General features: G+C 50.1%; 1 protein-coding gene across 1 annotated transcript; it reads right to left on the bottom strand.

Moving 5' to 3' along the window:
- Nucleotides 1-16,687: 16,687 nt before the first annotated feature.
- Nucleotides 16,688-103,849, bottom strand: NR1I2 (nuclear receptor subfamily 1 group I member 2). The gene is made up of 9 exons (XM_077293622.1): nucleotides 103,733-103,849; nucleotides 79,769-80,033; nucleotides 36,910-37,040; nucleotides 36,432-36,619; nucleotides 30,782-30,918; nucleotides 30,556-30,701; nucleotides 30,360-30,476; nucleotides 22,647-22,755; nucleotides 16,688-17,486 (listed from the first exon to the last, which is right to left on the bottom strand). The coding sequence occupies exons 2-9, from the start codon at nucleotides 79,945-79,947 to the stop codon at nucleotides 17,342-17,344; spliced, it is 1,152 nt and encodes a 383-aa protein (XP_077149737.1). The 5' UTR covers nucleotides 79,948-80,033; nucleotides 103,733-103,849; the 3' UTR covers nucleotides 16,688-17,341.
- Between the last annotated feature and the right edge of the window lie 19,725 nt (nucleotides 103,850-123,574).

Genomic DNA, 123,574 nt, shown 5'->3' with positions numbered 1-123,574 from the left:
ATAGCAGCAGCGATAACAGCAGTAGTGGGGGTTGCCTCGTCTTGCAGCAGATCCGTCAGCTAGAGTCCCCAGTAAATTATGCCCACCTGAAGTTTGGGGATGAGGTCTGCGGGGACGAGGCAACCAGGAGGGGGAAAAAGAAAAGCAAAAAAAGGAAGAAAACATCGGAGGAGAGGTTGGTGTTTGTCCCCCTTCCTGGGACCCCCCGATCCCGCTGTGTGGAGCCCGCTACCCACCCCGGCCCGGGACCTGCAGTGGGTCCGGTGCGAGGGAGCGGGGAGAGTACAAGTCGTATGGCGCAGGTCGCCGTCTCTGCTGGCGGTAGCAGAGGGGGCGAGAGTGGGCATGCGGCTGCAGAGCCGGACAGTGTGCATGGTCTGGAGTGTGGCCCTGTGGCGGGCGGTAATAAAACCTGTGGAGGTGTCCAGGCCCGATCCTCTGTGGAAACGGGGGACGGCCTGGTGCCTGCTGCACCTGCTGACGCTCGGGGGGTGGAGGCTGTGGGTACCTTACCGGTGGTCACCGCTCCCCGCAGTGTTGGCGGTGCGCTGTCAGCCGGGGCCGCATCATCGGCGGCGTGTGCTGTGGTGTCGGGGTCCCCCACATGCAGATCCGATGCTGGGTCAAAATCCGGGACCCCGGCACCGCTTATCATCTCAGGTGCAGCTGTAATGGCTGCGGTAATGCCGGCCCGGATCGCACCCTCGCCGGAGGGGGTCGCACCGCCGGGGTCCTCTGCATGTGTGTCACCTGTATCTGTGGGGGACCCGGCGGTGAAGTGCACACAGCGTGGAGATGGTCTGCAGGAGAGGCTGGAGCAACAGTCTGCAGCTGCCAGCACATGCTCTGCTGAAAAGCAGGGTGTGGTAATCAAACCCTGCAGTATGGATCTTAAAGGGGCAGCTGCACTGCAAATAGCAACAACCCCAGCAGAAAGCAGAAAAAAAATGCTAACAAAAATGTAAATAAGAATGGAAGTGGTGCAAGTGGTGTGAATAGTGTCTGTGATAATGGTGACGGGTCAGGGGCGGTTTCTGCTGGAGGTATGGTTGCATACCTCCCAACTTTTGAAGATGGGAAAGAGGGACAAAGTTAGCGGCGCGCTTTGCGCGCCGCGGCAAATTTTAGGCCACGCCTCTGACCACACCCATTCATAATTAGTCACACCCATATCCACGTCCCAACTACACCCATTTAGCACTGCTGATCACACTGTTTCATATACAATAGTTATAAACAAAAAAATATGGCCACACAGTGCTCCATACTGTATAATGACCGCACATGATGCTCCATACTGTATAATGGCCACACATGATGCTCCATACTGTATAATGGCCACACATGACGCTCCATACTGTATAATGGCCACACATGATGCTCCATACTGTATAATGACCGCACATGATGCTCCATACTGTATGACCGCACATGATGCTCCATACTGTATAATGACCGCACATGATGCTCCATACTGTATAATGACCGCACATGATGCCCCATACTGTATAATGACTGCACATGATGCTCCAGACCGTATAATGACCACACATGATGCCCCATACTGTATAATGGCCACACATGACGCTCCATACTGTATAATGGCCACACATGATGCTCCATACTGTATAATGACCGCACATGATGCTCCGTATTGTATATTGACCGCACATGATGCTGCATACTGTATACTGGCTGCACATGATGCTCCATATTGTATAATGACTGCACATGATGCCCCATACTGTATAATGGCCACACATAACGCTCCATACTGTATAATGACCGCACATGATGCTCCATACTGTATAATGGCCGCACATGATGCTCCATACTGTATAATGACCGCACATGATGCTCCATACTGTATAATGGCCGCACATGATGCTCCATACTGTATAATGACCGCACATGATGCTCCGTATTGTATATTGACCGCACATGATGCTGCATACTGTATACTGGCTGCACATGATGCTCCATATTGTATAATGACTGCACATGATGCTCCATACTGTATAATGGCCGCACATGATGCTCCATACTGTATAATGACCGCACATGATGCTTCATACTGTATAATGACCGCACATGATGCCCCATACTGTATAATTGCCACACATGACGCTCCATACTGTATAATGACCGCACATGATGCCCCATACTGTATAATTGCCACACATGACGCTCCATACTGTATAATGAACACACATGACGCTCCATACTGTATAATGACGGCATGCATACCGTATAATGGCCCCACATGATGCTCCATACCGTATAATGGCCGCACATGACGCTCCATACTGTATAATGACCGCACATGATGCTCCATACTGTATGATGACCACACATGATGCTCCATACTGTATGCTGGGTGCACATGATGCTTCATACTGTATAATGACCGCACATGATGCTGCATACTGTATAATGACCGCACATGATGCTCCATACTGTATAATGGCCACAGTTCTCCATACTGTATAATGACATACAGGCACGCAGCTCACACACACACGCTCACACACATGCACACGCACACAGCTCACACACACGGCCCACACACACGCAGCACACACACAGCTCACACACGCACGCAGCTCACACACATGCAGCATCACACACACAGTATCACACATACACACGCAGCATCACAAACGCAGCTCACAAACACATGCAGCTTTGACACAAATGCATCACATACGCAGCCTTCACACACACACACAGCCATCACACACACACGCAGTCATCACACACACACACACGCAGTCATCACACACACACACGCAGCCATCACACACACACACACACGCAGCCATCACACACACACGCAGCCATCACACACACACACCCCAGCCATCACACACACGCAGCCATCACACACACACACCCAGCCATCACACACACACACCCAGCCATCACACACACACACACCCAGCCATCACACACACACCCAGCCATCACACACACACACCCACAGCCAGGTTGGCACTAGGAGGGTGCTGGCTGGCACTGTTAGAGGTGTTACAGTGCTACCTGTGGATGGAGAGGTGCATGGACACACTGCACTATCTGGTTTGCAGGCTTCTCCCTGCCGCCCCTTATCCGCCATACACAATGCATGCCGGTGTGTGCCGGTAATGATGACCGCCTCCCTCCCCCTCACACGCCGCTGCCGCCTCCGAGTGACACAAGGACCAGACTCTGCGCCTCAGCATCGGGTACCACAGATTCCCGCGCATGCGCGTTGCGGTGCGTGGTGGGGGAGACACCAGGCTGGAGTCGGCGCCGCGCACGCAGCTGGTCCCTCCTTCCCCGATCTCCTGGCCCAGATTTACTAAACAAAGGCTGCAGAGTGTGATCATGCCGGCCGCTTACGTCACTGACCCCGCCCGGAGTGCGGGACTAGTCCTAATCGTCTCTACGTCCCGGAAGTGGGCGGGGCTTCATCGGCGGCCGCAAATTCGGGATTTTAAATGCCCGAAGCGGGACAGCGGGACCCCGGTGCCAAAGCGGGACTGTCCCGCTGAAATCGGGACGGTTGGGAGGTATGATGGTTGGTGTGAATGGTGCCAGTGCGGGGATCTCTACCAGTGAAAATGGTGAGGCTGAGGTAAGTGAGGTGGAGATGGTTGACTGTGAGGTTGAGGGTTCAGGGAATATAGGGGCTGGTCCATCGTCCCCCTCACCTGCAGCCGCCATTAGTTATGCGGCTGCTGCCGCTGGGGTTCCACAGGGGTCTTCCTCATCTCCGGACCCAGGGAATGAGGCTTTTCGCCGCCGTTTCCTGGAGGCCCTCAAAAAAGGGGAGCGGACGATCAATGTAGAGGGAAGAGAGGTGGCGTTGTCCTACTGGCTAGATAAGTTTGGTCTAGCTGCCTTCCAAGAGAAAAAGGGGGGGGAGACCGTGTGGTCCCTCCCGACAGCCGGGCAGGGGGTCTCCAGGAGAAATGTGGTTCGTCTTCGCTGGAGGGGCGATGAGGCGTGTCCGTCCAGGACAAATGTGGTGAAGCTCCTCATGAAGATGGACTTCAGGGCTATTGACATCTTTGCTCTGATACATCCTTTTGGGACCTCCACCTTTGATATCAGCTTTGTTCGGCCGGAGGGCTTGGAGCTCTTTTGGTCGAATTATGAGCTGGTTAAAGAGGAGCCCGGCTGGCGAGGGTTCGCTGTGGAAGCAATTTCTCGCCAAAGTGGGCCGAAGAAAGTGACCGTTTTAACATGTAATGAGTCTCTTTCTGGCGTTGACATAATGACCTGGTTGAGCCGCTACGGCGAGGTTGTGGACGTCCCTAAGAAGAACCGGGACGATTTTGGTATCTGGTCAGGAGGCTGGACCTTCATGGTAAAGTTGAAGCGTTCAGGTGGCACTGTCACCCACATCCCTTCCTCGGCTTTCCTGGGAAGGGATCGGATTCTGGTCTTCTACCAGGGGCAGCCGAAGGTATGCCACAGGTGCGGTGATCCTCGCCACTTCAGCGCAGGCTGCAAGGTGCAGAAATGTTCCTTGTGTGGCGAGGTGGGTCACCTCGCCGCATCCTGTGGTGTCATTCGATGTCACCTGTGTGGTGATCTAGATCACCCGTTCAGCCGCTGCCCTCGTTCCTTCTCTAATGCCATGGCCGGCCGGGCGGAGGGGAGCCGCGAGGAAGTTCCTGGCGGTACAACTTCTGCAGAGGTTGGAGGTGGCAGCGGGGGAGGAGCTGGTGGGCCGATGAGGAATGGCAGGGCGAGGGGCCCCTCTTACCAGCGGAGGCAGGCAAGGCGTCAGGAGGGCAGGGGGCAGGAGGAGCCTCGGGAAACTGGGGTAATGGCTGCCCCCTCCTCCGAGGTGACGGCCCATGTCACTGAGGCCCCGGGGGAGGAGGAGATCAGACGGATGGAGAATGAGGAAGCGGCTGATCTCTCAGATGCCTCTCAATATGAAAGTTTTGATGAGGATGCAGGGGAACAGCCAAAAGAAATGGGTGACAAGGGTACCAAGAGTGCCAAAAGTAAAAAAAGAAGAAAAAAGGTGGAAAATCTTCTTCCCTGACCAAGGTGCCTAAGGAAGGTCCCACCGATTCCCCTCTGATCCCCCTCTCCAACCGGTTCCAAGCCCTTGACGATCCTGCTGAGACGGGAGTCGGGGGTGAGGTTCCGGAGGTAACATCGGGAGGGCCTTTGGGAGGCGGGGGAGTCCCTTCTCCAGGGGGTGTGTCTTCCTCGGGAGGTAGGGACGACCCTGGGTCCGGAGATGAGAAAGAGGTGGGAGGGATGGATACCTCTGTCTCTCTGAAAAGAAGAGGGGGCTTCATCGTCCGGAGATGAGCGGGCTAGGAAAAAGGGTGGGGGGAAGAAAAAGGCCATCTAACTCGATCACTCGTGATGGCGGCACCCACCCCGTTGACTCTAGCGACCATTAATGTCGCTAGTATAAAGTCTGATGCGGCTAGATTTGCGGCCTTTGATTTTCTCACCCGATTTGAGGCTGAAATTTTGTTTTTGCAGGAGACCAGGCTTACGGATATGGGGGCCATACGCAAGGCGGAGAGCGAGTGGAGGTGCGGGTCTTCGTACTGGTCTCTTGCGGCCGAGCAGTGTAGCGGGGTGGCAGTCCTTTTTAAGACTGCATCGATTGAATGCCGGAGAGTTATCGAGGTAGAAATGGGGAGGTGCCTGGTCTTAGACGTCTTCATGAGGGGACAGGAGCTTCGGCTCATTAACATCTATGGTCCACAGTCAAAGTGGGACCGTAAATGTCTCTTCCTGAAGATTAAGCCCTATCTTTTTACGAGCCGGCAGGTGGTCTTTGGAGGTGACTTTGAGGCCATGTGCACACGTTCAGGATTTTTCGCGTTTTTTTCGCGATTTTTTTCGCTATAAAAACGTGATAAAAACGCGAAAAAAACGCTAACATATGCCTCCCATTATTTACAGTGTATTCCGCATTTTTTGTGCAAATGTTGTGATTTTTTCCGCGAAAAAATCGCATCGCGGAAAAAAAAGCAACATGTTCATTAAAAATGCGGAATTGCGGGGATTCCGCACACCTAGGAGTGCATTGATCTGCTTACTTCCCGCACGGGGCTGTGCACACCATGCGGGAAGTAAGCAGATTATGTGCGGTTGGTACCCAGGGTGGAGGAGAGGAGACTTTCCTCCACGGACTGGGCACCATATAATTGGTAAAAAAATAAGAATTAAAATAAAAAATAGTCCTATACTCACCCTCGATGTCTTCCCGCCTCACCGCTGCATGCTGCCGCTTCGGTTCCTATAGCTGCTGTGCGGTGAAGGACCTGTGATGACGTCACTGTCTTGTGATTAGTCGTGAGCGGTCATGTGACCGCTCACGTGACCGCTCACATGACCGGGACGTCATGGAAGGTCCTGCGCGCACAGCAGCTATAGGAAGAGGAACGGACGCCGCTGAGGAGACGTCTGGGTGAGTATAACCATTTTTTTTATTTTTTTTATTATTTTTAAACATTCTATCTTTTACTATAGATGCTGCATAAGCTGCATCTATAGTAAAAAGTTGGTCACACTTGTCAAACACTATGTTTGACAAGTGTGACCAACCTGTCAGTTTTCCAAGCGATGCTACAGATCGCTTGGAAAACTTTAGCATTCTGCAAGCTAATTACGCTTGCAGAATGCTAAAAAAACCGCGAAAAAAACAGAAAAAAACCGCAAAAAAAAAAAATGCGGATTTCTTGCAGAAAATTTCCAGTTTTCTTCAGGAAATTTCTGCAAGAAATCCGGACGTGTGCACATACCCTGACACTGTCACAAGGCTTCGTGATAGGGGAGGCTCCATTGACCGGCTGGCTTATGATAGTAATACTCTTAATAGCATAGCTAGTGACGCTCGCCTGGTGGATGTCCACATCCGGCACACCCCAGGTCACTGTGGTTTCACCTTTCATAGAGGTAATTGTAGGTCTAGGATAGACAGGTTTTTTTTAAAGGAGGAAGCCATCTCTTCAGCAGTGTCCGTTGTTGAGGTGGAGTTCTCCGATCACTGTCTGATTTCTTTTTCTCTGAATGTTTCAGAAACCCCTCGGATGGGAAGGGGACTATGGAAGCTGAATTCGTCCCTCTTGGAAGAAGCAGAGATAAGACAATCCTTTGAGGACTTTCTTCAGAGCCAGGTACCGCTTTTGGATCTCTGTAGCGATAAGTCAGAGTGGTGGGAGATGTTCAAGTATCGGGTTGCGAGTTTCTTCCGCCGGCTCTCGAGCCTCAGGAGCCTGAGCAGGTACCGCCTGTATCAGGAACTGAGGAGGAAACTCGAACATCTCGTCTCGGCTGGAGGTGACCGTGAGGAGATCTCCAGAGTGAAGTCTTTACTCAAGAGGTGTCAGTACGATAGGCACACATCTTTGGTTTTTGAGAGGGATTTCGGGAGGTACCGCTCGCCTGACCCCTACAGAAACTGTAAGATGTCAGTGAGTTGTAAGGTGGTGACAGGTTTGGTCGACGATACGGGTTCCCTGAACAGATCCAAATCAGGGATCCTGGAGGTGATCAGATCTTTCTACTCACACCTCTTGGGGAAGAGGGATCTGGATCGGAACGTGATGTCGGCTTTCCTGGCCGAGGCCATCCCTGAGCCAGGAGATGACCCCTCGCTTCACGTTTTGACAGAACCAATCGGGGAAGAGGAAGTGCGACTGGCCACTGATGGGCTTCGGCCTAAGAAATCGCCAGGTCCGGATGGCTTAACATCTGAGTTTTATAAGGCCTTTAGGGACTCCTTGGTTCCTCTCGTGACTGAGGTGTTTAACGAGTGTCTCTCCTCGGGCGCTCTTTCCCAGTCAATGAGGCAGTCGGCCCTGATTATCCTGTCAAAGGGTAAGGACCCATCCCGTATTGAGAATTGGCGTCCCATAGCGCTTCTCAATACGGACCGGAAGGTTCTGGCAAAGGTGCTGTTCAAACGGCTGGTGAAGTTTGCACCCCGGCTCCTTTCGGGGGCCCAGCACTGCTCTGTTCCAGGCCGCAGTACGTTTAGTGCTGTGCTCGGTGTCCGAGAGGCAGTGGAGCAGGGCAGGGCAGGTCACTGGAAGGGGTACATGCTGTCCTTAGACCAGGCGAAGGCTTTTGATCGGGTTAACCATGAGTAACTCTGGTCCGTCCTTCTGAGGTATGGTCTGCCTGGGGGGTTTGTAAATTGGCTAAAGATCTTGTACGCGGGGGCAGAGACTTTCCCGCTCGTGAATGGTTGGTCTGGCCGCCCTTTTGAGGTTGGGTCTGGGGTCCGCCAGGGCTGTCCATTGAGCCTGCTGTTATATGTGTTCGCGATAGATCCCCTTTTAAGGAGGATTGAGCGTGGGCCGTTGGGAGTCAGGATGGACCAGGTGGCCTCGGAAGCCACTCTGAGGGTGGTAGCGTATGCCGATGACGTCTCCCTTTTCGTGTTCTCGGGTGAGGAGGCGGAGTGGCTCATGTCTGAGGTCGATCGCTACTCGGAGGCTTCTGGGTCCAGAATTAATCAGGAAAAGTGTGAGAGTCTCTGGCTGGGAGGGGGAGACCCTAGTTTTGGTCTCCCGGACACTCTTCCAGAGCCCCAGGCATCGGCAAAAATCCTAGGCATCGAATTTGGCCTTGGGGACTACCCCCAGCAAAATTGGGAGGGCAGACTTAAGATCGCCGCCCAGAAGGTGGACCAATGGAAGGGTTGGTCTTTGACCCTGAGGGAAAGAGGTTATGAGTTCCTCAGTGAGTTTATTTTTGTATTGTGTGGGTTTGGTGGTAGGTTGTTTATAGTTGTGTTTGTGGTGTAAAAAAAAAAAAAATGAAATAATAGTAAAAAAATAAAATACATTTAAAAAAATGTTGTGATTTAGATAGATGTGTTTAAGCCAGGTGGCTATAATGTTTCTTTATGGGCGATGGACCAGAGTTTTCTTTGTCAGGTTTGGTATGAAGTGTGTATGTGCGTGTGTATTAATAAAATGTTTCTTCTCTCCTTGGGTGATGTAACCTGGGGAGGAGGAGATCTGCAGGAATCAAAAAGTGAAAAGACGAGTAAAGGACAGAAAACAGCATAAGAAGGAAAGATGGAGGAAGCTTCTCTGAGAAAGAAGAAGGCAGTTTGTTTTCTTTTGCAGGGTTGTTTTGACTGGGGGCAGTTATGCTGGACTCGGACTTTGTTTTGGACTGGGGGGGTAATGTTGGACTCGGACAGTTGCTTTTGCTGGGGTTTTGATTTTTGCTATTTATTGTAAGTTTTGTATTTTTATAATAAAAGAGCTCACTACATACAGATTTATACAGTCACCGCTAGGGGGAGCTCACTACATACAGATTTATACAGTCACCGCTAGGGGGAGCTCACTACATACAGAGTTATACAGTCACCGCTAGGGGGAGCTCACTACATACAGATTTATACAGTCACCGCTAGGGGGAGCTCACTACATACAGATTTATACAGTCACCGCTAGGGGGAGCTCACTACATACAGATTTACACAGCCACCGCTAGGGGGAGCTCACTACATACAGATTTATACAGGCACCACTAGGGGGAGCTCACTACATAGAGTTATGCAGGCGGTGTTCTGTACTGTTTTCTAATATTTTCCTAGTATCTTTAACCCCTTTCTGCCAGCTGATGGAATAGTATGTCAGCTGGCAGATCCCCCGCTTTGAGGTGGGCTCCGGCGGTGAGCCCACCTTAAAGCTGCGACATGTCAGCTGTTTTGTACAGCTGACATGTGCGCGCAATGAGCGCGAGCGGAATCGCGATCCGCCCGCGCCCATTAACTAGTTAAATGCCGCCGTCAAGCGCTGACAGCGGCATTTAACTAGCGTTCCCGGCCGCGCGGCCGGAAGTGCTCGCACCGCTGACCCCCGTCCTTGAGACCTCTATGGTTGTTGATGGCCGATTGCTTTGAGCGCCACCTTGTGGTCGGCACTCAAAGTACCCCTGCCTTTCTGCTACATAGAGGTGATCTGTACTTCACCTCTATGTAGCAGAGCCGATCGAGTTGTGCATGCTTCTAGCCTCCTATGAAGGCTATTGAAGCATGCCAAAATTTTAAAAAAGTGTTTAAAAATATAAAAAAAAAAAATATATATATAAAAGTTCAAATCACCCCCCTTTCGTCCCAATCAAAATAAAACAATTAAAAAAAAATTAAACATACACATATTTGGTATCGCCGCGTTCAGAATCGCCCGATCTATCAATAAAAACAAAGGATTAACCTGACCGCTAAATGGCGTAGCGAGAAAAAAAAATCAAAACGCCAAAATTACGTTTTTTTGGTCGCCGCGACATTGCATTAAAATGCAATAACGGGCGATTAAAAGAATGTATCTGCACCAAAATGGTATCATTAAAAACGTCAGCTCGGCTTACAAAAAATAAGCTCTCAACAGACCCCAGATCATGAAAAATGGAGACGCTACGGGTATCGGAAAATGGCGCAATTTTATTTTATTTTTTTTTAGCAAACTTTGGAATTTTTTTCACCACTTAGATAAAAAAATAACCTAGACATGTTAGGTGTCTATGAACTCGTAATGACCTGGAGAATCATAATGGTGGGTTAGTTTTAGCATTTAGTGAACCTAGCAAAAAAGCCAAACAAAAAACAAGTGTGAGACTGCACCTTTTTTGCAATTTCATCACACTTGGAATTTTTTTCTTGTTTTCTAGTACACGACATGGTAAAACCAATGATGACGTTCAAAAGTACATCTTGTCCCGCAAAAAATAAGCCCTCACATGGCCATATTGACAGAAAAATAAAAAAGTAATAGCTCTGGGAAGGAGGGGAGTGAAAAACGAAAACGAAAAAAACGGAAAAAGCTCCGGGGGTGAAGGGGTTAACCCCTTAGTGATGGAGCCAAATTTTTTCAATCTGACCGGTGTCACTTTATGTGGTAATAACTCTGCAACGCTTCAACAAATCCCAGTGATTTTGAGACTGTTTTCTCGTGACACATTATACTTTATGATAATGGTAAATTTAGGTCAATATGTTTTGCGTTTATTTATTAAAAAATAAAAAAATTTGAGAAAAATGTTAAAAAATTAGCAATTTTCTAAATTTGATTGATTATCCCTTTAATCCAGATGGTAAAACCACAGAAAACCATTAATAAATAACATTTCCCACATGTCGGCTTTACATCGGAACCATTTGTAAAATGTTATTTTATTTTGTTATCATTTTAGGAGGTTTATAAATGTAGCAGCAATTTTTCATTTTTTCAAGGAAATTTACAAAATTTATTTTTTTAGGGACTTATCCATGTTTGAAGTGACTTTAGGGGGTCCTATATATTGGGAAACCCCCAAAAGTGATACCATTTTCAAAACGGCACCCCTGAAATATTGAAAACTGCAGTCAGGTAGTTTATTAACCCTTCAAGTGCTTTACAGGAATTAATGCAGAGTGGCATGACAGAAATGAAAATGTGCATTTTTTACCACCTAAATGCCGCTAACTTCTGAACAGGTCACAACAGCCGTCAGACTCTAAGGCCGCTATTTGGCCATGAATTGCCATCGCAAACATCAGGACCACACAATCATGATCTGAGGGCACCAATTGGGATAAAAAGGAAGCCCCCACACTCTGTTAACCATTTACATGATGTATTCACTATTGACAGCAGCATCTGAGGGGTTAAACAGATTTGGACGATGCAAACACTGATCGTGGCTGATGCAGCAAGTTGTCAGCTATAGTGGACAGCCGACAGCTACTGGATGGGGAGGCTATTCTCTTATATCTCAGGTCAGTTAAAAGACGTATTGGCGGTCATTAAGGGGTTAATACTATAAGTAGCGTAAAAAAAAGTCACTAAAATTTGTGCAATCTAAAGTTGCGCAAAACGTTTCCAACATTTCAAGGCATTTCGATGCTGGATCAGTCGGACCACTTGTGCGACATCTGCGGATATTAATGTGGACCGTGATTTAAGGTGTTACTTTGGGGTCTGACTCCAGGGGGGGCAGCCGGGGCATGTGCCCCGGGCGCAGCCGACAGGGGGGCGCCAGTGGGCCGCCTGATGATGCGGCGGTCCAAGGAGGGGGTTGGCAGGGCCAGGGAGTGGGGGCTGTCTAATTATACTCACCTACTCCTGGCGCGGTCCCTGCAGGTCCCTGGTTCCCCGGCCCCGCAGCTTCTTCCTGTACTGAGCGGTCACATGGTACCGCTCATTACAGTAATGAATATGCGGCTCCACCTCCCATAGGGGTGGAGCCGCATATTCATTACTGAATTAGCGGTAACGGTGACCGCTCAGTACAGGAAGCAGCAGCACCGGGGAAGCAGGGACTGCACCACGCCAGGAGCAGGTGAGTATAACGGGGAGGGGAGCGCAGCGCGATATTCACCTGCTCCTCGTTCCAGCCGCCGCTCCGTCTTCTGCAGTGACACTGAGGTCAGAGGACGCGGTGACGTAGTTAGTGTGCGCCCTCTGCCTGACCGTCAGTGCAGAGGAGGCGGAAGATGGAGCGGCGACTGGAACGAGGAGCGGTGAATATTGAAAGTGCCGGGGGCCTGAGCGACGGAGAGGGGAGTATGTGATTTATTTATTTTTTTATCGCAGTAACAGCAAATGGGGCAAATATCTGTATGGAGCATCTTATGGGGCCATTATTAACCTTTATGGAGCATTATATGGGGCTCCTGATTCAACATGGATATTCAAAAACACTTCACCTACTGATGTCTCAATTAATTTTACTGGTATCTATTTTAACATTATGGGGATTCAGGAATGTACCTTGGCTTGGTCATACAGTTTCAATAGAGTTAAGGTTCAAATGGGGGAGGGTTGGGGGGGTGCAGGGTTTGGGGGGGGGGGGGGTCGCCAAACTGATCCTTTGTCCTGGGTGCTGGAGAGGCTGGATCCACCTCTGTGGACGGGGCAGCCATGTGTCAGGCATACAGCCTCATCCCTTCACGTAGGGGAGTTGTGCCTCACTTGTACCATGGAAATATGAGAAATAGTAGGCCTCTCCACCAGCACTATGTGGCCTTCTGAAGCCAGCCCCCCGGCCCTAGAAGCCAGCCCCTAGAAGCCAGCCCCCCGGCCCTAGAAGCCAGCCCCCCGGCCCTAGAAGCCAGCCCCCCGGCCCTAGAAGCCAGCCCCCCGGCCCTAGAAGCCAGCCCCCCGGCCCTAGAAGCCAGCCCCCCGGCCCTAGAAGCCAGCCCCCCGGCCCCTAGAAGCCCGCTGCTCATCCTCCCCAGTGTGGACCAGCTGCCACTGACCAGTGGTGAAGTGGTTTAACTATTTCCAAACTTTGGAAACCAAGATGCCGTTTTATGTTCTGCTGCTACGGGGATACAGCGCTGAATATAGCCGGGTCAGTGAGAGGAGCAATGTCCCCAGCAGCACAGAGTATTTCAGGAGACCACTATCGTGACCCCTGGTGGCTTGTGAAATGAATGACAGCACATGAGAGAGCCCCTCTTTATTATGGAGAACCCCCCATTCTCACACAGCAGCCCCCTGTTCTTCCCTTTACATGTGTTTGATGATCATCGGTCACATGATATAAAGTATTACAGTTCTGACACGTAATACATCACCACGGACAAGAACACAAATAATGAATGTGACGGGTGGTCCGGGGGTCCATAGAGGGCATTAGTGGTTTGATTCCTGAGCGTCGTCTCCTGGAAGAGAATCAGCAATGGTCCGAGCCGGGATGATGCTGCAGCAGAACAGAGGCGCGAGGCGCCAGGTGCCTCAATCTTTACCACAAGTGAGGACTGGCTGCGACCACCGCTGACGGCCACCTTTCTAGGGTTATCGGAAACAGAAGCTCAGCACATGGGGAGGATACTGGACGAAGCACCTGGAAGAGTCCTATGTGCATGGTGGGATTATTCCTCCTGTGGAAGTGCCACAAGCCCCCAAACTCAAAGACAAAATACCCCATCCAGGTGAGGAATATCAACTTCTGAGGGACCCCCGGAGCAAGCACTGCGGAGAACTATGGGGGCAGGAGTTGTGATGGGAGGCTAGTGTACAGGCGACACGAAGACTTCAGACGCCGGGGTGAGGGCGCTCCTGAAACGAGGGGTGCAGACGCCGGGGTGAGGGCGCTCCTGCGCTAGTGAAACGAGGGGTACAGACGCCGGGGTGAGGGCACTCCTGCGCTAGTGAAACGAGGGGTAGACGCCGGGGTGAGGGCACTCCTGCGCTAATGAAACGAGGGGTGCAGACACCGGGGTGAGGGCGCTCCTGCGCTACTGAAACGAGGGGTGCAGACACCGGGGTGAGGGCGCTCCTGCGCTAATGAACCGAGGGGTGCAGACGTCGGGGTGAGGGCGCTCCTGCGCTAGTGAAACGAGGGGTGCAGACACCGGGGTGAGGACGCTCCTGCGCTACTGAAACGAGGGGTGCAGACGTCGGGGTGAGAGCGCTCCTGAAACGAGGGGTGCAGACATCGGGGTGAGGGCGCTCCTGAAACGAGGGGTGCAGACACCAGGGTGAGGGCGCTCCTGCGCTAATGAAACGAGGGGTGCAAACGCCGGGGTGAGGGCGCTCCTGCGCTAGTGAAACGAGGGGTACAGACGCCGGGGTGAGGGCGCTCCTGCGCTAATGAAACGAGGGGTGCAGACACCGGGGTGAGGGCGCTCCTGCGCTAATGAAACGAGGGGTGCAGACACCGGGGTGAGGGCGCTCCTGCGCTAGTGAAACGAGGGGTGCAGACGCCGGGGTGAGGGCGCTCCTGCGCTACTGAAACGAGGGGTGCAGACACCGGGGTGAGGGCGCTCCTGCGCTAGTGAAACGAGGGGTGCAGACGCCGGGGTGAGGGCGCTCCTGCGCTACTGAAACGAGGGGTGCAGACACCGGGGTGAGGGCACTCCTGCGCTAATGAAACGAGGGGTGCAGACACTGGGGTGAGGGCGCTCCTGCGCTAATGAAACGAGGGGTGCAGACACCGGGGTGAGGACGCTCCTGCGCTAGTGAAACGAGGGGTGCAGACATCGGGGTGAGGGCGCTCCTGAAACGAGGGGTGCAGACGTCGGGGTGAGGGCGCTCCTGAAACGAGGGGTGCAGACGTCGGGGTGAGGGCGCTCCTGTGCTAGTGAAACGAGGGGTGCAGACGTCAGGGTGAGGGCGCTGCTGCGCTAGTGAAATGAGGGGTGCAGACACCGGGGTGAGGGCGCTCCTGCGCTGGGAGCACTGGAATATATCAGGGACTTCTGAACAAGTCACATTCAAAATCTATAGAAAATGGTCGTCCTCTGCTCCAGTAGTTGGTTCGGTCCTGAGGGATATTAGGCTGCATGATGCAGCAGTAACCTGTGATTTGATACTTGGGGCCCTTCCTGTGGCCCCTGCTCTCCATATCTAAGGCACAATACATTAATCTGTGGCCAGATACAGTAAAGAGATGAATATCTGGCACTTGCGGAGCCTCTCGGTTTGTGGGGTGCAGGTCAGGGACCACACTTGTGCATCTTGTTCCTTGGCCATATGACAAACTAGAATACTCTGGTCACATCAAGAGCTGCGTTCATAATTCTGCTGTGACAAGAGTACAACACCTGACTGAACCGTGACCAAGGGGGCTGCAGTGGAAAATGAGCCCCTAGTGGGTAAAGTGGAGCCTTGTGAATGCTGCCCTGGATGTGTCTGGAGTGGAAAGCTCAGGAAGAAGTCCTTGGCCGAGGTTTACATGGTTGGTTCTTCCCACCGATCAGGCACAAGACCGGGTTCAGATGATGCTATTCTGCCAGTCGTCAGACACGTGACGTCCGCCATCTTGTGGGATCACAGAGGAAAAAGTACAGAAAAGCCCAATGCTGCAGTAAGAAGTCTGGTGTACGGCCTCGTCGGCTGGTGTACGGTCCCGGTGGCTGGTGTACGGTCCCGTCGGCTGGTGTACGGTCCCCGTCGGCTGGTGTACGGTCCCGTCGGCTGGTGTACGGTCCCGTCGGCTGGTGTACGGTCCCGTCGGCTGGTGTACGGTCCCGACGGCTGGTGTACGGCCCCGTCGGCTGGTGTACGGCCTTGGCGGCTGGTGTACAATCCCGGCTGCTGGTGTACGGTCCCGTCGGCTGGTGTACGGCTTCGTCGGCTGGTGTACGGTCCCGGTGGCTGGTGTACGGTCCCGGTGGCTGGTGTACGGTCCCGTCGGCTGGTGTACGGTCCCGTCGGCTGGTGTACGGTCCCGTCGGCTGGTGTACGGCCCCGTCGGCTGGTGTACGGCTTCGTCGGCTGGTGTACGGTCCCGGTGGCTGGTGTACGGTCCCGGTGGCTGGTGTACGGTCCCGTCGGCTGGTGTACGGCCCCGGCGGCTGGTGTACGGCCCCGGCGGCTGGTGTACGGTCCCGGCCGCTGGTTTACAGTCCTGGCAGCTAGAGTCCGGTCCCGGCGCTTGGTGTACGGCCCCGGCGGCTGGTGTACGGCCCCGGCGGCTGGTGTACGGTCCAGGCGGCTGGTGCACGGCCCCGGCGGCTGGTGCACGGTCCCGGCGGCTGGTGCACGGCCCCGGCGGCTGGTGTACGGTCCCGGCGGCTGGTGCACGGTCCCGGCGGCTGGTGCACGGTCCCGGCGGCTGGTATACGGCCCCGGCGGCTGGTGCACGGTCCCGGCGGCTGGTGCACGGTCCCAGCGGCTGGTGTACGGCCCCGGCGGCTGGTGTACGGTCCAGACGGCTGGTGTACGGCCCCGGCGGCTGGTGTACGGTCCAGACGGCTGGTGTACGGCCTCGGCGGCTGGTGTACGGTCCCGGCGGCTGGTGTACGGTCCCGGCGGCTGGTGTACGGCCTCGGCGGCTGGTGTACGGCCTCGGCGGCTGGTGTACGGCCTCGGCGGCTGGTGTACGGTCCCGGCGGCTGGTGTACGGCCTCGGTGGCTGGTGTACGGCCCCGGCGGCTGGTGTACGGTCCCGGCGGCTGGTGTACGGCCCCGGCGGCTGGAGTACGGTCCCGGCTCTGCCCACATGCCGGACCCCAGTGCTGGTGACATGTCAGCTCTGGGGGGTCGTAGGTAGGTGAACGGTTGTGATTTCAGCTTATTCCCTGATGAGGCGGAGACATCACAGCATCGCCACCAAGCGAGAGGTAATGGTTACGGCTGAAGGAGACGCGGCAGGTTTCTCGCCTCCATGATGGCGGCGTGTCCTGAGATTTTCGCTGCCGGTTTCCTGTAGTGAACGTGGAAACGCCGCAGTTTCCGAAAATTCACATCCGATAAACAGGAACTGTTCACAACGTCCGTCTGTCGGGGGCCGCGGAGCCCACCAGGGACGTCTACACACAACGGAAGCGACAACGGGTCTGACCTCAGACATCCATGGCGACAGCGACCAGACAGACGGACGCCATTAAAGTAGCATTAAAGGTAAAGTGTCCATGGCGGGATCACTCGGGCATGCGGCTGAACAGCTCGTGCATTAGAGGGGTGTAGTCCGGCTGGAGGTCCCAGATGTGGAGCAGCTGCTTACTGTGCTCGTCGTTCATGGATCGCAGCTCCGTCAGACACTCCATGACCTTAGCGAAAATGAGCCTGAGACCAAAGATAGAAATCAGACAGCCAGTGTGTATAATGGGGGCGACGTCACCCACCCCGAGGGAACATATGACGCACCTGTAAAGTCCCCATGGGATGCGGGTAACGTGACACACCTGTAAGTCACTGTGGGGGCAGGTAATGTGTGACGCACCTGTAAAGTCACCGGGGGGCAGGTAACGTGTGACCAACCTGTACAGTCACCGGGGGGCAGGTAGCGTGTGACCAACCTGTACAGTCACCGGGGGGCAGGTAACGTGTGACGCACCTGTACAGTCACCGGGGGGCAGGTAACGTGTGACGCACCTGTACAGTCACCGGGGGCAGGTAACGTGTGACGCACCTGTACAGTCACCGGGGGGCAGGTAACGTGTGACGCACCTGTACAGTCACCGGGGGCAGGTAACGTGTGATGCACCTGTAAAGTCACCGGGGGGCAGGTAACGTGTGATGCACCTGTACAGTCACCGGGGGCAGGTAACGTGTGATGCACCTGTAAAGTCACCGGGGGGCAGGTAACGTGTGACCAACCTGTACAGTCACCGGGGGGCAGGTAACGTGTGACGCACCTGTACAGTCACCGGGGGGCAGGTAACGTGTGACGCACCTGTACAGTCACCGGGAGGCAGGTAACGTGTGACGCACCTGTACAGTCACCGGGGGGCAGGTAACGTGTGACGCACCTGTACAGTCACCGGGGGGCAGGTAACGTGTGACGCACCTGTACAGTCACCGGGGGGCAGGTAACGTGTGACGCACCTGTACAGTCACCGGGGGGCAGGTAACGTGTGACGCAACTGTACAGTCACCGGGGGCAGGTAACGTGTGACGCACCTGTACAGTCACCGGGGGCAGGTAACGTGTGACGCACCTGTACAGTCACCGGGGGCAGGTAACGTGTGACGCACCTGTACAGTCACTGGGGGGGGCAGGTAACGTGTGACACACCTGTACAGTTACCGGGGGCAGGTAACGTGTGACGCACCTGTACAGTCACCGGGGGCAGGTAACGTGTGACGCATCTGTACAGTCACCGGGGGCAGGTAACGTGTGACGCATCTGTACAGTCACCGGGGGCAGGTAACGTGTGATGCACCTGTACAGTTACCGGGGGGGCAGGTAACGTGTGATGCACCTGTACAGTCACCGGGGGCAGGTAACGTGTGACGCATCTGTACAGTCACCGGGGGCAGGTAATGTGTGACACACCTGTACAGTTACCGGGGGGGGCAGGTAACGTGTGACGCACCTGTACAGTCACCGGGGGCAGGTAACGTGTGACGCATCTGTACAGTCACCGGGGGCAGGTAATGTGTGACACACCTGTACAGTTACCGGGGGGGGCAGGTAACGTGTGACGCACCTGTACAGTCACCGGGGGGCAGGTAACATATGACACACCTGTACAGTTACCGGGGGGGGCAGGTAACGTGTGACACACCTGTGCAGTCACCAGGGGGGATGCGGGTAACATGTGACCAACCTGTCCAGTCACCAGGGGGCAGGTAACGTGTGACACACCTGTACAGTCACCAGGGGCAGGTAACGTGTGATGCACCTGTACAGTTACCGGGGGGGCAGGTAACGTGTGACACACCTGTACAGTTACCGGGGGCAGGTAACGTGTGACGCACCTGTACAGTCACCGGGGGCAGGTAACGTGTGACGCATCTGTACAGTCACCGGGGGCAGGTAACGTGTGACGCATCTGTACAGTCACCGGGGGCAGGTAACGTGTGATGCACCTGTACAGTTACCGGGGGGGGGCAGGTAACGTGTGACACACCTGTACAGTTACCGGGGGCAGGTAACGTGTGACGCACCTGTACAGTCACCGGGGGCAGGTAACGTGTGACGCATCTGTACAGTCACCGGGGGCAGGTAATGTGTGACACACCTGTACAGTTACCGGGGGGGGGGGGCAGGTAACGTGTGACGCACCTGTACAGTCACCGGGGGGCAGGTAACATATGACACACCTGTACAGTTACCGGGGGGGGCAGGTAACGTGTGACACACCTGTGCAGTCACCAGGGGGGATGCGGGTAACATGTGACCAACCTGTCCAGTCACCAGGGGGCAGGTAACGTGTGACACACCTGTACAGTCACCGGGGGGCAGGTAACGTGTGACGCACCTGTACAGTCACCGGGGGCAGGTAACGTGTGACACACCTGTACAGTCACCGGGGGCAGGTAACGTGTGACACACCTGTACAGTCACTGGGGGCAGGTAACGTGTGACACACCTGTATAGTAGACACTATTTACATGAAGTTCTCCCCAGATGTCGGTAACAGCCCACCCAATCCATATGGTAAAGAAATCACCAGAGATGTCCATAAATTATGTGTCACAATGAGAAATGACACAGGGTAAAGTATTGAACACGTTACTGAAATGTAATTAATGCTTGGTACAAAGCCCTTGTTGGTGATGAAGCTTCAGGACGCCTCCTGTATGGAGAAACTAGTCGCAGGCATTGCTCAGGTGAGATTTTGGCCCAATCTTCTACACAAACACTCGTCACATCCTGAAGCTTCCGTATCTTCTATGATCTCAGAGCTTTAGTTCCTTCCATACATTTTCTCTTGGATTCAGGTCCGGTGATCGGCTCGGCCATTCTACCAGGTTTATTTTCTCTCTCTGAAACCAATGTAGCTTCCTTGGCTGTGTGTGTGGGATAATTGTCCTGCTGAAATGTCCACCCTCATTTCATCTTCATTACCCTGGCAGATGGCAGCAGTTTTTGTCACGAACGTCTCGGTACATTTGTCCATCCATCCTTCCTTCAATCATATGAAGTTTGCCAGGGCCGTATGCAGAAAATCAGCCCCACACCATGTTCCCACCTCCATACTGCACGGCCGGTGTGGTGTTTTTGGGGTGATGTGCAGCATTTTTGCCTTTAAACATGGTGTTTTATGGCCTTCAAAGAGTTCAGTATTGGTCTCATCTCACCAAACTACATTCTCCCAGTATTTCACTGTCCATATGTTGTTGAGTAAACTCTAAATGCACTTAAACATGTTTTTTTTAATCAGCAATGGAGCGTGCATACAGGCCATGGAGGTTGTGTCGTTGAGTGTGCATAAAGGCCATGGAATTTGCATGGTGAGTGTGCACACTGGCCATGGAGGTTGCGTGGTGAGAATGAATCCAGCCATGGAGGTTGAAAAGTGTAAATCCATACAAGCCATGGAGTTTAGATTCGAGAATACATACAGGCCATGGAGGTTCAGTACATTACTTACAGTTTTTTTTGGCCCTGCTGATTCCGGGTCTATCTGTAGCTCTCCAAAGTTGGTCCTTGGACAACTATTCTGATAATTCATTTCACTTCTCTGTCTGATATCTTGGAAGGAGCACCTGGTTGTGGATGGTTTATGGTGAAATCTTAGGGGGAGCACCTGGTTGTGATCAGTTCATGGTGGTATCTTGCAGGGAGCGTCTGGTCATGGCTGGTTTATGGTAAAGTTTTGTGAAGAGCACTAAGTCATGGCCAGTGTATGGTGAAATCTTTTGGGGCGTACCTGCTCGTGGCTGGTTTATAATGAAATCTTGCGGGGAGCAATATTTGTAAATTGACGAACGGTTATTTACCTCTTATATCAGCTCCTACAGTTTATTGTACTGTTATCTTTGCAAAACAGGGATGCAGGGTCACTGATCAATGGATGTTTGCTTAATATGTTGAATGACCATTTGACTAAATAATCAAACAATGCAAGTTAATATCAATTCATCACCCCTTCTCCTTGACCTGTGAATAATGGCTTGAAGAACAGTTGTGAGTTATAAAAAAGGGGATATGCCTCTATAACAAGACATCAAAGAGATCCAGAGATCCAAAGAACCAGAGACTAAACCACAGCCAGGAACACTGTACAGGATAGCTGCCAGATCATGGCTCCATCATATTTGACATTTTACAGGCTGCCAGCTTAGGGAACCATGGCCCGGCTGAAAGAATACAGATCTGTTCCATTGACCATCACTGAACCCATGGGTACATTTGGAAAGCAAGAGTTGTGACCCACAGGTCACCTGAATCCAATGGATACGTTTGGGGAAGCCAGGATTGGGACCCACCGGTCACTTGGCTACGTGGAGATGTTTGGAAAAGCCAGGTTGTGACCCTCCAGTCAATTGGCCTTGTAGCTGAATGGACTGTCATCTTCCTAAGCTTGTCGTTACTTCCTCTCTGAGCATGCAACAGGTGGGGTAGTCGGCCCTGGAAGCTCCTAAGTCGCAGCTGCTTTTATCTACACGAGCCAGCAGAAGAGTGAGACTGTAATTTTGCACCATCTTGGGTATTTTGCTGGGACTGTTCTGTTTGTGATTTGCCTGTTTTGTGGTTCAATAAAGTATTGCTGTTTTACCCTGACCCTGGGTTGTCTAGGTAGTATTACGCCCACGGAGAAAGGAAAACAGGCATTTGGTGGGATGATCCCTTGTCCATGTGGTTTCGGTTAGTGGACTAGAGCACCTGGCTGACCCCCGTGTCTCCACACCAGGTTGTTGCCAGTTTATGGTGAAATCTTGCAGGGACCACAAGGTTTTGGTCGATTTATAGTGAAAACTTGTAGGGAGCACCTGGTTGCAGACGGTTTATGGTGAAATGTAGTTTCCACTTCCGGATTATCAGCCCAGCAGTGTTCACTGGAATCTTCAGTAGTTTAGAAATTCTTCTGTAACCAATTACATCAGGATGTTTTGCAACAATAAGGTTGTGAAGGTCTTGACACAGCTCACTGGCTTTCCCCATCATGAGATGATTCCTGTGTGGTCCCTTGGTAATGAGACACCTTTTCACAGACCATCAGGTGAACCAGTTGATATTATTTTAGTGGCAGGATTGCTCCTAATTACTGATAGATCTCAGCCGGTGTCAGGACTTTCCAGGGCTTTTTGCTCCTCTCTTTCTTCATGTGCTCAATACTTTACCTGCGTCATTTCGTATTATTACACATACGGTAATTTATGGACATCTTTGGTGATTTGATTCCTGTGTGGATTGGATGGGTTGTTATCGACATCTTGAGAAAATCTCATGTCAATAGCACATTCAGAAATAGATTTATTTAGAAAACTGGGGATGTGTTCAATACTTATGTCACCAGCTGTATATACACACACACCAATGTATACACCTCACCTGTTCTCTTGACATGGCGTCCGCTGACCCTCTATGTACGTCATGAGGGTTAGCGCCAGGTATTCCTGGATATTATCGATTTTGTTGTGATCGCTGACACCTGGACGGTCTACAACACAAATAATTAACATCTGAGCCTGGGGGCTGCATCATGTGACCCCTGGAATTATTAATTTGTCACATGATCAGTGACCCCATTTATAACCAGTACATTACACATGAAGGGCTCCTTGCCGACCACCTGACAGATGATTACAGCAAGAGCAGAAAAACAAATTCATAACGCCACCTCCAGGAGACCACAAATGATTTGTTTCAGCTGTAAAGTATTTGTGCAAAAGTTTGTGCTCCAGATCTGCTCTGCAGTCCGCTGCTCTGGGAGTTGTTCTGAGGGCTGCTCTGGAAGCTGCTCTGGGGGCTGCTCAAAGCTGCTCTGGGGGCTGCTCAAAGCTGCTCTGGAAGCTGCTCTGAGGGCTGCTCTGGAAGCTGCTCTGGGGGCTGCTCTGAGGGGCTGCTGTGGAAGCTGCTCTGAGGGCTGCTGTGGAAGCTGCTCTGAGGGCTGCTGTGGAAGCTGCTCTGAGGGCTGCTCTGGGGGCTGCTCTGAGGGCTGCTATGGGGGCTGCTCTGGGGGCTGCTCTGGATGCTGCTCTGGATGCTGCTCTGGGGGCTGCTCTGGGAGTTGTTCTGGGGGCTGCTCTGGGGGCTGCTCTGGAAGCTGCTCTGGGGGCTGCTCAAAGCAGCTCTGGGGGCTGCTCAAAGCTGCTCTGGGGGCTGCTCAAAGCTGCTCTGGGGGCTGCTCAAAGCTGCTCTGGGGGCTGCTCAAAGCTGCTCTGAGAGCTGCTCTGGAAGCTGCTCTGAGGGCTGCTCTGGAAGCTGCTCTGAGGGCTGCTCTGAGGGCTGCTCTGGGGGCTGCTCTGAGGGGCTGCTGTGGAAGCTGCTCTGAGGGGCTGCTGTGGAAGCTGCACTGAGGGCTGCTCTGGAAGCTGCTCTGAGGGGCTCCTGTGGAAGCTGCTCTGAGGGCTGCTGTGGAAGCTGCTCTGGGGGCTGCTCTGAAAGCTGCGCTGAGGGCTGCTCTGTGGGCTGCTGTGGAAGCTGCTCTGAGGGCTGCTTTGGAAGCTTGTTGTGAATTAGACTTTTTTGGCTCCCTCTTGTGGTCACTAGTGATATGACTCTGGGATTGTCTTTCCTCAGTTTGGCACCCACCTGGGTCGTTAGTCCAGGGGTGTTGCTATATAAACTTCCTGGTTTCTCAGTCCAGTGCCTGGCATCGTTGTAATCAGTTCCTTTCTGTTTGCTCCTGTCTGTTGGTCTTGGATCTTGCAAAATTAAGCTAAGTCCTGCTTCCTTGTTTTTTGGTTATTTGCTTTGCTCTTATTTTTTGTCCAGCTTGTACTAAATGTGATTCCTGATTTTGCTGGAAGCTCTAGGGGGCTGGTGTTCTCCCCCCGGGCCGTTAGACGGTTCGGGGGTTCTTGAATATCCAGCGTGGAAATTTTGATAGGGTTTTTGCTGACCATATAAGTCATCTTACTATATTCTGCTATTAGTCAGTGGGCCTCTCTTTGCTAAATATCTAGTTCATTCTTACGTTTGTCTTTTCTCCTTACCTCACCGTTATTATTTGTTGGGGGCTTGTATCCAACTTTTGGGGTCTTTTCTCTGGAGGCAAGAAAGGTCTATCTTTTCCCTTCTAGGGTTAGTTAGTTCTCCGGCTGGCGCGAGACGTCTAGAACCAACGTAGGCACGTTCCCCGGCTGCTGCTATTTGTGGTGCTAGGATTAGATATATGGTCAGCCCAGTTACCACTGCCCTATGAGCTGTTTTTTTGTGTTTGCAGACTTGGTATGTACTTTTGAGACCCTCTGCCATTGGGGTCATAACAGTATGCCAGGCCAAGGTTGAATGTTTAATGCATTGCAGAAGTGGGATTACAAGAAAGGAAAGTGAGTTGTTTTTTTTTTTTTTTTCTTTCCTCTCTTTTTTTCCTCCCCTTTACCTCTGAGTGGCTTGTGCTTGCTGCAGACATGAATGTCCAGACTTTGATTACAAGTGTGGATCAGCTTGCTGCTCGTGTGCAGGGCATACAAGATTTTGTTACCAGTAGTCCAATGTCTGAACCTAAAATACCTATTCCTGAACTGTTCTCTGGAGACCGATTTAAGTTTAGGAATTTCAGGAATAATTGTAAATTGTTTCTATCTCTGAGACCCCGTTCATCTGGAGACTCAGCTCAGCAAGTAAAAATTGTTATCTCTTTCTTACGGGGCGACCCTCAGGATTGGGCCTTCTCGCTAGCGCCAGGAGATCCAGCATTGGCAAATATTGATGCGTTTTTTCTGGCGCTCGGATTGCTTTACGAGGAACCCAATCTTGAAATTCAGGCAGAAAAAGCCTTGCTGGCTATTTCTCAGGGTCAGGATGAAGCTGAAGTGTATTGCCAAAAATTTCGGAAATGGTCCGTGCTTACTCAGTGGAATGAGTGTGCTCTGGCCGCAAATTTCAGAAATGGCCTTTCTGAAGCCATTAAGAATGTGATGGTGGGTTTCTCCATTCCTACAGGTCTGAATGATTCCATGGCGCTGGCTATTCAAATTGACCGGCGTTTGCGAGAGCGCAAAGCCGCGAATCCTCTGGTGGTGTTGTCTGAACAAACACCTGATTTAATGCAATGTGATAGAATTCAGACTAGAAATGAACGGAAAAATCATAGACGTCAGAATGGGTTGTGTTTTTACTGTGGTGATTCTACACATGTTATATCAGCATGCTCTAAACGCCTAACAAGGGTTGTTAGTCCTGTCGCCATTGGTAATTTGCAACCTAAATTTATTTTGTCTGTGACTTTAATTTGCTCATTGTCTTCTTACCCTGTTATGGCGTTTGTGGATTCAGGTGCTGCCCTGAGTCTTATGGATCTGTCGTTTGCCAAGCGCTGTGGTTTTGTTCTTGAGCCGTTGGTAAATCCTATCCCTCGTAGAGGTATTGATGCTACGCCATTGGCGGAAAATAAACCGCAGTTTTGGACACAGGTAACCATGTGCATGACTCCTGAACATCGGGAGGTGATTCGTTTTCTTGTTCTGCATAAAATGCATGATTTGGTCGTTTTGGGTCTGCCATGGTTACAGACCCACAATCCAGTCTTGGATTGGAAGGCAATGTCTGTGTCAAGTTGGGGCTGTCAGGGAATTCATGGTGATTCCCCACCGGTGTCTATTGCTTCCTCTACTCCTTCGGAAGTTCCTGAGTATTTGTCTGATTACCAGGATGTATTTAGCGAGTCCAGGTCCAGTGCTCTTCCTCCTCATAGGGACTGTGACTGCACTATAGATTTGATTCCAGGTAGTAAATTTCCTAAGGGAAGATTATTTAATCTGTCTGTACCTGAGCATACCGCAATGCGTTCGTATATCAAGGAATCTCTGGAGAAGGGGCATATCCGTCCATCCTCTTCCCCTCTTGGTGCGGGATTCTTTTTTGTGGCCAAGAAGGACGGATCTTTGAGACCTTGTATTGACTATCGGCTTCTGAATAAAATCACTGTTAAATTTCAGTATCCTTTGCCTCTGTTGTCGGACTTGTTTGCCCGGATTAAAGGTGCCAAGTGGTTCACCAAGATAGATCTTCGTGGTGCGTACAACCTTGTGCGCATTAAGCAAGGAGATGAATGGAAAACTGCATTTAATACGCCCGAAGGTCATTTTGAGTACTTGGTGATGCCTTTCGGGCTCTCTAATGCTCCTTCAGTGTTTCAGTCCTTTATGCATGATATTTTCCGGAAGTATCTGGATAAATTTATGATTGTTTATCTGGATGATATTCTGTTTTTTTCTGATGATTGGGACTCGCATGTAGAGCAGGTCAGGATGGTGTTTCAGGTTTTGCGTGAGAATGCTTTGTTTGTTAAGGGCTCAAAGTGTCTCTTTGGAGTACAGAAGGTTCCCTTTTTGGGTTTTATTTTTTCCCCTTCTGCGGTGGAGATGGACCCAGTCAAGGTCCGAGCTATTCATGATTGGACTCAACCCACGTCAGTTAAGAGTCTTCAGAAGTTCTTGGGTTTTGCTAACTTCTACCGTCGTTTTATCGCTAATTTTTCTAGCGTTGTTAAACCTTTTGACGGATATGACCAAGAAAGGTTCTGATGTTGCTAACTGGGCTCCTGCAGCCGTGGAAGCCTTTCAAGAGTTGAAGCGCCGGTTTACTTCGGCGCCTGTTTTGTGCCAGCCTGATGTCTCACTTCCCTTTCAGGTTGAAGTGGATGCTTCTGAGATTGGGGCAGGGGCCGTTTTGTCGCAGAGAGGCCCTGGTTGCTCGGTAATGAGACCATGTGCTTTTTTCTCTAGGAAGTTTTCGCCTGCTGAGCGGAATTATGATGTTGGCAATCGGGAGTTGTTAGCCATGAAGTGGGCATTTGAGGAGTGGCGTCATTGGCTCGAGGGTGCTAAGCATCGTGTGGTGGTCTTGACTGATCACAAAAATCTGATGTATCTCGAGTCTGCTAAACGCCTGAATCCTAGACAGGCCCGCTGGTCATTGTTTTTCTCCCGTTTTGACTTTGTGGTCTCGTATTTACCAGGTTCAAAGAATGTGAAGGCTGATGCTCTTTCAAGGAGCTTTGTGCCTGACTCTCCTGGAGTCGCAGAACCAGTTGGTATTCTCAAAGAGGGAGTAATCCTGTCAGCCATTTCTCCGGATTTGCGACGTGTGTTGCAGAGATTTCAGGCTGGTTGACCTGACTCTTGTCCACCTGACAGACTGTTTGTTCCTGATAAGTGGACCAGCAGAGTCATTTCCGAGGTTCATTCCTCGGTGTTGGCAGGGCATCCGGGAATTTTTGGCACCAGAGATCTGGTGGCTAGGTCCTTTTGGTGGCCTTCCTTGTCACGGGATGTGCGGTCATTTGTGCAGTCCTGTGGGACTTGTGCTCGAGCTAAGCCTTGCTGTTCGCGTGCCAGCGGGTTGCTCTTGCCCTTGCCTGTCCCGAAGAGGCCTTGGACACACATTTCCATGGATTTCATTTCAGATCTCCCGGTGTCTCAGGGCATGTCTGTCATCTGGGTGGTATGTGATCGCTTTTCTAAGATGGTCCATTTGGTACCTTTGCCTAAGCTGCCTTCCTCTTCCGATCTGGTTCCTCTGTTCTTTCAGAATGTGGTTCGTTTACACGGCATTCCTGAGAATATCGTGTCTGACAGAGGATCCCAGTTTGTTTCCAGGTTCTGGCGATCCTTTTGTGCTAAGATGGGCATTGATTTGTCGTTTTCGTCTGCCTTTCATCCTCAGACTAATGGACAAACGGAGCGAACTAATCAGACTCTGGAGGCTTATTTGAGGTGTTTTGTTTCTGCAGATCAGGATGATTGGGTGACCTTCTTGCCGTTGGCTGAGTTTGCCCTTAATAATCGGGCTAGTTCCGCTACTTTGGTTTCACCTTTTTTTTGCAACTCTGGTTTCCATCCTCGTTTTTCCTCGGGACATGTGGAGCCTTCTGACTGTCCTGCGGTAGATTCCGTGGTGGATAGGTTGCAGCGGATCTGGAATCATGTGGTGGACAACTTGAAGTTGTCACAGGAGAAGGCTCAGCGTTTTGCCAACCGCCGCCGCGGTGTGGGTCCCCGACTTCGTGTTGGGGATTTGGTATGGCTGTCTTCTCGACTTGTTCCTATGAAGGTCTCCTCTCCTAAATTTAAGCCTCGCTTCATCGGTCCTTACAAGATATTGGAAATCCTTAATCCTGTGTCCTTTCGCTTGGATCTTCCGGTGTCGTTTGCCATTCACAATGTGTTCCATAGGTCTTTGTTGCGGCGGTACGTTGTACCTGTGGTTCCTTCTGTTGAGCCTCCTGCTCCGGTGTTGGTTGAGGGCGAGTTGGAGTACGTGGTGGAGAAGATCTTGGATTCTCGTCTCTCCAGGCGGAGGCTTCAGTATCTGGTCAAGTGGAAGGGCTATGGTCAGGAGGATAATTCCTGGGTGGTTGCCTCTGATGTGCATGCGGCCGATTTAGTTAGTGCCTTTCACGCTGATCATGCTGATCGCCCTGGTGAGGGTTCGGTGACCCCTCCTTAAAGGGGGGTACTGTTGTGAATTAGACTTTTTTGGCTCCCTCTTGTGGTCACTAGTGATATGACTCTGGGATTGTCTTTCCTCAGTTTGGCACCCACCTGGGTCGTTAGTCCAGGGGTGTTGCTATATAAACTTCCTGGTTTCTCAGTCCAGTGCCTGGCATCGTTGTAATCAGTTCCTTTCTGTTTGCTCCTGTCTGCTGGTCTTGGATCTTGCAAAATTAAGCTAAGTCCTGCTTCCTTGTTTTTTGGTTATTTGCTTTGCTCTTATTTTTTGTCCAGCTTGTACTAAATGTGATTCCTGATTTTGCTGGAAGCTCTAGGGGGCTGGTGTTCTCCCCCCGGGCCGTTAGACGGTTCGGGGGTTCTTGAATATCCAGCGTGGAAATTTTGATAGGGTTTTTGCTGACCATATAAGTCATCTTACTATATTCTGCTATTAGTCAGTGGGCCTCTCTTTGCTAAATATCTAGTTCATTCTTACGTTTGTCTTTTCTCCTTACCTCACCGTTATTATTTGTTGGGGGCTTGTATCCAACTTTTGGGGTCTTTTCTCTGGAGGCAAGAAAGGTCTATCTTTTCCCTTCTAGGGTTAGTTAGTTCTCCGGCTGGCGCGAGACATCTAGAACCAACGTAGGCACGTTCCCCGGCTGCTGCTATTTGTGGTGCTAGGATTAGATATATGGTCAGCCCAGTTACCACTGCCCTATGAGCTGGTTTTTTGTGTTTGCAGACTTGGTATGTACTTTTGAGACCCTCTGCCATTGGGGTCATAACAGAAGCTGCTCTGAGGGCTGCTGTGGAAGCTGCTCTGAGGGGCTGCTGTGGAAGCTGTTCTGGGGGCTGCTCTGAAAGCTGCTCTGAGGGTTGCTCTGATGGCTGCTCTGGAAGCTGCTCCGATGGCTGTTCTGGAAGCTGCTTTGAATGCTGCTCTAAAAGCTGCTCCAATTGGTGTTCTGGAAGCTGTTCTAGAAGATGCTCCAATGGGTGTTCTGGAAGCTGCTCCAATGGGTGTTCTGGAAGCTGCTCTGAGGGCTGCTGTGGTAAGCTGCTCCAATGGCTGTTATGGAAGCTGCTCTGAGGGGCTGCTCTGGAGCTGCTCTGGGGACTGCTCTGCAGTCTGCTCTGGGGGCAGATTTGGAGTTTGCTCTGGGGTCTAATTAATCTAAATGGTCTGCTTATTAATGTCGGGGTCTGTTTCCTTATAGGAGTCTGGTCTGGGGTCCAAAAAATTTAAGAAGTTTGTTTTGGTGTCTCTGAAATATAAAGGATCTGATCTTGGTATACAAGGATATTATGACTTTTCAGGGTGTGTGTCTGAAATAATTTTGCTGGGTACATATTAGTTTTTAGGTTTTTTTTCTGAATTGTTTCCCTGGGTCTCCAAAGCTCAGGTTAGAAGCCCCAATTCATGCCCTCACATTGCAGATGGACCCTGCAGGTGGGTGACGTGACCCATGTACCATGTATGTATGTACGATTGTAATAGGGAATCGGAGCACCAGAACCGACCCTGCCCTAGTTCTGCCCCCAATGACACTGACCACACCCACAGCACCACCCATGAGTAGTGCAGGTATTCCCCTGCACACCTGGAGCTACAGGTGGAGACACCTTCAGTAGAACCCCTACAGATGGAGGGTTACTGTACCTGCGGAGAACAAGGAGATGGCCTGCATCAGCGCGTACTCCTCGATCTGCAGGCCCAGCTTCTTCAGCATGCAGTGAAAGCGGATCAGCGGCTCCAAGAAGAACTGACGGAAGCCGGCTGCGGGGGAGGGCGATATACAATCAGTGATAATCAGCGAGTACAACGCCACGTCTGACCGCAGGCGCCGTGCACTCACCCATCGCCAGGTCCTCGCTGTTATAGCTGAACTGACCACACGACCAGGTCTGCGAGTGGTCGTCAAACACCGTGTTGAATCGGATGGCGCAGATCTCCAGGGCACAGCCTTTCAGCAGAGCGATCTGGTCCTCAATGCCCAAATCCCTGATAAAGCGGACAAGGAGGGGGAGTCGCATGAGTGTCTGATGGCCGCAGGGCCATATAGGAGAAGGGACCGGCTGTACCTGAAATCCGGGATATTTTTTGCAAAATTGATAACGCCCTTTATCATGTAGGTAACGAGGTCAGAGATGTGAGGCAACATCAAGAAGATGGTGGATTCCTGCCGCTGGTTCAGGGGGTCGGGCTGCCGACGGATGGGCTACGAAAGACACAAAGTACACGGTAAAATTACCAGACTGGATCACACGTCAGCACCCCCCTCCCCAGTATACAGCACCCCCTTCCCCAGTGTACAGCACCCCCCGCCCCCTCGGTACAGCACCCCCCTCCCCAGTATACAGCACCCCTTCCCCAGTGTACAGCACCCCCCTCCCCAGTGTACAGCACCCCCCTCCCCAGTGTACAGCACCCCCCTCCCCAGTGTACAGCACCCCTTCCCCAGTGTACAGCACCCCCCTCCCCAGTATACAGCACCCCTTCCCCAGTGTACAGCACCCGCCCCCTCGGTACAGCACCCCCCTCCCCAGTGTACAGCACCCCCCGCCCCCTCGGTACAGCACCCCCCGCCCCCTCGGTACAGCACCCCCCTCCCCAGTATACAGCACCCCTTCCCCAGTGTACAGCACCCGCCCCCTCGGTACAGCACCCCCCTCCCCAGTATACAGCACTCCCGTCCCCTCGGTGCAGCACTTCTCCAGTATCCAGTGGGTTTATTAGTGACATTTACAACCTTTCTTCTGTTTGTAATAAACCAACAAGACAAGAACAATGTAAGAAATTAAAAACTAGCCGACAGCACATCAGATATGTGAATGCAAGTCCTCATTCCACTGGACCCCGTGGAAAAAGTACATACCAAAAAAGCAGTGAAGGATGGCATCCAATCCGAGTGAAATATCAAAAATTCTTTATTTTGCCAGATGCAACGTTTCAACCATACAAGGTGTTGAAAAAGACTTTGTATGGTTGAAACGTTGCATCTGGCAAAATAAAGAATTTTTGATATTTTTTGATCTTTCACCCGGATTGGATGCCGTCCTTCACTGCTTTTTTGGTAAGAACAATGTAAGAGTCTGTGCACACGTTGCAGTTTTGTCACAAAACCTGAAGGGTTTCTTAGTCCCAGCAAAGCGAGTGAGAATCCTGACGCCTCGTGCACACGCTGCTTATTATTTCCTTGCAGATTTGCAGCAGATATAAATCTACATCTCATCAGTTCTTTCAGAGTTTTTGCTGCAGATTTCACCTGTAATAATGAGCAACAGAAACGCAAGTAAAAAACGCAGCAAAAACGCAACAAAAATGCCCCAACTTTACGCAGCGTTTTTCTCGCTATTAATGACCAACATAAGAACACAACAGATCAATGTCGTGAGGACAGAGCGGAAACGCCTCATTAATGATGGAATAAATCTGGAAAGACTCTTAGTACACAAGTGCCGCTCTGCCAGTCACGGCCATCGGTGGACGCCGCCCCAACACGAGCGCCGACTGGACTTATTCCTGGAAGGATCCCGGTCCCTGATTACAGCTCTGAATATAATAATCCCAGGCGACAGTACCGGCATCAGGTAGTAGCAAACCCTGGGACTGGCGAGGGCGACAGTGACTGCGGCACAGACACACGGAGAGCTCAGGAGCGTCGTCCAAATATCCAGGAGAAGAGACCTCTGCTCCAAGGAGAAGGGTAAAAAGATCCAGAAGCAGAGGTGACATAGCAGGAGACCTGGACGAGGCCGGGAGAGGAGGCCAGGAGAGGAGGCAGGGAGAGAAGGCCAGGAAAGGCAGCCAGGAGGGGAGGCCAGGAGAGAAGGCCAGGAAAGGCAGCCAGGAGGGGAGGCCAGGAGAGGAGGCCGGGAGAGAAGGCCAGGAAGGGCAGCCAGGAGGGGAGGCCGGGAGAGGACGCAGGGAGAGAAGACCAGGAAAGGCAGCCATGAGGGGAGGCCAGGAGAGGAGGCCAGGAAAGGAGGCCGGGAGAGAAGGCCAGGAAAGGCAGCCAGGAGGGGAGGCCGGAGAGGAGGTCGGGAGAGAAGGCCAGGAGAGGCAGCCAGGAGGGGAGGCCAGGAGAGGAGGCCTGGAGAGGAGGCCAGGAAAGGAGGCAGGGAGAGAAGGCCAGGAAAGGCAGCCAGGAGGGGAGGCCAGGAAAGGAGGTCGGGAGAGAAGGCCAGGAAAGGCAGCCAGGAGAGGAGGCCAGGAAAGGAGGCAGGGAGAGAAGGCCAGGAAAGGCAGCCAGGAGCGGAGGCCAGGAGAGGAGGTCGTGAGAGGAGCCCAGGAGAGGAGGTCGGGAGAGAAGGCCAGGAGAGGCAGCCAGGAGGGGAGGCCAGGAGAGGAGGCCTGGAGAGGAGGCCAGGAAAGGAGGCAGGGAGAGAAGGCCAGGAAAGGCAGCCAGGAGCGGAGGCCAGGAGAGGAGGTCGTGAGAGAAGCCCAGGAGAGGAGGTCGGGAGAGAAGGCCAGGAAAGGCAGCCAGGAGGGGAGGCCGGGAGAGGAGGTCAGGAAAGGAGGTCGGGAGAGAAGGCCAGGAAGGGAGGCCAGGAGAGGAGGCCAGGGGACGAGGCCGCTTCTCAAAACCCTCCAGTGACTGCAGAAGATCTGGTGGCAGCCTGCACTGAGCGATCAGTGTGCACAGCAAGGAGTGTACTGAACGCTGGAGGTCTCCATTTCCAAACTCCTAGGCGTCCCCTCTACTGACCCAAAACACCAACCACATCTTCTCCAGCGTGTTCAAACCACAGAAATATATGTTCTGTGGAAAATACAAGACCTAAGAATCAACGGAATCTCGAGGTGGAAGAAAGATGCATGTGCTGGAAAGAATGCCCTGATACAATGGAACACGGCGGGGGCACGGTGATGTCTACAGTGAAGCACGGCGGGGGCACGGTGATGTCTACAGTGAAGCACGGTGGGGGCTCGGTGATGTCTACAGTGAAGCATGGCGGGGGCTCGGTAATGTCTACAGTGAAGCACGGTGGGGGGCTCTGATGTCTACGGTGAAGCACAGCGGGGGCACGGTGATGTCTACAGTGAAGCATGGTGGGGGCTCTGATGTCTACGGTGAAGCACGGCGGGGGCACGGTGATGTCTACAGTGAAGCATGGTGGGGGCTCGGTGGTGTCTACGGTGGAGCACTACAGGGGCTCAGTGATTCACACAAAAGAACAACCAGTATACTGTGCTATATTAAAAGATTATCTTGAATATAATTATATATGAATATAAATATAAAAATATAGATATAAAGTGCATATTATATAATATTTGTCATATTATTCATATTTATATTAATATTTTATTGTTATATTTGTCACTTAATTCCTACGTGGATAGTCAACTCTGGAGAGGATCACATGTCATGATTGATTTTTTTATCAGATAGACCAATATAGGAATATTTACGTAGTTATTATTATATATTTCTTCACGTTTTAGTCTATTATTTACGCACTATGCACTTTAATATGTGAACAGTTATGTAGTTCCCATATATTTTCACCTCTCAATACAATATTCATGCACTATGCACCTTAAGTAGCCTCTGTCTAGTCCTCCTCTGTCATCACCCCGAAGCGATGCGTGCGCGGTCGTCACGTCCGTCGGTGCGATGGTGAGCGGTCAACAGGAGCAGGACGCCTGCGCCGTCTCTGACTGCCCAGGCTTAGCTTGCGTTCTACGGCCGCAAACCATGGCACCTGGGAGACGGAGGTTGCCGCCTGCGCACGCGCACTATGCATCGGATGTGACGTCCACATTAAGCCAAGCACAGCTATGGAAAAATGAAACTAGCTTCCCTATTGGACATTAGTCCCTATTTAAGATTTATGCTCCCGCCCTGTAGCGTTCGCCTCCTGACGAAGGGACGAAACGCGCGTTGGGGCGCTTTGGAAAACCACGCCGATAAGACCATCTTGTCATGTAAGTGTCTGATCCAAATAAGCTGTTACTTGATCCCACAGTGATGTAGGTGTCTATGGTATTAGGACGCCACCTGGGGCTGTCATTGTGAATAGCACTGAGCACTTTTTTACATGAACAGTAGATCAAACAAGCGTTGATGCATTTTCCTATATTTATCAAGTAGTGACCTATATCACCATACCTGTTGGTATTTGAGACAAGCATGAATTGATATTTTGGCTACAGGTGATTGTAGTTTTTGTTTAATAAAGATATTCTTTTAATATAGCACAGTATACTGGTTGTTCTTTTGTGTGACTCATATCATGGTCAGTTATATGTGCCGTTATCAAATAAGGGGATTTTGTGATGTCCCAGGGGCTCAGTGATGTCTACAATGAAGCACGGCGGGGGCTCAGTGATCTCTTCATTGAAGGGCGGAGGGAGATCAGTGAAGTCTAGAGTGATGCATGGCAGGGGCTCAGTGACATCTACAGTGAAGCAGGGTGGAGGATCGGTGACGTGTACATTGAAGCTCGATGGGGGATCGATGATGTCTACAGTGAAGCACAGCGGGGGCTCGGTGATGTCTGCAGTGAAGCACGGTGGGGGATCGATGATGTCTGCAGTGAAGCACAGTGGGGGATCGATGATGTCTGCAGTGAAGCACAGTGGGGGATGTCTGCAGTGAAGCACAGTGGGGGATCTATGATGTCTACAGTGAAGCATGGTGGGGGATCTATGATGTCTACAGTGAAGCACGGTGTGGGATCTATGATGTCTACAGTGAAGCATGGTGGGGGATCGATGATGTCTGCAGTGAAGCATGGTGGGGGATCGATGATGTCTGCAGTGAAGCACGGTGTGGGATCTATGATGTCTACAGTGAAGCATGGTGGGGGATCTATGATGTCTACAGTGAAGCACGGTGTGGGATCTACGATGTCTACAGTGAAGCACGGTGTGGGATCTATGATGTCTACAGTGAAGCATGGTGTGTGATCGATGATGTCTGCAGTGAAGCATGGTGGGTGATCGATGATGTCTGCAGTGAAGCACGGTGTGGGATCTATGATGTCTACAGTGAAGCATGGTGGGGGATCTATGATGTCTACAGTGAAGCACGGTGTGGGATCTACGATGTCTACAGTGAAGCACGGTGTGGGATCTATGATGTCTACAGTGAAGCATGGTGTGTGATCGATGATGTCTGCAGTGAAGCATGGTGGGGGATCTATGATGTCTGCAGTGAAGCACGGTGTGGGATCTATGATGTCTGCAGTGAAGCATGGTGGGGGATCGATGATGTCTACAGTGAAGCATGGCGGGGGATCAATGATATCTACAGTGAAGCACGTGGGGGATCGATGATGTCTACAGTGAAGCATGGTGTGGGATCAGTAATGTCAACAGTGGAGAACAGGGGGCTCGGTCCACAGTGACGCCTGGCGGGGGATCAAAATCATTGATAGGATGTGAAGAAGGCGGCCACAGGAAACCCAATAATATTATTGGCCTAATGGCCATTGCCCATGAGGACTGAGATTCTTCAGGATCGCTGGCAGAAGCCGGTGTCTGGGTGATAACAGCCAGAAGGGGGTTTATGAGGCACAAGTGGCGCTGGTCATGAAGGGGGGATACTTCTGATACTTCAGGATTCGGTATAAGTGACATTTTGTGGTGACTGTAGATAGCCTCTTTTGCTTGTTTGCACCTGTCCCAGCCTCTTTTGCTTGTTTGCGCCTGTCCCAGCCTCTTTTGCTTGTTTGCGCCTGTCCCAGCCTCTTTTGCTTGTTGGCGCCCTTCCGTTGCTCATACCCTGTAGTTCCTGAAGTAGATGAAGCTGCTGTCAAACGTCTTCTTCTGGGCTTCTGAGAGCTGCGCCACCAGACGCTCCTGCTCCTCCGTCATACGGGACGTGGGGGAACAGCTCGGGATTTGGGACAATTTCTGCTTCTGCTTGATAAGGGAGCGTCGCAGCTCCACAGCCTCATCCGACATGATCACTGCAGATGACAGAGAGGGGAAGGTGAAAACATGGCGGCACACCTCATCACGGCAGAAGGCGGTCGAGTGCGTGCGGAGGTCATCATGCCCACAAGCATGTGCTGTGGCTACTGCGTCTGACACGTCCTCCACCGGACATACTTCTGGTGTGACGGCCGAGGCCTACCCCGGAAAACTAATCATCTATACCTACAGGTGCGGCCATGTTACTTGTGTTACCATGGTAACCAGGAGGGTACACATACACGCACACGTGCGGCACACGCAGGACCAGGCGCACGGGACTCACGTTCCTTCTTCATCCCGATGTCCAGGCATTTCTTCAGGCGGCAGGCCTGGCAGTGCCGGCGGTTATTCTTGTTGATGACACAGGCGTTCTGGAAGGGACAGCTGAGCCGCAGGCTGCGCTTCATGGCGCGTCTACAGGGAGAGAGAAGACAGGAAGTGCTGAGAGGGAGCAGCACATGGGGAGACGAGGGGACAGCAATCACCGTCACACATGGGGAGAGGGGACAGCAATCACCGTAACACACGGGGAGACGAGGGGACAGCAATCACCGTCACATATGGGGAGACGAGGGGACAGCAATCACCGTAACACACGGGGAGACGAGGGGACAGCAATCACCGCAACACACGGGGAGACGAGGGGACAGCAATCACCTTAACACATGGGGAGACGAGGGGACAGCAATCACCGTCACACATGAGGAGAGGGGACAGCAATCACCGTAACACACGGGGAAACGAGGGGACAGCAATCACCATAACACATGAGACAAGGGGACAGCAATCACCGTAACACATGGGGAGACGAGGGGATAGCAATCACCATAACACATGAGACAAGGGGACAGCAATCACCGTAACACATGGGGAGACGAGGGGACAGCAATCACCGTCACATATGGGGAGACGAGGGGACAGCAATCACCGTAACACACGGGGAGACGAGGGGACAGCAATCACCGCAACACACGGGGAGACGAGGGGACAGCAATCACCGTCACACATGAGGAGAGGGGACAGCAATCACCGTAACACACGGGGAGACGAGGGGACAGCAATCACCATAACACATGAGACAAGGGGACAGCAATCACCGTAACACATGGGGAGACGAGGGGATAGCAATCACCATAACACATGAGACAAGGGGACAGCAATCACCGTAACACATGGGGAGACGAGGGGACAGCAATCACCGTCACACATGGGGAGACGAAGGGAAAGCAATCACCGTAACACACGGGGAGACGAGGGGACAGCAATCACCATAACACACGGGGAGACGAGGGGACAGCAATCACCGTAACACACGGGGAGACGAGGGGACAGCAATCACCGTAACACACGGGGAGACGAGGGGACAGCAATCACCGTAACACACGGGGAGACGAGGGGACAGCAATCACCGTAACACATGAGACAAGGGGACAGCAATCACCGTAACACATGAGACAAGGGGACAGCAATCACCGTAACACATGAGACAAGGGGACAGCAATCACCGTAACACATGGGGAGACGAGGGGACAGTAATCACCATAACACATGAGACAAGGGGACAGCAATCACCGTAATACATGGAGAGACGAGGGGACAGTAATCACCGTAACACATGGGGAGACGAGGGGACAGCAATCACCGTAACACACGGGGAGACGAGGGGACAGCAATCACCGTAACACACGGGGAGACGAGGGGACAGCAATCACCGTAACACATGGGGAGACGAAGGGACAGTAAACACCATAACACATGAGACAAGGGGACAGCAATCACAGTAAGACATGGGGAGATGAGGGGACAGTAATCACCGTAACACATGAGACAAGGGGACCGCAATCACCGTAACACACGGGGAGACGAGGGGACAGCAATCACCGTAACACACGGGGAGACGAGGGGACAGCAATCACCGTAACACACGGGGAGACGAGGGGACAGCAATCACCGTAACACATGGGGAGACGAGGGGACAGCAATCACCGTAACACATGGGGAGACGAAGGGACAGCAATCACCGTAACACACGGGGAGACGAAGGGACAGCAATCACCGTAACACACGGGGAGACGAAGGGACAGCAATCACCGTAACACACGGGGAGAAGAGGGGACAGCAATCACCGTAACACACGGGGAGACGAGGGGACAGTAATCACCATAACACATGGGGAGACGAGGGGACAGTAATCACCATAACACATGAGACAAGGGGACAGCAATCACCGTAATACATGGGGAGATGAGGGGACAGTAATCACCGTAACACATGAGGGGACAGCAATCACCATAACACATGAGACAAGGGGACAGCAATCACAGTAAGACATGGGGAGATGAGGGGACAGTAATCACCGTAACACATGAGACAAGGGGACCGCAATCACCGTAACACACGGGGAGACGAGGGGACAGTAATCACCATAACACATGAGACAAGGGGACAGCAATCACCGTAATACATGGGGAGATGAGGGGACAGTAATCACCGTAACACATGAGGGGACAGCAATCACCGAAACACATGAGGAGACGAGGGACAGTAATCACTGTAACACAAGGGGAGATGAGGGGACAGCAATCACCGTAACACATGGGGAGAGGAGACAGCAATCACAGTACCACATGGAGAGACGAGGGGACAGTAATCACCGTAATACATGGGGAGATGAGGGGACAGTAATCACCGTAACACATAAGACAAGGGGACCGCAATCACCGTAACACATGGGGAGACGAGGGGACAGTAATCACCATAACACATGAGACAAGGGGACAGCAATCACCGTAATACATGGGGAGATGAGGGGACAGTAATCACCGTAACACATGAGGGGACAGCAATCACCGAAACACATGAGGAGACGAGGGACAGTAATCACTGTAACACAAGGGGAGATGAGGGGACAGCAATCACCGTAACACATGGGGAGAGGAGACAGCAATCACAGTACCACATGGAGAGACGAGGGGACAGTAATCACTGTAATACATGGGGAGATGAGGGGACAGTAATCACCGTAACACATAAGACAAGGGGACAGCAATCACCGTAACACATGGGGAGACGAGGGGACAGTAATAGAGATGGGAGGACACCTGGATGTTCAGATCCAGCTGAACAGTTACATAAAGTTTGGGTTCGGGTACCAGAACAGAACCCGGACCCCGGGTGTTCACTTGAAGGGGGGCCCGAACATTCTGTGTTTGCCACGCTGTCATGTGCATATCAGCGCGGTTAACACCACTTCTGATGGGCGGTGAAATCATCCCCGCTGGTTCACACACTGTCATAAGACAGCGTGAGCGCTCAGCTGTGACAGGAAGTATAAGGTTCACTTCCGGTCACTGGTGTCAGCGGATGGGACTACTGCTCCCATCAGCCGACACCTGCTGCCGCTAATAACAGTGAGAGCAGGAGCAGCGGATGCGAGTATTCATTAGCCGCTCCTGTGCTGTAAATACAAAAATTTTAAAAAACCCTATCGTTATCGGTGATAGATGTCCCATTTGGGAGGATTGCCATGAATCTAGTGGGTCCTCTAGTTAAATCTGCATGAGGGCACCAATACATCTTAGTGGTCATGGACTATACAACCCGGTACCCTGAAATTCCTCGGCCAACAGTATCACCCGGTCGGGTCTGCCGAAGGAGATTTTGACAGACCAGGGAACCACTTTCATGAGCAAGGTTATAAGGGAGTTGTGTAAGGTCCTTCAGATTGCCCAGCTGCAAGCCTCAGTTTACCAGCCGCAGACAGACGGCCTAGTAGAGCACTTCAATAAGACCTTGAAGGCAATGCTCAAGAAGGTCATTGAGAAGGATGGTCGAGATTGGGACTACTTGATTCCATTTCTGATCTTCTCAGTCAGAGAAGTTCCACAATCCTCTACTGGCTTCTCGCTGATGAGGCTCCTGTATGGTCGAAATCAGTGAGGGCTCCTACACATCGCCAAGGAAACCTGGGAAGCCGAAATCATGACACACCGGAGCGTCACAGATCATGTCGCCCAGTTAGAGGAAAGGATGGTAAAAGTAATGCCCATCGTGAAGGAGCATCTTCTCCAGGCACAGGCAAGGGTGTATAACTGTTCAGCGAGGCTGAGGCAGTTCCGGCCCGGGACCGCATGTTAGTGCTTATCCCCACAGTGGAGAGCAAGTTCTTAGCCAAGTAGCAAGGCCCATACGAGGTGGTGGAAAAACTGAGCGAGGTGAAGTACAAAGTACACCAGCCGGGTTCGAAGAAAGCCGCACCATATGAACTTGCTCAAGCCATGGTGAGATCGAGAGTCGTTGGAAACTCTTTTCCTGGGAGCCAATCCCAAAGCCACAGTGGACCATGTCACCGTTGCAGAGACTCTACCGCTGACCCAGAGACAACAGTGTCGGGAGCTGTTGCAGCGGAACTGTGACCTGTTCTCGGAGTTGCCAGGGCATATGCAGGTGGTCAAGAATGACCGAGAAAAACAGAGAAGAATGACAGAGCCACTTGTAAGGGTGAACCTCAGGCCCTATAGAATTCGCGAAGCACATTGGGAGGTAATAGCAAATAAGGTAAAGAGGATGTTAGACCTCTGGGTTATTAAGGAGATGAAAAGTGGATGGTCCAGTCACATCATCCTTCTGCTGAAGTCCGAGGGTGAGTGGCGGTTTTGCAATGATTACCGCAGGCTGAATGAGGTCTCCAAATGTGATGCATATCCGATGCCCCGTGTGGATGAACTCATTGAGAGACTGGGAAACAAGAGGTACATTACAATCATTGACCTGACGAAGGGCTATTGGCAGATCCCCATGTGTTGTGAATTTGCTTTTTGCTCCCTCTAGTGGTTACTAGTTTTTTGACTCTGGTTTTTCTGTCATTCCTTTTATCCGCACCTGGGTCGTTAGTTAGGGGTGTTGCTATATAAGCTCCCTGGACCTTCAGTTCAATGCCTGGCAACGTAGTTATCAGAGCTAGTCTGCTGTGCTCTTGTCTACTGATCCTGGTTCCAGTTATTTCAGCTAAGTCTGCCTTTTGCTTTTTGCTATTTGTTTTGGTTTTGTATTTTTGTCCAGCTTGTTCCAATCTATATCCTGACCTTTGCTGGAAGCTCTAGGGGCTGGTGTTCTCCCCCCGGACCGTTAGACGGTTCGGGGGTTCTTGAATTTCCAGTGTGGATTTTGATAGGGTTTTTGTTGACCATATAAGTTACCTTTCTTTATTCTGCTATCAGTAAGCGGGCCTCTCTGTGCTAAACCTGGTTCATTTCTGTGTTTGTCATTTCCTCTTACCTCACCGTCATTATTTGTGGGGGGCTTCTATCCAGCTTTGGGGTCCCCTTCTCTGGAGGCAAGAAAGGTCTTTGTTTTCCTCTACTAGGGGTAGCTAGATTCTCCGGCTGGCGCGTGTCATCTAGAATCAACGTAGGAATGATCCCCGGCTACTTCTAGTGTTGGAGTTAGGAGTAGATATATGGTCAACCCAGTTACCACTGCCCTATGAGCTGGATTTTTGTATTCTGCAGACTTCCACGTTCCTCTGAGACCCTCGCCATTGGGGTCATAACACCCATGTCCCAGAGTGCTAAGGAGAAGTCGGCCTTCTCGACGCCTGATGGGTGTTTCCAATACACCAGAATGCCCTTCGGACTGCAGGGGGCTCCAGCAACCTACCAGAGGGCGATGGATCGGGTCCTGGCTCCGCATAAGGAGCATTCCGCCACCTACCTAGATGACATTGTGGTCTTTAGCCCTGACTGGGGAAGTCCTCTACCAAAGGTACAGGCAGTCCTGGATGTGTTGAGGAATGCGGGGTTGACCGTAAACCAAAATAATGTGCAATATGGAAGGAAGAGGCCAATACCTAGGCTATGTTGTCGGGAGGGGCGAAATCAAGCCTCAGATAAACAAGGTTGAGGCGATCCAGAAGTGGCCACAACTGCTTTCCAAGAAGCAACTGAGGGCGTTTCTTGGAATTTTCTGGTACTACCGTCGGTTTATCCCAAGTTTCGCCATAATTGCCGCACCATTGACTCACCTTCTTCAAGGCACAAGATAGTCAACAATTAAATGATCTGCTGAGACAGATGGTTTTCCAGGAGCTGAAGCAGGCTCTGTATAAACATCCTGTTCTTGTCGCACCAGATTTCAGCAAGGAGTTAGTGGTCCTGACAGATGCGTCAGAAGTCAGTTTGGGAGCTGTGCTCTCAGGAAGCGAATGGGGAGGAACATCCTATCCTGTATTTGAGCTGGAAGCTCTCTTCATGCAAAATAAATTATGCCATAGTCGAGGAGTGCTTGGCCATAAAATGGTCCGTAGATACTCTGAGATATTACCTGCTAGTCCGCAAGTTCAAGCTGGTGTCACGATAATATGAATATGCCGTGTTTTGAGTACATACCAAAAAAGTCCATGGCTTTTCTGTGGATGATGACAGCCCCCCTTCTGCCTCTGCCTGCGTGTGTAATGCTAAACCCCTCATTTCCCCCCTCCCACCGGAATGTTTATGGCTTGGTGCTGCAAAAACCAGACTCTGTAAAACTCCTCATTCCCCCTCCCACCTGATACTGGCCAAAATTGGTACAGCAAGCGTGGGTTTCTATTGTTCTTTTAAGGTTATGTATATTGGCACAGATCTGGGCTAGAGATATAAGGATTATATATTCGGGATGTCCATCGATGGATCTATAGCTTACGGAAATCGCTAGGAGCTAAACCCAACGAGTGCAAGGAGCAGGTTTCTCCATAAGTGGGTCATACAACTATGCGGTGTTTACACTTAAAAGAACCCCCCTGACGTGGTGCACATCCTGATCATGATGTCGTTCGTATACGAGGTTCATACAGCGAGCTATGTATAAAAATGGTCGGTCACAGCTCTAAGAAAGGGGAGGATTCAGCCCTGAGTGAGGTCACCACAGGGGGAGTGCCTTGATCTCAGGCTGGAAATAAGTGAGTGAAGCAGCAGTCTTCCAGTGTCTTTTGTCCGGGGCTAGCTGAGAGACAAGTGTGATGCATCTGGATATATGGTCGCCCATCCACCACAGCACACAGCCAGCCATGAGATGAAATGACATAACGCAATGTAAGTGTTCTCTTCAACTTTAATCCCATTTTATTTCTAATTGTACTGTACATAGGATACTTGTCTTCTTTATAATATCTTATTATACTTCTGTAAACACTGCCTACCTTTTTGGAGTAAAATATATTACTAGCTTTGTCTCTCCTTGCTCTATAATGAACTGTCACGTCCTCTGAGGTGAATTACGCTACTAATCTGGGTTGGCTCCAGACCCGTTAATAATTAAGAAATCGGAACTGGCGGCAGCAGGATTTTTCCTGTGCGTTTGGGAGGCTTTGTAGCGACTGGCGGCATTGATAATTATTGTTCCCGCCTGAGTGGGAGTAGTTACATCGCCCTCGCTGCAGTGTGCCCATTTGCCAGTACAAAGTAAGGCAGCCTTTCTGGTGACTAATTATCCTAGGTGCAGTACCTAGTCTGACCTGAGGGTAAGGGGGCGCCAGAGAGCTGCAAGTTCCAAACCCGAACTGGGAAGTGGGATATAGAAAAATCACCTTCACAAAGATCCAGGGGCAACCAAACAACCCCGGTTCATGACAAATTGGTGTGAGTGGTGGGGATGATAGGGGTATCCTCCCCGTGAACCGTGACAGCTGGTATCTGACCATGCCACTCTAAGGTGGTTGAGGGAAGAGAAGGGTAAGAATGCACAGATAACTAGGTGGTTCTTAGGCCTCCAAGATTTCACTTTTCACATCGAGCATAGGCCTCTGATGTTCATGCGGCCGATTTAGTTCGTGCCTTTCATGCCGCTCATCCTGATCGCCCTGGTGGTCGTGGTGAGGGTTCGGTGACCCCTCACTAAGGGGGGGGTACTGTTGTGAATTTGCTTTTTGCTCCCTCTAGTGGTTACTAGTTTTTTGACTCTGGTTTTTCTGTCATTCCTTTTATCCGCACCTGGGTCGTTAGTTAGGGGTGTTGCTATATAAGCTCCCTGGACCTTCAGTTCAATGCCTGGCAACGTAGTTATCAGAGCTAGTCTGCTGTGCTCTTGTCTACTGATCCTGGTTCCAGTTATTTCAGCTAAGTCTGCCTTTTGCTTTTTGCTATTTGTTTTGGTTTTGTATTTTTGTCCAGCTTGTTCCAATCTATATCCTGACCTTTGCTGGAAGCTCTAGGGGCTGGTGTTCTCCCCCCGGACCGTTAGACGGTTCGGGGGTTCTTGAATTTCCAGTGTGGATTTTGATAGGGTTTTTGTTGACCATATAAGTTACCTTTCTTTATTCTGCTATCAGTAAGCGGGCCTCTCTGTGCTAAACCTGGTTCATTTCTGTGTTTGTCATTTCCTCTTACCTCACCGTCATTATTTGTGGGGGGCTTCTATCCAGCTTTGGGGTCCCCTTCTCTGGAGGCAAGAAAGGTCTTTGTTTTCCTCTACTAGGGGTAGCTAGATTCTCCGGCTGGCGCGTGTCATCTAGAATCAACTTAGGAATGATCCCCGGCTACTTCTAGTGTTGGCGTTAGGAGTAGATATATGGTCAACCCAGTTACCACTGCCCTATGAGCTGGATTTTTGTATTCTGCAGACTTCCACGTTCCTCTGAGACCCTCGCCATTGGGGTCATAACAGTTTGCCAGGCCAGTATTAAATGTTTAATGCATTGCAGAAGAGGGATTATAAGAAAGAAGATTCTGAGTTTTTTTTTTTTTTTTCTTCTTCCCCTTTACCTCAGAGTGGCTATGCTTGCTGCAGACATGAATGTCCAGACCTTGATTACAAGTGTGGACCAGCTGGCTACTCGTGTGCAGGGCATACAAGACTATGTTATCAGAAATCCTAGGTCAGAACCTAAAATACCGATTCCTGAACTGTTTTCCGGAGACAGGTTTAAGTTTAGGAATTTCATGAATAATTGTAAATTGTTTTTGTCCCTGAGACCCTGTTCATCTGGAGATTCTGCTCAGCAAGTAAAAATTGTTATTTCGTTCTTACGGGGTGACCCTCAGGATTGGGCTTTTTCGCTGGCGCCAGGAGATCCGGCATTGGCTGATCTTGATGCGTTTTTTCTGGCGCTCGGTTTACTTTATGAGGAACCCAATCTTGAGATTCAGGCAGAAAAGGCCTTGCTGGCTATGTCTCAGGGGCAGGACGAGGCTGAAGTGTATTGCCAAAAATTTCGGAAATGGTCCGTGCTGACACATTGGAACGAGTGTGCACTGGCCGCTAATTTTAGAAATGGCCTTTCTGAAGCCATTAAGAATGTTATGGTGGGTTTTCCCATTCCCACAGGTCTGAATGATACTATGGCACTGGCTATTCAAATTGACCGGCGGTTGCGGGAGCGCAAAACCGCAAATTCCCTCATGGTGTTGTCTGAACAGACACCTAATTCGGTGCAATGTGATAGAAAAACCGCTAATTCCCTCATGGTGTTGTCTGAACAGACACCTGATTTAATGCAATGTGATAGAATCCTGACTAGAAATGAGCGGAAAATTCATAGACGCCGGAATGGCTTGTGCTACTACTGTGGTGATTCTACACATGTTATCTCAGCATGCTCTAAACGTATAGCTAAGGTTGTTAGTCCTGTCACCGTTGGTAATTTGCAACCTAAATTTATTCTGTCTGTAACTTTGATTTGCTCACTGTCATCTTATCCTGTCATGGCGTTTGTTGATTCAGGTGCTGCCCTGAGTCTCATGGATCTCTCATTTGCTAAGCGCTGTGGTTTTGCTCTTGAACCATTGGAAGATCCTATTCCTCTTAGGGGTATTGATGCTACACCATTGGCAGCAAATAAACCGCAGTATTGGACACAGGTTACCATGTGCATGACTCCTGAACACCGCGAGGTGATACGTTTCCTGGTTTTACATAAAATGCATGATTTGGTTGTTTTAGGGCTGCCATGGTTACAGACCCATAATCCAGTCCTGGACTGGAAGGCTATGTCAGTCTCAAGTTGGGGCTGTCGTGGTATTCATGGGGATTCCCTGCCTGTGTCTATTGCTTCTTCTACGCCTTCGGAAGTTCCGGAGTATTTGTCTGATTATCAGGATGTCTTCAGTGAGTCTGAGTCCAGTGCACTGCCTCCTCATAGGGACTGTGACTGTGCTATAGATTTGATCCCAGGCAGTAAATTTCCTAAGGGAAGACTGTTTAATCTGTCGGTACCTGAACATACCGCTATGCGTTCATATATCAAGGAGTCTCTGGAGAAAGGACATATTCGTCCGTCTTCTTCCCCTCTTGGTGCGGGATTCTTTTTTGTGGCAAAAAAGGACGGATCTTTGAGACCTTGTATTGATTATCGGCTTTTAAATAAGATCACTGTCAAATTTCAGTATCCTTTACCGCTGTTGTCTGACTTGTTTGCCCGGATTAAGGGTGCCAAGTGGTTCACCAAGATAGACCTTCGTGGTGCGTACAACCTTGTGCGCATTAAGCAGGGTGATGAATGGAAAACCGCATTCAATACGCCCGAAGGTCATTTTGAGTACTTGGTGATGCCTTTTGGGCTCTCCAATGCGCCTTCAGTTTTTCAGTCCTTTATGCATGACATTTTCCGGAAGTATCTGGATAAATTTTTGATTGTTTATCTGGATGATATTTTGTTTTTTTCTGATAATTGGGATTCGCATGTGGAGCAGGTCAGGTTGGTCTTTAAAATTTTGCGTGAAAATTCTTTGTTTGTCAAGGGCTCAAAGTGTCTCTTTGGTGTACAGAAGGTTCCCTTTTTGGGGTTCATTTTTTCCCCTTCTGCTGTGGAGATGGACCCAGTCAAGGTCCGAGCTATTCTTGATTGGACTCAGCCCTCGTCAGTTAAGAGTCTTCAGAAGTTCTTGGGCTTCGCTAACTTCTACCGTCGTTTTATCGCTAATTTTTCTAGCATTGTGAAACCTTTGACGGATATGACCAAGAAGGGCTCTAATGTAGCTAACTGGGCTCCTGCTGCCGTGGAGGCTTTCCAGGAGTTGAAACGCCGGTTTACTTCGGCGCCTGTTTTGTGCCAGCCTGACGTCTCACTTCCCTTTCAGGTTGAGGTGGATGCTTCGGAGATTGGGGCAGGGGCCGTTTTGTCGCAGAGAGGCCCTGGTTGCTCTGTTATGAAACCTTGTGCCTTCTTCTCTAGGAAGTTTTCGCCTGCCGAGCGAAATTATGATGTGGGCAATCGGGAGTTGTTGGCCATGAAATGGGCATTTGAGGAGTGGCGTCATTGGCTCGAGGGTGCTAAGCATCGTGTGGTGGTCTTGACTGATCACAAAAATCTGATTTATCTCGAGTCTGCTAAACGCCTTAATCCGAGACAGGCCCGCTGGTCATTGTTTTTCTCCCGCTTTGATTTTGTTGTCTCGTATTTACCAGGTTCAAAGAATGTGAAGGCCGATGCTCTTTCTAGGAGCTTTGTGCCTGATGCTCCTGGAGTCGCTGATCCTGTTGGTATTCTTAAAGATGGAGTTATCTTGTCAGCTATTTCTCCGGATCTGCGACGTGTGTTGCAGAGATTTCAGGCTGATAGGCCTGAGTCTTGTCCACCTGACAGACTGTTTGTCCCGGATAAGTGGACCAGCAGAGTCATTTCCGAGGTTCATTCCTCGGTGTTGGCAGGTCACCCGGGAATTTTTGGCACCAGAGATCTGGTGGCCAGGTCCTTTTGGTGGCCTTCCTTGTCAAGGGATGTGCGGTCATTTGTGCAGTCCTGTGGGACTTGTGCTCGAGCTAAGCCTTGCTGTTCTCGTGCCAGCGGTTTGCTCTTGCCCTTGCCTGTCCCGAAGAGACCTTGGACACATATCTCCATGGATTTCATTTCTGATCTTCCGCTATCTCAGGGCATGTCCGTTATCTGGGTGATATGTGATCGCTTCTCCAAGATGGTCCATTTGGTTCCTTTGCCTAAGCTGCCTTCCTCTTCCGATCTGGTTCCTGTGTTTTTCCAGAACGTGGTTCGTTTGCACGGCATCCCTGAGAATATTGTGTCAGACAGAGGATCCCAGTTCGTTTCCAGGTTCTGGCGATCCTTTTGTAGTAGGATGGGCATTGATTTGTCGTTTTCGTCTGCTTTCCATCCTCAGACTAATGGTCAGACGGAGCGAACCAATCAGACCTTGGAGGCTTATTTGAGGTGTTTTGTCTCTGCTGATCAGGACGATTGGGTGACATTCTTGCCGTTGGCTGAGTTTGCCCTTAATAATCGGGCTAGTTCCGCCACCTTGGTTTCGCCTTTTTTCTGCAACTCTGGTTTCCATCCTCGCTTTTCTTCGGGTCATGTGGAGCCTTCTGACTGTCCTGGGGTGGATTCTGTGGTGGATAGGTTGCAGCAGATCTGGAATCATGTGGTGGACAACTTGAAGTTGTCACAGGAGAAGGCTCAGCGCTTTGCCAACCGCCGCCGCGGTGTGGGTCCCCGACTACGCGTTGGGGATTTGGTATGGCTTTCTTCCCGTTTTGTTCCTATGAAGGTCTCCTCTCCCAAATTTAAACCTCGTTTTATTGGGCCTTACAAGATATTGGAAATCCTTAATCCTGTATCTTTTCGTCTGGATCTTCCTGTGTCGTTTGCTATTCACAATGTATTTCATAGGTCCTTGTTGCGGCGGTACATTGTGCCTGTAGTTCCTTCTGCTGAGCCTCCTGCTCCGGTGTTGGTTGAGGGCGAGTTGGAGTACGTGGTGGAGAAGATCTTGGATTCTCGCCTCTCCAGGCGGAGGCTTCAGTACCTGGTCAAGTGGAAGGGCTATGGTCAGGAGGATAATTCCTGGGTGGTCGCCTCTGATGTTCATGCGGCCGATTTAGTTCGTGCCTTTCATGCCGCTCATCCTGATCGCCCTGGTGGTCGTGGTGAGGGTTCGGTGACCCCTCACTAAGGGGGGGGTACTGTTGTGAATTTGCTTTTTGCTCCCTCTAGTGGTTACTAGTTTTTTGACTCTGGTTTTTCTGTCATTCCTTTTATCCGCACCTGGGTCGTTAGTTAGGGGTGTTGCTATATAAGCTCCCTGGACCTTCAGTTCAATGCCTGGCAACGTAGTTATCAGAGCTAGTCTGCTGTGCTCTTGTCTACTGATCCTGGTTCCAGTTATTTCAGCTAAGTCTGCCTTTTGCTTTTTGCTATTTGTTTTGGTTTTGTATTTTTGTCCAGCTTGTTCCAATCTATATCCTGACCTTTGCTGGAAGCTCTAGGGGCTGGTGTTCTCCCCCCGGACCGTTAGACGGTTCGGGGGTTCTTGAATTTCCAGTGTGGATTTTGATAGGGTTTTTGTTGACCATATAAGTTACCTTTCTTTATTCTGCTATCAGTAAGCGGGCCTCTCTGTGCTAAACCTGGTTCATTTCTGTGTTTGTCATTTCCTCTTACCTCACCGTCATTATTTGTGGGGGGCTTCTATCCAGCTTTGGGGTCCCCTTCTCTGGAGGCAAGAAAGGTCTTTGTTTTCCTCTACTAGGGGTAGCTAGATTCTCCGGCTGGCGCGTGTCATCTAGAATCAACGTAGGAATGATCCCCGGCTACTTCTAGTGTTGGAGTTAGGAGTAGATATATGGTCAACCCAGTTACCACTGCCCTATGAGCTGGATTTTTGTATTCTGCAGACTTCCACGTTCCTCTGAGACCCTCGCCATTGGGGTCATAACACCCATGTCCCAGAGTGCTAAGGAGAAGTCGGCCTTCTCGACGCCTGATGGGTGTTTCCAATACACCAGAATGCCCTTCGGACTGCAGGGGGCTCCAGCAACCTACCAGAGGGCGATGGATCGGGTCCTGGCTCCGCATAAGGAGCATTCCGCCACCTACCTAGATGACATTGTGGTCTTTAGCCCTGACTGGGGAAGTCCTCTACCAAAGGTACAGGCAGTCCTGGATGTGTTGAGGAATGCGGGGTTGACCGTAAACCAAAATAATGTGCAATATGGAAGGAAGAGGCCAATACCTAGGCTATGTTGTCGGGAGGGGCGAAATCAAGCCTCAGATAAACAAGGTTGAGGCGATCCAGAAGTGGCCACAACTGCTTTCCAAGAAGCAACTGAGGGCGTTTCTTGGAATTTTCTGGTACTACCGTCGGTTTATCCCAAGTTTCGCCATAATTGCCGCACCATTGACTCACCTTCTTCAAGGCACAAGATAGTCAACAATTAAATGATCTGCTGAGACAGATGGTTTTCCAGGAGCTGAAGCAGGCTCTGTATAAACATCCTGTTCTTGTCGCACCAGATTTCAGCAAGGAGTTAGTGGTCCTGACAGATGCGTCAGAAGTCAGTTTGGGAGCTGTGCTCTCAGGAAGCGAATGGGGAGGAACATCCTATCCTGTATTTGAGCTGGAAGCTCTCTTCATGCAAAATAAATTATGCCATAGTCGAGGAGTGCTTGGCCATAAAATGGTCCGTAGATACTCTGAGATATTACCTGCTAGTCCGCAAGTTCAAGCTGGTGTCACGATAATATGAATATGCCGTGTTTTGAGTACATACCAAAAAGGTCCATGGCTTTTCTGTGGATGATGACAGCCCCCCTTCTGCCTCTGCCTGCGTGTGTAATGCTAAACCCCTCATTTCCCCCCTCCCACCGGAATGTTTATGGCTTGGTGCTGCAAAAACCAGACTCTGTAAAACTCCTCATTCCCCCTCCCACCTGATACTGGCCAAAATTGGTACAGCAAGCGTGGGTTTCTATTGTTCTTTTAAGGTTATGTATATTGGCACAGATCTGGGCTAGAGATATAAGGATTATATATTCGGGATGTCCATCGATGGATCTATAGCTTACGGAAATCGCTAGGAGCTAAACCCAACGAGTGCAAGGAGCAGGTTTCTCCATAAGTGGGTCATACAACTATGCGGTGTTTACACTTAAAAGAACCCCCCTGACGTGGTGCACATCCTGATCATGATGTCGTTCGTATACGAGGTTCATACAGCGAGCTATGTATAAAAATGGTCGGTCACAGCTCTAAGAAAGGGGAGGATTCAGCCCTGAGTGAGGTCACCACAGGGGGAGTGCCTTGATCTCAGGCTGGAAATAAGTGAGTGAAGCAGCAGTCTTCCAGTGTCTTTTGTCCGGGGCTAGCTGAGAGACAAGTGTGATGCATCTGGATATATGGTCGCCCATCCACCACAGCACACAGCCAGCCATGAGATGAAATGACATAACGCAATGTAAGTGTTCTCTTCAACTTTAATCCCATTTTATTTCTAATTGTACTGTACATAGGATACTTGTCTTCTTTATAATATCTTATTATACTTCTGTAAACACTGCCTACCTTTTTGGAGTAAAATATATTACTAGCTTTGTCTCTCCTTGCTCTATAATGAACTGTCACGTCCTCTGAGGTGAATTACGCTACTAATCTGGGTTGGCTCCAGACCCGTTAATAATTAAGAAATCGGAACTGGCGGCAGCAGGATTTTTCCTGTGCGTTTGGGAGGCTTTGTAGCGACTGGCGGCATTGATAATTATTGTTCCCGCCTGAGTGGGAGTAGTTACATCGCCCTCGCTGCAGTGTGCCCATTTGCCAGTACAAAGTAAGGCAGCCTTTCTGGTGACTAATTATCCTAGGTGCAGTACCTAGTCTGACCTGAGGGTAAGGGGGCGCCAGAGAGCTGCAAGTTCCAAACCCGAACTGGGAAGTGGGATATAGAAAAATCACCTTCACAAAGATCCAGGGGCAACCAAACAACCCCGGTTCATGACAAATTGGTGTGAGTGGTGGGGATGATAGGGGTATCCTCCCCGTGAACCGTGACAGCTGGTATCTGACCATGCCACTCTAAGGTGGTTGAGGGAAGAGAAGGGTAAGAATGCACAGATAACTAGGTGGTTCTTAGGCCTCCAAGATTTCACTTTTCACATCGAGCATAGGCCAAGGAAGTTGCACGGGAATCCAGATGCCCTGTCCAGACTCTCCTGCTTAGGCTACTTTCACACTAGCGTCGTGCACTGCACGTCGCTATGCGTCGTTTTGCAGAAAAAACGCATCCTGCAAAAGTGCTTGCAGGATGCGTTTTTTCTCCATAGACTTTTATTAGTGACGCAGTGCGATGCATTGCCACACATCACAACCGTCGTGCGGTTGCGTCGGACCGTCGCCACCAAAAAACGTTGCTTGTAACGTTTTTTGGTGCGTCGTCTGCAGCATTTCCGACCGCGCATGCGTGGCCGGAACTCCGCCCCTGCCTCCCCGCACCTCACAATGGGGCAGCGGATGCGTTGGAAAACTGCATCCGCTGCCCCCGTTGTGCGGCACATTCACAGCTAGCGTCGGTGCGCTGCAACGTCGCATAGCGACGTGCAGTGCACGACGCTAGTGTGAAAGTAGCCTTAGCGAGTGAAGGTGCCAAAACCACCGGCTTTGGGCAGAGGAGGGGGATATGTGACAAAGTAACTGGTAGAGTGCTGGAGGGGAGATGTGCGTCACTACACTTTATGGTGTCAGTGATGTAAAACCTAAAAGTAATTTCCTACAGCACACTACGTGCTGTGAGGTTTAAGTAAAGTTGTATAAAGGGTTGGTTTTATGTGGACATTCATAGAGCGGGTGGGAGAATGTACACCTTATCTCCACCTGCAGAGCTGACAGAACCTGTGTGATGTCACAGTCGTGTATTCAGTCACATGGGGAAGAGTCACATGGTCTGGGGCTTAAATGGCTTGGCTTCAGAGCCAGTGTTTGGTCAGAAAGACTGGAGAGAGGATTCTCCAGTGGATTATGTGTCTTGTGGAGGAAAGACTGAACCTGTGTTGCTCCAAAGCAGGATGTTACCCGCATTTTGTTTTCTTGGCCGTTTTCCTGTTTTTGCCCGAAGGGCTGTGTTTACGGTCCACTTCTAGTTGGTTTATGCTGCCTTATAATAAACCAACTGAAGACTTAAAGAGACAGTGTTTCTGTTTTTCTATCTCCGTGTACCGCCAAGTGAGTTGAACTACCACACAATAAAAAAGGATTTTGTGTGTGTATGTCAAAAGCAAATGAAAAGACAGATGCTATAGGAATTTTACACGATGAAAAGGGGGAAGTGGCCAGAAATGATGTTGAGAAGCCGAACTTTTAAATTTCTATTTTGCATCTGCATTCTCCAAGAAAGCAAATGTAACATCAACTGATCTTCACGGGGCCATCGAAGGAATAAAAGAATCCACACTATCCATAAACAGAGAGATGGTGAGGGAACACGGAGCTAATTTACATAAACTTACAGCTCCTGGTCCAGATGAATTACATCCTAGGGTACTGAAAGTTATAAGAAATTGCAGAACCACTAGCCAGAATCTTTGAAACATCCTGGAGAACAGTAGAAGTCCCAGAAGATTGGAGAAGGGCAAATGTTGTCCTCATATTCAAAAAACGGAAATAAGATAGTGTGGTCTGGGCTGCTAGCCCAAACTGCATGGACCAGGGATCATTGAACGGAACGCCCACTCTCATTTTACCCTGGGTGTAATACTACTCAGACAACACAGGGTGAGGGTAAAACAGTTTGGGAATACTTTATTGAACCTCAAAACAGGCAAATAAGACACAGAACAGCCCCAGCAAAATACCCAAGATGGTGCACAACTACAGAGTCTCATCCTTCCGCTGACTCGCCGGAATAAGGGCAGCTGTGGCTTCAGAGCTTCCAGGACCAACTACCCCACCTGTGGCACGCACACAGAGAGGAGGTAACGACAAGCTTAGGAAGATGACACTCCATTCAGGTACAAGGCCAGGTGACCGAAGGGTCACAACTTGGCTTCTCCAACAACTCCATGGAGCCAGATGACTAGGGGGTTCCATTTCTGGCTTTCCCAAATGTATCCATGGAGCAAGGTGACCGGTGGGTCCCACTCCTGGCTTTCCCAAACATATCCATGGGGCTCAGGTAGCTGGTGGGTCCAAATTCTGACTACCACAAACATATCCATGGTTCAAGGATGATCAATGAAGCAGATCTGTATTCTTTCGGCCGGGGCCGTGATCCCCTAAGCTGATCCTGTAAAACGTCAAATCTGTGTCCCTCATGATGGAGCCATGATATCATGAATGCTGTCTTATAAAGAGTCTCTGGTTCTTTGGATCTCTGGGCTGCCTGGATTTCTATTGTTATAGAGGCGCATATCCTCTTTTTATAGTTCACAACTGTTTGTCAAGCCATTATTCACAGGTCAAGGAGAAGATGTAACAAGTTTAATTCGCATTGTTTGACTATTTAATCAATTTACATAGTTGTTACTTCTCTGTTTTGCAAGTCAACATGCCACAGTACTCACACAATGGTCATTCAACATATTAAGCAAGCATCCATTGTTCAATGACCCTGCATCACTGTCTTGCAAAGATATACAATTAGTTGTAGGAGCTGACATAAGACGTAAAGAGTCATTCACAAATATCGAAAATCAATATTTAAAAGACTTATGACAACAGTATATGGTTATTGAATAAACGCATAAATTCAAAAGTCAACATATAGATAACAGCCTATTCTTCCTGGCTTACTGAAAATAGATGTCTGGTTAATTAAGATAAAATGCTGTGTCATCACAGATAGAGCCAGGAAACTACAGGCCTTACTAATATACCAGGGAAGATCGGTGAACAAATTATTAAACATCATGTATGTAAGTACTTGGATAAGAATACAGTAATTCACCAGAGCCAGCATGGGTTTGCAGCAAACAAGGCATGCCTGACTAATCTAATTTCCTTCTATGATGGAATCACTGACTGGGTGGATCAGGGAAATGCAGTAGATATAGTATATCTCGACTTGTGGGGACCACAAGACTCTGTACTGGCCTCAGTATGAGGCCATGTGCACACGTTCAGGATTTTTCGCGTTTTTTTCGCGTTTTTTCGCTATAAAAACGTGATAAAAACGCGAAAAAAACGCTAACATATGCCTCCTATTATTTACAAGGTATTCCGCATTTTTTGTGCAAATGTTGCGATTTTTTCCGCGAAAAAATCGCATAGCGGAAAAAAAAGCAACATGTTCATTAAAAATGCGGAATTGCAGGGATTCCGCACACCTAGGAGTCCATTGATCTGCTTACTTCCCGCACGGGGCTGTGCACACCATGCACGTGTGAGAAAGACTTGGGTATACTAATAGATCACAGACTGCATATGAATCAACAGTGTGATGCAGCAGCAAAAAAGGCAAACAGTTCTGGGATGTATTAAGAGAAGCATAGAGTCTAGATCACATGAAGGAATTGTCCCCCTCTACTCCCCCTTGGTCAGACCTCATCTGTAATATTGTGTCCAGTACTGGGTGCCACATTTTAAAAAAACATTGAAAAACTGCAGGAAGTTCAGAGAGGAGCTACCAGGATGGTGAGCGGACTGCAAAGTATGTCCTACGAGGAACGATTACAGGATCTGGGAATGTTTAGCTGCAAAAAATAAGGCTAAGAGGAGACTTAATAGCTGTCTACAAATATCTGAAGGGCTGTCACAGTGTAGAAGAATCATCTTTATTCTCATTTGCACATGGAAACACGAGAAGCAATGGAATGAGACTGAAAGGGAGAAGATGTGGATTAGAAATAAATTTTGACAGTGAGGGTGATCAATGAGTGGAACAGGCTGCCATGAGAGGTGGCGAGTAGAGTTGAGCGACTGACTTTTTTAGGGTCGAGTCATATTCCGCGAAACCCGACTTTTTGAAAAGTCGAGTCGGGCGAAATCGGCCGATTACTGCGAAAAGTCGAGGATCGGCCGGAACACGAAACCCTATGCACGTCAATGGGGATTTTTTTTTCTCTCTCTCTCTCTCTCTCTCTCCCCCTCCGTCCCAGCACAGCAAATTTCGTTTTACACATTGCAAAACCCTACTGCGCACAAGCGATAAAATGATGATAGGCGTGCACGCCTCTAACCCCTATGTCATCACTCTGCCCGCACTCCTTCATTGGCTGAAAAAATGGCGCTAAACACGTCATACGAAACGCGACTTTCGCGCCAAGATCGCGTACCGCATGGCCGACCCCACACAGGGATCGGGTCGGGTTTCATGAGACGCCGACTTTGCCAAAAGTCGGCGACTTATGAAAATGAACGATCCGTTTCGCTCAACCCTAGTGGCAAGTTCTCCTTCAATGGAAGTCTTCAAACCAAGGTTGGACAGACATCTGTCTGAGATGGTTTAGTGACTGGCGCATTAAGCAGGGGGTTGAAGACGATGACCCTGGAGATCCCAAAGACCCTGGAGATCCCTTCCAACTAACATTGTCTAGGAGTCTATACGCTATATACCACCAGTCCTGCTCCTCCATACACCAGATGCTTGCATATACGCTATATACCACCAGTTCCGTCCTTCTATACACTGGATGCTCATGTATACGCTATATACCTCCGGTCCTACCCGTTCGTGCCATTGTCATGACTGTTAGGCACAATCTTGTCTTTATGCTTTCAGGTCCGGCCACAATGGAGCCCTCTGGTTGCCAAGTAACCTATGTCTTTAGTTGGAGACCATTGAGTAAACAAAATAGGTGTGTATAATGGAGGACAGTACGCGTCCACGGCTGCCGCATCACGGGACTCTTAGGATTGACGCTCAGAAATGCTCCACAATCCTCTTAGAGAATAATTGGTCCGGGTCATTAGATATAATGGCTGCCTAGCAACAACAAAGAGAGTTTCCTAGAAACACCAGCACAAGCTCGCTTCTCCTCCTTTGTATCGAAAGTAAGGGTTCTAGGAACTTTCACGTTGGTGGATGGAGGGTGAGGGGTGGTCCTGTGTGGTCGGGGTGAGGGGAGCTCTGGGACCACAAATAGAAGAGCAGCTAGTGCCGCATTTCCCGGGTTATACTTAGATTTCAGGGTTTTATTGTATATTTTATACACGTCACATATCATACACGGGGCTGGCTCACGGTGGTGACGGGGCTGACAGAGAGCAATGACGGGAATGACTCACGGCAGTCACGGGGATGGTTCACGGCGTTGACGGCTCACGGTGGTGACAGGGATGGCTCACGGCGGGACAGGATGGCTCATGGGGGGCGGGGATGGCTCACGGCAGGACGGGGATGGCTCACGGCAAGACGGGGATGGCTCACGGCAGGATGGGGATGGCTCACAGGTGGGACGAGGATGTCTCACGGGCGGGACGAGGATGGCTCACGGGCGGGACGAGGATGGCTCACGGGCGGGACGGGGATGTTAGATGGGGAAGGGGGATGGCAAACGGCGGGACAGGGATGGGTCACGACGGTGATGGATCACGGTGGTGACGGGAATGGCTCATGGCGGGACGGCTCACGGCAGTGACGGGGATGGCTCATTGCGGGACGGCTCACGGCAGTGACGGGGATGGCTCATTGCGGGACGGCTCACGGTGGTGACGGGGATGGCAGACGGTGGGACAGGGATGGCTCACGGCGGGATGGGGATGGATCTTAATTTCACCATATAATGAAAAATGAGAAAAAAATACAGTGAAATAGCGACAAGATAAAAGCAGTCGTAGTTTTTGGAGTTTAGTTTTATGGTATTGATTAGGAGATAACAATGAGCTAATATCATGATTCTTCAGGTCAATATAAAATGCGTCTGTATACTGTATCTATTGAATTTTGTATTTTTTATTTTAGCCTTTTGCTTTGTGTTGCCGCTTTCCGAGAGCCGTAACTTTATTTTTTTTATGTCGATGGAGCAGAGGGAAGTCTTGTTTTTCTCGTGCTGCGAGCGGTTGTTTCATTGATACTATTGGAGAACGGCTTTGATCACTTTTTATTTCACAATTTGGGGTAGATGCAGAGATCAAAAAGAAAAAAAAAACAAAAACATAATTCTGGAGTTACGATTTCTTTTTTTGCTTTGCAATAACTATAGGAGGTTGTCAGGATTCCTGACCGTTGCCACCAATACGTCACGGATCGGGGTGACTTTAGGCCAACAGACGGCTATCACATGTGCAGGGGGCTTATCTTAGTTATCCCTCCACTGCTAGCAATGTGATAAAAAAACACTCACAGGCTATTGACCTCTTAGTTTACAGCAGGGGCTTATCCTAGGTATCCCACTGCTCTTCAATATACCACGAACTGCAGGGATTTATGTATATCCCGCTTACAGTTCCACTTAACACTTGCAGCTCTCTGGCGCCCCCCTTACTCTCAGGTCAGATTAGGTACTGCACCCTGGGTAATTAGTCGCCAGAAAGGCTGCCTTCTATGTACTGGCTATTGGGCATGCTGCAGCGACGCGATAAACTACTCCCACTCAGGCAGGAACAATAATTATCAACGCCGCAGTCGCTACAACACCCAAAAGCCTGCACGGTATTGCTGCCACCAGCTTCGATTAAACGGGTCCGAAGCTAACCCAACACAGTAGCGTAATTCCCTTCAAGAGACAGGGTACGTTTTAGAGCAGAACAAATCTAGTATTAATTATTATACTCCATAAAGTTTAGGCAGTGATTTATCAAAATATTTTACAAAGATGTTACAAAAGAGACAATTGCAAATATGTACAAGGTAATTATAACATAAAGGGATTAAAGGAGAAAAGATAACACTCACATGTTCTCAGAGCATTGCAGGCAACCAGGCTAGTGGAGTTCCCATACGTCCCAGTGCATTAGGACTTGCAGTCAGGGCTCTTCAGGTAAAAAAACTGACTGCTGGAAGCCTGCCAGAAACTAATAACCTGCAGCCTGTGACATCACAGAAAGGGCTGGCTTATCCAGACCCTCCTCTCTCTTCAGTCTGAGTAATTCAACCTTAAATTTGTCTAATTTCTATAACTCCGCTACAGAACATGTCATAGTCATAACATGCCCAGCATTCATCTCGTATTAACATTGGCATTCTAATGAGATCAAATATGTCCTATGTGTGTTGCCTAATTACAGAGAAATCCCTACTTCTTTACCAGATGGAGTTAGAAGCCCGTGTTTAGAGTGGCGGATAGATCCACAGAGGGAGATTAAGAATATATATTTTCCTGTTCCTAACTTAAATGGTTTGCCTAATATCTTACAAAAACAGAACAAAGGACTTTCATTGATTCTGGAAGCTTCTCTACCAGTTTAAGCTGGTCACTTTCCACTGCAGGGATGCCGGTCGTAAATACCTTGGCGAGGGGGCTTGGGAGCTGAAAGTCAGGAATTTGCAGCTACAAGCCATAAAAGCTGTTGCAGAATCACTCCAAGAAGGGGGGCTTAGCCCACAGCATGCTAGCAAGAGAAACTAAACTTATATGATATTTCATACCATATCGTGACACCTCCCCTTTTTGGCGTGTGCTACGGAGGCAGAACCTCTCGGTATGCCTCCATGCGCACCTCAGTAGGTTCACCCTGGCGGGACAGTCCATCTGCATTCCCATGCTTCCTGCCCGTTTTGTGTTCAATGGTGAAGTCAAACTGCTGAAGGGCAAGGCTCCAGCGTAGCAACCTGCCGTTGGTTCCACACATGGCGATTTAGCCAGAGCAGAGGGTTGTGGTCGGTCACCACAGTGAAGGCACGGCCGTACAAGTAGGGCTGCAAGCGCTGCAGGGCCCAGATTATGGCCAGGCACTCCTTCTCGATGGTGGAGTAGGCCACTTCCCTCGGCAAAAGTTTCCAGCTCAGGTAAAACACGGGGTGCTCTTGGTCCTCCGAGTCAACCTGGCTGAGCACAGCACCGAGGCCAAACTCGCTGGTGTCAGTCTGTACCAAGAACGGTCGACTGCTGTCGACTGCTTTCAACACAGGGGCATTGCACAGTGCGGTTTTCAACGCCTGGAAGGTCCCCTCACAGCCATCTGTCCAGTTGACGATGTGGGGTAGCTTCTTCCTGGTGAGGTCCGTCAAAGGTTTTGCCAGGCTACTATAGTGCTGTACGAAGCGCCTATAGTACCCTGCAGTGCCCAGGAAGGACATCAGCTGTTTCTTGGTCCTGGGAGTGGGCCAGTGTTAAGAACTGGTGGCCTAGGAGCAGCATGGACGAGCTCTGGAGTAGGTGGCCTCTATACTGACCGCAGACCCTGAACTTAACACATCAACTAGAAGTAGCCGTGGGATGTTCCTGTCACTCCCTAGACACCTCGTCACGGCCGGAGGACTAATTACCCCTAAAGAAAGAAACAGGAATACTATCTTGCCTCAGAGAAAATTCCCAAAGGAAAGGCAGCCCCCCACAAATATTGACTGTGAGAGGAGAGGGAAATTACAAACGCAGACTGAAAACAGAATTTAGCAAAGGAGGCCACGGTACCTAGAAAGAAAAGACAGGACAGTGTACAGTGCGGTCAGTATAAAAAATACTACAAAATTCACCACAGAGAATACAAAAATCTTCACACCTAACTAAAGGCATGGAGGGTAACTCTGTGACTCCAGAGCTTCCAACTTGGCTGAATAAATCTTTATACAGACAAAGCTGGACAAGAAAAAACATAGAAATTCACAGAACTATTAAGTCCACCGCATGTGGACTGCAAAAACCGAGCCAGGACTTATCTTTGATGATTTGGACAATCCAGAAGGAGAAACCAAGCAGAGATGTGGATCCCTAGAAAACAATGGACAACTGGCACTCACTAAAGGAAGGAGCCAGACTAAATAGCCCCGTCCAAAGTGGAAGCAGCTGATGACTGTTGTGAAGGACAAACAGCAGCACTACCACTTATAACCACCGGAGGGAGCCCAAGAGCAGAACCCACAACAGAATTCACAACAGTACCACCCCCCTTGAGGAGGGGTCACCGAACCCTCACCAGAGCCCCCAGGCCGATCCGGACGAGCCAAATGGAAGGCACGAACCAAATCGTCAGCATGAACATCGGAGGCAACAACCCAAGAATTATCCTCCTGGCCATAACCCTTTCACTTGACAAGATACTGAAGCCTCCGTCTAGAAAAACGAGAATCCAAGATCTTCTCCACAACATACTCCAACTCCCCATCAATCAACACCGAGGCAGGGGGATCAAAAGAGGGAACCACGGGCACCACATATTTCCGCAACAAAGATCTATGAAAAACATTATGGATGGAAAAAGAGGCTGGAAGGGCCAAACGAAAAGACACTGGATTGATAATCTCAGAAATCCTATAAGGACCAATAAACCGAGGCTTGAACTTCGGGGAAGAAACCTTCATAGGAACATGACGAGAAGACAACCAGACCAAATCCCCAACCCGAAGCCGGGAACCCACACGCCGACGACGGTTGGCAAAACGCTGAGCCTCCTCCTGAGACAACACCAAATTGACCACAACATGAGCCCAAATCTGCTGCAACCTGCCAACCACAGAGTCCACCCCAAGACAATCAGAAGACTCAACCTGCCCTGAAGAAAAACGAGGATGAAACCCAGAATTACAAAAGAATGGTGACACCAAGGTAGCAGAACTAGTCCGATTATTAAGGGCAAACTCGGCCAATGGCAAGAAAGCCACCCAATCATCCTGATCGGCAGACACAAAGCATCTCAAATAAGTTTCCAAAGTCTGGTTAGTTCGCTCGGTTTGGCCGTTTGTCTGAGGATGAAATGCGGAAGAAAAAGACAAATCAATGCCCAGCCTAGCACAAAAGGCCCGCCAAAACCTAGAAACAAACTGGGAACCTCTATCGGACACAATATTCTCCGGAATGCCATGCAAACGAACCACATGCTGAAAAAACAACGGAACCAACTCAGAAGAGGAAGGCAACTTAGGCAAAGGTACCAAATGAACCATCTTAGAAAACTGGTCACAGACCACCCAGATAACAGACATCCTCTGGGAAACAGGAAGATCCGAAATAAAATCCATAGAAATATGCGTCCAAGGCCTCTCAGGGACTGGCAAAGGCAAAAGCAACCCACTGGCGCGGGAGCAGCAAGGTTTGGCCCGCGCACAAGTCCCACAGGACTGCACAAAAGAACGCACATTCCGTGACAAAGAAGGCCACCAAAGGACCTACTAACCAAATCTCTGGTACCAAAAATCCCAGGATGGCCAGCCAACACAGAACAATGAACCTCAGAAATCACTTTACTAGTCCATCTGTCAGGAACAAACAGTTTCCCCGCTGGACAGCGATCAGGTTTATCAGCCTGAAACTCCTGAAGAGCCCGTCGCAAATCAGGGGAGATGGCAGAAAGAATCACCCCCTCCTTAAGAATACCAACCGGCTCAAGAATCCCAGGGGAATCAGGCAAGAAACTCCTAGAGAGGGCATCAGCCTTAACATTCTTAGAACCTGGAAGATACGAGACAACAAAATCAAAACGGGAGAAAAACAGGGAACATCGGGCCTGTCTAGGATTCAGCCGTTTGGCAGACTCGAGGTAAATCAGATTCTTATGATCGGTCAAGACCACAATACGGTGCTTGGCCCCCTCAAGCCAATGTCGCCACTCCTCAAATGCCCACTTCATAGCCAACAACTCACGATTGCCGACATCATAATTGCGTTCCGCAGGTGAAAACTTTCGAGAAAAGAAGGCACACGGTTTCATGAAGGAATCATCAGAATTCCTCTGAGACAAAATGGCCCCTGCCCCAATCTCAGAAGCGTCAACCTCAACCTGAAAAGGAAGAGAAACATCCGGCTGACGCAACACAGGGGCAGAAGTAAATTGGCACTTAAGCTCCTGAAAGGCAGAAACAGCCTCAGAGGACCAATTCGTTACATCAGCGCCCTTCCTCGTCAAATCGGTCAAGGGTTTAACCACACTGGAGAAGTTGGCAATGAAACGGCGATAAAAATTAGCAAAGCCCAAAAATTTCTGAAGGCTCTTCACAGATGTGGGCTGGATCCAATCATGAATGGCCTGAACCTTAGCCGGATCCATTTGTATAGATGATGGAGAAAAAATGAAGCCCAAAAAAGAAACCTTCTGTACTCCAAAGAGGCACTTAGACCCCTTCACAAACAAGGCATTGTCACGAAGGACCTGAAATACCATCCTGACCTGTTTCACATGAGACTCCAAATCATCGGAAAAAATCAAAATATCATCCAAATATACAATCATGAATTTATCAAGATAATTCCGAAATATATGATGCATGAAGGACTGAAACACAGATGGGGCATTAGAGAGTCCGAATGGCATCACAAGATACTCAAAATGGCCCTCGGGCGTATTAAACGCAGTTTTCCATTCGTCGCCCTGCTTAATACGAACCAGATTATATGCCCCTCGAAGGTCAATCTTAGTAAACCAACTAGTCCCCTTAATCCTAGCAAACAAATCAGAAAGCAAAGGTAAAGGGTATTGGAATTTTACCGTGATCTTATTCAAGAGGCGATAATCAATACAGGGTCTCAAGGAGCCATCCTTCTTGGCAACAAAAAAAAAACCTGCTCCCAATGGTGAAGAAGATGGCCGAATATGCCCCTTCTCCAAAGACTCCCTTACATAGCTCCGCATGGCGGCATGTTCAGGCACAGACAGGTTGAAAAGTCGGCCCTTAGGAAACTTACAGTCTGGAATCAAATCAATAGCACACTCACAGTCCCTATGTGGAGGAAGGGAACTGGACTTGGGCTCATCGAAAACATCCTGGAAATCTGACAGAAACTCAGGAATTTCAGAAGAGGGGGAGGAGGAAATTGACATCAGAGGAACGTCATCGTGAACCCCCTGACAACCCCAACTAGTCACAGACATAGATTTCCAATCTAATACCGGATTATGTACCTGTAACCATGGAAACCCCAGCACAACAGCATCATGCAAATTATGAAACACCAGGAAGCGACAATCTTCCTGATGGGCTGGCGCCATGCACATGGTTAACTGTGTCCAAAACAGAGGTTTATTTTTAGCCAATGGTGTAGCATCAATGCCCTTCAAAGGGATAGGACTCCGCAAAGGCTGCAAGGGGAAACCATAACGTCTGGCAAATTCTAAGTCCATTAAATTTAGAGCGGCGCCTGAATCCACAAATGCCATGACAGAGAATGACGATAATGAGCAGATCAGGGTCACAGATAACAGAAATTTAGGTTGTACAGTACTGATGGTAACAGAACTAGCGATTCTCTTGGCACGCTTAGGGCAATCAGAAATAACATGAGCAGAATCGCCGCAGTAAAAACACAACCTATTCTGACGTCTGAATCCTTGGCGTTCAGCTCTAGACACAATCCTATCACACTGCATAGGCTCAGGACTCCGCTCGGAAGACAACGCCATAGTGTGCACAACTCTGCGCTCACGCAATCGCTGATCAATTTCAATGGCCAGAGACATAGAATCACTCAGACCTGCAGGCGTGGGGAACCCCACCATAACATCTTTAACAGATTCAGAAAGACCCTTTCTGAAAATTGCCGCCAAAGCATCCTCATTCCACTTAGTAAGCACAGACCATTTTCTGAATTTCTGGCAATATGACTCTGCCGCTTCTTGACCCTGACACAGGGCCAAAAGTGTTTTCTCAGCATGCTCTACAGAGTTAGGTTCATCATACAATTACCCAAGCACCTGAAAAAAGGTGTCTACATTAAGCAAGGCCGGATTCCCAGATTCCAGGGAAAATGCCCAATCCTGCGGGTCACCACGCAACAGAGAAATGACAATTTTTACCTGCTGGATGGGATCACCAGAGGAACGGGGCTTCAGAGCAAAAAACAGTTTACAGTTATTTTTAAAGCTCAAAAATTTGGACCTGTCCCCGAAGAACAGATCGGGGGTAAGAATTCTAGTCTCTAAAACAGGAGTCTGCACGATATAATCAGAAATACCCTGTACTCTAGCAGCAAGTTGATCCACCCGAGAAGCAAGTCCCTGAACATCCATGTCAACGCCTAACTCCTGAGCCACCCAGAAGTGAAGAGGGAAAAAAAAACACAACAGAGTACAGAAAAAAAAATGGCTCAGCACTTTCTTTCCCTTCTTTTGAGATGCGGTTAACTCATTGTTGGCCAGTTGTACTGTTAAGAACTGGTGGCCTAGGAGCAGCATGGACGAGCTCTGGAGTAGATGGCCTCTATACTGACCGCAGACCCTGAACTTAACACATCAACTAGAAGTAGCCGTGGGATGTTCCTGTCACTCCCTAGACACCTCGTCACGGCCGGAGGACTAATTACCCCTAAAGAAAGAAACAGGAATACTATCTTGCCTCAGAGAAAATTCCCAAAGAAAGGCAGCCCCCCACAAATATTGACTGTGAGAGGAGAGGGAAATTACAAACGCAGACTGAAAACAGAATTTAGCAAAGGAGGCCACGGTACCTAGAAAGAAAAGACAAGAAAGAGTACTGTGCGGTCAGTATAAAAAATACTACAAAATCCACCACAGAGAATACAAAAATCTTCACACCTAACTAAAGGCATGGAGGGTAACTCTGCGACTCCAGAGCTTCCAGCTTGGCTGAATAAATCCTTACACAGACAAAGCTGGACAAGAAAAAACATAGCAATTCACTGAACTATAAAGTCCACCGCATGTGGACTGCAAAAACAGAGCCAGGACTTATCTTTGATGATTTGGACAATCCAGAAGGAGAAACCAAGCAGAGATGTGGATCCCTAGAAAACAATGGACAACTGGCACTCACTAAAGGAAGGAGCCAGACTAAATAGCCCCGTCCAAAGTGGAAGCAGCTGATGACTGTTGTGAAGGACAAACAGCAGCACTACCACTTATAACCACCGGAGGGAGCCCAAGAGCAGAACCCACAACAGAATTCACAACAGGCCAGTTCACGATCGCGCCTACTTTCTCAGGCTCTGGCTTTAGGGTGTTCCCGCCTACCCAGTGCCCCAGGTAGTGAACCTCCCTCATGCCTATCTGGCACTTTCCCGGCTTGATAGTCAGTCCTGCTCGGTGAATTCGCCTGAGCACCTCCTCGAGATGCTGCAGGTGTTCCTCCCAGGAGGGACTGAAGATGGCAATGTCATCCAGGTACGCCACTGCGTACTTCTCCAGTACCTGAAGCAGGAGGTTGACCATCCGCTGGAAAGTGGCAGGGGCATTCTTCATGCCGAAGGGCATGACCGTGGACTCGTACAGTCCAAAGGGTGTGATAAAGGCGGATTTCTCCTGCGCCTCGGGGCTCAGGGGAATCTGCCAGTATCCTCGACTCAGATCCATTATGGTCAGGTATTTTGCGCCAGCTAACATCTCAAGCAGCTCATCGATGCGCGGCATTGGGTGCGCGTCAGAGGCTGTAATGGCGTTGAGCCCCCTTTAGTCCACGCAGAACCGGGTCCTTCTTTGGCACAAGAACTACAGGTAAGGCCCACGCGCTCTTTGACCGTCGAATCACCCCCAGCTGTAACATCTCATCGATCTCCTGGCGCATAACCTGCTGCACCTGGTCGGAGATACGATAGGGTGTTCGCCGTAGTGGGGCATGATTCCCGGTGTCCACCTCGTGGACTGCTAAGTTAGTCCTTCCAGGTCGGTTGGAAAACACGACCCGGAAGGGTTCCAGGGTGGTTTGCAACTGCAACCGCTGTGGTTCAGTTAGCAAGGTGCTTACCTCCATGTCCTCGATGGACCCACCGGCCTTGGCTTGGGCCAGCATGTCCAGGAGGGCGTCTTCCTCCCCGTCTTCGGGTGCGCTGCAGACCGGTAGGACGAATGGTTCACGTTCGTGATGAGCCTTCATCATGTTGACGTGAAAGGCCTTTCGCCTACCCCGGCAATGGTCAAGTGTGACCACGTAGGTGACCGGGTTGAGCTGTTGGTGGACGACGTACGGGCCCTCCCAGGCTGCCTGAAGCTTATCCGTTGGTACGGGGACCAGCACTCACACCTTTTGACCCACGTGGTAGGTCCTCTCCCGGGCGTTCTGGTCGTACCAGTGCTTCTGATCAGCCTGAGCCTGCGTCATGTTGTCATGCACCAACTGCGTCAAGGTCTGCATCTTGTCACGGAAGCGCATGACATACTCCACTATGGACACTTCAGAAGGGTTCGGCTCCTCTTCCCAGGATTCTCTTACCAACCCAAGGGGTCCCCGGACTCGCCTGCCGTACAGGAGCTCGAAGGGGGAGAACCCCGTCAAGGCCTGCGGAACCTCTCGGTAAGTGAACAGCAGGTGTGGGAGGTACTGCTCCCAGTCGCACCCTTGTGTCTCAACCAGCATGCGTAGCATCTGTTTGAGGGTACCATTGAAGCGTTCACACAAGCCATTGGTCTGTGGGTGATACGCACTCGATACCAGGTGCTTCACCTGCATTCTCTTACAGAGAGCCTCCATTAGGCGAGACATAAATTGGGTCCCTTGATCAGTAAGCATTTCCCTGGGAAATCCTACAAGTGAAAAGATAGCCAACAGGGCATCCGCCACCTTATCTGCCCTAGTTGACGACAGAGCTACTGCCTCTGGGTATCGGGTAGCGTAGTCTACCACAGTAAGAATATATCGCTTTCCAGAGCTGCTGGGGACGGCCAGCGGGCCCACAATGTCCACCGCGATCCTCTGGAAAGGCTCCTCTATCACTGGCAGGGATTAGGGGAGCCTTAATAGCAGGCCCCATCTTCCCCACTCTTTGACAGGTGACACAGGAGCGGCAGTAGTTTGACACATCTGTCCCCATCTTAGGCCAATAGAAGTGTTGAGCCAGCCGGGCCTTAGTTTTGCTGATCCCCAAGTGTCCAGCTAGCGGGATCTCATGGGCAATCTGTAACAACTCACCCCGGAATTGCTGCGGGACGATCAGCTGTCTTTCCCTCAACCACTCCTTTTGTGATTCTCCGGGTACTGTCTCCCGGCACAATCTTCCTCGTTCCCAGAACACCCTCTCCTTATCAGTCTTGGAGATGGTAGTCTTGGCGAGTTGTCTCAAACTCTCTAGGCTCGCATCTGTGTGCAGAGCGGCCTGAAACTCCTGGCTAGGGGAAGCCAGAAGCGATGTCAGGGTCCCTTCCCCACGGGAGCCCTCTGGGACCCGCTTTGGGTCCACCCCTGGTTCAGTCACAATGATGACTGAGGAGGGTCCGGGAGGCAGACAGTTATCTGCGTTCCGGGCACTCTGACTGCGGGTGACAGCAGCTACGTAGGCTGTCTCCCTGGGGATTTCTACAGACCCATCAGCCGACGCTGCTATGGGCTCTACCTCCCCATCCACCCCCATTACCTCAGGAGCATTGCTACTTATGGGCCAGTTACCTTCCTCGGTGGCACTGGTCAATTGCATGGCATCACCTTCCTCACGGTTCCCATGTATCTCCCCATTTCCGGTAGCACCGACACTTGCCCCTGCTAGGGGTTCCTCAGCCGTCTCACTCTGCAGAGCGACGTGGCTGAGCACTCCTGTACCTATGGACACATCAACTTTCACAGAAAAATCATTATCAGGTTCCGTTGGCACAGGTACAACATTTTCACCATCAATCCTAGGGAAAAAAAATGGTTATCAGATGCATCATTACAAGATAAAGCATGGTCAGGTAACACAGGCGATTTCCCATCATCATCATCATCATCATCGTTAACGTTACCCTCATTAGTAGACTGGGGAGGGGTGTCAAGGACGTAGTATGCAACCATCCTCCCCAAATCAGTCCCCAACAAAACATCAGTGGGAAAATTATCAGACAGCCCCACTTCCTTCACCCCGCTCCCAGCACCCCAATCAATATAAACCCGGGCCATTGGCAAGGGACAGCTGATGCCCCCAATCCCAGTGACAGTTAGGGTTTTCCCCGGAATGATTTCTTCAGGGGCCGCCAGTTCGGGTCAGATGAGGGTTCGTTCAGCCCCGGTGTCTTTGAGGCCTGTAGCAACATGACCTCCCACAGTGACGTCGTGCTGTACGTTGTCACACCCCCTCCCAGCCACACCACCCACCAAAAGAACTGCTGCATTAGGCCCTGGGCCCTTGGATGAGGGGTTCTTCTGCTTGTCTGGACAGTTGGGACTGATATGACCAGGCCGCCTGCAGTGGTAACACTGGCGAGGTTCGGTGGTAGGTCTGGTGCTGTTGGCCACGGGGACAGGACCTCTGGTGTGTTGGCTGGCAGGGGTATTGGCGTTGGTTGCCGGCTTACCCCCCTCTCCAGCTGGTGGTGACTGGCTTCCGCACTTCCGCTCTACGGTGGGCCTCATAGGCATCAGCAATCTGAGCTGCTTTCGTCACGTCTTTGGGTTCTCTGTCCATCACGAACTGTCGCACCTCAGCTGGGCAAAGATGGAAGAACTGGTCTTTGATCATCAGGTCTCGCAGCTGTGCAAAGGTGGTCACTGACAGTCCTTGGGTCCACTGGTCAAAGTGGGTCCCCAGTCCATGCACCACATCACTGTAACTGTTGTGTGGGCCACGTTGGAGGGTCCAGAACTTTTTACGGTACACCTCGGGTGTAAGCTGGTACTTGGCTATCAGAGCCTGCTTGATGGCCTCATAGTCACCATCTTGTTCTTGAGGGAGGGCAGCAAACGCCTCCAGAGCTTTGCCTCTCAGCCCTGGTGTCAGGTATCGGGCCCATTCTTGTGTAGGCAGCTGGTACTGTCTGCAGGCTTTCTCAAAGGCCCGCAGAAAAGTGTCCAAGTCCCCGTCCTTTTCCATAACAGGGAAGTGATCGGGCCGTGGCTTCGGCATCTGAGCGCTGCTGGGCTCACGGCTGGACTGTGACAACCCCTGCATTTGCAGTCGGGCCATCTGCAGCTGGTACTCCCGCTGTGCTTGGGCCTCTCGCTCGGCTCACTCCTGGTATTGCTGGATCAGCTGCCGACGTCCATCACGGTCATCGGCGGGGAGTAGCTCCAAGACCGCCAGCAGGTGAGGGTCAAATCCGCCCTGGTTGCTAATCGGGCCGGCATTCAGTGGTTGGACCTCTGCTGCAGCACCATGTTCGCTTGTGCTGGCTTCTGCGGCCTCTGGGCTCAGTGAGTGGTCTAGAGCGGCTTCCCATTGCACCAGAACTGCGACCAGTTGGCTTTTGTTTTTGCCTGCAAAGTCAATGTGCTGTGACTTGCATAAGGCAACAAGGGCGTCTCTGGTCTGCTGCTCATAAAAGGTTTCTCCCAGCCCAACCATGGTTGCCAAATAAAAGATAGGACAGAAAAACAAAGAGAAAGGGAAGGGATAATTACCAGCACACACAATTGTCTCCGGACTAATAAACACTGAGTTCGTTCTCCAAACTTATTTGCGCAGAGTCCTCGCAAGAACTTTCTGCAAGTTTTTAGTGAGAGGAATGATCACTCAAACCAAATCACTAATGCTCTAATATCCCACCGCTGCCACCAATTTGTCAGGATTCCTGACCGTTGCCACCAATACGTCACGGATCGGGGTGACTTTAGGCCAACAGACGGCTATCACATGTGCAGGGGGCTTATCTTAGTTATCCTTCCACTGCTACAATGTGTTAAAAAAACACTCACAGGCTATTGACCTCTTAGTTTACAGCAGGGGCTTATCCTAGGTATCCCACTGCTCTTCAATATACCACGAACTGCAGGGATTTATGTATATCCCGCTTACAGTTCCACTTAACACTTGCAGCTCTCTGGCGCCCCCCTTACTCTCAGGTCAGATTAGGTACTGCACCCTGGGTAATTAGTCGCCAGAAAGGCTGCCTTCTATGTACTGGCTATTGGGCATGCTGCAGCGACGCGATAAACTACTCCCACTCAGGCAGGAACAATAATTATCAACGCCGCAGTCGCTACAACACCCAAAAGCCTGCACGGTATTGCTGCCACCAGCTTCGATTAAACGGGTCCGAAGCTAACCCAACACAGTAGCGTAATTCCCTTCAAGAGACAGGGTACGTTTTAGAGCAGGAGAACGAATCTAGTATTAATTATTATACTCCATAAAGTTTAGGCAGTGCTCTATCAAAATATTTTACAAAGATGTTACAAAAGAGACAATTGCAAATATGTACAAGGTAATTATAACATAAAGGGATTAAAGGAGAAAAGATAACACTCACATGTTCTCAGAGCATTGCAGGCAACCAGGCTAGTGGAGTTCCCATACGTCTCAGTGCATTAGGACTTGCAGTCAGGGCTCTTCAGGTAAAAAACTGACTGCTGGAAGCCTGCCAGAAACTAATAACCTGCAGCCTGTGACATCACAGAAAGGGCTGGCTTATCCAGACCCTCCTCTCTCTTCAGTCTGAGTAATTCAACCTTAAATTTATCTAATTTCTATAACTCCGCTACAAAACATGTCATAGTCATAACACGCCCAGCATTCATCTCGTATTAACGTTGGCATTCTAATGAGATCAAATATGTCCTATGTGTGATGCCTAATTACAGAGAAATCCCTACTTCTTTACCAGATGGAGTTAGAAGCCCGTGTTTAGAGTGGCGGATAGATCCACCGAGGGAGATTAAGAATATATATTTTCCTGTTCCTAACTTAAATGGTTTGCCTAATATCTTACAAAAACAGAACATAGGACTGTGATATAGTGACCCCTGTAACAGGTAGGGGGCGCTGCATGGTCTCCCCGGTATGTGCACGGAGTCGTATTGAGGCCGTGAGAATCGACCTGCAGTGATGTCAGGATCACGTGACCAGCCCAGGTGATCCATTACTGTGGGTGTGGTTACAGGTACATAACCTGACCAGGGTGTGGGTCACATGGTTCTTCTGTGTGGTTCCGGTGTTTAGATCTGGATGGTCCAAGTGCAAGGTCCTGGAAGCCTGTGCTTGGGCTGTGTGCCCCGTGTAGGAAGACCTGGGAGGAGGCTTCCTGGAAGCACACGGCTTGGACCTGGTGGCCTGTGGTGTTGGACTGAGTCCTGAATAGCACCCAGACAGGCCACGGCCTCGGTGTTGAACGGTCCCAGGTGGGATGGACGTTCTGAAGAACACAGTGTGATCATGGTCCGGCACAGTCTGTGTTAGAAGCTCCTGCGAGTGGAGTCTTCTTGGAGCACCTGAGAGACTGTGGACCCGGATGATCATCGTTGGGGAAGCTACCGGCCTTCGGTGGCTCTGGACTGACTGTTGTGTGCCGGCCAGGCAAGTTGGTGAACCCCGTTAGGCAGTTTCCCCAGGAGAGCGGACTGACAAGGAGTCAGCAGATGGAGCAGGAGCTCCCATAAGGTACCATTGTCTGATGGTGCTTGTTATGTTCTATGAACTGTGTGGTAACCCACTGCAACTGGTCAGGAGAGGACCAGCATGTTTAGCTGCTACAGACTGAGGATATGAAACGTGATGTGATGTCCTGGTACAGTGTGTAAATGGACTGTTCACGATGTGGTTTATGATACCCTAATAAACCAGATAGACTGTTTTGTTTTAAAAACCCGTGCCCGTGTGCTGAATGTCGCGGCAAAGCGAGTGTCCCCCAATACACTCAGTAAGAGTAGTCTTACATATTCTTACATTTGGTGCTCGAAGCGGGCAACGATCCAGCACGCGCACGTGGAGTTGATTGCTGTAACTCGGCGGGGTTACGAAGCTGACAAGTGTCTGGCTGTAACTTGGCGGGATTACGAAGGGGACAAGCGGCGTCCTGTGGATCGGCGGGTCCACGAAGTCGGCGGTAGAGCCTTGTGGGGCGTAGCTGCAGTGGCAGCAAGAGGTTCCACAGCAGGCAGAGCTGCAGTGGCTTGTGGTTGGCAGCCGGAGGTGTCGGTTGTATGTGACTGCAGCGGGAGCTGTGGCAGTACCAGCAGGAGCTGGTGTAGTGACATATAAAAAAAAAAAAAAAAAAATTATATTTTTTTTTTCTCTCCTTTTTCCTCCAAGTTGTGCTGACTCTTAAAGGGCCAGTACAAGCCCAGAGACAAAGGGGTGTACTGTGCGAACTGGGGCCTGAGTGCCGTGGGGAAGTTCACGGGGTGTATTTTATAGGGTGGGGAGTGTCCCTAATAGTGAGCGGTGACCCCAAATGGAGATAGTTGCCCAAAAGGGGGCGGAGTCCCAGAAAGGGGCGGTAACCCGAACAGGGGTAATGGCCCAAAAAGGGGTGGAATCCCGAAGGGGGGCTGAATCCCGAACAGGGGTGGTATCAAAAAGCGGAGCACTTGCCCAAAAAGGGGGCGGAGCCAAAAAAGGGGCGGCAATCAGTGAGGTGTCACGACTGTGTCCTTTTTGGCTGGATGGAAAGTGTGTGCGGGGATTGATAGACCCGGGGAGAGAAGCGTCTGTGCTGAGAACCCTTCCAGGAAATTCTGTGTCACCTAGCGACACTGAATATCTCCAGCTAGCCCTCTATCTACATTGTCGCAGCGGAGGTTTCCACATACCATGAGGTGGCTGTAGACCCGATCTTGCCGTATCCTATGGTAATAGGACAAGATTTGGTAGCACTGTGGGAAAAGGCTGAAGTGTTTGTGGATATAATGTGGATGTCAGTTAGTAATATTGAGAAGGCGCCCCCTAGAGTTGACAGTCCTAAGGTAGGCCTGAACAAGGTAAAAGGTGCGACTGTCCAACTAACTGACCTGACGTCACCTGAAGTGTGCCACAATACGACTGGTAGTGGTCTGCTGGATAAAACAAGTGGAGCTGACACCCAGACAGAGTGACTCGTGGCGTCATCTTACTGGGGGGTGTGACACAGACTCTGGGGGTGACTGTGACAAGTCATGGCCAGTAACAAGCGCATGTGCCATGGTGACAGGTGGAGGACGGGGTCCAGGACCTGTGGTAACGGGTGGAGGACGGGGTTCAGGACCTGTAGTAACGGGTGGAGGACGGGGTCCAGGACCTGTGGTGACGGTTGGTGGTGACTCCAATTTAGACGGTGATGCCAGTGGGAAAGAGTGCAGTAAGGTTGACTCAGGCAATTCTTCCTCCCGTCGCCGGAGACGTAAAAGAGCCAAAGGGGCTGAACCGGTTGGTCCGTGTGAGGAATTGACGGAAGATGCTGAGGACCTGGGGTGTATGAAGTACTCTGAAGTCCCAGGAAAAAGAGAAGAACCAAATGATGTCACCGCTGAGACCCAAGAGAGGGCCGACCCTGACAGTGCAGAGTCTGAGGGTGCAGAAGTGGAGGAGGCCACCAAGGAGGTGGTGCCTGAAGTAAATACCTCCTCAAGTAATGGATGTCCCACCAATCCAGAGGATGGGAGAAGCGAAATAGAGTTGGTTATAGAGACGGTGAAAGACCATCTTGAACGAGAAAGGGTCCTGAGACAAGCGGCTGAGCGCAGAGTGGATGAGCTGGAGAAGGAAGTCTCTGAGCTCAGAGGTCACCTGTTCAGATGGCAAAGTGTGTATCAGACCCTAAAGGAAGACATTGACGTGCTCAGAGAAGCACTGAAAGGCCCTCTACAAGGAAAAGAGGTGGTGGTCGCAGACTTCTCGTGTCAGTACCAGAGTGGTAACGAGGTGAAGCTGCTAATGCCCATCTTGACCCGGGGTCTGGAAGAGGGTAAAGCTGAAGAGGAGTTGGCGCTAAAAGTAGAACAAGATGGTCACCCGGTTGTGACAGGTGTCTTGATGGAAAGGTCCATGGCAAAGCAGGAGCCATCCGTTCCTGAAGAAAGTGAGACTCCGCTCTTCAAGTGCGTGATAGATGTACCCGAAGAGGCGCAAGATGCATGTACCCGTGAGGGTGTGCATGAGGCCTTTAAAAAGGCAGTAGAAGCGTGTAGTGTGCACTGGGCACTGGAGACGAGACAGTTGGTGATACTGTCTACTAAGGAAGTCACAGTGAAGAGGGTGGCTGTCCTGAGGGACATGCACCTACAGTTCCTCCGCACGAAACAGATGATCCTGTTGAGGAATAATGAAGCCACTCGATGTTTGGAGCAAGCCAGGAAAGCTCAAAGTTGTCTGGGCTTGGTGGAAGACACAGTCCAAGTGCCCAGAGCTCTGGTAGCGAAGCTCATTGGCAGATTTGGGAAAGTGATGCAGGAGGTGGTGGATATATCCGGTGTGAAGAGACTGAGGATTCCGGCTGAAGACGAGGCCCAGGTGGGTGAAGATGGAATGGTGTCATTCCTGCTTGTCGGGTCCAAGGAGAGTCTAGTGAATATCCGGATGCTCCTGAGGTATCGCATGGCATACCTGAGAGAAATAGAGCAGCTAAGACTGTACAGACGGCAGGTCAATAAACAGCTGCAGAAAATGAGGTGGCGGCCGCCTTCTTCCCAAGGAAAATGAAACAAAAGGGACATGTACAGTAGTAGACGTAGTGATGGAGGGTCAGACTCTGATCAGTTGCTAGTCTCGACTGTATGTGGGACCAATGACCGCATCAACCGTGGGTGGCGACCCTGGAGAGAAAGGTCGAGTAAAGAGACAAACTTGACTAAAGGTTTGGTGACACAGACAGACTGTGACTTAAAGGCCAAAGCTCAAGGCCTACATGTTGACCGCTGGGGGCGGGGTAAACTCGACAACTGGGTGGTTGTGTGTGATGCTCAAAACCGACTGAAACGGTTCTCTCGACAGGTAGGGCAAGGCAACGTGCGTGACATATCCCATGACCCCACGTGTATGACAGGTGTTCAACCCCACAAGCTTGAACAGAGGGGGGGGATATGTGATATAGTGACCCCCGTAACAGGTAGGGGGCGCTGCATGGTCTCCCCGGTATGTGCACGGAGTCGTATTGAGGCCGTGAGAATCGACCTGCAGTGATGTCAGGATCACGTGACCAGCCCAGGTGATCCATTACTGTGGGTGTGGTTACAGGTACATAACCTGACCAGGGTGTGGGTCACATGGTTCTTCTGTGTGGTTCCTGTGTTTGGATCTGGATGGTCCAAGTGCAAGGTCCTGGAAGCCTGTGCTTGGGCTGTGTGCCCCGTGTAGGAAGACCTGGGAGGAGGCTTCCTGGAAGCACACGGCTTGGACCTGGTGGCCTGTGGTGTTGGACTGAGTCCTGAATAGCACCCAGACAGGCCACGGCCTCGGTGTTGAACGGTCCCAGGTGGGATGGACGTTCTGAAGAACACAGTGTGATCATGGTCCGGCACAGTCTGTGTTAGAAGCTCCTGCGAGTGGAGTCTTCTTGGAGCACCTGAGAGACTGTGGACCCGGATGATCGGCGTTGGGGAAGCTACCGGCCTTCGGTGGCTCTGGACTGACTGTTGTGTGCCGGCCAGGCAAGTTGGTGAACCCCGTTAGGCAGTTTCCCCAGGAGAGCGGACTGACAAGGAGTCAGCAGATGGAGCAGGAGCTCCCATAAGGTACCATTGTCTGATGGTGCTTGTTATGTTCTATGAACTGTGTGGTAACCCACTGCAACTGGTCAGGAGAGGACCAGCATGTTTAGTTGCTACAGACTGAGGATATGAAACGTGATGTGTTGTCCTGGTACAGTGTGTAAATGGACTGTTCACGATGTGGTTTATGATACCCTAATAAACCAGATAGACTGTTTTGTTTTAAAAACCCGTGCCCGTGTGCTGAATGTCGCGGCAAAGCGAGTGTCCCCCAATACACTCAGTAAGAGTAGTCTTACATATTCTTACAGGACTTTCATTGATTCTGGATGCTTCTCTACCAGTTTAAGCTGGTCACTTTCCACTGCAGGGATGCCGGTCGTAAATACCTTGGCGAGGGGGATGAGGGGCTTGGGAGCTGAAAGTCAGGAATTTGTAGCTACAAGCCATAAAAGCTGTTGCAGAATCACTCCAAGAAGGGGGGCTTAGCCCACAGCATGCTAGCAAGAGAAACTAAACTTATATATTTCATACCATATCGTGACAGAGGTAAACAATTACATAATGTGATAGACCGGACTATTACGTGACACGGACCATGCTTGTGTAACGGGGTCTACCGTGCTGGAGTACCTCTTTCAGTACCACCCTGTGGGTCAGGAGGTCCACTCTGCTTTGGCTGGAGTCTGAATGAAGGACGCTGGCTGGAATTGCTTGGTTACATGGGCGCATATAAAATATCACTGCTTCTCCACGTATTTCCAGTGTGACAACACTTTACTCACAGGACACAGAATATATATCACACAGATAAGGCCCCGTCTCACTTAGCGACGCTAAAGCGATCCCGACAACGATACGACCTGTCAGGGATCGTTGCTGCGTCGCTATGTGGTCGCTGGTGAGATGTCAAACAGTGAGATCTTCCCAACGATCGCTGCTGCGATCTCACTGTTTGACATCTCACCAGCGACCTGTAGCGACCTGTACAATGATGTCACATGGGAGCTATTATGACGATTCAGTGTCTGAGTCGTCAGCGAGGTCGTAGGTAAGGTGTCAAACACAGCGATGTGTGCTACCCAGCGGGACCTCAACGATCAAAAAAAGGTCCAGGCCATTCCGACACGACCAGCGATCTCACAGCAGGGGCCTGGTCGCTGCTACGTGTCACACATAGCGAGATCGCTACTAAGGTCGCTGTTGCGTCACAAAACTTGTGACTCAGCAGCGATCTCGCTTAGTGAGACGGGAGCTATACAGAGGGCAGGCCAATAGAAAAACAGCAGGCCAGAAATACATTACAATAGCCGCAGGTGGCTGGAGCCTGCCGATATTTACTGTGGGAATTACAAAGGTGGGGGAGGTCAGAAGGAGAATATCTTGTCCCCTCTGCCCAGGGGCGCAGCCTGTGGGCTGATGCATTAGGGTACCGTCACAAATTGAAATTTTCATCGCTGCGACGGCACGATCCGTGACGTCGCAGCGATCGTATGAATATCGCTCCAGCGTCGTAGACTGCGGTCACACGTTGCAATCACGGCGCTGGAGCGATGCCGAAGTCCCCGGGTAACCAGGGTAAACATCGGGTAACTAAGCGCAGGGCCGCGCTTAGTAACCCGATGTTTACCCTGGTTACCAGCGTAAAAAAACAAACCGTACATACTCACCCGTCGGTGTCCTTCAGGTCCCTTGCTGTCTGCTTCCTGCTCTGAGTGCAGCCGTACAGTGAGAGCAGATCGCAGCACCGCTGCGCTCTGCTCTCACTTTCCGGCCGGCACTCAGAGCAGGAAGCAGACTGCAAGGGACCTGAAGGACACCGACGGGTGAGTATGTACGGTTTGTTTTTTTACGTTTACGCTTGTAACCAGGGTAAACATCGGGTTACTAAGCGCGGCCCTGCGCTTAGTTACCCGATGTTTACCCTGGTTACAAGCGAAGACATTGCTGGATCGCTGTCACACACAACGATCCAGCGATGTCAGCGGGTGATCAAGCGACGAAAGAAAGTTCCATACGATCTGCTACGACGTACGATTCTCAGCAGGATCCCTGATCGCTGCTGCGTGTCAGACACTGCGATATCGTAACGATATCGCTAGAACGTCACGAATCGTAACGTCGTAGCGATGGAAATTTCAATGTGTGACGGTACCCTTAGGGACATACATCTCACATGGAACCTATTATACATACATATAACTGCGCAACATATTCTGGGTGCTGAGGGGTTCCGTAACAGCTTGTTTTTCATTCTTTTGGAACTTTTTTAATCCCATTTATGTCTGATCGCTTGTACAATACTCATGTTCTGCAGAATATAGCCAAAAGCATGGTTTCCTAAGCCGTCCACAGAAGTGCCGACAGGGAAGCCATGGGTCTTCAGCAGGCCAAGTCATAAGTCGTGGGCGGTTAAAGGGATTCTCCTCCCAAATGTTACATCTTCCCATGCAGGAGCAACGGTAACAAACAGTAACACAAGGCCGACTCGGCCCACACTCAGCTCTCCGCTGCTGATCAGACGGTCTCTGCTGCCACAGGTTCTTTGTAGGGACTACTTGTATATTTAATTTCCCAGAAATCATTGCATGACCCATAAATCCCTCCATATGTGAACCTGATACTCTCCACAAAAAGAAACTTCAGAGTCCATTGCACAGTGGTACATGAGAGGTAAATTGCGGACCATAAAAAAAAATAAAGAAATAGTAACATAAAATTAAAAAAAAACATTCATCATTGTTCCCTTGACTACATTGAGGGGAAAAAAAACTAACAGAAAGAAAGAAAACAAAATAAATAACCATTTCTTACTGTAATTTTACTTAACAAAAATAATGACATTAATACCAAGCTAACAAAATTACAGATGAAATTAAAATAAAAAAATCCATTAAAAAAAATCCACCATTGAGAGTTCTGGCTGTGTTCTTCCTATACGAATAAGTGTGGATCTTTCTTTGACAGTGTCTGTGCGCACCAGCACTAATTATTATGCTGGATTTGTCCCAGTTAACATGTTTATATTTGCCGTCTCCTCGGCCTCAGGAGCCTCATGTAATTGTTCTCCCATCAGAAACGGTCACAAATATAACAAATATTGCAATGCTCGATGTGGACACCTTGACGGACAGCTTTACCAGTCTAGACCCCCCATCATGGACACTCACCTGAAGAAACCCTTGCAGCCTTCACATGTCATAGCATTAAAATGATAGCCGGTTGCTCGGTCGCCACAAGCTCTGCAAATTTTGGGTTCACTATCCTCCTCGTCCCCTGTGCCACAGCTTGTGGAGGTGTTTTCCTCCTCCTCTTCCTCCAGTACGATGGTTTCCTGGACCATGGACATGGTTTAGTCACAGAGTCCTGTTGCTCGGGAACAGCCACTTCTTTTATTGTCAGGAGAGGCTCCTTGAGCGCCTACTCCAGCGAGATCTACGAGAAATAACGAGGAGCATTAGAAGATCCTGAAGTGCAACTACTCACCCTGACGAGGAGATATGCAATGAAGGGGAGGTGGGGATGCAGCTACATGTGACACAGACGACAACCCTTTTACCATCACTGTCTCAGTAGAAATGATTTCTGAAGACAGGACCCATCCATAGACACAATGAGAATTCACCACCCCAGTATAGATTATTCCCAAAGACAGGACCCATCCATAAACCCAAGGAGAATTCACCACCCAGTAAAGCGTATTCTGAAAAACAGGACCCATCCATAAACCCAAGGAGAATTCTCCACCCCAGTATAGATTATTCCCAAAGACAGGACCCATCCATAAACCCAAGGAGAATTCACCACCCAGTAAAGCGTATTCTGAAAAACAGGACCCATCCATAAACCCAAGGAGAATTCTCCACCCCAGTATAGAAGATTCCCAAAGACAGGACCCATCCATAAACCCAAGGAGAATTCTCCACCCCAGTATAGATTATTCCCAAAGACAGGACCCATCCATAAACCCAAGGAGAATTCTCCACCCCAGTATAGATTATTCCCAAAGACAGGACCCATCCATAAACCCAAGGAGAATTCTCCACCCCAGTATAGATTATTCCCAAAGACAAGACCCATCCATAAACCCAAGGAGAATTCTCCACCCCAGTATAGAGGATTCCCAAAGACAGGACCCATCCATAAACCCAAGGAGAATTCTCCACCCCAGTATAGAGGATTCCCGAAGACAGGACCCATCCATAAACCCAATGAGAATTCTCCACCCCAGTATAGAGGATTCCCAAAGACAGGACCCATCCATAAACCCAAGGAGAATTCTCCACCCCAGTATAGAGGATTCCCAAAGACAGGACCCATCCATAGCTCCTATGAGCACAGACCACTCCCCGCTGTTTCACACCTGATTGCACTTTGTTGCACATATATTGTATAGCATAAGTCTGCCAAGACGTCAGTCTGCCCCGTGTATCACATAAGTGTATCATAGAAGTGTAATGCTCAGAATTAATTCCAGAATTGAACCAGAAGGGAACTGAAGGAAACTGGCCAGATTCACTGTAAACAATGTTTCTGTTTGTTTTCACTTTCACCCCTATAATCCTTCACTTTCTATTAACTCCCCTAATCCCTACACCTAGTAAGGAAATGTTCATCTCTTCTTCAATCCTCCCCATACATCTCACCTCCTCCTCAGAACTGTTCCTTAACATACAGTCCTCTGTCTCCAAGCACAGACAGCCCCCTCATACCCTCTCATGCCCTCTCCTTCTCACACTTTCTCTGCTCCTTCTCACTGCTGGTGATATCTCTACAAATCCTGGTCCTCCTCACCACATTCCCAGTCATTTCTACCTCCCATCCACGCTCTATCACAAATTTCCGTAACCTCTCTAACCTTATACCCATTCGCCCAGCCCCCGCTTCCCCTGTCCCACTAACAGGAGCTCTATGGAATGCTCGCTCTGTCTGCAATAAATTTTCCTACATTCATGATCTTTTTATTACTCAAACTTTCCTTCCTCGCCATCACCGAAACCTGGCTCACCCCTTCTGACACGGCCTCCCCTGCTGCACTCTCATATGGTGGCTTCCACCTTTCCCACACACCCCACCCCAGCAGCAAGCATGGTGGGGGGGTTGGTTTTCTCCTGGTCCTTCACCCTCCTTCATTACGGGACATCTCATGCCAGATCGGAGGAATTTTCAGAGCATATAATAATGGATGAAAGGAATTGTGCCGATTTCACAGAGAGGGAATTTAGGTGGCAAACAATTTTGTAAAAAAAAAAAAGTGTTGGAACTTAAAGCTGGTGGGCGCAGTGCAAATGGTGGATACATCACCAGAGGACTCAGATATTCCTCAGCGGCATGTAACACCACATAAAGTGCAGATGATGCAGTAGTGTAGACACCGGGATAGCCTTACCCATTATGTGCCCATCGTACTCACCCACCACCAGGCTCCAATGAGAGTTTCGCATATATGGCTTCTTCAGGGGCCAAAACTAGCAACTACCTTACAACAACTTAAACAGTGACCACTACGATCACCTCATCGAAGCAGAAACAACAGTGGTGCCATTAGTGGCCCTTGAGTGTCCAGCAGTCACATCCACATCACTCTACTTATGTTAGTCAAGCAACGCCCGGGGTGGAAACTCGTCACATTGCATCCTGGGCATGCACTGCCAGCACCAAGACAAGAGAGCCAGATGGGGGAGAAGGAGTGAGAGCGTCATGTGTACCGCCCACCGGAGCGCACTCGTGTGAGGGCCATACTCGTGATGAGAAAGTGACAAGGTGAAACATACAGATGTGTATACTACAAAGTCACAGTAAAGGAGCTGCTGGTATAAGAAGGCAGCAAGACACGCAAGAGGAGCTGCACCAAGAGGAGCTGCACCAAGAGGAGCTGCACCAAGAGGAGCTGCACCAAGAGGAGCTGCACCAAGAGGAGCTGCACCAAGGGCCTGACGAGCGCACAACAGGCGAAAGAGAAACTAGATCACAAAGAATAGAAAGTCCTCAAGTGAAGAGAAGCTCCTGAGAAAGGAAGGAAACCAAGCGACTGCGGGAATTAGAGTCTGAAGTCGCCATCCACCTGCGCTCACACGGCGCCAACACATTTATTATCTCCCTCTCCGAAGCCACAAGGAATTTTATCAATCCCCCAACCACAACAGATCTGGGGCTCGGGCCATCGCTCACCGATCGTGTCCCAGGATTATTTCCAATGGCGCAGTTTCTTCAACAGATTTAGCTGCTGTGACGTCACATACAGATATAAGGTCTAAATACAGTGGACATAAGTCTGCACACCCCTGTAAAATCCCTGGTTTAGTCTTGTAGAAGGATCACTGCAGACCTTTTCCCCCACTAAAGTCACCAATAATCCACATAGAAACAAACTGAAATGATTCAAGGTAGAAAAATAAAGAAGTAAAATCCTGGGGCTGCATAAATCTGCACACCCTTACACTAATACTTTGTTGCAATCCCCTGTGAGTTTCTGGCAGCGGTCAGTGTTTTTCGGTCGGGTCTATCTCTCAGCACATCTAGAATCGTCGATCTTTGCCGGCTCCTCCTTGCTGCAGCTCCACATCTGACAAATTGCGGAGGCATCTTCTGTGTAGAGCGCCCTCTTCAGGTCTCCTCGGATTCAGGTCTGGGCTCGGCCGCTCCAGAACTTCCATCTCCTGGTGACGCTATTCTTTTCACGATTTGGAGGTCGCTTAGGGTTGTTGTCTGGCGAAAAGTGAAATTCCTCCTCATCTTCAGCTTTTTAGCAGAGGCCGAAAGGTTCTGATGTAGAAAGCCCCAGTTCCATCTGCCGAAAACCATCCCCAGAGCACAATGCTGCCCCCACCATGCCTCACTGTAGGGATGATGATCTTCTGGTGATGACCGATGTTGGGCTTACACCTTTAGGAATTATTGCCACAAAGTTCCCCCTCAGCTTCATCAGACAGATCACATTTCTGTTATTGGCTGACTTGGTGGAGGTTTTGGCAGCGCCTCGCTGGGGTTGGAAGTCTTTCTTTGTAAGAAAAGGCTCCGTCTTGTTCCCGACCACACAGGACAGACATATGAAGAATACAGAAGATTGTTGACACATGCAGGACTGGTCAGAGATTCTTCCAGCTCCTTCAATGTTGCCGTCAGTCTCTTGAAGCCTCCAGGAACAATTTTCTTCTTCTCAATTTCTGAGGGACGTCAAGTTCTCGGTAACATCACTGTTGTGCCAGATTGAAGTCCTTTCTTGATGACAACCTGAGTGTCCATGGTGGATCTAATGCCGTGGAAATGTTTTTCTGACTTCTCGTGACCAATCCACAATGAGATCTTTTGCTGTGTTGTCAGCTGTTCACAGGTGATAAATCAGTGTTTCATACATATGCAAATTAGATGTTAAGTGCTCTGGGCATGACAGAGCATTTCCTGTGCCTCTGCCTCCTAAGGTTGAGTCCCTGCTCAGCACCAGCCTCCTTAGCTTGATGAATAGCTCATCGTCTGTGTGATGTCAGGAACCAAGCAAACAAATCACAGTGAGCTACCAGTAAAGCTAAAAAGGTAATGCTAGGAGGCGAAACAGCGTCGGGAGGGAAAGAGAATTCCAGGAAGTGCTCTGTCACACCCAGAGCACTTAACACCTAATTTGAATGTCTATGAAAAGCTGATTTCTCAGGAAGGAAGCAAAAGATTGAAATGTAAATCGATTAGCACCTTTCTATCTTCTAAGACCTACGTAGTCATATGAGCGGATTGGGGTGAAGTTAAACTTATGGACAGATTTTGTTTAACAAAACGACTGCTACAACCTCTGAAACCTGGATAAATTAAGAAATACTAAAAAACTACAAATGCTTCTCACTAAATTAGAAAGTCATCAAAAAGTGAATTTATTTCAGTTCTTCAACACAAAAACTGAATCTCCTATATTCTATAGAGTCATTACACACAGAGCGATCTATTTCACCTGTTTATTTCTGTTTATGTTGATGATTATGGCTTACAGCCAATGAAAACCCAAAAGTCATTATCTCAGTAAATTAGAATAATTAACAATAAACACCTGTAAAGGCTCCTAAGCGTTTATAAAGGTCCTTAGTCTGTTTCAGTAGCTCCACAATCATGGGGAAGACTGCTGATTGACAGATGTCCAGAAGGCGTCACTGACACACTCCACAAGGAGGGGAAGCCACAAAAGGTCATTGCTAAAGAAGCCGGCTGTTCACACAGTGCTGGATCCAAGAATATTAATGGAAAGTGAAGTGGAAGGAAAAAGTGTGGTAGAACAAGGTGCACAAGTAACCGGGATAACCGCAGCCTGGAAAGGATTGTTATGAAAAGGCCATTCAGTAATGTGGGGGAGATTCACAAGGAGTGGACTGCTGCTGGAGTCATTGCTTCACCACACACAGACGTGTCCAGGACATGGGCTACAAGTGTCACATTCCTTGTGTCAGCCACTCATGACCAATAGACAACGCCAGAAGCCTCTTACCTGGGCCAAGGAGAACAACCGGACTGTTGTCAGTGGTCCAAGGTCCCAGAGTCTGGAGGAAGAGTGGAGAGGCCACAATCCAAGCTGCTGGAGGTCTGGTGTGAAGTATCCACCATCAGTGATGGTTTGGGGGCCATGTCATCTGCTGGTGTAGGTCCACTGTGTTTTATGAAGACCAAAGTCAGCGCAGCCGTCTACCAGGACATTTTAGAGCTCTTCATGCTTCCCTCTGCCGACAAGCTTTATGGAGATGGAGATGTCATTCTCCAGCAGGACTTGGCCCCTGTCCACACTGACAAAAGTACCAATACCTGGTGTAAAAACAACAGTATCACTGGGCTTGATTGGCAGCAAACTCGCCTGACCTTAACCCCATAGAGAATCTATGGAGTATTGTCAAGAGGAAGATGAGACACCAGACCCAACAATGCAGACGAGCTGAAGGCTGCTATCAAAGCAACCTGGGCTTCCATAACCCCTCAGCAGCGCCACAGGCTGATCGCCTCCATGCCTCGCCGCATTGATGCAGTAATTGATGCAAAAGGACCCGACCAAGTATTGAGGGCATTTACTGAACATATATATCAGTAGGACGACATTCAAGCTGGTGTTATAAAGTATTCTAATTTACTGAGATAATGACTTGTGGGTTTTCATTGGCTGTAAGCCATAATCATCAACAAATTAACAGAAATAAACACGTGAAATAGATCACTCTGTGTAATGACTCTATACAATACAGGAGATTCACTTTTTGTATTGAAGAACTAAAATCCACTTATTTTTATTCTAATTTTGTGAGAAGAACTTGTAATAATAAAGTGACAACATTTACTATACAACTAGTCACCACAGTGCAACGTCTTATACATAAAGGCAACATTGTAGTATTCTTGCACATAGGGGCAGCATTATAGTAGTTATATTCTTGTACATAGGGGCAGTATTATAGTAGTTATATTCTTGTACATAGGGGCAGTGTTATAGTAGTTATATTCTTGTACATAGGAGCAGTATTATAGTAGTTATATTCTTGCACATAGGGGCAGTATTATAGTAGTTATATTCTTGCACATAGGGGCAGTATTATAGTAGTTATATTCTTGTACATAGGGGCAGTATTATAGTAGTTATATTCTTGTACATAGGGGCAGTATTATAGTAGTTATATTCTTGTACATAGGAGCAGTATTATAGTAGTTATATTCTTGCACATAGGAGCAGTATTATAGTAGTTATATTCTTGTACATAGGAGCAGTATTATAGTAGTTATATTCTTGCACATAGGGGCAGTATTATAGTAGTTATATTCTTGTACATAGGGGCAGTATTATAGTAGTTATATTCTTGTACATAGGGGCAGTATTATAGTAGTTATATTCTTGTACATAGGGGCAGTATTATAGTAGTTATACTCTTGTACATAGGGAGCAGTATTATACTAGTTATATTCCTGTACATAGGGGCAGTATTATAGTAGTTATATTCTTGTACATAGGGGCAGTATTATAGTAGTTATATTCTTGTACATAGGGGCAGTATTATAGTAGTTATATTCTTGTACATAGGGGCAGTATTATAGTAGTTATATTCTTGTACATAGGGGCAGTATTATAGTAGTTATATTCTTCTACATAGGAGCAGTATTATAGTAGTTATATTCTTGTACATAAGAGCAGTATTATAGTAGTTATATTCTTGTACATAGTGGCAGTATTATAGTAGTTATATTCTTGTACATAGGAGCAGTATTATAGTAGTTATATTCTTGTACATAGGAGCAGTATTATAGTAGTTATATTCTTGTATATAGGAGCAGTATTATAGTAGTTATATTCTTGTACATAGGGGCAGTATTATAGTAGTTATATTCTTGTACATAGAGGCAGTATTATAGTAGTTATATTCTTCTACATAGGAGCAGTATTATAGTAGTTATATTCTTGTACATAAGAGCAGTATTATAGTAGTTATATTCTTGTACATAGTGGCAGTATTATAGTAGTTATATTCTTGTACATAGGAGCAGTATTATAGTAGTTATATTCTTGTACATAGGAGCAGTATTATAGTAGTTATATTCTTGTATATAGGAGCAGTATTATAGTAGTTATATTCTTGTACATATGAGCAGTATTATAGTAGTTATATTCTTGTACATAGGGGCAGTATTATAGTAGTTATATTCTTGTACATAGGGGCAGTATTATAGTAGTTATATTCTTCTACATAGGAGCAGTATTATAGTAGTTATATTCTTGTACATAAGAGCAGTATTATAGTAGTTATATTCTTGTACATAGTGGCAGTATTATAGTAGTTATATTCTTGTACATAGGAGCAGTATTATAGTAGTTATATTCTTGTACATAGGAGCAGTATTATAGTAGTTATATTCTTGTATATAGGAGCAGTATTATAGTAGTTATATTCTTGTACATATGAGCAGTATTATAGTAGTTATATTCTTGTACATAGGGGCAGTATTATAGTAGTTATATTCTTGTACATAGGGAGCAGTATTATAGTAGTTATATTCTGTACATAGGAGCAGTATTATAGCAGTTATATTCTTGTACATAGGAGCAGTATTATAGTAGTTATATTCTTGTACATAGGAGCAGTATTATAGCAGTTATATTCTTGTACATAGGAGCAGTATTATAGTAGTTATATTCTTGTACATAGGGGCAGTATTATAGTAGTTATATTCTTGTACATAGGAGCAGTATTATAGTAGTTATATTCTTGTACATAGGAGCAGTATCATAGTAGTTATATTCTTGTACATAGGAGCAGTATTATAGTAGTTATATTCTTGTACATAGGAGCAGTATTATAGCAGTTATATTCTTGTACATAGGAGCAGTATTATAGTAGTTATATTCTTGTACATAGGGGGCAGTATTATAGTAGTTATATTCTTGTACATAGGAGCAGTATTATAGTAGTTATATTATTGTACATAGGGGCAGTATTATAGTAGTTATATTCTTGTATATAGGGGCAGTATTATAGTAGTTATATTCTTGTACAAAGGGGCAGTATTATAGTAGTTATATTCTTGTACATGGGGCAGTATTATAGTAGTTATATTCTTGTACATAGGGGCAGTATTATAGTAGTTATATTCTTGTACATAGGAGCAGTATTATAGTAGTTATATTCTTGTACATAGGGGCAGTATTATAGTAGTTATATTCTTGTACATAGGGGCAGTATTATAGTAGTTATATTCTTGTACATAGGAGCAGTATTATAGTAGTTATATTCTTGTACATAGGAGCAGTATTATAGTAGTTATATTCTTGTACATAGGGGCAGTATTATAGTAGTTATATTCTTGTACATAGGGAGCAGTATTATAGTAGTCATATTCTTTTACATAATAGGGGCAGTATTATAGTAGTTATATTCTTGTACATAGGAGCAGTATTATAGTAGTTATATTCTTGTACATAGGGGCAGTATTATAGTAGTTATATTCTTTTACATAATAGGGGCAGTATTATAGTAGTTATATTCTTGTACATAGGGGCAGTATGAGAGAGAGAGATTTCCCGGACTTGAAAATCCATCTGTGGATCCGTCGCTGGATTCCAGTGTGTGACGGTCAGTGACGGATCCTGCGTCCATAGGCTTCCATTCTAGTCAACGACATATGTCACAGGATCCCTTGCGACACGATTTCCCGACGCAGACAAAAAAACATTACATTGAACATTTTTTCGTGACGACGGTCCGCCAAAACACGACGGATCCGTTGCATGACGGATGCGACGTGTGACCATCCGTCGCGATCCGTCGCTAATACAAGTCTATGGGAAAAAAACGGATTCTGAGGACACATTTGCAGGATCCGTTTTTTTTCCCAAAACGACAACAGATCTGAAAAGACGGAAGTGTGAAGAGGCCTTATAGAGGGGTGTCTGAGATGGTCTGTGTGAGTCCTCTGAGCACATCTGACATGGAGTAGAGAAGCCTTTTCCACTATAAAGCTCTGCAGAAGGAAAGGATTTGCACTTTTTCTTTAGTGCAGGGGAATAGAAATGTCTGTAGAACATATAATCTGGGTGCTGCACCCGGTCCTAACACTGAGTGCTGACACTATCCCCATCATTACGGTACAGGTATACAGGAGTATACATGATGAGTGGAGTCAGGCCGCAGTGTGAACAGCGCACGTTAGAGCCGTCACCCCCTGCAGTGAATAGCTGACAGAGGAGGGAACGTTCCAGAACTGCTCTGCGGCCATTTTCCCTCGGTGGCCCTGGACAGCTGCCAGCTTTACCTTTCATCCCCTTTAATCATTGACTGAATATGGGGAATGTGTCACTTCACTGCTTGTTTAGACTGTACATTATAATTGTACCTCTGCCTTCTGTCAGTGAATGAAAACATTCAAGGTTACAGCCCTCAGCCCTGTCACAGAGGAGGATTTGTTACTATGTAGCGATATCAGCTCCTCACATCAGCAGAAATCCGTTCCCTGTCCTTGCAAGTTGTTACAATGTATCAGTGCCTCATCTTGTAGACCCCCATAGACGCCGGCTCTGCAGCCATCTCCAGACACAACAGACAAGAGGAACAATGTGACACCGGGGAGCACATCCTGGGCAGGAGCCACGGGAGGAAGGGATGACGGGACACATCCACCACAGCCTCCACCACAGCCTCCACCACAGCCTCCACCGACCCCTAACCTCATCTCCCCGCATCCCAACTACAGCGTCACCTGTGCTCCAACTGCCCAATGCAACCACCGCCTGTGTGCACCCCAGCCTCCGACCTGCCCGCTCCCCAACCCGGTGCCCCAGCCTCCGACCTGCCCGCTACCCAACCCAGGGCCCCAGCCTCCGACCTGCCCGCTCCCCAACCCGGTGCCCCAGCCTCCGACCTGCCCGCTCCCCAACCCAGGGCCCCAGCCTCCGACCTGCCCGCTCCCCAACCCGGTGCCCCAGCCTCCGACCTGCCCGCTACCCAACCCAGGGCCCCAGCCTCCGACCTGCCCGCTCCCCAACCCGGTGCCCCAGCCTCCGACCTGCCCGCTACCCAACCCAGGGCCCCAGCCTCCGACCTGCCCGCTCCCCAACCCGGTGCCCCAGCCTCCGACCTGCCCGCTCCCCAACCCAGGGCCCCAGCCTCCGACCTGCCCGCTCCCCAACCCGGTGCCCCAGCCTCCGACCTGCCCGCTACCCAACCCAGGGCCCCAGCCTCCGACCTGCCCGCTCCCCAACCCGGTGCCCCAGCCTCCGACCTGCCCGCTACCCAACCCAGGGCCCCAGCCTCCGACCTGCCCGCTACCCAACCCAGGGCCCCAGCCTCCGACCTGCCCGCTCCCCAACCCGGTGCCCCAGCCTCCGACCTGCCCGCTCCCCAACCCGGTGCCCCAGCCTCCGACCTGCCCGCTACCCAACCCAGGGCCCCAGCCTCCGACCTGCCCGCTACCCAACCCAGCGCCCCAGCCTCCGACCTGCCCGCTCCCCAACCCGGTGCCCCAGCCTCCGACCTGCCCGCTCCCCAACCCAGGGCCCCAGCCTCCGACCTGCCCGCTCCCCAACCCGGTGCCCCAGCCTCCGACCTGCCCGCTCCCCAACCCGGTGCCCCAGCCTCCGACCTGCCCGCTCCCCAACCCAGGGCCCCAGCCTCCGACCTGCCCGCTCCCCAACCCGGTGCCCCAGCCTCCGACCTGCCCGCTACCCGACCCGGTGCCCCAGCTTCCGACCTGCCCGCTACCCGACCCGGTGCCCCAGCCTCCGACCTGCCCACTACCCGACCCGGTGCCCCAGCCTCCGACCTGCCCGCTACCCGACCCGGTGCCCCAGCCTCCAACCTGCCCGCTCCCCAACCCAGTGCCTCAGCCTCATCTCCCAGCATCTGAACTACAGCGTCTGCGTCACCTGTGCCCCAACTGCCCAATGCAACCACTGCCTGTGTGCACCCCAGCCTTTGACCTGCCTGCTACCCAACCTAGTGCCCCAGCATTGCCAAGACTCCATCGAGCCAATAGTGCATGTACGTGCCACAGCCTCGGTCCCATCTGTATCTCAGCCTCGGTCCCGTCTGTATCTCAGCCTCCATCTTGCTGATAACCCAAGTATGGGCCCCAGCCTCCATCCCGATCATGCATGGCCTTTTGTGGAGACACAGCATTGTATCCGTTACCTCCTCTCTGTGCGTGCCACAGGTGGGGTGATCGGCCCTGGAAGATCTGAATTCACAGCTGTTCTTGTCAAGTCAGCGGAAGGGTGAGGCTCAGTAACGTGCACCATCTTGGAGTATTTTGCTGGGACTGTTCTATGTGCTATCTGCCCGTTTTGTGGTTTAATGAAGCATTGCCACACTGTTTTATCCTCACCCTGTGTTGTCAGAGTAGCGTTATGCCACATTAAAAAGAGTGCGGGCGTTCGGTGGGACAACCCTAGTCCACGAGGTTTCGGCTAGCGGACTCGGACGCCTGCCAACCCTCCCGTGTCTCCACACTTTTCCTCCGAGTATCCCTTCCAGGTGTATCTGAGCTCTCTCCGATCATCACCCCTCCATGCATCCTCCTCCCGTCTCGTTGCAGACGGTGTCGCTGGGTGACCGCGCCGTCTATGGTGAGGTCTGTTATCAGATGAGATACAATCACAGACGTCTCCGCACTTCAGAGAAAACCAGCATTGTATCTTAATTACGTCAGATGTAAATTGTGTAGGCCCAGAATCATAAACTGTTGTCTGAAGAATTGACTCTTCTTGTAGGATGAATATTTACCTCTAATATTATCTCCCTACAGTTTATTTTCTGTTATCTTTGCAAAACAGTAATGCATGGCCACTGAACAATGATGTTTGCCGATATGCTAATTATGCATGGTGTTATGGAGCCAGTTTGTTGATTTCGAAAGCAGCAAGGGAAAAACTATGCAAATAGATTAAATAATCAAGTAATGCTACTTGATCTCATCACCTTATTCCCCTTATCTGTGATTCTGGACTGAAGGACACTCGTTAGATCTAAAAAAAATAGGTTACATGCCTCTGTATAAAGAGACTCAGACAGAGAGAGACAGAGATAGCCAGAGATTCTGCCAAGACATATACATCCAAAGGACAGCAGCCATTTTACATCATGGCTCCATCACAAGGGACACGGATCTATCATTCTACAGGAAACATCATAGGAGTTTTCGGCCCCAGTTGGAAGAATACAGATCTGCTCCATTGACCAACGTTGAACCATGGATACATTTAGAAAAGCCAGGTTGTGACTCTCGGGTTAACGGGCCCTTGTACCTGAATGGACTGTCATCTTCCTACGCTTGTTATTACCTCCTCTCTGTGTGTGCCACAGGTGGGGCAGCCGACCCTGGGAGCTCTGACGTAACATCTGCCATTATCCCGGCGGGTCAGCGGAAGGATGAGACTCTAATGTGCACCATCTTGGGGAATTTTGCTGGGACTGTTCTATGTGTTATCTGCCTGCTTTGTCGTCCAATAAAGCATTTCCACAGTTTTACCTTCACCCTGTGTTGTGTGAGTAGCGTTATGCTCACATTAAAAGGGAGAGCGGGCGTTTGGCGGGACGATCCATGTGGTTTCGGTTAGCGGACCCGGGGTACTCGCGGACCCCTCGTGTCTCCACACCAGAAAACGGAGCAGACACAGGGAACGAGCGGCAGAGAGACGTGTGCTGATGTTAGTGATCCGATCACTCATCTGCCCAATACACAGGACTCCTAATTCCACAGCTGGGTGGCTCTTAGCCCAAAGCAGGAGCCGCGTAGGTCAATACGGAAGATGGAGTGCACAGATCGGGGAGAGAAGCTCTATACACCCACCACCGGGGTCACAGCAAACACAGGGAAGGAATGAAGCGTCAATGACCCCCAGCGCTCCATCACAGGTAAAGACAGCTTCTGGTGCACATACCAGTGTAATATGTTCAGGAACTGTCCCGATTCTCCTGCTCTGGACTCCGCATCCTGCCAGCACCATAGAAGCCGGGCCTGCCCTTCCCTTATTTCCCAGCATGCATTACTCCTGCCACTGCTCAATGGCTAGTCTGTTAAGATGAATACTTGCCTCTCAGACCAAAGCCAAGAAGATAGCCAGCCCCCGTTTCCTGTCCAGGGTTGAGGACCCCCCTCTTCCTGGCCAAAGATGAGGACCCGCCCATGCTTCCTGCACAAGTTTGAGGACCCGCCCCATTTCCTGCACAAGGATGAGGACCCACCCCTGCTTCTTGCACAAAGATGAGGACCCGCCCCTGCTTCCTGCACAAGTTTGAGGACCCGCCCCCATTTCCTGCACAAGGATGAGGACCCGCCCCTGCTTCTTGCACAAGGTTGAGGACCCGCCCCCGCTTCCTGCACAAGGTTGAGGACCCACCCCCGCTTCCTGCACAAGGATGAGGACCCGCCCCTGCTTCCTGCACAAGGTTGAGGACCCGCCCCCGCTTCCTGCACAAGGATGAGGACCCGCCCCCGCTTCCTGCACAAGGTTGAGGACCCGCCCCCGCATCCTGCACAAGGTTGAGGACCCGCCCCTGCTTCCTGCACAAGGTTGAGGACCCGCCCCTGCTTCTTGCACAAGGATGAGGACTCCGCCTCTGCTTCCCATACAAGGGTGAGGACCCACCCCCGCTTCCTGCACAAGGTTGAGGACCCGCCCCTGCTTCCTGCACAAGGTTGAGGACCCGCCCCCCCTTCCTGCACAAGGATGAGGACCCGCCCCCGCTTCCTGCACAAGGTTGAGGACCCGCCCCCGCTTCCTGCACAAGGTTGAGGACCCGCCCCTGCATCTTGCACAAGGATGAGGACTCCGCCTCTGCTTCCCATACAAGTACGAGGACCTGCCCCTGCTTCCTGCACTGGTATGAGGACCCGCCCCTGCTTTCTGCCCAGGGATGAGGCCAGCCTCCGCTTCCAACACTGGGATGAGGACCCGCCCCCGCTTCCTGCACTGGGATGAGGCCAGCCTCCGCTTCCAACACTGGGATGAGGACCCGCCCCCGCTTCCTGCACTGGGATGAGGACCCGCCCCCGCTTCCTGCACTGGGATGAGGACCCGCCCCCGCTTCCTGCACTGGGATGAGGACCCGCCCCCGCTTCCTGCACTGGGATGAGGACCCGCCGCAGCTACCTGCAGAGACATGAGGACCTGCCCCCTTTGTTGTAGAAGCAAGCTGTGCCAAATTATCCCTTTAAATAAAGTGATTTTTAGCAAAGCTCCAGTGCCAGACTCCTCAGCAACAGTCTGGCATCTAAAGAGGCAAAAGTGTGTCATGTGATATCAATGGGCTCTGCTGATTGGCAGAAAAAGACTAAGGATTCTAAGGGTCCGGGCAAGTCATGTGACCGCGCTCAGCTGCACATATTGGCTGAGAACACGATATGTTTATAATGTGCGAGGGCTGTGAGAACGTGTCACATGACCTCTGACACGAGGAGATAAAAAGGGACGTGGCCGGGGCTCAGACAACAAAAAAGGGGAGGAGTTACGTGGCCGGGGTGCAAACAACGAGTAAAATGTGGGACAACACAAGATACTGGGCCACTTATCCAGTATTCTCTGTGGACTTATAATGTGGCTCCCATCACTATAATCTACATGTAGGCAGTTGTATGGTTGTCACTGATTGTCGTGGCAAGAAAGACTTATACAGGCGCTCGGAGACACGGGCGCTCGGAGACAGTCTGTGTGTCTGAGTTAATGGGGAGCAGTTAATGGTCCCGTAGTCACGGTGCAGAATAGAGGAAGCAGATGGATAATCCTACCACTTCACCTATAGCCTCCATAGATACACACAGTGCACACCGTCCTCCATCTCCCTGAAAGCTGCAGACAATAGTGAGGACCCCCAATGTCCATTACATGTAGAGACCTGAGCACCTGCAGCTGCTGCGCCTCCTCCCCCAACATCAGACCACCGAGAATATACAGCCTGCAGAGAGGAGATACAGCACCGCGAGACCCCGAGCGCTGCGACACTGCGTCACCCCCAGCACCGCGAGACCCCCAGGGCAGCGACACTGCGTCACCCCCAACACCGTAAGACCCCGAGGGCTGTGACACTAAGTCACCCTCACCACTGCGAGACCCCGAGCGCAGCGACACTGCGTCAAGGCAATAATTAGCTGAATACATGTATTTCCTTATGTTGCCCGATTCTGGTGGTGCACTTACTAGGTATAAAGGATTTCAGTTTCTTGCAATATTCTGTTTTGACTCCTTACTGCATCCAACCACCTGCTGTATACCAGGAACGCCCCACAAGTCCCTCTGTATACCAGGAACGCCCCACAAGTCCCTCTGTATACCAGGAACGCCCCACAAGTCCCTCTGTATACCAGGAACGCCCCACAAGTCCCTCTGTATACCAGGAACGCCCCACAAAACCAGCAGTATAACTGGGGACACCCCACAGGACCCGCCATATTACAAAGAACACCCCACAGGACCCGCCATATACCGTGGACACCCCACAAGACCCGCCGTATAACAGGGAACGCTCCACAAGACCCACCATATACCAGGGAACACCCCACAAATCCCTCCGTATACCGGGAACGCCTCACAAGACCTGCCATATAACAGGGAACACACCACAAGACCCACCGTATACTGAGCTCACCCCACAAGCCCTGCCATATACCGTGGACACCCCACAAGACCCGCCGTATAACAGGGAACGCTCCACAAGACCCACCATATACCAGGGAACACCCCACAAATCCCTCCGTATACCGGGAACGCCTCACAAGACCTGCCATATAACAGGGAACACACCACAAGACCCACCGTATACTGAGCTCACCCCACAAGCCCTGCCATATACCGGGGACACCCCACAGGGCCCGCCATATACCGGGTGTCACTATATGTAAAAATGCCATGTTCTGAGTAATTTTTTAGAAGGTACCATGGTGGCAGACACACGCTGTGGGCTCTCTGACCCCCCCCCCCCCCCCTCTTCTCTCTGACTGCCAGCACAGTGAAGTTCTAAGCCACTCTTTCCCCCCTCCCTCAGGAATGTCATTGTTTGCAGCTGTGAAACCGAACGTAAAGAGTAGCAGCGCATGGCAATCCCTTTGTGTAGCTACAGTGGTCCTTTAGACCAAATATATCAAAACAGGATATTCATAGAAATAGGCAGTTCATGTTTCCGGAAACTGCAGGGACAGGGCCCCTAGCTGGTGGGTTTTGGAAGCTCAGTGCTTAGCAGAAATTGAGAAACGCATTACTGCTTGACTGGGGCTGCTAGCCAAGACATGTTTTCATTTAAACGAACCCCCAGGTCTCGCTGAGCATAGCGATAACTTTGTCTTTCTTCTATGAAGTTCATATGTCAAGATATGTATAGAAATGGCTTGTCATAACTTTAAGAAAAGGGGAGTATTCAGCCTCTGAGTGAGGTCACCACAGGGGGAGTGCCTTGGTTTTGAGCACAGGGAAAAGTGAGCGAGACCTCAGGTCTTCACTAGTCTTTTGTCCAGGGTCTAGCTGCGAGACACATCTGTAATGCATCTTGATGTGTCGCCCTTCCCCCGAGCCGCATGGTCAGCCATGACATGAAAGAACTGCAAGTCTATTTTCTTCCGTTAATCCCATTTTATTTGTAACTGTCTGTACATACCATACTTGTCGTCTTTTATATCTTTTTACCCTTTTGTAAAACACTGCCTACCTTTTTGGAGTAAAATATATAAAATTACTAGCTTTGTCTCTCCTTGCTCTATAACGTAGTGTCACATCCTTTGAAGTGAATTACGCTACTAATTGGGGTTGGCTCTGGACCCGTTATTAATTAAGAAATCGGAGCTGGTGGCAGCGGATTTGTCCTGCGCTTTTGGGAAAACTGACAGCGACAGAAGGCATTGATAATTATCATTCCTGCCTGAGTGGGAGTAGTTATATCGCCCTCGCTGCAGTGTGCCCATTAGCCAGTACAAAGTAAGGCAGCCTTACTGGCGACTAATTATCCTAGGTGCAGTACCCCGTCTGACCTGAGGTAAGGGGAGCACCAGAGAGCTGCAAGTTCCAAACCGGAACTGGGAAGTGGGATATAGATAAATCCCTTCAGAAGGAACCAGAGGCAACCAAACAACCCCAATTCATGACAAAGTGAGGTCAGCGGGGTGGGATGATAGAAATATCCACCCTGTGATTCGTGACACCCCACAGGACCCGCCGTATACTGGAGTCACCCCACAGGGCCCACCGTATACCGGGGTCACCTCACAAGACCCGCCGTATACCGGGGTCACCCCACAAGACCCGCCGTATACCGGGGTCACCCCACAAGACCCGCCGTATACCGGGGTCACCTCACAAGACCCACCGTATACCGGGGTCACCTCACAAGACCCGCCGTATACCGGGGTCACCCCACAAGACCCGCCGTATACCGGGGTCACCCCACAAGACCCGCCGTATACCGGGGTCGCCCCACAGGACCCGCCATTGCAGATGCTCTGTCCAGTTGCTCAGACCTCACGTTTCGGCTCGTATTACAGTCCGATATTCGCGCTTATTTCTTTCACATAATCATGAGCAGCGGACGAATCCTGCGGATCCCGGCTCACCGCACACACCCCAGGATTATAGGTCTCTGGCACAAGACGTATCGAGCCGAGAGCGGAGGAAAACCGACAGAAGAACAGACCGGAAAATCCGGGGCCGAATAAACCGGCCGTACATAAAGAACGGACATCAGAAAGTCGTATACCCAGTGTATAGCGCTACTATATACAGTGATGGCAAAAGTATTGGCACCCCTGAAATTGTTCCAGAACGTTATTACAATTCCCCATGCTTTTTTATACACAGGTTAATTTCTTTTGTGTGTATTGGAACAACACAAAAAAAATGAGAAAAAAAAGCAAATTAGACAGAATTTCACACAAAACCCCAAAATTGGGCCGGACAAAAAATTGTTTGCACCTTTTCAGAATTGAAGGAAAGAGGGCAGCACGTCCGAACAATAAAGTCCCAATACATCCAATACGGTTTATCACACAACTTGATCCAAAATTTCCCTCGTCTCAACCTTCACAGAATCGTGCGTAAACAACTTTGTTTCCAGCATGTGATGCTCGTTCAGACTCACCGGTGGCAAGTAACAGGTGTGTGCAATATGGAAATCACCCCTGGAACATGATAGAAAGGGGAAAAGTTGCCTCAATCTTTGCATTGTGTGTCTGTGTGTGCCACACTGAGCATGGAGAACAGAAAGAGGAGAAGAGAACTGTCTGAGAACTTAAGAACCAAAATTGCTGAAAAATATCAACAATCTCAAGGTTACGAGTCCATCTCCAGAGATCTGAATGTTCCTTTGTCCACAGTGAACAACATAATCCAGAAGTTTACATCTCATGGTGATGTACCTAATCTCCCTGAATGTGGACAGCAGAGAAAAATTGATGAAAGGTTGCAACGTAGGACAGTCCGGATGATGGTTAAGCTCCAGCAAGGTCCAAAGAAATCCAAGCTGTCCTGCAGGCTCAGGGGGCATCAGTGTCAGCGTAAACTATGCGTCTCCATGTGAATGAAATGTAACGTTATGGCAGGAGATCCCAGAGGACCCCACTGCTGACACAGAGATATAAAAAAGTATGTGAGTAGCCAAAATCCTTCTGGGAAAGCGTCTTGTGGCCAGATGAGACCAAGATAGAGCTTTTCGGTAAAGCACATCATTCTACTATTTACCAAAAATAGAATGAGGCTACAAAGAATAGAACACAGTACCTACAGTGAGATATGGTGGAGGGTCACAGATGTTTTCATGTTGTTTTGCTGCCTCTGGCACTGGGGCCTTTACTATGTGCAAGACATCATGAAATCTGAGGATTACCAAAGGATTTTGGGTGGCAATATGGCGCCCATTGTCAGTAAGGTGGGTGTGCGTCCTAAATCACAGGTCTAACAGCAGGACAATGACCCCAAACATATTTCAAGATGCTCCCAGAAATGGATGGAAACAAAGCGCTGGAGAGTTCAGAAGAGGAAGCAATGAGTCGGGACATAAAGCCTATTGATCACCTGTGGAGAAATCATAAAATTGCTGTTGGGAGAAGACGCCTTCAAGTACAAGGTGTTCAGTGCTCAGAGACACGGCCGAGGTGAGGAGGCTGAGCCCGACCACCACTGAGCAAGACACAGAAGTACAAGGTGTTCACTGCGCAGAGACACGGCCGAGGTGAGGAGGCTGAGCCCGACCACCACTGAGCAAGACACAGAAGTACAAGGTGTTCAGTGCTCAGAGACATGGCCGAGGTGAGGAGGCTGAGCCCGACCACCACTGAGCAAGACACAGAAGTACAAGGTGTTCAGTGCTCAGAGACACGGCCGAGGTGAGGAGGCTGAGCCCGACCACCACTGAGCAAGACCCAGAAGTACAAGGTGCTCAGTGCTCAGAGACACGGCCGAGGTGAGGAGGCCGAGCCCGACCACCACTGAGCAAGACACAGAAGTACAAGGTGTTCAGTGCTCAGAGACATGGCCGAGGTGAGGAGGCTGAGCCCGACCACCACTGAGCAAGACCCAGAAGTACAAGGTGCTCAGTGCTCAGAGACACGGCCGAGGTGAGGAGGCCGAGCCCGACCACCACTGAGCAAGACACAGAAGTACAAGGTGTTCAGTGCTCAGAGACATGGCCGAGGTGAGGAGGCTGAGCCCGACCATCACTGAGCAAGACACAGAAGTACAAGGTGTTCACTGCTCAGAGACATGGCCGAGGTGAGGAGGCTGAGCCCGGCCACCACTGAGCAAGACACAGAAGTACAAGGTGTTCAGTGCTCAGAGACACGGCCGAGGTGAGGAGGCTGAGCCCAACCATCACTGAGCAAGACACAGAAGTACAAGGTGCTCAGTGCTCAGAGACACGGCCGAGGTGAGGAGGCTGAGCCCGACCACCACTGAGCAAGACACAGAAGAACAAGGTGTTCAGTGCTCAGAGACACGGCCGAGGTGAGGAGGCTGAGCCCGACCACCACTGAGCAAGACACAGAAGTACAAGGTGTTCAGTGCTCAGAGACACGGCCGCGGTGAGGAGGCTGAGCCCGACCACCACTGAGCAAGACACAGAAGTACAAGGTGTTCAGTGCTCAGAGACACGGCCGGGGTGAGGAGGCTGAGCCCGACCACCACTGAGCAAGACACAGAAATACAAGGTGTTCAGTGCTCAGAGACACGGCCGAGGTGAGGAGGCTGAGCCCAACCATCACTGAGCAAGACACAGAAGTACAAGGTGCTCAGTGCTCAGAGACACGGCCGAGGTGAGGAGGCTGAGCCCGACCACCACTGAGCAAGACACAGAAGTACAAGGTGTTCAGTGCTCAGAGACACGGCCGAGGTGAGGAGGCTGAGCCCGACCACCACTGAGCAAGACACAGAAGTACAAGGTGTTCACACATTGCGTTTTTGATGCACTTTTTTTTATTTTTTTATCAATGATAATGTGCTCAGTTGCGTTTTTGACGAATAAATGTAACTTTATTAAACATTTACTGTAGACGAAGCAGACAGGTAATCTGAACCAAAAAGCGCCACAAAATATAAAGCTGCAAAAATGTGAAAAACAGGTGATTACTGCCAAGAGAGAAAAGTGTGAACAGAGCCTGAATCTTCCAGGATTCCTCACCTTCTGGACTAACGACACCGGAGACGATCAGTGAGGACACAGGGTGTAGGTATCCCGGGACCCCGGGGGCGGGAGACAGCGAGGACAGGCGACAGCGAGGACCCCGGGGACAGGCGACAGCGAGGACCCCGGGGACAGGCGACAGCGAGGACCCCGGGGACAGGCGACAGCGAGGACCCCGGGGACAGGCGACAGCGAGGACCCCGGGGACAGGCGACAGCGAGGACCCCGGGGACAGGCGACAGCGAGGACCCCGGGGACAGGCGACAGCGAGGACCCCGGGGACAGGCGACAGCGAGGACCCCGGAGATCCAGGGAGCAGTGACATGTGACGGGTGTGTGCTTGCTCCCTATCAGGTGACAGTGTGGCCCCGGAGCAGTGAGTACAGGTGACAGTGTGGCCCCGGAGCAGTGAGTGCAGGTGACAGTGCGGCCCCGGAGCAGTGAGTGCAGGTGACAGTGCGGCCCCGGAGCAGTGAGTACAGGTGACCGTGTGGCCCCGGAGCAGTGAGTACAGGTGACCGTGTGGCCCCGGAGCAGTGAGTACAGGTGACAGTGTGGCCCCGGAGCACTGAGTGCAGGTGACAGTGCGGCCCCGGAGCACTGAGTGCAGGTGACAGTGCGGCCCCGGAGCACTGAGTACAGGTGACAGTGCGGCCCTGGAGCACTGAGTACAGGTGACAGTGCGGCCCCGGAGCAGTGAGCACAGGCGACAGTGTAGTGCAGGTGACAGTGTGGCCCCGGAGCAGTGAGCACAGGCGACAGTGTAGTGCAGGTGACAGTGTGGCCCCGGAGCAGTGAGCGCAGGTGACAGTGTAGTCCAGGTGACAGAGTGGCCCCGGAGCAGTGAGCACAGGTGACAGTGCGGTCCCGGAGCAGTGAGTACAGGTGACCGTGTGGCCCCGGAGCAGTGAGTGCAGGTGACAGTGCGGCCCCGGAGCAGTGAGTGCAGGTGACAGTGCGGCCCCGGAGCAGTGAGTGCAGGTGACAGTGCGGCCCCGGAGCAGTGAGTACAGGTGACAGTGTGGCCCCGGAGCAGTGAGTACAGGTGACCGTGTGGCCCCAGAGCCCTGAGCGCAGGTGACAGTGCGGCCCCGGAGCAGTGAGTACAGGTGACAGTGCGGCCCCGGAGCAGTGAGTACAGGTGACAGTGTGGTCCCGGAGCAGTGAGTACAGGTGACAGTGTGGCCCCGGAGCAGTGAGTACAGGTGACAGTGCGGCCCCGGAGCAGTGAGTGCAGGTGACAGTGCGGCCCCGGAGCAGTGAGTGCAGGTGACAGTGCGGCCCCGGAGCAGTGAGTACAGGTGACAGTGCGGCCCCGGAGCAGTGAGTGCAGGTGACAGTGCGGCCCCGGAGCAGTGAGTACAGGTGACAGTGCGGCCCCGGAGCAGTGAGTGCAGGTGACAGTGCGGCCCCGGAGCAGTGAGTGCAGGTGACAGTGCGGCCCCGGAGCAGTGAGTGCAGGTGACAGTGCGGCCCCGGAGCAGTGAGTGCAGGTGACAGTGCGGCCCCGGAGCAGTGAGTGCAGGTGACAGTGCGGCCCCGGAGCAGTGAGTGCAGGTGACAGTGCGGCCCCGGAGCAGTGAGTACAGGTGACAGTGCGGCCCCGGAGCAGTGAGTACAGGTGACAGTGCGGCCCCGGAGCAGTGAGTACAGGTGACAGTGTGGCCCCGGAGCAGTGAGTACAGGTGACAGTGCGGCCCCGGAGCAGTGAGTGCAGGTGACAGTGTGGCCCCGGAGCAGTGAGTGCAGGTGACAGTGCGGCCCCGGAGCAGTGAGTACAGGTGACAGTGCGGCCCCGGAGCAGTGAGTACAGGTGACAGTGCGGCCCCGGAGCAGTGAGTACAGGTGACCGTGTGGCCCCGGAGCCCTGAGCGCAGGTGACAGTGCGGCCCCGGAGCAGTGAGTACAGGTGACAGTGCGGCCCCGGAGCAGTGAGTACAGGTGACAGTGCGGCCCCGGAGCAGTGAGTACAGGTGACCGTGTGGCCCCGGAGCAGTGAGTGCAGGTGACAGTGCGGCCCCGGAGCAGTGAGTACAGGTGACAGTGTGGCCCCGGAGCAGTGAGTACAGGTGACAGTGCGGCCCCGGAGCAGTGAGTACAGGTGACAGTGCGGCCCCGGAGCAGTGAGTACAGGTGACAGTGCGGCCCCGGAGCAGTGAGTGCAGGTGACAGTGCGGCCCCGGAGCAGTGAGTACAGGTGACAGTGTGGCCCCGGAGCACTGAGTACAGGTGACCGTGTGGCCCCGGAGCACTGAGTACAGGTGACAGTGCGGCCCCGGAGCAGTGAGTACAGGTGACAGTGCGGCCCCGGAGCAGTGAGTACAGGTGACAGTGCGGCCCCGGAGCAGTGAGTACAGGTGACAGTGCGGCCCCGGAGCAGTGAGTACAGGTGACCGTGTGGCCCCGGAGCAGTGAGTGCAGGTGACAGTGCGGCCCCGGAGCAGTGAGTACAGGTGACAGTGTGGCCCCGGAGCAGTGAGTACAGGTGACAGTGCGGCCCCGGAGCAGTGAGTGCAGGTGACAGTGCGGCCCCGGAGCAGTGAGTACAGGTGACAGTGCGGCCCCGGAGCAGTGAGTGCAGGTGACAGTGCGGCCCCGGAGCAGTGAGTACAGGTGACAGTGCGGCCCCGGAGCAGTGAGCGCAGGTGACAGTGTAGTGCAGGTGACAGTGCGGCCCCGGAGCAGTGAGTGCAGGTGACAGTGTGGCCCCGGAGCAGTGAGTACAGGTGACAGTGTGGCCCCGGAGCAGTGAGTGCAGGTGACAGTGCGGCCCCGGAGCAGTGAGTGCAGGTGACAGTGCGGCCCCGGAGCAGTGAGTGCAGGTGACAGTGCGGCCCCGGAGCAGTGAGTACAGGTGACAGTGCGGCCCCGGAGCAGTGAGTACAGGTGACCGTGTGGCCCCGGAGCAGTGAGTACAGGTGACCGTGTGGCCCCGGAGCAGTGAGTACAGGTGACAGTGCGGCCCCGGAGCAGTGAGTACAGGTGACAGTGCGGCCCCGCTCTCCGCTCTCCGCTCTCCGCTCCCCGCCTCGCACTCACCTTTGCTCCCGGTCAGGTCTCCGCCGTCTCACGGAATCTTTCCTTCCTCCGTCCGGGATCCACCACTGACAGCGACCCATGCTGGGATAGAGCTGCAGCCAATCACAACAGGGGGGGCGTGGTCATAGCGGGCAGTAGCCAGTTAGACGTCAGAGGGCGTGGCTATGTAAATTGTTAAGTCAGCGGCGCACTCAGGTAGTTTCCTGGCTGTTATCCGTGACGTCATCACTGGAGTGTAATATATAACACTGAAGTGCTGTACTGTAATATACACCTCTATATACCGCCCTGTAATATGCGGAGAGGGAGCAAAACACGGGTGAATATAACACATGTGCTCGGAGGTGGAGGGGGCCCCTGCTGGGGGGCTAACATTGAGGACAATCTGGCCTGTTTCTTCGGGCCCGAGGGGCCCCTGGCCAGATTGCCCTCATGTGTGGCAGGCAGGGAGCGATCTCTGCGGCTCCGCTGCCTACAGGAGGCGAGAATGGCAGCGGAGCTGTAGGGATCCATCCTCCACTTCCTGCCCAGTGCCCACGCTTCCTGTCTGACACAGCTGCGCGGCTGGATAACGTCAGTATTCAGTGCCCCTCTGTGTCAGAGAGAGGAAGCAGCCGGCGATGATGATGCTGCCGTGCAACATGCAGGGAGGTGTGTGTGAGGTAGAGAGGGAAATTATGGATGTGGTGGGAGAGGGCAATGATGGAGGTGGTGGGGAGAACAATGATGGAGGTGGTGGGGGAGAACAATGATGGAGGTGGAGAGGGCAATGAAGGAGGTGGTGGGGAGAACAATGATGGAGGTGGTGGTGGAGAAGGCAATGATGGAGGTGGTGGAGAAGGCAATGATGGAGGTGGGGAGGGCAATGATGGAGGTGGTGGGGGAGAACAATTATGCAGGTGGTGGTGGGGAGGGCAATGATGGAGGTGGTGGGGGAGAACAATGATGGAGGTGGAGAGGGCAATGATGGAGGTGGAGAGGGAGAACAATGATGGAGGTGGTGGAGAGGGCAATGATGGAGGAAGTGAGAATCATTCTCGCGAAATGTGCGTCGGGGAGAGTGATCGCTCCCAGATCTGACATCTTGAGAACATGGGTAATTTACCTCTTTTATTATAGTACCTATTTGTGCATTGTTTCAATTGATTATATGTGCAATTTTGACTTGTGTTATACTAACATTGTTGGGATTATTATATCCTTATTTAAGTTGCACATGCATGAATAAGAGCACCTTTTCTTTATTTCATGCTATTTGATACATGCCTATTTGGCGGTAACTGCTTTGAAACTTGGTACATTGTCAGTTTCTGAGGCAGCGATCACGCTGCGCTAGCACCTGGTTGAATCATATCCATTTCCATATTAATGATACATTGTCTTAAAATTGTTGCAGTTATGAATATTTGTTTAAATTAATGTTTTATATGTAATAAAAATATATTTTTTATACTTAAAAACTCTCAATTTTCTCCAATTATTGAGGTGTGTGTGAGGTAGAGAGGGAAATTATGGATGTGGTGGGAGAGGGCAATGATGGAGGTGGAGAGGGCAATGATGGAGGTGGTGGGGAGAACAATGATGGAGGTGGTGGAGAAGGCAATGATGGAGGTGGGGAGGGCAATGATGGAGGTGGTGGGGGAGAACAATGATGCAGGTGGTGGTGGGAGAGGGCAATGATGGAGGTAGTGGGGGAGAACAATGATGGAGGTGTTGGGGGAGAACAATGATGGAGGTGGAGAGGGCAATGATGGAGGTGGAGAGGGAGAACAATGATGGAGGTGGTGGAGAGAGCAATGATGGAGGTGGTGGTGGAGAGGGAAATTATGGACATGGTGGGAGAGGGCAATGATGGAGGTGGAGAGGCCAATGATGGAGGTGGTGGGGAACAATGATGGAGGTGGTGGTGGAGAGGGAAATTATGGATGTGGTGGGAGAGGGCAATGATGGAGGTAGTGGGGGAGAACAATGATGGAGGTGGTGGGGGAGAACAATGATGGAGGTGGAGAGGGCAATGATGGAGGTGGAGAGGGAGAACAATGATGGAGGTGGTGGAGAGGGCAATGATGGAGGTGGTGGTGGAGAGGGAAATGATGGAGGTGGAGAGGGCAATGATGGAGGTGGTGGGGAGAACAATGATGGAGGTGGTGGAGAAGGCAATGATGGAGGTGGAGAGGGCAATGATGGAGGTGGTGGGGGAGAACAATGATGGAGGTGGTGGGGGAGAACAATGATGGAGGTGGTGGAGAAGGCAAAGTTGGCCGTGGTGGAAAGGGCTATGATGGAGATGGTGGGGGAGAACAATGATGGGCTGTGAGGGGGAGGAGAACAATGAGGGATGTGGGGGATTGGGATGGGGGACTTATATTGGACTTATGAACAGGGGGAGGAGGACATTAGATATGGATGTAAAATTGGGTGGTGGAGGAGGGTGCTAAGCCCCTGATAGCGTCCTTCCCATCTCACAATTCACTGTGATGCTATTAGGGGCTTAAAATGTATTAGGTAGCGGGACAGGAGGCGATAAGGTGCATAGGAAAATTTATAATGAACTGAAGGCGGGAGAAGACTGTCAGGGACTTGTAATGAATTGGGAGGAGGCGGAGGCGGCTCAGTACCTGATGACATTTTCTCCCAACCCCAAATTCATTAAGATGCTATCAAGTACTTACAATGAACGGGGGGACACAGGACTGGGACTAAGGCTGTGTGCACATGTTCAGGATTTGCAGGAGAAAAGTCTGCTGCATATCCTAATGTGTTGGCAGGGAGAAAGTTGAGTACAATATTTATTTTTCCCCCATTTTTGCCAAGCTTTTGTTGCGTGTTTTCCTCATTTGTAAATATGCAGCAAGAATTGACATTATGCAGATTTTAATCTGCTGCAAATCTGCAAGGAAAAACTAAGCAAAGTGTAACAATTCGACTGTAGTGGAACACTCAGGAACCTCTCGGCTTGTGACAAATGAGTCAATTGAACAAGAGTACAATTAAGGCTATGTGCACACATCGCAGAATTGCCAGGGAAATTTCCGCAGCAATTCTGCAACTCCTGCCGCAGGTATATCGCATGCGGAATTGGCATGCATATTCCCGCTAAACACTAGCGTTTTGCAATCATAATTAGCTTGCAGAATGCTAGCGTTTTCCAAGCGATCTGTAGCATTACTTGGAAAACTGATTGACATAGTATTTGACAAGTGTGACCAACTTTTTACTATTGATGCAGCCTATGCAGCATCAATAGTAAAAGATCTAATGTTAAAAATAGTAAAAAAATAAAAATAATGGTTATACTCACCTTCTGATGGCCCCCAATCTCCTCAGCGGCTTCCGTTTCTATAGATGCTTTGTGTGCAGGACCTTCGATGACGTCGCGGTCACATGACCGCGACATCATCGCAGGTCCTTCACACAAAGCATCTATAGGAACAGAAGCGGCCGCGTGCACCTCTGAGAGACGGGAAGACTCCGGGGCCATCAGAAGGTGAGTATATCACGATTTTTTATTTTAATTCTTTTTTTTAACAATTATATGGTGCCCAGTCCGTGGAGGAGAGTCTCCTCTCCTCCTCCCTGGGTACCAACCGCACATGATCTGCTTACTTCCCGCATGGTGGGCACAGCCACATGCGGAAAGTAAGTAGATCAATGCATTCCTAGGTGTGCGGAATCCCCGCGATTCTGCAAATTTAATGAACATGCTGCGTTTTTTTCTGGAATGTGATTCCACTCAGGAAAACAATGCAGCATGTGCACAAAAAATGCGGATTGCGTTCTATTAAATAGGATGCTTAATGTGAGCGTTTTTTTCGCGAAAAAAACACAGAAAATCTGCTACATGTGCACACAGCCTAACAAGTCTGTATTTACACAAATAAACGTATGTGATCACGTGAGCAACAGTTCAAGAAAACTCAGCAAACGGAGATACTAGACGCGGTTCATATGCAGCACTGCTGCAATCACAGTCTCCTGGGAGAGGCACACACCGGGGAATGCTGATCAGAAGAGTCCTGAAAGCAGTGCAGAGCTGAGAGTCTCTAGTCTCCAGCAGTCAGATATCCCGCCACTGCACACAAACCAGATGTGCTGAAGCAGGCCGAGCTTACGTGTCCTAAGCAGGCAGGCTGAGGCAGATGAGAGGAACGCAGACACGCAGCTTGTAGCACGAGCACCACTGAGAGGAGGGAAGGTTTGCTGGAAGGGATGAACCAGATTCTCTGGAGAGGATCAGTCTCTTGCAGCACAGAGCCAGGAATTCAAGCAGAATACACAAGCATGGACTTGGAGGGTAACCAGGGTTATAAAGACAGAGAAGGCGGATCACATGAGCAGGAGCGAGGCAGCAGACGCCATCTTGAAAAAGGGCAATAAAGCACCAAAGATGGACAGGGAATCCAGAGTCCTGACACAAGGTGTACACGAGACTTCAGGGATCTGTCACGTTTCCTCTACTATAAGGCTATGTGCACGTTGCGGATTTTGATGTGGATCCGCAGCATTTTTGTACGGGCAGATTTGCATCAAATCCACAGTGTAGTGCACAGCCAATGTTAATCTATGTGAAAGGAAGAATTGTGCATGTGCTGTGGAAAAAGGGAGGGATTCTTCTGTCATCTCTGAGGAGCGCAGCACTCGGCGAGTCTCTCCCATGACAGGTACAAGCCTCTGCTCGGGTGGCTGATGTTAATATCTCTGGTGCGTTTTGCAGGTTCTGCCGATTCATTTCCTAGCCACTGAACCAAGAGGTCGATCTCTTCACTGGCAGAGATGTCTAGGCCAGCAGTGGCGTTTCTGACGGAAGCTCTCCATGCTCTGGAACTTTCAGGACGGTCATTAAACTTTGAGAGACCTTTGGTGAGTTACTCTCGGCTTGCGAAGAACTTGAGAAAAGCTGGTAGCTCCTGATCTCTGAGAGGACAATCTGGGTGCGCGTCACTGTGGTGAGGTCTTATTGAGCTATTGTTACCGTAAAGCGCATTAATGCCGCCATAGTCATCATCTGAGGCTTCTATCTTAAAAGCGTTTGCTGTGTAGTACGGATCTTCGGGCTTGGGTGCATGTCGCACTGATGGTAGTAGGTGGACGGAATTACCTTCTTGTTTGACTTGTGATGATTGATGATGAGGGTCGAGGATGTAAGTTTGACGCCGATGATCATCAGGCTTTGGTATCGCTCTTGGAGCTGAATGTAGGTAGTCGTCTAATGGGGCATGCTGTAGCACATAGTCTGAAGTGCGTCGTGAGATATCACGATGACTGAGTCCGGGTTCGAGTCTTAAAGGGAATCTGTCACTTCATTTTGGCCCTATAAACTGCGCCCACCGGCATCAGGGGCTTATCTCCAGCATTCTGTAATGCATTCTGTAATGCTGTAGATAAGCCCCCGATGTAGCCTGAAAGATGAGAAAAACAGGTTATATTATACTCACCTGGGGCGGTCCCGCTGCGCTCCGGTCTGGTCCTCCCATCTTCTTACAATGACGTCCTCTTCTTGTCTTCACGCTGCGGCTCCTGCGCAGGCGTACTGATCTGGGAAAGGTCAGAGAGGCCCAGCGCCTGCGCTCTGCAGTACTTTGCTCTGCCCTCAACATGGAAAATCAGTACGTCTGTGCCGGAGCTGCAGCGTGAAGACAAGAAGAGGACGTCATCATAAGAAGATGGGAGGACCAGACCGGACCGCAGCGGGACCGCCCAGGTGAGTATAATAATAAACTCTTTTTCTCATCTGTCAGGTTACATTGGGGGCTTATCTACAGCATTACAGAATGAGATAAGCCCCTGATGCCGGTGGCCACAGTTTATAGGGCCAAAATGAGGTGACAGATTCCCTTTAGGCTGACACTTCTACTATTGCAGCGTGCTGCTTCTTCTAAAGCCTGTACTTCTGCTGCTGCCATTTCTGCGTCTACGGCGCGTTTTGCAAGGGCGGCTTCTAAGGTTTTTCTTTCTTTAATTTCCACTCAGCAAAGGCAGCTGTAACTTTGGCAGCTTCTGCCTTCGCCCTGGCGGGGCCATTGCGGTGCTGCTCACAGACCTCCTTGTCTCTCGGACCTGGTGCCTGTGTGCCGCCTGACTGCGCTGACAGAAGCCGGTGTCTGTGCCGCAAACCCCTTTATAGCAGTCGCTTTACTGCTCTGCACCCTCAACTTTGTGCCTAAGAAAAGCGAGTTGACAGCGAAACTCTTTCCTCTCGATGCACTGAGGGAGACGCAGGGGTCCGTTACAACTTTTATTAATAGGATAGTGTAAAACTATAAGAAAAAATGAAAGTGCTCAGTACAAGGCATACAACATATCTACTGTAAATACACAGCATTATGTATGGTACAGATGAAGAGCGGACTCCCCAGAGCCTTGTCAGATGACACATGCACTCGCAGGGTGCAGCCGGCCCCCGATAATAAATGCTAAAGCAGCACAGTGCAAGCTACTGATGAGAGCAGCCACCCATCGCCCAAACATTAGAGGGGTTGGCCGCCTAGTAGCAACAATGCACACAGGTAAGGCTGCATACGACACTATTCACACAGATAGATGTGATGCACAGTGTCCGGACAACCTATGGATCACGCCCATAGTATTAGCAGGCAGGCCGTCCAGCACTATATATATATATACATGCAACACACAAGGAACAACATGAAGGGGCCCTGCCGCACCCTGCAAAAAGATGATAAAAAGTGCAAAAAAGATGAAAAATTAAATAATGTATGTAATACATTAGATGAGGTATTAGTTACAATTTGGGCCAAAATGGATAAGCCTGCAACCCAACGTCAAGGGTCCTCACCAACCTGCAAGTCTAGGTTGTCCAGACACTGTGCATCACATCTATCTGTGTGAATAGTGTCGTATGCAGCCTTACCTGTGTGCATTGTTGCTACTAGGCGGCCAACCCCTCTAATGTTTGGGCGATGGGTGGCTGCTCTCATCAGTAGCTTGCACTGTGCTGCTTTAGCATTTATTATGGGGGGCCGGCTGCACCCTGCGAGTGCATGTGTCATCTGACAAGGCTCTGGGGAGTCTGCTCTTCATCTTGTGTTTTTTTTTTAGTTTTTCTATGTTAGCTGGTACAGGACATTCACAGTGTGAGTGCACAACATGGCGGTAGTGTAAATATCTGTAACGGCAAAAGTCTACTTTGATGTAAAACACATGGAACAGAGTAGCTATATAATAGAATATGGCGAGCTCTAACAAGGGGAAAATAATAACTCCCCGACCGTGCTATGTGGAGGCAAAGAACCAGATGGGCTGAAAATCAGGGAGAGATAATCAGCATGTCAGCATCCATGGGGCCAAAATGGCCACCTGAGAAGACGGGGGGGGGGGGGGGGGCAAGGCTAATGCAGAGGCTGATGGGAAACTACGGAAGCCTGGATGAGCCTTAAAGGTTAAATTGCGCAGTAAGCAATGAAGCAGAAAGTGAACTGTAATGAGAAGATTGTCAGGAGATGGCGCTGTTGGATGAGTTATCACAATACCCTGCAGATCAATACAAAGCGGAGCAAAACGGATTCTATGCATCTGTATAACGGCATGACAGTCTGCACAGCCTTCTCTGGCTATCATAGGGGACCCCACGTCATTTTTTTTGGGGGGGTCCCCCTATTTTATTGGGAAGCTCCATGGGTATTAACCCCTTTCCAGGCTATAAACATCGGCCCCCCAGTCGCTGGCTTTCCCTCTCTGGCGCAGAAAATTATGCAGGAGCCCACGCCATTTTTTTTTAGATTAAACAGATATTGTGTTTAACCCCTTCCTGACATCGGACGTACTATCCCGTCGAGGTGGGGTGGGCCCGTATGACCGCCGACGGGATAGTACGTCCAGCGCGATCGGCGGCGCTCACGGGGGGAGCGCGGCCGATCGCGGCCGGGTGTCAGCTGCCTATCGCAGCTGACATCCGGCACTATGTGCCAGGAGCGGTCACGGACCGCTCCCGGCACATTAACCCCCGGCACACCGCGATCAAACATGATCGCGATGTGCCGGCGGTGCAGGGAAGCATCGCGCAGGGAGGGGGCTCCCTGCGGGCTTCCCTGAGCCCCCCGCAGCAACGCGATGTGATCGCGTTGCTGCGAGGGTCTTACCTCCCTCCCTGCCTGCTCCAGACCCGGATCCAAGATGGCCGCGGATCCGGGTCCTGCAGGGAGGGAGGTGGCTTCACAGACGCCTGCTCAGAGCAGACACTGTGAAGCAGCCTGCACTTCTCTCAGATCGGTGATCTGTCGGAGTGCTATGCAAACTGACAGATCACCGATCTGTATTGTCCCCCCCTGGGGCAAAGTAAAAAAGTAAAAAAAAAAATTTCCAAATGTGTAAAAAAAAAAATAAAAAAAAATATTCCAAAATAATGAAAAAAAAAAAAAATATATTATTCCCATAAATACATTTCTTTATCTAAATAATAAAAAAAAACAATAAAAGTACATATATTTAGTATCGCCGCGTCCGTAACGACCCGACCTATAAAACTGGCCCACTAGTTAACCCCTTCAGTAAACACCGTAAGAAAAAAAAAAAAAACGAGGCAAAAAACAACGCTTTATCATACCGCCGAACAAAAAGTGGAATAACACGCGATCAAAAAGACAGATATAAATAACCATGGTACCGCTGAAAGCGTCATCTTGTCCCGCAAATAACGAGCCGCCATACAGCATCATCAGCAAAAAAATAAAAAAGTTATAGTCCTGAGAATAAAGCGATACCAAAATAATTATTTTTTCCATAAAATAGTTTTTATCGTATAAAAGCGCCAAAACATAAAAAAATAATATAAATGAGGTATCGCTGTAATCGTACTGACCCGAAGAATAAAACTGCTTTATCAATTTTACCAAACGTGGAACGGTATAAACGCCTCCCCCAAAAGAAATTCATGAATAGCTGGTTTTTGGTCATTCTGCCTCACAAAAATCGGAATAAAAAGCGATCAAAAAATGTGACGTGCCCAAAAATGTTACCAATAAAAACGTCAACTCGTCCCGCAAAAAACAAGACCTCACATGACTCTGTGGACCAAAATATGGAAAATTTATAGCTCTCAAAATGTGGTAACGCAAAAAATATTTTTTGCAATAAAAAGCGTCTTTCAGTGTGTGACGGCTGCCAATCATAAAAATCCGCTAAAAAACCCGCTATAAAAGTAAATCAAACCCCCCTTCATCACCCCCTTAGTTAGGGAAAAATAAAAAAAATGTATTTATTTCCATTTTCCCATTAGGGCTAGGGTTGGAGCTAGGGTTAAGGCTACAGTTAGGGTTGGGGCTAAAGTTAGGGTTAGGGCTAGGGTTGGGGCTAGGGTTGGGGCTACAGTTAGGGTTGGGGCTAAAGTTAGGGTTAGGGCTAGGGTTGGGGCTAAAGTTACGGTTAGGGTTTAGATTACATTTACGGTTGGGAATAGGGTTGGGATTAGGGTTAGGGGTGTGTCAGGGTTAGGGGTGTGGTTAGGGTTACTGTTGGGATTAGGGTTAGGGGTGTGTTTGGATTAGGGTTTCAGTTATAATTGGGGGGTTTCCACTGTTTCGGCACATCAGGGGCTCTCCAAACGCGACATGGCGTCCGATCTCAATTCCAGCCAATTCTGCGTTGAAAAAGTAAAACAGTGCTCCTTCCCTTCCGAGCTCTCCCGTGTGCCCAAACAGGGGTTTACCCCAACATATGGGGTATCAGCGTACTCAGGACAAATAGGACAACAACCTTTGGGGTCCAATTTCTCCTGTTACCCCTGGGAAAATACAAAACGGGGCTAAAAAATAATTTTTGTGGGGGAAAAAAAAAGATTTTTTATTTTCACGGCTCTGCGTTATAAACTGTAGTGAAACACTTGGGGGTTCAAAGTTCTTACAACACATCTAGATAAGTTCCTTGGGGGGTCTAGTTTCCAAAATGGGGTCACTTGTGCGGGGCTTCTACTGTTTAGGTACATTAGGGGCTCTGCAAACGCAATGTGACGCCTGCAGACCATTCCATCTAAGTCTGCATTCCAAATGGCGCTCCTTCCCTTCCGAGCCCTTCCATGCGTCCAAACGGTGGTTCCCCCCCACATATGGGGTATCAGCGCACTCAGGACAAATTGGATAACAACTTTTGGGGTCCAATTTCTCCTGTTACCCTCGGGAAAATACAAAACTGGGGGCTAAAAAATAATTTTTGTGGGAAAAAATTTTTGTTTTATTTTTACGGCTCTTCATTATAAACTTCTGTGAAGCCCTTGGTGGGTCAAAGCGCTCACCACACATCTAGATAAGTTCCTTAGGGGGTCTACTTTCCAAAATGGCGTCACTTATGGGGGGTTTCTACTGTTTAGGTACATTAGGGGCTCTGCAAACGCAATGTGACACCTGCAGACCATTCCATCTAAGTCTGCATTCCAAATGACGCTCCTTCCTTTCCAAGCCCTCCCATGCGCCCAAACAGTGGTTCTCCCCACATATGGTGTATCATCGCACTCAGGACAACTTGGACAACAAATTTTGGGGTCCAATTTCTCCTGCTACCCTCGGGAAAATACAAAACTGGGGGCTAAAAAAATAATTTTTGTGGGAAAAAATTTTTGTTTTATTTTTACGGCTCTGCATTACAAACTTCTGTGAAGCCCTTGGTGGGTCAAAGCGCTCAAAACACATCTAGATAAGTTCCTTAGGGGGTCTACTTTCCAAAATGGTGTCACTTGTGGGGGGTTTCAATGTTTAGGCACATCAGTGGCTCTCCAAACGCAACATGGCGTCCCATCTCAATTCCTGTCAATTTTGCATTGAAAAGTCAAATGGCGCTCCTTCCCTTCCGAGCTCTGCCCTGCGTCCAAACAATGGTTTACACCCACATATGGGGTATCAGCGTACTCAGGACAAATTGTACAACAACTTTTGGTGTCCAATTTCTTCTCTTACCCTTGGGAAAATAAAAAATTGGGGGTGAAAAGATAATTTTTGTGAAAAAATATTATTTTTTATTTTTACGGTTCTGCATTATAAACTTCTGTGAAGCACTTGGTGGGTCAAAGTGCTCACCACACCTCTAGATAAGTTCCTTAGGGGGTCTACTTTCCAAAATGGTGTCACTTGTGGGGGGTTTCAATGTTTAGACACATCAGGGGCTCCCCAAACGCAACATGGCGTCCCATCTCAATTCCAGTCAATTTTGCATTGAAAAGTCAAATGGCGCTCCTTCGCTTCCGAGCTCTGTCATGCGCCCAAACAGTGGTTTACCCCCACATATGGGGTATTGGCGTACTCAGGACAAATTGTACAACAACTTTTGGGGTCCATTTTCTCCTGTTACCCTTGGTAAAATAAAACAAATTGGAGCTGAAGTAAATTTTTTGTGAAAAAAGTTAAATGTTCATTTTTATTTAAACATTCCAAAAATTCCTGTGAAGCACCAGAAGGGTTAATAAACTTCTTGAATGTGGTTTTGAGCACCTTGAGGGGTGCAGTTTTAGAATGGTGTCACACTTGGGTATTTTCTATCATATAGACCCCTCAAAATGACTTCAAATGAGATGTGGTCCCTAAAAAAAAATGGTGTTGTAAAAATGAGAAATTGCTGGTCAACTTTTAACCCTTATAACTCCCTAACAAAAAAAAATTTTGGTTCCAAAATTGTGCTGATGTAAAGTAGACATGTGGGAAATGTTACTTATTAAGTATTTTGTGTGACATATCTCTGTGATTTAATTGCATAAAAATTCAAAGTTGGAAAATTGCGAAATTTTCAAAATTTTCGCCAAATTTCCGTTTTTTTCACAAATAAACGCAGGTACTATCACAGAATTTTTACCACTATCATGAAGTACAATATGTCACGAGAAAACAATGTCAGAATCACTGGGATCCGTTGAAGCGTTCCAGAGTTATAACCTCATAAAGGGACAGTGGTCAGAATTGTAAAAATTGGCCCGGTCATTAACGTGCAAACCACCCTTGGGGGTGAAGGGGTTAAGGCCGGGGTCACACTTGCGAGAAACTTACACGAGTCTCACACCTCAATACCCGGCACTCGGACCGGAGCGTGCGGCTGCATGTAATTCTATGTAACTGAACACTCCGGTCCCAGTGCCGGGTATTGAGGTGCGAGACTTGTGCGAGTTTCTGGCAGATTTTGTGTGTGTGTCTTTATTTAGCTCTTTATGTACCATTTTATTATATTTATTACTAAACATTGGGCTTGGTGTTATCTATCTATAGATAGATCTATCATTTATCTATTATCTATCTATCTATCTATCTATCTATCTATCTATCTATCATATGTGGCTGGGTCTTTCAGCATGATAATGATCCCAAGCACACCACCAGGACAACGAAGGAGTGGCTTTATAAAAAGCATTTCAAGGTCCTGGAGTGGCCTAGACAGTGTCCAGATCTCAACCCCATAGAAAACCTTTGGAGGGAGTAGAAAGTCCGTGTTGCCAAGCGAAAAGCCCAAAACATCACTGCTCTAGAGGAGATCTGCATGGAGGAATGGGCCAACATACCAACAACAGTGTGTGGCAACCTTGTGAAGACTTACAGAAAACGTGTGACCTCTGTCATTGCCAACACAGGAGATATAACAAAATATTGAGATGAACTTTTGTTAATGACCAAATACTTATTTTCCTCCATAATTTACAAAATAAATCTTCCAAATCAGACAAGGGGATTTTCTGGATTTGTCTTCTCCTTTTGTCTCTCATAGTTGTGGTCACCTATGATGCCAATTGCAGGCCTCTCATCTTTATAAATGGGAGAACTTGCACAATTGGGGGCTGACTACGTACTTTTTTCCCCCCACTGTACTGTGAAGCTCCTGAAGGGTTAATAAACTTCGTGAATGTGGTTTTGAGCACCTTGAGGGGTGCAGTTTTTAGAATGGTGTCACTTTTGGGTGCTTTCTGACATCTAGACCCCTCAAAGTCACTTCAAATGTGAGGTGGTCCCTAAAAGACATGGTTTTAAATCGCTGGTCAACTTTTAACCCTTATAACGTCCTAACAAAAAAAAAAAAATATGTTGATGTAAAGTAGACATGTGGGAAATGTTACTTATTAACTATTTTGTTTGGCACAACTCTCTGATTTTAAAATTAAAAGTTTGAAAATTGAAACATTTTCAAATTTTTTTTACCAAATTTCTGTTTTTTTCATAAATAGACGCAAGTCACATTGAATGAATTTTACCATTATCATGAAAAAACAATCTCAGAATCCGTGGGATCTTGTTGAAGTGTTCCAGAGTTATTACACAAAGTGACAGAGGTCAGAATTGTAAAAATTGGCCGGGTCATTAAGGTTACAATTGGTTCGGTCACTAAGGAGTTAAGAGAACTATATAGATAATTCTATGCACATATATAAGTGACCATAATAATGTCTGACCACAAGTATCTGTTGTGTGCACAGACATAGGATATCCATAATAAAAGGTGAGTACGAGAATATTGGTTGTATTGACACAAGTATATTCACAACAAATCATTTTTTTTTCTACGAATGAGATTTATTTAGAGGATAAAGCAAAAGGACCATCTGTCGGCCATATACAAGGTCACCCTGAAAGATCTGATCTACTTATATACAAGAAATTCAGAGACCGCACTCCATCTAAGGTAGTGATGAAATGAAGAAAGCGCGAGAGAAACATTGGTCGCTATCACTTCTGGACAAATCGTTGTCCAAGTATAATTACTGCAATCCCTGCTTTACCTACAGGAAGTCCAAAAACTTAGGACACCAATTGGTACGCAGTTACCATGGCGGGAGTAATCCGGCAGCCATCTATAACTCTACAGGCCCAAAATGCGGCTGCTGAACTTGTGGGAAATGTGTGGCGCGGGCAAACATTACAACTAGTGAATATATTTTGTACTCTAATGGTCAAAAAATATACTCCATCACACACATCAGTAGTGTATTGTGCTACCGGCCCATGTGGTCTAATATACATTGGCATCATTCTAGAGAATTCCAAAGGGGACGCGAACATGTTCTGGACATTGAGAACTCTGAAGAACATGATTGTTCTGCTCTTAAACATAACCAACGCCATTTTAAATCCATACATAACTCCGACTCATTGTAATAGAAAATATTAAAATCGCTGAAGCTCCTAATATTTCTAGAGGAGAACACGGCGGCTCAGGAGCAGATACTTGTAACGGAGAACACGGCGGCTCAGGAGCAGATACTTGTAACGGAGAACACGGCAGCTGAGGAGCAGATACTAGTAACGGAGAACACGGCGGCTGAGGAGCAGATACTTGTAACGGAGAACACGGCGGCTGAGGAGCAGATACTAGTAACGGAGAACACGGCGGCTGAGGAGCAGATACTTGTAACGGAGAACACGGCGGCTCAGGAGCAGATACTTGTAACGGAGAACACAACGGCTCAGGAGCAGATACTTGTAACGGAGAACACGGCGGCTGAGGAGCAGATACTTGTAATGGAGAACACGGCGGCTGAGGAGCAGATACTTGTAACGGAGAACACGGCGGCTCAGGAGCAGATACTTGTAACGGAGAACACAACGGCTCAGGAGCAGATACTTGTAACGGAGAACACGGCGGCTCAGGAGCAGATACTTGTAACGGAGAACACGGCGGCTCAGGAGCAGATACTTGTAACGGAGAACACAACGGCTCAGGAGCAGATACTTGTAACGGAGAACACGGCGGCTGAGGAGCAGATACTTGTAACGGAGAACACGGCGGCTCAGGAGCAGATACTTGTAACGGAGAACACGGCGGCTGAGGAGCAGATACTAGTAACGGAGAACACGGCGGCTGAGGAGCAGATACTTGTAACGGAGAACACGGCGGCTGAGGAGCAGATACTTGTAACGGAGAACACGGCGGCTCAGGAGCAGATACTTGTAACGGAGAACACAACGGCTCAGGAGCAGATACTTGTAACGGAGAACACGGCGGCTGAGGAGCAGATACTTGTAACGGAGAACACGGCGGCTCAGGAGCAGATACTTGTAACGGAGAACACGGCGGCTGAGGAGCAGATACTTGTAACGGAGAACACGGCGGCTGAGGAGCAGATACTTGTAACGGAGAACACGGCGGCTGAGGAGCAGATACTTGTAACGGAGAACACGGCGGCTCAGGAGCAGATACTTGTAACGGAGAACACGGCGGCTCAGGAGCAGATACTTGTAACGGAGAACACGGCGGCTCAGGAGCAGATACTTGTAACGGAGAACACGGCGGCTCAGGAGCAGATACTTGTAACGGAGAACACGGCGGCTCAGGAGCAGATACTTGTAACGGAGAACACAACGGCTCAGGAGCAGATACTTGTAACGGAGAACACGGCGGCTCAGGAGCAGATACTTGTAACGGAGAACACGGCGGCTCAGGAGCAGATACTTGTAACGGAGAACACGGCGGCTCAGGAGCAGATACTTGTAACGGAGAACACGGCGGCTCAGGAGCAGATACTTGTAACGGAGAACACGGCGGCTCAGTAGCAGATACTTGTAACGGAGAACACGGCGGCTGAGGAGCAGATACTTGTAACGGAGAACACGGCGGCTGAGGAGCAGATACTAGTAACGGAGAACACGGCGGCTGAGGAGCAGATACTTGTAACGGAGAACACGGCGGCTCAGGAGCAGATACTTGTAACGGAGAACACGGCGGCTCAGGAGCAGATACTTGTAACGGAGAACACGGCGGCTGAGGAGCAGATACTTGTAACGGAGAACACGGCGGCTGAGGAGCAGATACTAGTAACGGAGAACACGGCGGCTCAGGAGCAGATACTTGTAACGGAGAACACGGCGGCTGAGGAGCAGATACTTGTAACGGAGAACACGGCGGCTCAGGAGCAGATACTGGTAACGGAGAACACGGCGGCTGAGGAGCAGATACTTGTAACGGAGAACACAGCGGCTGAGGAGCAGATACTAGTAACGGAGAACACGGCGGCTGAGGAGCAGATACTTGTAACGGAGAACACGGCGGCTGAGGAGCAGATACTTGTAATGGAGAACACGGCGGCTGAGGAGCAGATACTTGTAACGGAGAACACGGCGGCTCAGGAGCAGATACTAGTAACGGAGAACACGGCGGCTGAGGAGCAGATACTTGTAATGGAGAACACGGCGGCTGAGGAGCAGATACTTGTAACGGAGAACACGGCGGCTGAGGAGCAGATACTTGTAACAGAGAACACGGCGGCTGAGGAGCAGATACTAGTAACGGAGAACACGGCGGCTGAGGAGCAGATACTTGTAACGGAGAACACGGCGGCTGAGGAGCAGATACTTGTAACGGAGAACACGGCGGCTGAGGAGCAGATACTTGTAACGGAGAACACGGCAACTGAGGAGCAGATACTTGTAACGGAGAACACGGCGGCTGAGGAGCAGATACTAGTAACGGAGAACACGGCGGCTGAGGAGCAGATACTAGTAACGGAGAACACGGCGGCTGAGGAGCAGATACTTGTAACGGAGAACACGGCGGCTGAGGAGCAGATACTTGTAACGGAGAACACGGCGGCTCAGGAGCAGATACTTGTAACGGAGAACACGGCGGCTGAGGAGCAGATACTTGTAACGGAGAACACGGCGGCTCAGGAGCAGATACTTGTAACGGAGAACACGGCGGCTCAGGAGCAGATACTAGTAACGGAGAACACGGCGGCTGAGGAGCAGATACTTGTAACGGAGAACACGGCGGCTGAGGAGCAGATACTTGTAACGGAGAACACGACGGCTCAGGAGCAGATACTTGTAACGGAGAACACGGCGGCTGAGGAGCAGATACTTGTAATGGAGAACACGGCGGCTGAGGAGCAGATACTTGTAACGGAGAACACGGCGGCTCAGGAGCAGATACTAGTAACGGAGAACACGGCGGCTGAGGAGCAGATACTTGTAATGGAGAACACGGCGGCTGAGGAGCAGATACTTGTAACGGAGAACACGGCGGCTGAGGAGCAGATACTTGTAACAGAGAACACGGCGGCTGAGGAGCAGATACTAGTAACGGAGAACACGGCGGCTGAGGAGCAGATACTTGTAACGGAGAACACGGCGGCTCAGGAGCAGATACTAGTAACGGAGAACACGGCGGCTGAGGAGCAGATACTTGTAATGGAGAACACGGCGGCTGAGGAGCAGATACTTGTAACGGAGAACACGGCGGCTGAGGAGCAGATACTTGTAACGGAGAACACGGCGGCTGAGGAGCAGATACTAGTAACGGAGAACACGGCGGCTGAGGAGCAGATACTAGTAACGGAGAACACGGCGGCTGAGGAGCAGATACTTGTAACGGAGAACACGGCGGCTGAGGAGCAGATACTTGTAACGGAGAACACGGCGGCTCAGGAGCAGATACTAGTAACGGAGAACACGGCGGCTGAGGAGCAGATACTTGTAATGGAGAACACGGCGGCTGAGGAGCAGATACTTGTAACGGAGAACACGGCGGCTGAGGAGCAGATACTTGTAACAGAGAACACGGCGGCTGAGGAGCAGATACTAGTAACGGAGAACACGGCAGCTCAGGAGCAGATACTTGTAATGGAGAACACGGCGGCTGAGGAGCAGATACTTGTAACGGAGAACACGGCGGCTGAGGAGCAGATACTTGTAACGGAGAACACGGCGGCTGAGGAGCAGATACTTGTAATGGAGAACACGGCGGCTGAGGAGCAGATACTTGTAACGGAGAACACGGCGGTTCAGGAGCAGATACTTGCAACGGAGAACAGGCGGCTGAGGAGCAGATACTTGTAACGGAGAACACGGCGGCTGAGGAGCAGATACTTGTAACGGAGAACACGGCGGCTCAGGAGCAGATACTAGTAACGGAGAACACGGCGGCTGAGGAGCAGATACTTGTAATGGAGAACACGGCGGCTGAGGAGCAGATACTTGTAACGGAGAACACGGCGGCTCAGGAGCAGATACTTGTAACGGAGAACACGGCGGCTCAGGAGCAGATACTTGTAACGGAGAACACGGCGGCTGAGGAGCAGATACTTGTAACGGAGAACACGGCGGCTGAGGAGCAGATACTTGTAACGGAGAACACGGCGGCTCAGGAGCAGATACTTGTAACAGAGAACACGGCGGCTGAGGAGCAGATACTTGTAACGGAGAACACGGCGGCTCAGGAGCAGATACTTGTAACAGAGAACACGGCGGCTGAGGAGCAGATACTTGTAACGGAGAACACGGCGGCTGAGGAGCAGATACTTGTAACGGAGAACACGGCGGCTCAGGAGCAGATACTTGTAACGGAGAACACGGCGGCTGAGGAGCAGATACTTGTAACGGAGAACACGGCGGCTGAGGAGCAGATACTTGTAACGGAGAACACGGCGGCTGAGGAGCAGATACTTGTAACGGAGAACACGGCAACTGAGGAGCAGATACTTGTAACGGAGAACACGGCGGCTGAGGAGCAGATACTTGTAACGGAGAACACGGCGGCTCAGGAGCAGATACTTGTAACGGAGAACACGGCGGCTGAGGAGCAGATACTAGTAACGGAGAACACGGCGGCTGAGGAGCAGATACTTGTAACGGAGAACACGGCGGCTGAGGAGCAGATACTTGTAACGGAGAACACGGCGGCTCAGGAGCAGATACTTGTAACGGAGAACACGGCGGCTGAGGAGCAGATACTTGTAACGGAGAACACGGCGGCTCAGGAGCAGATACTAGTAACGGAGAACACGGCGGCTGAGGAGCAGATACTTGTAACGGAGAACACGGCGGCTGAGGAGCAGATACTTGTAACGGAGAACACGACGGCTCAGGAGCAGATACTTGTAACGGAGAACACGGCGGCTGAGTAGCAGATACTTGTAACGGAGAACACGGCGGCTGAGGAGCAGATACTTGTAACGGAGAACACGGCGGCTGAGGAGCAGATACTTGTAACGGAGAACACGGCGGCTGAGGAGCAGATACTTGTAATGGAGAACACGGCGGCTGAGGAGCAGATACTTGTAACGGAGAACACGGCGGCTCAGGAGCAGATACTTGTAACGGAGAACACGACGGCTGAGGAGCAGATACTTGTAACGGAGAACACGACGGCTCAGGAGCAGATACTTGTAACGGAGAACACGGCGGCTCAGGAGCAGATACTTGTAACGGAGAACACGGCGGCTCAGGAGCAGATACTTGTAACGGAGAACACGGCGGCTCAGGAGCAGATACTTGTAATGGAGAACACGGCGGCTGAGGAGCAGATACTTGTAACGGAGAACACGGCGGCTCAGGAGCAGATACTTGTAACGGAGAACACGGCGGCTCAGGAGCAGATACTTGTAACGGAGAACACGGCGGCTGAGTAGCAGATACTTGTAACGGAGAACACGGCGGCTCAGGAGCAGATACTTGTAACGGAGAACACGGCGGCTGAGGAGCAGATACTTGTAACGGAGAACACGGCGGCTGAGGAGCAGATACTTGTAACGGAGAACACGGCGGCTCAGGAGCAGATACTTGTAACGGAGAACACGGCGGCTCAGGAGCAGATACTTGTAACGGAGAACACGACGGCTGAGGAGCAGATACTTGTAACGGAGAACACGACGGCTGAGGAGCAGATACTTGTAACGGAGAACACGGCGGCTCAGGAGCAGATACTTGTAACGGAGAACACGGCGGCTCAGGAGCAGATACTTGTAACGGAGAACACGACGGCTGAGGAGCAGATACTTGTAACGGAGAACACGGCGGCTCAGGAGCAGATACTTGTAACGGAGAACACGACGGCTGAGGAGCAGATACTTGTAACGGAGAACACGGCGGCTGAGGAGCAGATACTTGTAACGGAGAACACGGCGGCTGAGGAGCAGATACTTGTAACGGA

This window comes from Ranitomeya variabilis, chromosome 3 (genome assembly GCF_051348905.1).
Source record: "Ranitomeya variabilis isolate aRanVar5 chromosome 3, aRanVar5.hap1, whole genome shotgun sequence".
Taxonomy (NCBI): Eukaryota; Metazoa; Chordata; class Amphibia; order Anura; family Dendrobatidae; genus Ranitomeya; species Ranitomeya variabilis.
The sequence above is the reverse complement of the archived record's forward strand: the minus strand, read 5'-3'. Positions and strand labels throughout refer to the sequence as shown.

What these genes read in the sequence shown, in the direction of transcription:
- NR1I2 (XM_077293622.1), bottom strand. Translation starts at nt 79,947, where the DNA reads ATGTCCATGGTCCAGGAAACCATCGTACTGGAGGAAGAGGAGGAGGAA. An exon ending in GGCTGCAAGGGTTTCTTCAG is followed by an intron (nt 37,041 to 79,768) that starts GTGAGTGTCCAT and finishes CTCTCCCTGTAG; the next exon opens with ACGCGCCATGAAGCGCAGCC. An exon ending in CATCGGGATGAAGAAGGAAC is followed by an intron (nt 36,620 to 36,909) that starts GTGAGTCCCGTG and finishes TGTCATCTGCAG; the next exon opens with TGATCATGTCGGATGAGGCT.